The sequence below is a fragment of the Pseudopodoces humilis genome, chromosome 1 (assembly GCF_049639895.1).
Source record: "Pseudopodoces humilis isolate 2021_Gansu_Grassland_sample_001 chromosome 1, ASM4963989v1, whole genome shotgun sequence".
NCBI classification, from domain to species: Eukaryota; Metazoa; Chordata; class Aves; order Passeriformes; family Paridae; genus Pseudopodoces; species Pseudopodoces humilis.
In genome coordinates, this window is record NC_142200.1 from 146622504 (window position 1) to 146765779 (window position 143276).

A 143276-nucleotide genomic window follows, 5' to 3' on the forward strand; every position below is an offset into this window, starting at 1 on the left:
TACAAATTGCTCCTATTCCCTTTATAACAGATTATTGTCATTGGGCTCTAATGAGATTTCCCTAGTGCCCCTGTAACACTAAATATAACCTGTGATATTCCTCATGTGCAGCATCTCCTTGTGAAAGAAAAGCTGGATTTTCAATCCCTTAGAATAAGCAACTTCTACAGTTATGGCACACGTACTTCTCAGCTTGATTCTGTGCCCCCACAATCCTGGGAGCTGCACATCAGCTCAATATGCATTTGATTGCTCTTGCAATCCTCTTGATTACAAACAGGGGATTGCTATTGTGACAGGACTTCCCAAACGCTGAAGAACTGAATTCCAATTACTTCAGTGGCTACAGGAAGAAATAGGAAAAAAACAGATGGATAAATCCCTTTAAGAGGCTCCCAGTACAATCAACAACACCTCAACCATCCCTGCAAGAGCTTTGTCTAACAACTTCCTGCAGTGCCAAATCCATAAGAGCCTCTGGGAATATCCCTGAGCTGAACTATCCGAAACACTGGAAAGTTTTTCCTGGTCTTTTACCTATGTTTTTCCTGCTGCAGCTGAAGCCCATTACTCACCCTACTTGCAGAAGGTACAAGGACACATTGTGCCATTCCTCTTTGCAGCAGGCCTTGCACGTATTTGGCAATTTGTTTTGTCTCAGCTCAGTCCCCTCCTCAGGCCACACACTCCTCTCTCTCAGCTTTATCTCAACAGCAAGTGTCCTACACCTCCAGCCACTTTTTATGCACCTCTCTGGGCTTTTCCCAGCTAAGCCAAATGTTTCCTGAGGTGTGGAAAATGTCCTTGAGCCAAGACCATTGCCAAGAGAAATGGAGAGGTTGTCCCATGCCTTCTGCAATGTGCCCCTCAGAACAGGCATCCCAGGAGAGCTGCTGGATTTTTGCAGCACTGGGTTTCTGCTGTACTCCCAAGCATCACAGCCCTGCATCTTTTTCCCCATGGCAGAAGCCTGGGCAATTCCTCTTCGTCTTGCATCTGAGAAATTGATTTTAACTCCTCTGCCAGGGAGTGCAACATTTTAATTACTTCTGTGGATAAAGTCTGTAGTTTCCATTCTGATCTGGACTTAAGAGATAAGTAAAGCAAAGCCTATCAGAAATTCTGCAGAATCCTGAGCTGGAACCAGGACACCAGAATACCCCAACTAGTACCTCTGCCATATGTCCTTCATTCTTCTCATCCTTGCTTCAAGCTATCCTTGGTTTTTTAAAAAAATCTTCTTTCTCCCTCCATTTTTTTTTTAAATTCTTTCCTCATCTGGTATTAGGAGCATTTGCACCTGCAAGCATTTGAACAAATGTAGGTGAACAATTTAAGGGTCTGTGCACCGTCCCACAGCATGGATAGGCCACAAGAATAGAAAACAGATTGTTTGCATTCTGTATTGCTGATAATTTCCCAGCTGCCAGTACCTGTTTCTCAGTACAAATGAGTGGCAAAAATAAAGGACAAGATCAGTGGCCTTTGGGAGCAAGAGAGGCCTGGGTGCATAAAGGGCCAGGAAAGTCAAGACATAAAATGCAGTCTTCCTTCCAAGGGATCTAATCCCTATTTAAGGAGTACCATGACACCTACAAATAGATAAAAACTTGGGTCTGGCTATAAAAATATTTCTGTTTCATTTGTCTGAAATCCACTGAGAGGCACTGCTGATGCCAAGAACCCATAATACCCTGGCATCACAACCTGCAGGGCTGTCTGCTCTCACTTGTGAATACATTTATCACTGATAATGTGCCAAAATGTCCAAGAGCTGAATACTGGGGAGCACTGGGAAAGGGAGCAAGTTCTCATAGGCATGATTGGGTGCAGCAGGACCTTTTCTGCATCTATACTGGCAATGTGTCTCTCTCAGGTCCCTACAAAAGTGTTGGATCAGTTACTGGAATCTTACAGAATAGTTTTTATACTTCATATTTGTTATGACACATGGAATGTCCTATGCAGAAGGTGCACTATGACAGCTTGGCAAGAAATAGTTGGTATAGGCAGGTAAAGAGGCAAGACCAAGGTGGAAGCACATAAAAGCCAGAAATGGCTTGGATGAGCCCATCAGAAAGCTCTTTGGCACCCCAATGACCTGAAATCCATCTGGGAGGGATGAGTCCAGAGGAATGGATTCAGAGCTCAGAGCTGAGGAGTGGATGTCAGAGATGCTGGCACGGGAAGTCCAGGATTTCAGCAAGGAAATTTAGCCCCTGGGGTATGGGTAAGGAGCCGAGGGATGGAGTGAGGGTCATGCTGCACCACCAGAAATACAAGGAAGGGACAAAAGAATTTGCTTGCTTGGCTTTGGCAGGGTGAAGAGAGACAATCTTCCCATGTGAAAAAGCTGAAGGAGACAGAAAAGGGGAAATTGTTTCCCATGAGCTCAGTAAGGACCAAATTACATCAGGAAAGGCTGAGGTTACACAGGAGGAAAAAAGTTCTGCAGGTGAAACTCTTAATACTCTGGGAGACTGGAGCACTGCAGCAAGAGGTTGGATGAGCATTTACCAGGAATGCCATGGGTCAATTAACCACTGCCAAAAGCAGGAGGATGGATGGGATGGTGTGTGAGGATCTCTTCCAACTTTAGCTCCCTGCTTGTACACTGGCAGGATGTGGGATGAGCTTTGTCCAGGAGAGTTACACCAGCATTTCCCCACAAGACAGGCACTTTATGGTGTAAACACCAACTCTGCTCCCAATAAAGAAAAAAAGGAAATCTACCTTGTTATAGTGTCCAATTCATTACTCAATACAAAGCAACACAATAAAGTTGCACTTTCAATCCTAGTGCATCTGCCTTGCTCTATTTATACTGTGGTCTTGAGTGTTTATCATCTCCTGCTAATGGCAATAGAGGATTTGCCACAAAAACTTAATTATTTGCCTTCTCTGAGAGGGTATTTTTCCTGATTAAAGCCTTCCTGAGAGCAAGGCAGGAAGCACTCAGCTCCACCGGGCATTCTTATACCCTAACCACTGAAATCTGGGACAAAGGCCAATAATCTGGGACAAACTCTAAAAATACACCAAACACTCTAGGACATATTTTATTGGTACTTCCACACATGCCTTGAGTGTGTCAGGAGGCACAAGGCCACAGGTAACAGTGAAAATTAACCCTGCAGTGCAGTCCAGCTGGCTGCAGCAGGGATATGGATGATTTTCTTCAGCAAAGCCATTTCAAAGGGACATGGCACCTCTGTAAGAACTTTCCTGTTGTTTAAATCTTAATTGCAACCAGTTTAAAAACCTTGAGTTGAGCTTTTTAAATAAAATAGTGGAATTTGAAAGATGTTCTTCTGCCAACTAAACACCTGGGGAGAGAGGAAGGTGAGGGAGCAGGAGAGATGACAGGCTTTGGCTCTAGGCTGCTGTAGCCACCATATGTGCTTTAAAAGACCTGCATTGCATTTCCAGGTAAAACACCAACACCTGAACACAATGTGGGTAAATAATTCCTGTCCTCTTTTACAGGGGATGGTGACTCTGCAGGGTCAAGGGCTGTTGTATTCCCAGGCTCTTTTTCAGGTGTTGCAAAACCCCAGAGGTTCTGCTGGCAGCCACCCAAAGGCACGCAGCACTTCAGGCTGCCCTGACCTGACCCAGACACTCTCCAAGCTCAGAGCAGGTTTCACACCTTGCCCTTCCCCCTGACAGTGTCAGCAACGTGGGCTGTTGTGCACAGCAAGGTGGAACAACCAGAGCACATCAGCAGCTCCTGAGCCCCACGTCTGCAGTGTCACATCTTGGCTGGCCTCATGCCAACGATGGGGACATTTTCTTTAGCCCTTTTGCTTGTCACTCTCACTCAGAGGCTTTGTGGACAGCAAGAATGCAAGTAAAATGGGAGCTGCATTTATTTACGTTCAGCTTTTAATGGAAGGAGGACAGAATGCTTTATGGCCACAGAGTAAGAGATTAATAGACTGCCATTACTGGAGGCTGTCAGTCAATAGGGTTGTCACCAAGAAGTGATTCCAGTGTTACTACACCAATTTGGGAACACATTTTCCTGCCAGGCAACCAGCCAGTCTTAAACAGAGGAATTTTGCTGCCGTGGCACTTGGTAAACTGTTTGAATGGTCACGTACCATCAGCTGGTAGAAATACCTTCCACTGAATTTAACCTGCATTGACTTCAACTGGCTGCAACACATGCTCTTGGAAGTTAGAAATATTTACTTTTTTATGAGCTACACCTCATCAATGCTGTTACTTGTATTTTACAGGGAATCTGTGGAGAGCTGAAAAGCAGGAGACGTCTAAATTTAGGATTGTAGTTTGCTTATATATATATATATATATATATATGTATAAGTATATATCTCTCTAAACTGTGCTTTTCCTGACTTCTGGTCACTGTCTTTGGAGCAGGCATAGTTTTTGTACCTGAGGTTCAGAGAAGGCCCCCTGTGAGCTGAGAAAGCAGCACAGCCTGGTGTTCCAGAGGAATTAGAATGCTGGTTTCTCAACACTAAAAGGCACAGTACTGCTCGAGGGCATAAGACAAAGCTGGCAACCACAGGAGCCTTAAATACAGTGCATCTCAATGACAAAAATACCTGAAAGGAACCTCAAACATCAGACAGTCAGTCCTTCAGCACTGTGAGCTGGGTTAAAAAAGGATAGAAAAGGCAGTCCTTTACCAATTAAATTTATTTATTCTGTCATTGCAGAATTAGTCATGTGGTGTACATTATCCTCCTTGTCTGAGCACAGGAGTCTCCAACTTGAGTGTGGGTGTGCTTTGGTACCCAGCAAGCTGGCATGACTTGGGGGTATGGATTAGAGCCTGGATTCTCCTTTTTGGGGGCAGGTAACACGCCAATGGCACGGTTACTATCCAGCATCAACCGTCCTCTAGAGCCTTCATGCAATTAAGTTCCCCACCCAAAAAGCCAGACAAGTTTTCCTGGATTTAAAGAGGAATAATTATACAATGACTGCTGGTTACAGTGGTAAAAATAATGACCTATGCCTCAGAAGTCCTAACAAAATCCATGGATGTGTAAAATGACACTAAAGCTCCGACCTGAACAAAGCTTTGGCACGTGGTTCTCATGCCAGCTGACATGTGCCAGCGGCTGGTATTTACACTCTAATCAAAATGCAGCTGAAAACCAAGGGAAAAGTTCAAATTCTGGGGGACAGCAGAACTGCTGGATTGTGGGCATTTTAGTAACAAATCCCTTTGCTCTGTAAATTCCCTGCTAATTTGTCAACATCTGATGCCTTGCTCTTTAGTCTGGAGCTAAGAAAAGCTATCAAAAAATATAGTTTAGGGCCCATTCTGTCTGCTGTATCACTTGCTATTTTTGCCAGACACATTGAAGACAGACTGCAAAGGGCAAATTTGTCAACACGGGTGGGTTTTTTTAGTGTGAAGCCCAAGGGCTCATACAGACAGTAGCAAAGACTATCTGCATCCACGTCTGGAAGTTCAGGCTCTGATTTCAAGCTGCTTCAAATATAGAAATTCCAACAAAGTTAATTGTAGCTGCATTATGGAGAGGTGACAGCAGTGAGTCCTTAGAAAGCTGGGGAAGGTCTAAATCTGCCTCAGTCGTGCTCCCTTTGGAGTTAGGCAAATCCACTGGGAGCAGAGGTTATTACCCAGGCTAATTCTGGGTAAAAACCGCATCGGGAAATTCGGCCAGTGAGATTTGATTTTGTTGACCACACAGCATCAGCAATCCTTGAAAATAAGGACAAAACTCTTGAGCAAAACCACCTTTTGTCCACATGTTGAGAACTGTGCAACATCACCATGATGCATCAACTGGTCTGTGCTTTTAAAAGCTTCCTAATTCTGCTCACAGCTGAGAACTTGCCTTACCGTTATATTAAGAAACAGCTCCATAGTGTGGGTTGGTTATTACCAGGAAGCACTTAATTACAATAAAATGTGTAGTTAAAGTGACAATTTATTTACTCAAGGTTATGAATATAAATTGGTTTTTCTTACCCATGCATTTTGAAACAGGGAGGCAGAGGCTGGGATCCCAGGAGTTTCTTTAGGCTGGGTGATTTTCAGCAAGCAGCTTTAGGGACCAGTGTGGAAAGTGAAGCCTGTGAACCAGTTTGCTGCCTCCAGGCCACAGCACACAGCTCCCACCTGTTGCAAGTAATGTGAGTTTTGCTTAAGAAGTCTGGAAACAGGTCCCTTTAATTGCCCCAGAGCTCTGTAACCTGCAATGAACCAAAGCTGAGCTGAAAAATAAATCCCGTTAGTGAACACTCGAAGAGATAATGAAAATGTTGGGCTCTCTCCTCCCAGTATTTTCCATGTTTTATAACACCTCTGTCAGTATAAATTTCCATTCACTGAAGAAATTACACTTCACGAGAGCTACAATAGGATTTTAAGATAAATGACATGCGAGCACTGCAGTTTTGTGCAGGCTTAAGTGATCCAAGTATCTTAATCACGTGCGTGGTATCAAAATATATGAATTTGACTTGTTACAAGAGTCACACGAGAAAGATTGAGTGTCATATGAGGCTGCAGAGCACAAACCATCTTAGCTAAAATTTATTTTAGGACAGGAGAGTTTTTTAACTGTTAAGTATAATTATTTAAAAGCAGTCTGAGCTGTGCAGCTCTAATGATAGTGAAGACAGAAAACAGCTCTTGAAAGCGCTGCTGGGAAGGGCTCTTGTTGTGAGCACTGCCTGCTCTTAGCGCTCGCTCCCTTTATTCACCACTATTTCCGAAATTCTTGGAAGGCTGATGAAGTTTTTATGTGTCATCTTGCCAAAGCTGTAACATTATCTCCAGTGACAACACTCACTCCTGGGCTTTTGTGTTGCAAGTAGAGAAAACACTTTAACTTTTCGAGCTGGTAAACACCTCCCTGTGAAACAAGATGGGAGGAAATTTAATAAATGAAACTCCACGGAGCAGAAATCCCCCGGGGTGCAGCTCTCGGGGGTGGCTGGGTTTGCCCCGGTGCAGGAGCTGCGCCCGTCTCACCGGGTGGCTTTAGGACAACATCCCAAACGCCCTGCACTTGTTTCCTCAAAAGCGATGACAGCCGTGTGATAAACGTGCTCCCGAGTCCCTGCCCGCGATTCAGGTGCTGTGAAATGCAGCTTTTCATAGCGCTGCGATTAAAAATAGCCCTGGCCAGGGAGTGTTTGGAGCCCGGGCAGGGACGCAGCCCAAGCGATCCCGTGTTACTCACCCCGCCTGCTCCCCAGGGCTGATGTTTCCTTGGACCGAGCTAAATGTCTCGTTTTAGCTAATCATGGGGATGCTGGTACAGTGAAACACTAGGTCGTATTTTATCACCCCACACATTTCTCCATACTTCAGCCACGTGGTAGTTGTTTAACAACTTAATCCCCAGATGAAATAAGCAGGAATTTTTGTCTTATTTGCTTTCAAATGAAATAAGCAGCTTTATAGGAAATATTGACCCATTATTTGTCACTTCTCTTGAGGTTCCAGATGCATCTTGAGCTGCTGTAGCCCACAGCCAGGACATTTACTTCTCCTCTGACAACTGTTTTGCATTCCCTTTCACATATTGCCTGGCCTTCTCAGTGATTTTTTGCCACAAGCAAGTGACAAACATTTTGGTGGCAAACATTTTGGGGACAAAATCAGTCCTCACTGTGAGCAGATTAAGAAGCAACAAACCCAAACCCTACTTGTGTTTTCTTGAATAAACAGTGATCACCCCTGACCCATCCCTTTGACAGACACATCTTATTTTCTGTTCTGTGTGGCAGTATCCACCTTGCTTTTTGTGTGCCACAGAACTAGCTCACAACTACATCTTTGTGGGCTTGTTTTTCCACCCTTTTTGCTCTAAATGCAATTTTCTTGAGCCTTTTGCATAGCTTTTCTACATTGCCCTTCAGTGCATGTGTTAGCTGTAACTTTTCCCCTCCAAGAGTATCGTGTTTAAAGTCACAACCACTGTCTTCCTGCCAATGTATTCCTCTTAACTTACAGGAAACCTATGAATGAGGTATGATACCATGAATGATACTATTAATCACTTTATTGCAACTGCACCCTGGAATCCCATTCACTGTCGAGACTTTGTTACGCAAGTGCTGTATGTATATAAAAACAGTCTCCAGCTTCAAAGTGCTTACAAGCCTTTGTAAAAGCCTCCTGAAGTTTTCTGTGAACTTGTTACTGTAAGAAGAAGAAGAAGAAAAAAAATTACATAGTCTTCTTGGAACAAAATGCTTCTCAAACTTTTAGAAGAATGATTCATGTTTACTCTTATCTCCCTCCAGAGGAAAAAGAAAATGAGTTTAGGAATATTTTCAGCCTTAGTCCCCATCGGACGAATTTGAGGGAGCTGACCTGCGATTCACTGCTGTGCACAGCATCCATCCGTGCCACATTCCTTTCTCCAGTGACTCAGTGGACCTCACAGATCCACAGTCTTTGGAATGACCCAACTTCAGCATCTCCCCCTTTCTCTTCCACTAAGATTCCTTTGGTGCTCCCTTTAGCCATATTATTTAGTTAAAATAAATTGTGGAGAGTGCTCAATCCCTGTAATCCTGGCAATGGAGAAAACCTTATTAACCCTGAAATGCCCTAAAAATGGTTTCTGCTGATGTGTCCCTTCTGCTCTGGGGACCCTGGACAATGTCACTGAGCCATTGCTCCTGCTGGATCTTGGGGTCAAGGGGCTGGTGGGGTGCAGGGGCTCCAGGACATGAGCAGGGTTCACACATTCCCACTGCCTGGAAGAGGATTGTTTTTTCTACAAGGACATGGTTTATTCCTGGCCCTGCTGGGGGCTGTGCTGCCCTCTCCACTGGGAAGGCAAGGGGCCAGAGAATTCCTCCAAAACAATAAGATGGCTTTGCCCTGTTCTACCCCACCCTCCACCCCATCCATAGCCCTGCCCTCCACCACTCCCTGACCCCAATCCTCCCCGAGCCACCCCCTGCTCTTAAAACCTCCCTTGCCAGCCCCCTCTGCCATCCCCTGCCCGTTTGCCCTTCTCCAATTCCTGCTCCTAATGCCCCCAGTCATTCCCAGTCCCTAAACCTTCTGCCCTGCCACTCCCTGCCCCTAAACCTGCCACCTGCAGCCTCCTGCCCCTAGACCTCACCACAGTCCCCTGCCCCTATCCACACACACCCTCTGCCACCCCCTGGCCTGATCCACTTCCCTAACCCTAACCCCCTATGCCCTCCACCATTCCCTGTCCTATTTGCACTTCCCACAACCCCTGCCACTAAACCCCCTAAGCCATCCCTGCACCATAACCTGCCCCATTCACACACACACCTTCCACCATGCTCTTCCCCTAAACCTTCCTCTCTAGACACTGCCCCTAAAACTGCCTCCCTACCCCTAAACGCCCCTTCCTCTCCTCCGTGCCCCTAAATCTCCCCCCTTCTCCTAAACCTTCCCCCTGCAGCCCCTTGCCCAAAACCTGCTTCTATCTGCACTGCCAAGTTCTATCTCTAAAACTCCCCCTTCCCCTCAAGCTTCCCCCAACAGCACCCTGTCCCCAAACCTATCCACAAATATCCTCCACCTTGCCCTGTCCCTAAATCTTTTGCTCCCAAGCCCTCTGCCCCTAAATTCCTCCTGCCAGCCTGTTCCATTATCCCCTGCCCTATTTGCATTTCCCCCACCCTCTGCCCCATAGTCTCTTCCTGCCACCCCTATGCCCCTAAAACCTGCACCTATCCAAACACACAATCTCTGCCACCTTCTGGCCCTAAATCTCCACCTCCAGCCCCGGCCCCTAAAACTGCGGCCATGCACACATCCCCTCAGCCACCTTCCGCCCCTAAACCTCCACCTCCCCACAACCTTCCGTTCCTAAACCTGCCCCTATCCACAGACACCCTCCACACACTTTTCCCCTAAACCTCTCCTTCCAGCTCCTTCTCCTAAATCCTCTCCCAAACCTCCCCGCAGCAGTGCTACCCACCCACACACACCCACCCTTCTGCCCCTAAATCTGCCCCTTCCCACACACACCCCTCTGCCTCCTTATGCCCTTAAATTTGTACTCCTACCTTCTGCCCCTAAATCTCTCCTCCGCAGCCCCCTGGCCCTGAACCTGCCCATGTCCACACTCATCTCCTCTGCCCCCAAACCTCTCCTCCGCAGCCCCCTGAACCTGCCCATGTCCGCACACCCCTCCGCAGCCCCCTGCCCCTGAACCTGCCCATATCCGCACACCCCTCCGCAGCCCCCTGCCCATATCCGGACACCCCTCCGCAGCCCCCTGCCCATATCCGCACACCCCTCCGCAGCCCCCTGCCCATATCCGCACACCCCTCCGCAGCCCCCTGCCCCTCTCCGCCCGCCCGCCCCCGGGGCCTCCCCGCGGGGCGCGGCCGTGACGGGCAGCGCCGCTCCCCACTCAGCGCCCGCGGAGCCCCCGCGCCGCACCGCCCCCTCCAGCCCCTTTGTATCCAACATCCGGGTTTCCCCGCTGGCTCCGCGCTGGCTTCTCCCTTTTTTTTTTTAGAAGCCATTTTGGACGCGGTTCAGTTTTTTTTTTTTTTTTTTTTTTTTAAATTATTAAAAGAAAACCCCAAAACAACAACAACAACAACAACAAAACCCCAAGCCCCATCAAACCTCCCTTTCCCTTCCCCCTCCACGCTGTGTTTTATTTTATTCTCCCGCCTCCCCATCCCGCACATGGCACCTCCCGCCGCGCCCCCGCGCCCGCCCCCCCGCTCCGCCCCCCGGTGCCGCGGCCCCCCGCCGCCTCCTCCTCCTCCTCCCCTTCCCTCTCCTCCTCCTCCGGACCCCGCGGCCGCCCCGCGCCCCCTCCCCCGGCCCTTGCCCGCCCCTCCGCAGCCTCCCGGGATGCGGGGTCCGTAAAAACCGAGCGCGGCCCCGCTCCTGCCGCCGCCGCCCCGCTCGCTGCCGGCGCGGGGAGCGCGCGTGGGTTGCGCGGGGATGAGGAGGAGGAGGAGGAGGTGGAGGAGGGGGGGGAGGAGGAGGAGGAGGAGGAGGAAGGGGGGGATGCGCGTGTGTGGGCGGGGGACCGGGGGGAGCGCGCGCGGCTGCGCGGGCATTGCGCGGGAAGCGCGCGGGGGGGGGGCGGGGGCGTGTGCGTGTGTGCGCTTGCCCCTCGCTGCTGGGGGAGCCGGAGGGGCTGGGTTGGGAGGAGGAGGAGGGGGAAGGGGAAGAGGAGGAGGAGGAGGAGGAGGAGGAGGGGGAGTCGGTGTGTGGTGCACGCCGCGCTCCCAGCACAAAAGCCCAGGGAAAGAAACTCTTGGAAAGCTGGGAGCGAACGGTGCGGCCGGGCAGGAGCAGGTCGAACCGTCCGGGTCCGTTCGTCTCCACTGGATAAATTTTGCAACTGCGAAGGAATTAAATCCGATTTTCTTGCTGTTGTTGTTTTTTTTTTTTTTTTCTTTCTTTCTTTTTCCCACCCCCTACCCCCAGGATTTTTTTCTTCTTTTTTTCTTTTTGAGAGCGAGAGAGAAGGGAGAGCCGCGCTTCTCCCCCCCTCTTTTCACGCTCTCGATCTTTTTATTTTTATTTTTGTTTTCCTTGGGGTAGAGGTGCACACGAGGAAAAAAAAAAAAAAGTAAAGGACTATGTTTGCTTCGTGGCTGACTTTCGCCGTGCTCTGGGGAACTTTCTGTGCAGGTAAGAGCCTTTCGGCGTGTTTACCTCCCGCTCGGGCTCGGGTCGCGTCTCCAAATGCAGAATTGAATGGGCCGTGCGCTTATTTGCAGCCACCCTCCAGCACCCTCCGAAGCAGAGCACAGCACCCGAGCTGGGGAATCACCCCACCGTTGCATCGGCTTCATTGCCATTATTATTATTATTATTATTATTATTATTATTATTATTATTATTATATTTTTTCTTTTCACTCCCTCGCCCTCCCTCTCTGTTTTCTCCTTGCTCGCAGGACGAGCCTTCCCGTGTTGCTTTTTGTTCCCTCCAGGCAGCCTGTGGGAATTCATGGCAATGTAAACACGGCGCGATCTCGAGGAAACTTTGATAAAATGGGCATTTACTTCTGGGCGGGGGCGTGAGGGAGAAGCCGAGGAGGTTGCGGCGGGGGGACAAGTTGGGAGCGGCGGGAGCAGAGCTGGGGTCGCTCCGGAACGGAGAGGGGTCTCTCAGGTAGTGGCCATGTGAGCGCTCCGCTCCTGCCGGGCTGCGGTTGTGTAACTGGGGGGGGGATGTAGGGGACCCCCCCTCCGCCCCGAAGGGACCCCCCGGTTCCCCAGCAGCCCCCCGGGACCCCGCGGTCCCGTAGGGGTTAGCACGGAACGAGCCTATTGGGGCTGGCTGGCTCCGCGGGGAGCCGGGAGAAAGTTGGGAGAAAGGAGGTGTGTGCGGCGGGGGGTGCCTGGGGAGCATCCCTCCGGAGGAGGCTTCTGCGGCCGAGGAGGGTGTTTGTTTTGTATCTTCTTCATCCCGTTTATTTTGCGGACATGGGCTGGCCCCCAAACTTCATCTCCAACCTGCGAGGTGCGCGTCGTGCCGAAGGACGCGGGTGGAAGTTCGCTCAAAGCCCGGGCACAGCCAGGGGAGTTGGAGGGGGCACCCGGGCAGCGCTTGGGGAGGCGGGGAGGGGTCTCCATGGGGTGCCCCATCCCGCAGCCCTCGGGGGGGCGGGAGGGGTCAGACCCGCTCTGCTGCCCCCAGCAGTGAAAACGCGGGCACGCTGGAAATCCCCTCGCTCCCCACTTTCCCTCCTTGTTTTAATTATTGTTTACATTATTATCATTATTTTCCCTATTATTTTTTTTTTATTATCGCTGCATTTTCCTCAGAAGAAATCGGTGCTGCAGCAATTTTGCCTCCTCCCCCCCTCTCGCCTGGTCAGCACGACCCCCGCGGGGCTGAGCCCGCAGCCCCCCGCCCCTGCTCTGGGCAGTGACTTGTTAGGTTCCCTCAGCTCCCGGCCGGGGTCTGGGGGCCCTGGGAGGGCCGAGGGGAGCCTGTTCGTGCCCGGGGGTTCCCGGGGGCAGGCTGCGGGAGGCAGCGATGCTGCAGCCGTGCCCGCTCCGCGATGGACAGCCGGGGAGTTCCCGGCGGCTTTGCCATCACCCGGGGCACGGATGGGGGCCCGGGGGTTTCCCCGCGTGTGCGTGGCCGTGTCCCCCGGCCCGGGGAAGGCGCTGCCCGGCGGGGCCGAGGAGCGGAGCGGGGGGCGCGGAGCCGGCCCCGGGGCGCTCCTGCAGCCGGGCTTCCTTTGTTCCGAGTGCCCATTAAATATGCGCTGCCACCGCCTGCCTCTGCCATTACCGGCGGTGCCAGCGCTTCGTTATTTTTTAAGTCACACCGAAAGTGCGTGAGAGTGGCAATAAAAGGGAGCGGACAATAAAAAAAAATAAAAAAAATTTAAAAATTTTAAAAAATATTAATGTCTTAGTGAGCGAAGCCAGCTCGCGCTTTTTTATCTGATGGCTGGGACACTTGTACGCAGCTTTGTTTCCATGTGTTGGGAAGGGGGTTGTGCGGGTTTGTATTTACATAGCAGTGCTGAGGAGAGCAGGTATTTTGGAAGGAGCAGGCGGGGGGGGGGGGTGGAAGGGGGGTAGTGTGTGTGCCAGCAGCATTCCTGGTGCTCGGCGTTGCTATCATCACAACAGCTCTCCTGGCTGGAAAATTCTATTATGTGCATAAAGGAGATTTATGGTCAATGTATTTTCTTTCCATATATCTTGGAATCCTTTTATCTCGGGTGATTCAATAAAAGAGATGGCTTCCGGATTTTTTTGGTTTTGTTTTGGGTATGGCGTTGGGTTTTTGTTAGGTTTGGTTTTGGTATTTAACCTGATCCTATGGCTCTGTGCACAGAGTGACTGAAATCTAAGTTGGAGGAAAAAAAGCAATTGCTTTAAAAAAAAAAAAAAAAAAGCACCCTGAAATCTTCTTAAATGTATCATGTTATGAAAAAGATAATCTGACAGGGCATACCTGAATTTTTTCTCCCCTTCTGAAAATACAATAGAGAAACCCCAGAAAATGCATATAATTCTGTTTATTTGGAAAGGTCCTTTTGAATCACTAAATCAGTGCATTAGCCATTCTGTAAATCCCTCCCTCTCTTTTAAAGCCTTTCTGCCTTTCTTGTGATATTTATGAGTATTTATCAACGTGATCTTCATTGTCCAGTTTTCCCTAAAGCTGTTCAGTAAAAAAAAAAAAAAAAAGAAAAAAAGAGGAAAACAAGCTGAGATACCCAAAGTTGGAATGTGTTGCTGGGATTCAGAGCACTGGGCTTTGCTCAAAGTATGTCTTTTGTGTGTGTACATGTTAGGGCTCTGTGAAAGTGGTGGGCTTTTCGAAAATCGCTTGACCTCCATTGTTGATGCTTCTCATCTCTACCTTGGCTGGCTGTAACAAAGCAAGCACGGGCTGCTGTTCTTTAAAAAAAAAAAAAAATTAAAAAAAAAAATCTGTTATGCTTCATTTTTTGGAATACTGAGGATTCATTGAGGAAAACATTATGCTTATTTTTAGCCCTTTGTTTGCAAATTCTCTGCAGCCCAAATGTTCAGGAATCATGTTTTAATCTATGAGCTACAGAAAATACAGAAGGTGTAAACGGATTTTTGTTGCAGAATGCATTGTTAACATGTTTTCCAAGCCATTACATTACTTTTATTTCAGTACAAGTTTTAAGTAATGCCATGCAGCAATGAACTGTGCTGCAGAGGATATGGTCTCCTCTTTCACTGTCTTGTATTTATCCTCTTGTGCTTGAGAAAGGGAATAAAACTGGCTTCATTAGCTTGCTAATTAAACACAATGAAGTGCGTGGCCCAAGGTTAATGGCAATGGCCTTTAAAAACACAAAACTCTTGAACAGGTGTTTAGGATATATATATTTTTTAATCTGCTATCAAATCTGGATAATTATACCACTAAGATAACCACTGTCAGAGTTCTGTGGAGAAGAAAATGCTGTGTTCGAGATGCCCGTGATCAGTGTATTATTTTTAGTGGCATTATTTATAAACACCTCTCAGGTCCTGCACAACCTGTGGTTTAGCTCCCCCCTTCTCCTCCCCTCTCCATTTCGAGGCATCTCCTGCATCTTCTCTTTGGTTCCTGTGGACCAAGCAGCATTAAAAATCCCATATCCCTGGGCCAGAGTGAGGGTCTACCCTGGGCCTGGGGAGTTAGCTGAAGTATTTACACGCTGTAATTTCTGCCATTGCTGGTGCCTTTGAGCAGCCCGAGCAGGCTGTGAGGCTCCTTCTCGCTGGATGCGATGGGAAGAAGCAGCCAATTAAAGCGGAGGGCTCGCACGCCCCGCGTTCGAGCTGTCACCAGCCTCCTGTCCACTCTGCTCTCCATCAGCTAAAACACGCTTGTCAGGTTTTTTTGTGCTCCATGTGACGCAACAGTTGTGGACCTCCCCTGCTGACACTGAATAGATGGTAGGGAAGAAAGAAACAGGCCAGCCTCAGTGTTTTTTCCTTCCCCCCCCTCCTTTTTTTTTTTCTTTTCTGTTTTGTTGTTGTTTTTGTTCTCCTCTCTCCCTCCCACCATTTTCCTGCTTCCCCATGCACACAGTCCTTGCTTTGCAGATCAGCCTAGGAGGGTTCCCTGGCTTCCCCAGTTCTGGGCAGCAGGACCAGTGCACAGGTTGAGCTGGAAAAGGGCACCTTTTGAAATGCTGGTAATGGGATGATGGGACCAGCCCGGGAATCCTGCTGCTGTGCTTTTCATCGTGCCTGTCTGTGGGGTGGGTCCTCCTGCAGAAGTGCTGCAGGTGTAAAAGGAACCAAAGCATGCTTATCTTTATTTATCAAGGGTGAAGAAGGTGGGTGGCAGAGATTTTTTGAGGCTGGGCACCTGGCTGGGGTGTGTTTGTGTGCTCTGCCCAAAGGCAAAGTTGCCTGTTCCTAGAAAGCCATGACACCTTTAAAATAAAATAAATAGAAGTCAAGTTTACTCCATGTTTAGGGCCTTGTAGCAGAAGGTGTTTTGGCTGTCATGTTCCAGGACCTGCTTTTAGAAACATTTCTAAAATTTAGTGTTAAAAGTAGTTGACCTTGTGGTGCTGCACTAGAACACTCAGAATTAAACTGGATTTTAGGAGCAGGGGATCTTTCAAGCCCCATGAAATGTAGCACCTTTCTATCAAACACACTCAGGACAGTGGTCTGAAAGTTGCAAAAGCGACTTGTTAATCCCGTGCTTCTGCAAGACCCAGGCAAGGAAAGACCCTGATGGTGCCTGCCAGCCCTTGTCTGGAAATCTGTGTGTCCAGCCCTGTCAGCCGGCACTGGAGAGGTGTGGCTGTAATTTGGGAAAGGTACAGGTAGGGAAGACAATCTGCCGAAGGTTCAGCTGTGATCAGGACCCACGTGAAAGCCCTGATGGGGCACTGCCCCCAGGCAGCTGGAGAACTGCTTGTGCACTGAGCAAGCCTGGCGAAGGCAGCTTGGGAAGTCAGGCTTGGTCGGTGCCCTCTGCAGAGCTGGCATTCTCTTGCTGCTGGGCTGGAGGAGCCGTGTCACCAGGGCAGGGGCTGAAGTTCCCAGGTCCCCAGTGGGCAGTGGGGTGTGCGTGAGGCGCCGAGCCTTGGCAGTGCCCGGGCTCCAGTGCGCTCCCAGCAACAAAACCTTGTGGGAACTTGGGAAATGGGAACCGCGGAGTGCAATCTCTGCTTTAAAGAGGTGTTGTCTTTCTCTTTTATCCCTCCTTGGCCTTTGATTTTAAAACTAGCAGGGGAGTGTGATTTTCCTGCCTGGCCAATAGCACTGCCTGTATCTGAATTATTCAGTGTAGCACTTGGCATTCTGCACCCTGTTCCCACTTAAGCTCTTTTTCGCCTGTTCCTTCATGTGGAGATTTTCACATCAGTGAAATTGGATGTGTTTAAGAGAGGTGTTTGTGGCCAAAGTATTCACCAGTATAAACTCTTCTCTTCCCATCCCTTTCCCCTCCATTAACCATTCAGGATCAACTAATGTCTAATCTCTTCTCTTCATTATTACTTCATTCTGAAATAACTTTGTATCTCATTAGTCATTTGTTCCTTTAAGGCATATTATAAAAATATACATCACTTTCCCCTAGTTGTCTTTGTAAGGCTTCTTGGAGCCACTGAAGTCAGAGGGGCGAAGAAGTAAATTAAAGATGAAACACTCTGCCTGTGTTCTGCAGATCCAGCACATTTTATGCTTAGATTTGAATATAACTGTTGGTCTTTTTCACCAATTTAATATTCTTTTCTCTCTGTCATCTTCCTTTTTTACTACGGTACAGCTTCAATTCAAACTAAAAGTTAAGAGCAGCAATTGTCAGTGTACACAGTAAAATAATAATATGCTTCTCTCCAGCACACAAGTGCCTCTTATTTTGCCAGTATTTGAGTCTTTTACTCTGATTAGGTTATTGCATGTGGCATTGGTCCATCATGCTACTTAAGAAAAAAAATCTGTTGCTGGTGTCTAGGTGCCTCAGAAGAACACAGCTCCTCTTTTTGCAAAGTGCTGTTTGTGTAGAGAGAAGGTTCCTGCCCAAAAACCCTGACCAGAGGGGCCAAGAGGGAGGAAATTCTGTCTGCAAGTGCTCCCTGCTGCATCAGGAAGTGGCTCAGCCAAGGTCACACCAATATTTTGTACCTGTACTGGAAGAATAATCTGCATGAAGAAATGTTTCTGTATGGGGTAAAATCGGGCTTCAACCTGAATGTGCTCTGTCCACCTTATGTGATTTTTGAATTTCTTTTCTTCTGATGACTGTGTTGGAGATGGTTGGTGTATTTTTAGTCTTGGAAAGATCCTTTTCTCTTCAGCTGAGCTGCCTGCAAGCAGGGACCAGGTCATGCATACAGGTGTGCAGAAAGAAATGCACAGGAAGGAGCAGCTTGTGCCTGGCTGGAGGAAGATGTGAATGACCCATTTCTCATCAATAATTCCGCAATTTCCACCTTGGTGTGTCATTTCACCACAGATTCGGTTTCGGACTTTGGGGGAGCTCTGCTCAGAGGATTGCACAGGCCTGGCTGCAGAGCAAGAGGCAGCCTGGGCCTGGAGCACACTTTTTTTGCCTTCATGATGGGTTTGGGGTGTATTGAGGAGCTGAAATAAACCTTTGAAAATGTTTTATAGAAGTAAAACTTGTATCTCTGGATGTTTAATCTGGGAACATATCAAAAATTTACCAGTTATTCCCTGGTGGGAGTGACTTCTCTGAGGTCTTGGAAGTCAATGGCAGGGCAAGAGCAGGATGCCCCCCATCCTCTTGGGTCCATGGTTGGTGCTCTGACTGCTGCATTATCCTTTTTTTGTGCATCTGGAATTAAATTTGCTTGGAAAAATAGAATGTTCTGGTAATTTTATTAAACCAGAGGTATAATTTTGGTTTTTTTTTTCTCCTGTCTCAGTCTCATAGTAATGTATAGTGTACAAGTGCCTCCTCTTTAAATGCAGAGAATAAAGCACATGCATAAAAAGATGCAGTGCTTTACAATCTGAACTCCATTAATTTTCACTGAAGTGGATACTCATGCAAATTTAGATGTGGATTTTGAACTGGACTCTTTATGTCTAATAAGTACCTTTGTGTGACAAAGGGAGAAGAAAAAGGTGAGCAGAGGGGCGAGTTAATCCTCCTCCAGTAAAGCTGGAAATGGAATGTATTGCTGTCAGTTTTGTAGAGAAATAAACAAAACCTGTGGGAAATGAGTGTGTGTCTGGCACTTTCTGGACCAACCCCAAATCCCAGACCTGTGCTGAATGAGTCCCAAACCAAGGCAGCAAAGGCTGTCATTTTAAAAATTCCATAGTAGCTGGCATCATAGGGTCTTAGGTCCTGTGACTTCCTCTGCCTTTTCTTTTAAATTATTTATTTGTCTTATTTAAAGCTTTTTCCCATTATAGAACTTGTTTTCTTAATGGTAGCAGAACTTTAAATTTTCTGTGTGGTGCCAGTAGTGCTAATGTAATGCTTCTTCCTAATTTACTTCTCTGAGGTGTGAGATGATAAGCCTTTGAGTGGATGAGAGAGATAAAGTTAGCTCCATTTGTGCCTGATCTATCAAATGGTCAATCTAGGTCGCTAACTGTTCTTTTCTTCGACATTTAGCTATTTAAAAATGCCTTGTGTAATGGGTGCAACTTCTAAAATTTGGCTTTTAGGAATATTTTGCTTATACATAATTTACCTCTGCTGACTGCTTTGAATTTCTGGGGAGAGAGGAATGCAACCAGAGGTCTGAAGTGAAGAAACGTTTAATCAAAACTCATCTCCTTTTTGTGACTTTTAAAAAGTATTTCAGAAAATGAGAATATTGCAGGGTTTTCAAGCCTTTTTAATGCTGTTCTTATGTTTTGCAGTCTCTGGATGGCTGCTGAGGGCTGGTGGCTGTTGTTTCAGTTTGACTGAGCTGCCTGCAAACTCCCCCCTCCAGTTTCTCTGTTTGCTACTGATACTTCATTCTTCTGGGAAAAGAGGGCATTTGAGCTTTGCACAGTTGATGTCCAGGCCCTTCTGTGAGGCAGCAAGCTGAGCTTTACAATAGGAAAGTTGTGAGGAGGCTGTGGCACTGGTCTTGGAAGAGCGCTCAAATGCGAGAAGGCAAAGGGTTTTCTTCAGACCTGAGCACTGCTACATGGATTTGCAGGAGTCCCTGGACTCAACAGAGGGAAGCTGCAGTTGGCTTGGGATGCAGCTGCTCAGCAAAGTACAGATCTGTGGTTATCCTGGTGAGAGCCTTGTCCTCATTCTTGGGACAATCAAGCCATGGCAGTGTGACCTTCAGGCTCCCAGCTCTCTTCTTTCTCCAAGTCTTTGTGTTTTGGGGTTTCCTCCCCTCATTATGGCAACTGGAACAGTGGGATTTGTATGGCCACTTTAGTTCCTGAGGGTAATTAATGGGTTAAGAATGCTAATTCCCCCTGTATATTTGCAGGCTGAGAAATTCAGTTGTCCTTGGGTTTTTGTGGCGAGAGTATCCAGTTACAGCCCAGCGGCAGCTATTGGGCAGCTCTTGGGTGCACTAAAGTTTGAACTCATAATCCTTTGCTTTCACATGCACCCACAGATTATCTGGCACTTTTAGCTTTATAGGAAAGTTTCTGGTAAAGTTTCTTACACCTGGGGTAAGGCGTTTTCCCAAATATTGCAGTTGTGCTGGAAAACACTCACCTGGGTGGCTCCTAAAAAGTGAATTTTTGTGGTGGGCAAATGGCATCAGTGCTGACACACCTGGAACAGTTCCCTGCTATGAAATTCCTTTTTATGTAAGGAGCCTGGGATGCAGATAAAGCCTAGCACAACCTGAAGCAGGGTGGTGTTTTATGATGCTTGGTGCTGCCATACTGGGATGTTGGCTCTGGCTGCTGCCAGGTGTGGAATTGAGTGCCCAGGTCTGGTGAGAATTCTGGAGCTGTGGCATCACCATCTCTGCATGGAACCTCAGGTGGGGATGCTGTCATGGGGTGTGCCCTGCCATTGAGCTGTCACATCCATGCTCCTGGGCTTCCTTTGGAATATTTCAAAGACAAATAATTAAAAAAAAAAACAAAAACAAGCTCAAAACCCCAAACCAAAACACAAAACCCATTTTCCTTCCCCCAAGAAAGCAAACCTCAGAAAAAGCCAAAAAAGTCCCCCCAACACCCCAAACTCATGGAGATGAATCTTTTGATGTGATTGCTGTTGTTTACTGCCATAGGATCTTCCTCAGGCTCCTGGAGCATCTTTGTAAAATGAAATCATGAATCTGAGCCCTGTGGAAGGGCTCAGTAACAGCAAGAAATTCCTGTGTAGGTTTTAATCACCTTTTACAGTGTTTGCAACAACACAGTGGCTCTCCAGTCCCAATTTCCAGGCTCCTTTGGGTATGTGATAAAGACCAGCAATGCCTGATGGAGCCCTCTGATGAGCACACTTGCTTGTGAGCATTTCCTCTCGTGGGTACAGCTTGGTGGCACGAAGCTCATTCAGCCTGAATTTTGCTGGATGCAAAAAAGAAGGAAAGGAAAGGAAAAAAAAGCCCCACCCACTGAATGTGCTGTCCCCAGGGCTGGTCTCCTGATGCCCTGACTCTGCCTGTTCACATTGGCCAGAGATTGGCTGCATGTGTCCATTCCTGGAGGGTATTTTTACATTTATACTGTGCCTTAGATAACGATGGAAGTCTTTTATGGCTAATTTTTATTGCTGGAGAAAAGTTTCCTCTAGAATACACAGTTTCTGTTATCATCTAATGGGACAGAGTTCGTGTTGCTAAAAGCAAACATGAGAAACGTTTGGGTTTTTTTTTTTTTCCTTAATTGGTAATAGAATTTCCTCTCCCATGCAATCATGTAGGGATCGACTATTTATTATGTAGCAGCTGAAAGAAGCCCTCCAAGGTAACTGTGAGCCTCAGAGGTAAACGAGATGCAAGAATATCTGTCTGGGTAACTGTGTCTGTAGGCTCCTTCTCAATGAATCCCTGATGAAAGAAGAGACCCTGAGCAAGGGACGTGCCCTCCTCCTGCACCCCAGAGTCGCCCTGTTAATGTTCCCAACGCTTTTTGTACATGGAAATGATTTCAAACGAGCTAACATGCACATCTTTGAAGTGTGGTGCAACAGAATAAAGTTGGCTAAAAATAGGTCTGAATATGAAAGACAGGCAAAAATTGGGAGAGGGGGGAGCTGAGAGTAGTTTTTCAGGCATTGTTGATAGAATTTCAGGGTCCTGAGAAGGGAAGATGAATGTCTTTCTGTTATAGTAACAGCTGCTCTCTGTCCATAGGGATGCAGTGTTTGCCGATCCAACTCATAATAATTAAACAAAAGAGTTATTTCATAGCAGCCTTCGTGGAGGATTTATGTTGGAGTTTTATCTTTTTCAATTTATACTTTTCTTCGTCTGATTAAGAAAAATATGAAGTTAACCTTTCACCTGGACTGAGGCTCACCCCTCATCAGATCCTTTACAACTGAGGGGAAGCTGTCTAGTGACTGGGCCATTCAGAGCTATATTAACTAAACAAACTAACAAAAAAAGTCATTTAGCTTCTCTAATGCACTTGTTCTTTGTGATCTTTCCAGGGGTTTGGTGTCCTGAATGCGTGATTCAGGTGTTAGTAGCTCCCTGGTATGGCCATGCAGTGCAATACACAGATTTCTTCTTTCCTTTTATTTTTTTAGTGATTTATTTTTCAGTGAGAGCTAGGAGGTCTCTTGTCTCAGAGAAGAGACACAAAGAAGTCTCAGATGCAAAGTGTAGCAGCATTTTGGGAATGGATCTGGGTTTTGGGAATGGCTCCACTTTGTGGGACTTTATTCTGATGCAGAAATGATGCAAAACCCCTTGGTGTGTGTCAGTCTTGGGGGCAGAGAGGTCCAGAGCAAGGCAAAGTTTCCTTACTGGGTGCCTTCTCATGTACTCAGCCACAACTTTTAACACAATTTGGGGTTACAGCCTCCTCATTGCAGAACTCTCCCACCTTGTTCTGTCACCTCCCCCTGCTGCTGTGGAGAGTTTCCAGAAGATTCCACCTGCAAATGGCTGGTTTGTCACTTCTTTTCATCACAGTGACACAGCTTTTTTAAAAGACATGCTGAAACTGCCATTCCTTGAAGATCACAGGCTAGAATTTTTCCAGTGCTGATGCACCACAAGCAGCTACCTGATGTCCAGGGCTCCTATCACAGGATCGTTTCCCAGGTCTTAATGGAATCCATGCCTCTGTGCAGCTGTCTTTTGAACCCTGTCTGTTCATTTAATACCATTTACCCCTCTCCAAAGGAGAGTAGGCCCAGTTGGATGGTAAGGTTAAAACCTGAGCTGTACTATGTTTATATTAATAATTTCCACTGGTGAAATATGGATCTGAGACTTTGCTCATTCATTTAAACCTTGTAGTTAATAGGCAATAGTGGAAATGTACCATGTACATGATTATTGCAGTGACCTGATTTCACATGCACTTCTTACCTGACTTCTGATAAAAAAAGAAAAAAAAAGAATTATATATAAAATTGATTTTGGGAGCCCTGTGAAGGCGAAGGAAACCATTTATTTCAACCCCCAAATTCCTCTGAGCTGTAGAAACATTGTCAAAGTAATTGTAGCCTTTTCAAATCTTTTTCTGTGTAGATTTCTTTCTGTGTAGTCTTGCAAAAACTGTGCTCTGTTGATGGATGTCACCGTTTTTTTACTTGTGACAAATATCTCCCAAGGTATTGTTTGAGTGATGTAGAATTGGTTCATGTGTAAAATTCTAGCTTTTCATGAATACTTTATCATGTATATGTTCTTCTGTATTAAGGTGTTATACCTTTAGTGGTTTGCTGTGGGATATCATCTTAATCATTTTTGCTGTAATTTAATCATCTTAATTAAAACTGCATTGAATAATGGAAAGTAATTTGGGTCTGGAGAGCAGTGGGGTTTGTACATGGTTTGTTTTTTGGTTTTTTTTTAGTTTGTTTTTTTATTTTTTGGGGTTTTTTTTTGTCTTGTTAGATGATAGTAATGGTCTTGGCAAGGTTCTGCTAAAAATTAGCACAGTGTATAAAAACTCTTGTTGCCAAGTTAGTCCAGTATTTCTCCAGCTAATTGTGGCCTTGAAGGGTACAATATAAAAGGTCATCTTTGTTAGTGAACTGCAGGCTTCTCCTGTGAGACAGAAATCCATGTCCTTATCAAGGATGAAATCTTGGCTCCTTGGTTACACAATTGAGCTTTGCTATAATTTGGACATCATTAGGCTCTTTATTAAAGCAGAGGAACACTCTAATCAATCTTAGTTCTTTGCTTTCTTAAATGTACTTCTGTATCTGAATTTGTGTTATGGCTTCCCTTTCTTTTCCTACTCCGTGAACCCCATGAAGGAGAAGGGTCTGAAAAATGACGTGGGATGAAAAGTTGCTGGTTTCCTCTTTTGGGACGTTTCTTTCCCAGAAAGCTTCTGATTGTGATGAGGGTTATGAGAGCTGGGATGTTCAACCTCCTCATCTTGTGTTGAGAAGAAGGAGGAGACATTCTGGAAAGAGCAACCACTCAGTCTGGTTTGTGCTCTTAAACAATAAAAAAAAAAACAAACCATAAAACTCCACAGAACCAAAATTTATTAGTGGTTGGCATTACTTTTTATTTAAACCCAAACAAAAGGGGTTTAATTGTTTTTTTTTTTTTGTGGGAAAAAAGCCTTCTACCCAAGCCAGATTTCTGTTTCAGTGGCACATGGTCATGGGGCAGAATTGTGGGGGAAAGAGGTTTGTATTGTGCTTTTATCCCTTTTTTTATGTTCTGGGATTTGTTTTCATTGGGATGTTGGCACTCCCAGGAACATATTTTTGAGGCTCTGACTCGTGCATTGTAAAACATAGCCAACGCTTGCCATTTCTTTGTTCAACTGCTGTTTCTTTAACCAGCAGATATTTTTCTAGTTGGATAGCTAAATGAATCTTTCCCAGTTAGATCTGACTTTGCACAGCCATAAAAGTTAGACCTGTGCTTCAGCAGAGCTTCCTTCTCAAGATTTTGGAGAGTCTAGAATTTAGTGGCTTCCATCACCTCTGTTTGGATGGATGATGTGACAAACACTGCACAGTTCTGCAGTCAGTCCGTGTATGTGCTGTGGCTCTGCTCAGATAACTCATTGAGCCTTTAAAAACAAGTGAAAACTGGAAAAGAGACTGTGTTGTGCTTGCAGATGGAGAAAATCCAGGGACTTTGGTATCTAGCAACTTCTTTTCAGGAGTCCTGCTTTCCCCTGAATCTGCTTACAGAGGCTCCCAACTTCAAGCTGGTACCAGCACCAGCAGCTGCTTGCTGTGTGATGCATGCTGAGGTGCTGAGTGGCATCAGAAATGGGCTGTGCACCACCTCATTTACAACCCCCTGGCTGGTACTTCCCCAGGTCCTGCCTAATGGATACCTGTGCTCTTCAGGAGTTCTCCCCTGGACTCCCTCGTTCTTGCAAAAAATTTGCTCTTTGAGTAATTAGAACTGAATGTTTCTGCTCTGGAGGGGTAAGCTTCCTCGAGCTGCGAGTTTTTAATGAAAACTTTAGGTTATGAATGTGTCATCATCTCATTACTGTTCCTTACTGCATGGCATCCTGTTGGTCTAAGGTTGTTTAACTGTCTCCAGCCTAAACTGAGTGCTTCTTTCGGTATTTATAAACTCTGCAACTGTAAAACCAAGCCAAACCTCAAGTTTCAGCAATGGCAGAGGGGTTGAAGACAGGGAGTTGTCTCTAAGGAATACAGTCTATTATAGGTTGTGTATAAATCAACCTCTTGACTTGTGGGTGTTGGGAGGAAAATTTCCTTGGGGACTAGTAATCCAGAATCAGCCTCCTATAAATCTGCTTGGATCTTCTCCTGAAGCGTGTGGAGGTACTGGAGAGCTGATTATGGATGTAGACCATGGATCTGGGAGTGTGAAATACTGCTGCTCCTTCCCTTCCATCACCACGCTGGACAGACAGGTCTGAGGAGCAGATTGTTTTCAGTGTGGTAGAAGTGATGAGTTCATTGTTCTGTCCCCTCCCTCCCAGTAAAATCTGCAGACTTGGCTTTAGATATTGGGACTTGAAAGCAGACAGAAACAAATATAACAAGGTTGATTATGTTTTCTGGGGTTTCAGGTGCAAGAATGCATGTTAATCATGTTTTTGTGCTTTTCTGTATTTCTTTTCCCATTCCTTGAGGGCTGGAAAATATTTTTCTTTAAATGAAAAGCGATGTTTTACATATTCTAAATGATCTTGAGGTATGTAGCAGCAAAAATCCAGCTCCTCATGGGGTAGTGAGAAATCCTGGGAAGGAAGAACAGGGCAAGAACCGATGCCACCATATCTGTAGGAACAGGTTTGCTCTTGTCAGCTGGACAGAGGCAGTGTTTGTCTGTCATTGCTTTCTTCAAACATAGAGTGGTTCTGTTTTGTGGTGCCACCCAGTTGCCAGCAGCTTTCTTGGTGCTGCAGGATCAGGCACCACCTTTAAGGTGTTGGACTTGTCCCATCTCGTGTTGGTCACCTTCTTTTCTTACCCATGTCTGTCCTGGTTTGCTCAGTCCTCAGATCCAGTGTTTACAGGAGGTTTCTCCTAACGGGAAACATGGCAAGTGATACATGAGCTTGGTTTGTGAGTCTTTATTAACCTTTTTCTTTTATCAGTTCTTGTGCAACTTGCCTACTTCTCTCATTATTTGGGTTGTTTTGCTTTTTGTTTGTGTCCTCTCCACCTTTCTTTCTCTTTACAAGAAGTTGTCTGTTCCAGCTTCAGTAATTGTTTCCTCACTTACCAGAACAAAAGCAGCTGAGCCTGGTGGATTTTTTCTCTTGTGTGCGTGCAGGGATTTTGCCAGGGTATTTTTATGGACACTGCTGCTGAGCTCATCAGCAGTGCTGGGCAGGAAAGCCAGACTGTGGTACAGATTAGATGCTTTAGACATTTTTATCTCCAGTTTGCAGGGAAGGATGTCCTGAAGTCAATCTTCACGGTTCAGTAGAGGAGAGGAGTGATGGAGGCTGTGGGCAGGGATCCTCTTGCAGCATCTCCATCACAGAGAGATCATCCTGCAGTGGTGGTCCTGTCAATCCTTCAGTGTTTGCAATGAACTCTTCCCTTCCCCTGTTGCTCCTCACAGCTGGAGGAGCCTACCTAGAACTGGAGAAACCTGCCCCTGCTCTTTCCCCACTGAGGGAATCCTCTCCATTGTCCAGAGAAGCTGTGGCTGCCCAGTCCCTGGGAGTGTCTGAGGCCACGCTGGGCAGTGCTTGGAACAACCTGGGACAGTGGAAAGTGTCCCTGCCCATGGCAGGGGATTGCAATGTGGTGCCCTATAAGGTTCCTTTCAACCCAAACCATCTGGGGATCTTCTGGCTCGCTCATTAAGGTTCTGGTGACAATTAGTCTATTCTCCTTAAAACCATGTCCAATAAAAGCTTTTATTTATCTGTCTCCTAAGCAGATGTTTGTGGGTGGATGCTTGCAATACTTTTTGCTTATTTCTTTTCCCACTCCTTGTCTTCCAAGAGCCCTGGAGGGGAGCTGAATGAAACCCTCTGGCTGGAGCATCCCCTGTCCTGGGCTGATCTCCTCTTCCCAGCAGGACCACACTTGCCACATTTTTTTGCAGTGCCTGCTGTGATTAGATCCATTTTGGCTGCAATTTATAGACATTGCAGGGTCCTCTTGTGTGACACTCATCCCTCCCCCATCCCCTGGGTATCTGGGACACCGTTACCTGCTGCAGCTCTGTTGTTTGGTGGAGGATGAGCTGTCAGGAGTTAGATCCCAAGCAGGCAGCAGGTAGCTGGACTGAATTAAACTGGGAATGCCCTACTAACCCCCTTCTCCCTCCCCTCACATCTTTGGAAATGTCTTTTATCTGGACTGTAAATTAAATTACCATTGTTGATGTGGCTTCAAAGAAGCAGCAAGAATGAGTTGATGTGAGCTCCTGAGAGAGGTCTTCCACAAAAGTCTCCTCTTAGTAAAATGTTCTGGCATCTTTTTTCCTTTCTTTCCTAATTTTTTCAAAGTTAGAATGGAAATAATAATTCAGTGTTTTCAACTTTCATGATACATTTATAGAGAAATAAAAGTCCTATAAATGTCTGAAGTATTATCTCTTCTTGCAGGCTTCATTGTAAAAATATTTATTGAGGTTTCATGGGCTTAAAGTATTGTGGTCAGCACCATGAATGTAATGGTTTTGTTTAGGTGTTTTTTCTTCAATGGCACTTAAAAAAAAAGCCCCAAAACAAAGCAAGAAAACCCTCATAGCTTCTTTCACTGGCTTTCTGGTATTTATTTTCCACACATGAACCTGAACAGGAAAAGCAGCAGTTCCTTTCTCTTGTCAGAGCTGATCTAGCACCAGAAAATAAGTGTTTAAAATAATACTACGTTTTAGTGGCATACAATATTTGTTTAAAAAGATAAGGTATGAAAAGAATAGTTTTGTGAAGGATGTTTTTCTTTGCTTACTTGTTGGGGGATTTATTTTGCGGGGGAGGAAGTGTTGGTTTTTGTTTGTGTTTTTGTTTTGTTGGTTTTGTTTGGGTTATTAGTTTTGGAGCTTTAGAAGGTCCAGTTCCCAGGGAAGAGAAGGAAGGGGAACACGGAGCATTAACATGATTTAGAGAGGAAGGAGTGGAGTAACGGGAAGATTTGCAGGAAGAGAGACAAGGAGGCCTGTCAGTGCTTCCATTATTTTTTGTTTGTCCTCTTCTGCCTCCGGATCTTGATATCACGTGACTTAATGCTGATGGATGGAGCACTTAACGTTGAGGGATGGAACACTTCTCCAACAGGGAAAGGCTGAGAGAACTGGGATTGTTCAGCCTGGAAAAGAGAAGGCCTTGGTGTGACATTATTGGTACCTCAAGGGCCTGTAGGAGAGCTGGAGAGGGACTTTTGGGGAGGGCATGGAGGGATAGGACAAAGGGTAATGGCTTTAAACTGAAAGAGCGGGAATTTAGGTTAGATACCAGGAATAAAGTCTTTACTATGAGGGTGGTGAGGCCCTGGCACAGGTTTCCCAGAGAAGCTGTGGTTCTCTGTGGATTCCATCCCTGGAAGTGTTAAATCCAGGCTGGATGTGAATTAGAGCAACCTGGTTTAGTGGAAGGGATCCCTGCCCATGGCAGGGAGGCTGGAACTACATGATTTTTAAGGTTCTTTCCAACCCAAACTATTCTATGGTTCTATTATTTGATGGTGTCTGCATCTCCTACACATCTGTTATTCCTTCTGCTAAACCCTTCCTGTTGAAATGCTGGCTTTCACCCCTTGGGGCTGGACAAGGGACACTCGGGCACATGGGGATGCAGGAGGGTGGTGGCACACACTGGGGTGTGGACATGCCTGGGGGCTGGGGGTTATTGCAGGTTCCCAGGGATGTGGATTAGTGATTATAAATTAACAAGGAGGTGTTCTTGAGCATTCTCAGCACTGATGCCCCTTTGATTTTCTCCTGGAGATGCTGATGTTTCTTGTCAGATATGTAGCTGAGAACATACATGGGCAGTGAGGCATTTGTGGGTACCAGAGCAGACCTGGAAATCCCCAGTGCTCAGGAAACAGAGGGTGGAAAAGCAGCTTGAAAGTTATGTAAGTGTCTCAGGCTGATATCTTTTTATGAGATACAGCTACCTGGGTTGTTTGTTTTTATTTTTCTTACTATTTCCTTCTCTGTAAAGGCATGAGGCTCAACCCTTTTGTGAGCTGTGGTGGCATTTAGCCAGGCCTGGATGCTGAGGCTGACACAGAACAGATTTTGGTGCAAGAGATAGACTTTCTGGAAGTGACTGATGAACTAATTCCCCTCATTTGTCAGTAAAAGTACAAACTTTGGAAATCTGGCCCCTGCGTTGGCCAAGAAAAGACAAAACCCAGTTGTGGAGAGTTTCTGTAATAAGGATATTGCTCCAAAACCCAGCAATGGTTTCTTGTTTTTTGCCTCTCCAGAGCACATTGCAACTTCTCATCCTCAAGTGGTTGCAGTGGCTGACATAAATATTTTTTCAAGTAAAAAAAAATAATCTTTTCTGCAAAATGCAGAGGCCACTGTGTGTATGTGCAAACCTTCCATCTGCAAAGGGAATAACATAACCTGTGTCCTTCCAGACTTCACCTCAGCTGATCTGTACCACATGTCCTTCAAGGTAAGCGGCTCGCAGCCAGAGCAGGGGAAGAGAAATCCCATTTGAGGCTGACCTGATGCCATCTGACATTTCCCTTATTTGAAAAGAGGAGGTTTGAAATGGAAATGGCAGGGCTGGCTTGGAGTTGCTTTAGACCCTTACAACATATTAATCTTCAGGTTGAATTACAGCCATGTAAAATGTGAGTTTTTTCACTCTGTGGTGAAGACTTATTATTCTTCCACGGATCTCCTAAGTTTGTTTGGGTCCTTGACATGTTTGGCACATGACTTGGAGCATGTTGGGATGCTGATGTGTACTTAAACTTGTGCATCCATTCTGTCAAACAGAACCCTCCTTAATGATCCCTCTGCTTAGGTTTTATGGATGATGTGGTGCTTGTTCCCTTGTAAGTAACCAATAGATTCTTGCTCCCTTTTTAGCCCTCCATTGTGGGGGAGCTGCAAGTTTGCAGTGTGCTTCCAAGAGGAAGGACATACCAGTGCATCCTGCCTGTGCTCCAGCAGTCCCTTCCCTAGGAAGCATTCAGCCAGAGGTTACAGAAAATAAAGCACCTCTCCTTACTGCAATATATTTTTTTTTTCAATGGGGTCTAGTATTTTTAAGCCTGGCTAGGACTCTGCAACTGTTACTCTGCTTGGTTTTTGTGTAACAGCGTTGGCTTTGAGGCATCCTGATACTTTCTGTTGGCTTTGTGCCAGGGTGAGGGTTTTTGAGCCTGCCATCCAGCTTTCCATGACTGTACAGTTTGGAGCGTGCCATCAGCAGGCAGCAGATCCGAGCGGTCCTGCCTTGGCGTGGGAGCTGTTTGTGCCCTGCCCTTATTCCAGCTCCTGGTACTTGGACTGGCAGAACAGGTGCAGAGATGTTTGAGGCAATGAAATGCCTGCCATTGGGAGCAGAAGTTGCTGAAAGATCGTGTTTTTCTCAGTTTTCATTGGCACGTGTGGTGTCTTCAGGAGGAAAGGCAGCAACTTCTCAGTTCGTTGCATTTCCCAAAATCCAGCAGCTGCCTGGTGAGCTGGCTGCTCCTCTGTCCCATCTGTATCCTCCTTGGTGCAGCGGTGTGCGGGGCTGGGGTTGCATCTCTCATTGTGCTCTCTGCTGGGCATAGCCAAAGAGTGGGAAGAGCCAGAAGAAGGATCTGATGGTCCCTGTCTCATGAGGGAAGGGAGCTCTGCAGCCACAAGCGAGCCAGGAGCTCTGCTGTTACACTTTCTGCCCACACCCCCTTCTACAGTTGCATCTCATCCAACATTCCCGATTCTCCTTGTCCCAGCACTCATCTCCCTGACTCCCTGCTGGGTGCCCTTTAAACCACACTGTAATCCAGACATTGGCTCCGTGTGGTCTGTGGGCCACCAGCCAGGCTGTGGGATGGGAGCCGCTCTCCAGAGCACTGCTGTGGCCTCAGGGACATCCACACAGCCCCCCCAGGGGACATCAAGATGGGCCAAAGGTGTGTGGGGACGTGGGGAGCAGCAGGAAGGTGAAGGAGATCTGGGGATCCTCAGGGGAGACATCCCAGGGAAGGGAGGATTGCATGCATTGGGAGGGTGCACATGGTGGCTCTCCTGTACCCCTTGTTTCCAGGCACTAGCGTGTATTTGGGAGAGGCAGTCAGGATTTTCCTTCTAAGAAATGACTGCTTTGAGTAAAAATCCCTGTGTGGAAAAGCTGCTGCTGTCCTGGCAGAATCACGTTTGAGAGTGCCATCTAATGTGAAATCACAGCTGAATCAAGATTTGCATTTTTCTTTTTCTTTTTTTTTTTTTTTTCCTTAGGTTTTGTTTGCATTCCTAAAAATCATCCAGACATTTTCTTCTTTTTAAAAGCAGCAGTGCTCAAACCTCTCCAGCTGCCGTTATGAAATGAGGGAGTTATTCTAGCTAAATTGAGTAGATTGGACTGGAAACACTTCTGGAAATAGTGTGCAGGTTGTGGACCAGCTGTTAGCAAAACCATACAGGGTTTCATACACATAGTGGGTCCCAAAAAAAGAAACAGCATTTTGCCATGGTGATTCCTCCTCTCCCCCACCATTTATTCTGCTACAAGCACGATCCTGCACTTTTTAATTAAAATTTGAGCTGTGTCAGCACCAGGAGAGGGCTGTAAGTCTGCAGTATGAAAGGGCAGTGATTTCTTCGTGGTGGCTGGTTCCTGTGCCTCCCCATCAGGCAGTTGGTGACCTGACACAATGGCAAGTGTGAAGGGACATAGTGGAGAGAGCTACTTTTCCTCTGATAGCAGAGTTTTCCTTGTTTTTCCACCCCCCTGATGAGGTGGCTCTTCCTCTGCTGCACTCAACTGGTGGCCCAGCAGCAGAGGGAGTAGAGAAAAAGTTTGCAGTAATTGAGATAACTCAGCAGAACATCCAGTGGGGAGCAGGAGGGGTCCACTGGGGACAGGTACACCCATGCTGATCCTAATCCATCTTGGCACTTGTGAACGTCCCTGTTTCCCCTAGTGGTCTCTCCACATCTGCCTCAGTCTGATGCTTTCAGGCTCTTTTCTGCCTCCCCAAGAGTATACCTGAACCCTTTAATTGAGAGCAGTGGTTGTGCACTGAGGGCTCACCACCCTCCTTCCCTGCCCGAGCATCAGGCGTGGTGGGCTGGGTGGGGGCTGAGCACAGGACAGCTACAGAGGTTTCTGAGTTACTCTTCTCTTAGATGCCTTGTCAAAAATTCTCCCAGCAGCATCTCCCATCTTTCACTGGGAAGAATATCATCGTCAAGAAAAATGGAGAGAGCCAAATTCTTCTTTGTGAAGCATATGCCCTTTTTTACTCCTTAAATATTTCTCCTTCCCAGTTTGAGTCGCTTCTTAATCCATCAGGTTTTCAATCAGGCACACACAGATAGGAATTTTGTTCTTGTTTTCTTGCTGCACTTTCTTGTTTTCTGCTGTCAGGTGCCCACCCAGTTCAGCTGGAGGCAGCTGCTCTGCCCAGGAGCAGCAAAGTCCAGACACAGCCTTGCCACCATTGCTGGGGTGATCTACTGAATGAATCCAGCTTTAATGCTGTGCTTTCAGGGGTATTTAGCTATTTTGATAGGGCCACAAAGATGATTGAAGGGATGGAACACCTTCTCTCTGAGGGAATTCTGAGAGACTTAGGATTGTTCAGCCTGGAGAAGGCTCTGACATGACCTTCAGTATCCAAAGGTGGCCTGCAAGAAATCTGGAGAGGGTCTTTTTACATGTAGTGATAGGAGAAAGGGGAGATGGTTTCAAAATGAAAAACAGAATAGGTTTAGATTGGATATTGGGAATAAATTCTTCACTGTGTGGATGATGAGGCACAGGAACAAGTTGCCCAGAGTAGTTGGATGGGGATTTGGGCAGCCTGATCTAGTGGGTGTCCCTACCTATGGTGGGGGATTGGAAATAGATGATCTTTAAGGTCCCTTCCGACCCAAACCATTCTAGGATTTCTATGATATTTGAACATCAGGGGGACCTTTTCTGCAGACTCTTAAAGGAAAAATCTCCAAATGCTTTAGAGTGTTGTGTTCAATAGTCTGTAACTTCCTCCAACCAGTTGACCAAGAGGGTGACAGAACTGGGGAAGTGCTGATGGTTGCATCCCATCTGCTGCTGAGTTCTGAGCCCTTAGAACTTTGAAATATCTTTGCAGATTGAGAGGTTCCTGTCTGTACTGCATGACCATAGCATTTAAAAGCAAAAGAAGAGGTGGATGCTAGCCCCTCTGTCACTCCACAGAAAACCTTGGAAGTACTACAGCTCCTTGCAGTCTTGGCCAAGGACTTGCTTCCTTTTTGATGCACTTCAGCAAAAGTGGGCTACTGGGAGTGTTGGCAGCTCATTTCTTGTGGCAGAGTGGCAGCTGTGTGTTGCAGACCCCCACAGCTGGCTCTGCAGCATCAAGATAAGGTTCTGAACTGTTGCTTGTGGTCTAACAACATGTGGCTTTCAACAACAGCTTTAAACTTGGCCATGCTCTCATTTTGGGGAAGGCCAGGTGATAGGGAGCTGTGACAGCATCCGAGTAGGCGTGTTGTGCTGGGAAGGCAAGAAACTGCATCTTCCTTCCTGTGCTGTGAAGTTTGCTGGAGATAAGACACTCACAGCGTTCGTGGTGACGTGGTTAGGTGACCTCCCAGGACCTCACTTAACTGTGGGTGAGAACCCCCCTGCTTTGCCTCTCTGATGATTTCAGAAGGTTAGAGCTATCACACAATTGTTACCCTGTGGTAAAAATAAAATTTTGGGGTAATTTTACTCTTTAGCTGCTTTATCTTAGTTTGTTTTGCAGCTTGAATGAAAACACCCCGTTCCATTCTGCTGTACATGGGGTCAGAGACCCTGCATACCTTGTCTGGAACCCAAAGGCACTCAGCAAAGTCCCAGGAGAGCTTTATGTGGGTGTACTTGGGACTGTGGTATGCTGATACCCTGCTTCAATGTGCACTGTGGCTGGGGATTTTTGCTGGGGACTCCACGTGCTTTGGAAAGCACTGCTCTGCTCTAGGCAGGAAAACAAGGATCTGAGGGGGCTCAAATTGCTGTGATCGACCTCGGAAATCCTCTGCCTGACTGTGTTGAGTGAGAGCCTTGCTCTTGGCGTCGGTGGGGAGGGATTTCACCCTTTGGAAATGTTTCAGAAGCATGAAATGCTGTCCCTCCCAGCGCGCCGACCACGCTGGGATGAATTTTCCCCCTGCCCCCTCTCGCCAGGGTAACGTTTACACCTGCTAAAATTTTCCCTCACATTTTTCAAATCTGCATTATCAGCACAAATTGCTTTCTCTTCTCTCTCTCAGGTGTAAAAACCCATTTTGAGTGGCCGGTCTGCTTTCCAAGGAGTTATTTAAGCACAGTAGGTCATCAATGTATCGCACATATTACGGCCATGCCTTGGCATTTGTTTTGCGTTTGTAATCCAACACCCAGCTGCTTCGGCCTCAGACTCCAGGCAGCTATTTAGTGCTTCAGCTTGTGCTGAGGAATGCATTGTGGTGCTGTTTACTTCGTTACATGCAAGGCTCAGATGGAGTACAGTGAGTTTCATTTAAAAAAAAACCAACAAACCCAACACAACAACCAAAGCTGAAAACCAAGGGGAGAAAATAGACTTAATATAGATGCTAAGTCAGGCTAAAGGGACCCAACATAGAAAATCTGGGTTACATTCTGCAGTCATTGCAAGCATTCTTGCTGATGAAAGCAGAGATTACTTACAGTGCAATAGGGAACTGGACCAAAAAAAAAAAAAAAAAAAATCCATCTACTCCTCTGCTGCAGCTGTTCTGTTGCTTCTCCATCTCTGGCTGAGCAAAAAGCACTGGAAAACCCCACCCCAAGCAGCAAATGAGGCTTTCCTCTGGGAATATTCAGGTTTTGCTGGTCCTGATCTAGGTTAACATTTCAGTTGCAGACTTTGGATGGTTTCACCCAGCATTTCCACCTCCCCACACCCTCCATTTTCACTGAAGTGCTATGGGGTCAGTCACCCGGTTCCTTAATTTGTATCTAGTGAAAGTGTGTGAAGCCAAGGCCAGTTGAATTCATTACGTTTAGCTGGATAATTAGGATGCTGCTGGTTATGTAAGGGGTGGTAGTAAGCAAAGCTTTTGATCAGCTGATGAGGATTTTGCACGTATTCCTGCTGAGGCTCTCTAAGTCTCCCCGGGGGTGAGGAGCACTGGTGGCTCTTAAGAGGATCTGTGGTACGGAAACCTTGCTGCTCTGGGAGAAGATGGAGAGGGCAGAGCTCCTCCTGCTCTTCAGCAGGTGAAGACTGTCACAGTGGTGGCCTCTTGGTCACAGAGTAGCTTCTCATGGCAGAAGAATATGTTCTCTCTGAAATGGGCAGTGATTAATCGGGGGCTATTCCCGTCCCGTGCTGCAACAGCTGGTGTTAGAGGAGGGTCAGGGGATACAGAAAAATTCAGAAAGCTGAGCCTCTGTCCCTGATGTTGCTCTCCTGGGTGAATTTGGTGGAGTCCAGGTGGTTAGCTGGACTCCCAGTTTAGGCTGGGTGCAGCAGGGGTACATACTGGTGTTACAATATGAAAAAGGGATTTTCTGGGCTGGAAGGTCAGCAAGTATGTGTGTGAGCTCTTGGAAGAGCCACTGCACTGCACTGACAGCTCCAGATGCTCCAATTGACACAGCAGGATGCTCAGTCATAAAGCTTTGCTGGGCCAAAGAGGTAGCACATGGTCAGGTCTCTTCATGGTTTTACTGGAAGTGAGTGATAACCTTCTCCTCATGCTTTATAAAGCTTGGGTCCATTGAACTGAGATTTCTTTAAAAAATAATGATGGCCTGAAAAGAATGAAGGTGGTATTAGGATACAAATCTTATGACAGCTTGGCTGTATGAACAGTGCACAGTAGGTTGGTGTTTTTTTTAGATATTGGGGCTAGAGAACAGTAATTCTTGTTTTAGGCTTGGGTTGGTTTTGGGTTTTTTTGTTTGTTTTTTTTTTTCTCCTTGTTTGATTTACCCATTTATCACTGGGCTTTCTAAAGATGAGATCATCTCCATCTTAAACCATTCTGTGACTGCTTTTTATCTTCTCACTATTTTTGTGGTCAAGAAAGAAAAGTGACTTTCTGTGTGATGGTCCAAGGATACATCCAGGTAGGCCTGGAGTGCTGGATGGACACAGCTAGCCAACAGAGCAGGTTTAAAATGCATTGGGGTTTATATGAGCAAAATGTCCCTTGACATATGTAGCTGCCTCTGGCTTGGCATTTATTTTTTGGGTTCAGAGATCTGCTTTAAGGCTCAGATGTCACACTTTTTTGAGGGATGCCATTATATCCAGTAAGCAAACTATGCTGGGCTCTGGGAAGGATTTAATGAGTAAAGGTTGGATCAGTGACCTTTTCCACATGTATTGGTTTGGATGTGATCCTGCTGTAGAGCCTGGTGTCTGAATGCCCTGCATTTGTGCCTGGAGTCAGGGCTTTATCAGTTGAACTCAGCCTTGCTTATCAAATCTTGAGGCAGAAGTTCATTTTCACTTCTAAAAGGCAAAAATACTTTTTCTTTTTTCCCTTTTAATTTTTTCCTCTCCCCTACCTTTTTCCCCTCATCTCTTCTTTTTCCCCTTCCTCCCCGTTTTTTTTCTTCATAGGCATCATCCTTTAGAAACTATCTCTGCACTGTGTTCCCGTGTTGAAAAGAGAGAAAGAAAAGAAATCTAAGCCTATTTATAACAAGGCAAATAAGAAGAACCAGTATTTCATTGAGAAGGGACTAAGACATCCCTTAATTCCAATAAGCTCTTTGTCCTTTGCAGTAGCAGTAAAGAAGGATCTTCCTGCCTCAAAGCTGATGCTTCCAGAAGGGTTTCCTTCTGTCTTTAGATTTGGAGAGGTGTTGGATCCTGCAGACATCTTGAGCTGTGAAATTGTTATTATCCAGCTGTTTCTGTAGCGGAGGGCAGGTAGAAGTGGCTGTGTGGATTTCCTTTGCCTGTTTTCCCTGTGAGGGTATGTTCAGTGTCTTACACTCTGCAGTGGTTTTCATTAAGGTGGTTTCCAAGCAATAGCACTTCAGTGGTTTTGTTTTCTTTCTTTCTCTCCCTACTTTTCAGTCGGCACATCTCAGGTTTGAGAAGAGTTGAAGAAAGCTAGACACATTTTCTGTGTTTTCTCACCTAACCTGCCAATCTTTCCCTGCAACCTGAGACCAACTCCTACCTGTGCCCCATTTTTCCAGACTTCCAAACCTTTGCAGTACCAGGCTTAAAAAAAAAAAAAATCCCCTAGCTGATGCTTTCTTATATGTTATGGGATAGTCTAAAAATAGTGCTCTGCCCTTTTTAACAGAACCATGTATTATTAAAGAAGGAATGAATAGGCGATGGAACCAGAATAAAATCTCCCTTCTTCTCACTGAAGAGAAGCTTTAAAAACCTCTAAGTGAAAATAGTTGACCATTTTGGAAACTGGAGCTTCTCCTTGGGGACTGCAGTGTAAACTTTGAATTTCTGAGCTTGTGGCGAGGTGCTTGTTTACCTTTGCAAATTCAGTACCCAGGTGATGGGTGCATTTTTTGTGTTTTTTCTTTTTTTTTTCCCCCCCACCAAGAGGAGCAGCATCAAGGATGGAGCAGGAGCAACCCTCACTTGCCTGCCTCTATGCCCTTGTGTTTCTGCCAGGTGCTCGTAGGTGGTTTATATATAGTGATAACAGGGCCAACTGAATTTATCTTGGGATACAGAGGTATAAAACACTCCTAAATCAGGCTGGTGGCACCTGACACTGCACAGTCACTCACGGGGGTGCTGCTGTGTAAAACGACACCGCGCTGCTGCCGTGGCATCTTGGATTGGCTGCTGGCACAGATGGAAGTGAACAAGATGCCCTGTGCCTGTTCTTGTCTGAATGACCGGTTGGGACAAATTATTGCAGGGTGTTTCTAAGCAGCAGACTCTTCTCTTTGGCTCAGTTTTCTCTGTGTGGTGCTGGTTGAATAACAGTGTGTGTAATAAGCAATTAATGTCTATACATTTAATTTTAGAGGACACTGTAAATAACAGGTTTTACTTCCCTCCCTCCCCCAACTGTTGCATTGAATTTCATTCTCTTTAATTATACTAACAAATGTGGGGAAAATTATAAATATTTATAGTGGAATGAGTGGCTTTATTCCATGAGTGAGTGAATGTCCCAAGGTTGATTATAATCTTCCATTCAGTCACAAATCAAAAGTATCTATTATACAACTTCAAGAATGAAACCCCAAACCTCTGCCAAATGCAGAATGAAGCAACTTCAGATGTCGGGAATGTTGTTAATATGAACCATGGTGTGACTGGCCAATACATTTTGTTATCCTTCTTTCTGAGCAGCTAAAAAGTGAATTATATGGCTGTAGTTCTGGTGTGACAGTGCATTTTAGATGCTGCCAATAACTAATTTTTGAAAAACAAATGTCAGGCATTGTGCTTTGACATTGACTTTGATTCAGCGCGTCTCTTTTAATTTGTTAAAGGATATTTAGCCAGGCATATGAACTGATGGGAACACAAGTATTTTTCCCATGTCTTTTTGCATTCATTGTTGTAAAACCCCTTCTTTCAACATTGTGCTTATTTCCCAGGTTTCTCTCTGACAATCTGGGTTTTTATCTGCATCCTTTCCATGCACGCTGGTCACAGGAGAAGCCATTCTCCTGGCAGACCAGGGTGTTACTGGAAATGCTGTATATCCATTCATCTTGAAGAGTATTTATTAGCAGCATAAGCCTTTCGATGACCACAAAATTATTTTTTTTTTACTTAGTTTTTTTGCCTTTTTATCTCATTTGAGAAGTGCTGTGCCATTACAGAGATGGTCTTGCTGCAATAAGAATAGTTTCAAGTGGAACTGTGGAGGAGTGGACATTGATTGTGTGGTGGAAGATAAGAGCCAAAAGTTTGATATAGTTTAAGACTAGCTAGTTTGCATCAGCATGTTCCTGCTTTTGCTTTATGACTCTATGGCTGAGAAGAAAGGAAAAACATCTCAGCTTTCACTACTGAAGGTTTGATTGCCACATCAATGTTAGTGCTGTGGAGCAGCTCTTGGTGGATGAATTCCTCAGACTGTGTTCTACATCTCTGCTAAACTGCTGGGACAGCTTCTGTGGGCTCTGCTTGTCTATTTGCATTGAGCTGCCTGAGCTTTTTACAAATGAAGGAAAAAATTAAATATATATATATATATATATATATATGTGTGTGTGTGCATGTGTACGTCTATATATATACTTATATAAAAATATAAAAAAAGCATTGCAGCTATAACCACTGAGTAATGGCCTGTTTGATTAAAATATTCCATAAAAAGAAATATAGAGAAGACTTTCAAACCTTCTTTCAGATCTTTATTAGCTATACTTCTTTGTATCATCCAACTGCTGTAAGAGAGCCAGGTAGGTTTTTAATGGTGTGGATTGTATTTTATTAAACGCCCAGCATAATAGAGTCCTAACTGGAGCTTGTAATAGAGACAGTGATCATTATTGGCAATAAAAAGGGGCAAATTTGCTGGAGGTGTCTTGTGATTTTATAACTTCAGATGTCTATCTTAACACTGTGCTTAAATAAGGGGTCTCAAGTTAGGAATTTTAGGTTAGCCTAATATTCCCACAAGTATCATGATTTGTTTTGACTTTGAAGAGCTGAAATAAATTCACTTTGGTTTATCACTCTTCTCTTTTATTATTGAAGCAGACAGAAGTGACAGTATTTTCTAAGTGGTCAGATGAAATATTGGTTGTATAACTTTTTTAATAGGTGCCTTCAACTGCAAATAACAGGTTTGAGTTGAAGCTTTAGTAGAAGATGTCAGACATAAATTTCTACCCTTTGTGTTGGTTTTTCTTAATTTTTAGATTTTAAAGTAAGTTGTGGTGATGGACAAATGGTATATACTCTCTGTTGTCAAAGCTCCTAGTATTTGTTCCTTTGGCCTTTCTTCTCCACCCACCAACCCTTCAACCATCCCTCACTGCTTTAAACATCTCCCAGCCTTTTCTTTTCCCCTTCAACATATCCTCCATCCCCAGCATCACATAATATGTTTTTAAACTCCTTTTCATCATCTTTTAAGCTCCATCCCCGGTCCTTAGGTGAATGTGGTGGTTTGTCACATCACTTGGATGATTCTGGCTTTGATTATCCATTTATTTGGCCCTGCTGTGGGTGTCCAGCATGTGTTCCTTACATGGGTCCATGAGGATGCTTCCTTCTAACTGTTCCTTAGGACCCCAAGGATCCTACAAGAGGGTTGGTATTCGCACACATTAGGAAAAAGACCCTTTGGATTTACTCAGATAATTCAGAGAATCCTGGAGATAAAATTCCACAGGATGATAAGGAATCTTGCCAAACCCGATGAATTTTAGGTGGTGCCTGTGTAAAATCACATTATCTGTGTGTCTGGTGGATTCCTGTTCTTATCTCTATTGCTCTCTCTTTCCATTGTTTCTTCTCAAATGAAATTGCAGCTGACAAGGTGGCAGGGCAGAGAGGGGGGATAAGCAGGAACCCTTCATGGAATCATAGAACCATTAAGGCTGGAAAAATCCTTCAAGATCATGGACTACAACTATTAACCCTGTATTGTCAGGCCCATCCTGTCTCTAAGCACCCCATCAACACATTTTTTGATAGTTCCTACCACTTTGAGAGCTTTGTCCTGTTGCAGACCTTTGGATAGTACTTTAATTCCATAACTATCCCCTGGCACCTTCCTGGGGCTACACTGTGCTCCCTGCATGGGCAGGCAATTTCACATCTTTTGTAAGGACCACAATGACATTGTGATACTCAGCAAGGACTTCCCTCCTGAAGTTGGAGTAAGTTACTCATGGGGCATAAATTGCTGGTAAGGCCCCTGGTAGCCCAGCTCCATAAATCAAACAAAATATTGATTGTGAAGGGTTTCCCTCGTATTTTAACCTCACATTGTGTCACACTGGGTCTCAATGGCCACGCCATCGGGGAGAGGAGGTGTGCTCACCACAGCAGGAAGACCTGGAGTGTTCTTCTGCGGGCATTTGTCCTGTTTAATGAAGGTGATGTTTACTGATTATTAGCACACGCTGTCCCATTCCTCAGTAGAGCTGATTTGTACTTCCCAGTCCAGGAGGCACCCAAGTGTGTGCTGAGGGTGAGAGCTGTCGGAGCTAACCGGGAGCCAAGTGCAAGAAGGAGGGGGGAGCAAGCAAGGTCCTAATTTTTCTAAAGGAAAGCACGGCTGAACACCTGCTGTTCCCCAACAGAATAATATAAATTTGCATCAAAAAAGGGTCCCAATCAGTTGTGCTGGCTGCTTTTGAGGAGAGCAGTTGTGTCTGGAGGCATTCTGTTGGGGGAGATGTCTTCCAGTGAAAGCATTTTCCACACAAGGGCCATGGGGCCCACCCCGTGGCTGGCATTTACAGAGGGGTGGAAATGCTATTTAAATTTCAAATGGCCTCAAGTTTTCACAGTTGCCATGTCAATAGATCAAGTTCCTTGAAATACATTTTAAGCGGAGTTTACACAGAGCCGCGGGAGCCCGCATTGACTCCAAGGGCTGCCTTTATTGTGCCTCCAGCAGCGGTAAGTCAATATGGCACATTGAAAGCAGCCCTGCTCCGCTGCTGAGTGAAAGTTAGCAAATTCCCCCTGTCTCCTTCCAACTCTTTTTTTTGGGTAGCAGCATGTTTAACTAGCTGAAATGGTCTTTTTTTCCCCCCTTCTTTCTTCTTTCTGACTCGTTTCGGGAAGGCGGTAATTAGATCAGGCTACTGAACTCATCACATCTTCCAAACGCCCGTCCAGGCATGGCTGAAAAACTGGAGTGATACAAGGGAAGGGAACAGGAAAACAAGTGGCACTGGGACAGTGCTGATAAGGGCAGTCAGTTGCTTAGTCCAGAACAATAGAAAATTAAACTACTTTATAGTATTTTATAGGGCCAGAAGAGTGGTCATATTTCATTGTAGGAGGTGATGAAGGTTACAAGCTTACAGGGACAGCATCCTCTGGGACTGACCTGCTCTGACCCTCCCTCTAACTGTTATCCATGCCGAATTGTAGTCCTCATTTATCTTCCCTCCCTATCCAAAATAGATCCAAGCAGGTTTGGGGCTTACAGCAGAACCCAGTGGGTTCTGGTCAAAGACTGCTGGAGATGGGGTTGTCTCCAATGGTGGGATGGACATGGCTGCTCCTGGGAAAGGCTTGAGTTATTGTCATTAACTTCCCCAGCTGATCCATCAGGGTATGAGTGTACCTGACACAACTGCCATGGGTTAAAACCACTGGATTTTTTTCTGGAGGGATGGTGTGTGGAGCAATGCACTGTGCTTCTGCACTGCTGTTGTTTATATGGCTCATGCTGGAGTCCAGTTTTCTCACTGGTCTTCTGGCATGTGTCCGCATTTGGAGCATGCAGTGAGTCTGCAACACTGGAAACTGTCTTCTTTGATTTTTACAAGGCATGTTTGACACACTTCTGGAGATGCTATGTGTGCTTCCCTCTCCATCATCCACTCATGTGAAAAACTGACGTTTCTCCATGGTGTGCCCACCATACAGGCTGTCCCTTGTAAAATGCTCTGTAATTATCTCTCCCTGTGCCTTCCCAATGGATAGGTGGATCTGAACATCCCCATCTGTGGTGGGCAGATCTCAGCAGGTTCTGATTTTGAGTTTGGCCTGCTTTTATATTTTACTATCTGCAGTTTTCCCCCTTGTGCTGGAGTAGCCTGTGAGGAAGTTGCAGCAGTGTGAAAGCTGGAGCGTAGACTTTGAATTTAAAATGCTCTGGTGTGAGCTGTTTTGTTTCTGTTTGGATTGCACCTACCACTTCTATCCCCTAGTCCTCCCCTGCCAGGATAAATCACTCCTGAGGTGACCACGCATTTCCTGGGGAATGCCATTAACTTGAGCAAGCAAAGGGCTGGCCTGGCATGGTGCCTTGTGGTGTTGGGTGCTGATGATTGATCCTTTGATTCTGCAACCCAGGGAATGTTCCTCTCCCTTTACCAGGGCTCTGATAAAGCTCTGTGGTTGTGGTGTCCAAAAAAAGGATGGTTACATTTACAGTCTACCAGAAATAGAGGGTAGCATGGCAGAAACATATGTCTTGATTCCTAAATGGGGAAAAAGAAAATATTTGGGAAGGAAAAGCAGTTCTGTGACTAATTATTTTTAATTGTTGTCTTTTTTTTAAAAAAAAAAGATCAAGATTGTTAGAGTGCTTCTTTCCCTCCAGAACATCTACAAGTGATCAGGCTACCAAACAGACTAATTAGATGTCAAATAGACTTCAGTTCTTAAATTGGTTTAGTTACACAATGCAAAACATCACATTGGGAAGCAGATGGCATGTCATTTTTAATATGTCTTGTAACTTGCCTGAAACCACTTCAAAGTTTCCTTAAAGAAAATATTGTTACTACTGACCAAAAGAGATGCCACTGAGTAGCTCTCAGCATAACAACAAGATGTTGGGGCAGTGTCTTGCAAATATTATCAGTGCCTTCAGTGGCTTAAAAACAGAAGTATTGAATTAAAGGGGTTTATATTCAGTGCATAAAGAGCTGGTGCTGTCTTGGAAATTCAGGACCCTTTAATTTGGACCCAAGTGAGCACCATAAAAAATGAAGGCTATGATATAATTAGTTTTGAAAAATTCTTTCTTTGTGCCCAGACTATATAGCTCAGTTGGCAAGTCTGTAGGGCTGTGCCTTCCTTGGGAATGCCTGTGTTGCCCTGGAATCGAAATGACCCACTGAAAATAGGAATATGGGGAACAAGAAACCCTGCAGCAGTGGGGGGGACCCTTGTCCTCATTTGCAAAAATATGAAAATGGCTCGATATCGTGTAACTCGAGTCATTACAGCATTAATAAAAACAGCATTAAGTGCTGCCAGGCTGCTCCATTACAACCTTAATTACAGAAAGAGTAGGAAATGAGTGTTTGGGTGAAAAACAGCTTTAGGATGGTGGTGGAGATTAAGCATTACCAAATTGGAGGGAGAGCTGTGCTCGAGTGATCAAAGCTAGGAGATAACCTCGGCTGCATTTCAAATCCATCCCCAAAGCTATGCTTCAGTGGCTTTGGAAGGGGTTTTTGTCACATGGGTAGAAAGGTCCATGAGATAGTGACAATAGCGATGAAAACAAAGTCAGTAATATGTGAAGGGATGAGATTTTTTTTTTAATAGTCTCTAATATATATGAAAGGTCAATTTAAGTGTCCTCAGATGATTTAATGCTTGAAGAAACACTTCTTTCCATTATAGGTTTCACTAAATATTGTTAGAAGAGTATTGGTTTGGATTGGGGTGAAAAACAGGAAATAAATCAGTGTAGGCAAAACAAGGCGGAGTGTTTAATTTCTCTCTAATATTCTTCTTTCATACACAGCCATTAGTTTCTTCTTAGTTACTTAAAATTCCATTTTCTAAAGGAAAGTGATAAATGCAAAGAATTAGTTTGAAATTAGTATCTTGATGAGTTGTGCAAACTTTGGAAATATCTTCTTCTAGCACAAAATAATAAAAAACAAATAAAAAAATAGAGGAATTTCCTCCCTCCCTTCCATCCCAAGCTCTTAAATGGCATGAGGAGCAGGGTAAGCTTTGCCACGGGGCATCCTCATATCAAGGATGCTTAATTGCCTCCAAGTCTAGTAATCTAATACATGAACAAATACCAAATTCATTAATTGTGTTGATGTAAAACCCATTTCCCCTCTTTTCTTTCTGCTTCCTCCTCCCCAAATTTCTTTACCTATTCATCCCGTTGGTGACAGACCATTGCTTGTGAAATTGGGTGATGTACTGACATGTTTTGGAGTTGGGATGCTGTGGCTTGCAGGGTGAGGGCTGCCTTAGGAGGAGTTTGGATACCTTGGAGGTGGGGAATGCTTTTTGCTGGGATGAGGTGTGGGCTAAAACTGCTGTTGGAGGTGGGACCTTTGGTCATCCCCATGTGGAAAGAGGAAAACCAGGCTGGATAACACCTTCCCTGGGAAGAGAAGAGGGGAGATGGCCCTTTTGAGTTATTTTCACACCCTTTAGTCCCCCTGCTGGTAACACAAGTTTTAATTAACCTCATTAATAGGGGCCTCAATCAATCTCTGGGCGATGGTTCCGAGGATGTCTTGCTTAGGGACTCTCCAATAAGTGCGTTTGGCACCGGAACGTGCTGAAGATCTTTGTCTGTGATGTTAATTGCTTGTGTCATCCCTCTCCCTGCTGCCAGATACTCAAGCTTCTGGAGGTTTTCCTGAGCAGCAGAGAGTTTCTTTGGAAAGAAAACAACCTTGACTGTACTTCTGATTGTTTTATGTGGCAGAGTTTGGCTTTCAGTGCTGCTCGGGGGCGTTGGAGGGAGTGGCAGAAATTTTGAGAGAAGCCCATGTGGGCTTAGTGGGGAGCTGGGGAGTTTGGAAGGTACTCCTGTCTTTTGGGTTCCTTAGAAAAATCTGTTTCTAAAATAAACTAAAAAAGCAAACCCAAGATGTGAATCAAAAGAAGTAACGAGCAAGATTGCTTGCCCTTGGTTCTTTGTGGCTTCCCCAAAGTGGGGGAGTATGACAACATGGAGCTGCATGAAGGCCATGGAGTTTTGCAGGATAGCAACCAGGTGGAAGAGAAGGCAAAAGTGAAGCAAAAAGACTGGAATGAGTTCAGTTTTTGGTGGAAAATGGCCATCTGTGGTGTTTTTGTTGCACGCTGTTTTCTGTTGAGTGCAAATCATGTCATAACATTTTATTAATCTCTTGGAATTACTTTGGTTTTTAGCACCTGATTGGTTTAATCCAATGTGGCTTTGTGGGCCCATCCACATTTTTACTAAGGATTTACAGATCTTGGGGAGCATTTTTAATAATATTGGCAATAGATCAATAGATTTGCCCTAGACCCTTCATAGACAGTCTGTGCATCAATACCTTCAAAACTCTCATCCCTTGAATTATGGTTTTGAGAATTTGGATCCAATAGATTTTGGTCCATTCAATTCTCTTTTTTTAAGGGCAGAGCAAAACTGGGAATTTCATTTTTTTACAAAGGTGTTACGGAAATTTTCAGCACAATCATAGTTTTTTCACCTCGCAGTGGGAGTAAAAATGCCAGAGCATTTAAGATAAATCTGGGGGGCGTGGAGGGGGCAGGTGGGTTTTGGGGACCTTTGCTGATGGATGTGGGTGTTTTCTCACCTTCCAGGTGGCATTGGATTATTGGCTTTGTGTGACTCTGGAATAGGAAAAGGCGTTGGAGAGGAAGCAAGAGGCATCTCTAATGCCCATCTCAAATGTTGAACTGCTTGTTATTCTAATCACAGATGTTTTACCTTGCTGTTTGTTTTCATGGAGGTTCAACTCTCACAGTAGCCTCTTGACCATACATTCAAATGAACAATAATCACCCCAAAAATCTTTCATTCTCCAAGATATTTTCAATAACTAATTTTTGTTTATGATATATCCAAAAAATTCCGCCCTTTTAGCAGCCTCCCTTGGTGATCTGCAGAAGAATGGGAAGGTCCCCTAACCACTTCCCCCATTTTATTTTCCATAAAATGCAAGGATTTTGAACAGAAAACCTGACAAGTTGTTTCCTATCATGCATTGTAATTATCTATTATAATAGGGAATAAAGGATTAATTAGTTTTCAAGCTGCAGATATGATTTAATTAGTTTTCAAGCTGTATCTGAAACACCTGTCTTGGCAAAATCAAAGTGTTTTCATTTGGAGGGGGAGGAAAAAATGGAAGGGAAGGAGGGGGTCTCTGATGTTTGCTGACCTGCAGGGTTGTTCCCCCATTTTCCACCCTTATTGAGGTGTGATGTGTTTTTTAAATGCCCAATATATAATGTGTTTAATTGTTCTCATGTATACACACTTGCTCAGGACACATCACTGCCAGTTCCTGCCATTCTTCCCCAAAATCAAAGAAATTGTGAGTGCTCTCTATACAATGCATGTTCTGTCTCCAGGGATGTCACAACAGAAAGGACCAAAACCCCAGGAGAAGCTGCTCTGCCTGGCAGTGAAACTGCAGCCTCTCCACTGCCTTTCCCCTCCAAAACAATAATAATAGTTATACTAGTAATAGTAGCAATAATAATAGTAATAACAATAATAATAACAGCAATAACAACATCAACCACAATGATAACAATAATAAAGGATATATTGTAATATATGGTATTATTGCATCTATGTTACATATTTTATATAGTGTTTGTAATTATTATTTTTATTGATATTATAATCATCATTATTATCAAAATCCACAAGAAACCAAGCTGGTTCTTCCTCTCTCCCATCACAAAACCATATTTCAGAGTCACTCCTCTCACAAAACCACGTTTCAGAGTCACTCCCTCCTCCAAAGAGGTGTGCAAAGGAATGAGTTTTCCTTTTTGGAGGTGAGAAAAACAGACTATTTCTGGGGAAAAAAAAAAAAAAAAAAAAAGGTGGTTTGTTGTTTTATTTTATTTTTTTTTTTAATTCAGTATCTGTTTTTCTTGGCACATATATTTTTTTCCTCTCCATCTTCCTTTCTGCCTCCAGCCCGAATTTTCATTGGAACCCTTGCCTTCGGGAGCAGCTCTCCCTCGGCAGGCAGGAGCAGGGTGCAAGGGTGCATCGTGCTTCCCTCCTGTAGTAGTAGTAAAGGTCACACTTCCCTGCAGTGGCTTTTTTGGCCGGGTTATTTTTAACTCGGGTCAGCCCATCCGCGCTTCTCCCTCGCGCCGCTTCAAGGTCCGCGGGAGCACGACGGCGAGCCGGCTCCACTTGAGTTCCTTTCCTTCTCGCTGTTATTATATCTTTTTACAAATTTTGATTCTGGGTTCTTCTTTTTTTTTTCCCCCTCTAATTTTATTGTATTTTATTATTATTTTTATTTTTTTCTGGAACCGCTGGAGCCCTGCGGTTGGGTTGCGCCTGGGTGCTCGCCAGCAGCTATAAATAGCGTTGTGTACAAGCAAGAAGTGCCTGAATGAGGTTGAGCGGCAGGAAAGGAAAAGCCCCTTTTGGCTTCCAGCTGGCTGCCGGCCAAGCAGCGCATTGCTTCAGCAGATGAGTGTTTTAAGGTAGCGTGGGAAGGAGAGAGCAGTGAGTAAGATGGTCTTTCTCTGGTTAGAGGTGTGTGTGGATGTCTCCATGTGTGTGTCTTTTGTTGGGCTCTGATTTTATGAATGGCTGGGGTGGCTGGTGATGCTGAGGGCAGCTTTGGTCCCTCGGGAAGCACATGAGGATGCTCTGGAGGATCCCTGGTGAAGTGGTGCTGAGTTTGGGGTCAGGTAGGTTTTGGGTGTGATTTTACACCTGCTTCTGACATCACTCAAGTTTCTTCTGCCTTTTCTTTCTGGTCTGGAAACGCTGCATTTGAGGTAGGGTGTTGCACACGTGGATGGGTGTCCCAGCTCCAGGGCTTCTCAGTGCAGCTCAAGATCCTGGTGGGATGAGGAATTGGGGATGATCCCTCTGCAGCAGAAGGGATGGGACTGTCATTGCTCCCTTCTTCCCCATCATCTCTGGGGCTGAGCTGCTGCTTGGGGACCCCAAAGAGCACCCACAGCCCCAAACCTGCTCCTGAGGCTCTTCCTATCCCAGGGATGGTGATGATTTCTTGAATTACTGTAGCACACTGGTACAACTGAGGCTGTGCAAACAGACTAGAAGAAAACACTCAAAATCAGTGCTTCAGAAATACATTTTTACCCTCAGTGAATAGATAACTGCTTTTTAATCAAGGACTTTTTTTAAGAAGACTTTTATCTCTTTATATATATATATATTAAAAAAGCAAGTAAAAAGCGCTTTAAGTGCCATAGAGAAGCATGGATTAAATGGCAGTTCCTATTGAATCAAATGAGTTTTTATCAGAACACTTAGAGACGCTTTTTCAATAAAGACTGAATTGAAATGGGGGGAAAAAACACCTGAGTTCCCTCTGTCCAGTTCTTTCAGCTCCATTGAAAGGCTTTCTAGGGAGAACCAGCACTCAGAGCATGCCAGGTTTGTGGGAAGGAAAGAGGATGAGGAGAGTTTGGAGTCTTTGGCTTTCAGATTTAAAACCACTAAAACCACCACAAAATTTCCTTTTTTGAATTCACTAAATTTTATTCTGAAGCTTGAGTATTTCAGTGAGTTATGAAATACTAAAACCAGGTGAGAAAAGTAGAAATTTAGGGAATTTTTCACTTTTCCCTCTCCTTATGATTGTTTGTTTGCAAACTCAGTGAGAAACATTTATGCTAAAACAATACAATGTTTAAGAAGTGCAATTAATGATTTACTCAGCTGGGTAAGATTTCCTTAAAACTTTCAGCCTGATGAATTAGCACTACAAAAAAATGAGCAGGACATTGGGGATCAACTGATCTGCTGATGATGGCAGCAGTGGATTTTAATAGTGATGATAATGAGGCAATGATTGCTTGTGTAGCAGGACAATAGTATCAGATGTTTGTGGTCCCCTGTGCTGTGTCCTGTTACGATTTAGCAGTTATTGTCACCAGAATAAACTCATATCTTCCCCAATGTACCTCAGAAAAGCCATACACTATGGGGTTTGCTCTCTTAAATATTCTGGGGACTTACTTCCCTCCCCTGCTTTTTTGTTTGAAGCTTCCTGTTATTTGCAATGACCATCCTGCAATGCAGGTAATGCAGTATTAATTTAAAGAAAAATAAATCAATCTTCCTCTTTCTGGTTTCATAGCTGTTCAGCTGTATTGTATTGCTGGATCATTTTTTCTTTTCCTTCTGTAATTGAATAGTCTCAAAATGCAGGAATGGCACTCTATTTATTTGAACTGTTTAGAGGAAAATTAATAGGGCTATTTTTATGATTGGTCTTTTGTGTCATGGTCTTATTTTTCGCTATCTGATTTATGTGGCTAGAGTAAGAGGACAAAAAAAATCAGCCTCATTTGAATTGCTGATATTTCTTTTATAGATGTTTAGGTTGGGATTTTGTAATTTCTGCTTTTGGAGCAGGACATCAGAGCTCCAAGCAGGAGGATGTGAAACACAAGGTTTCTTTTGTGCTGTTGTGATGTCAGGGCTGCTTTGATCCCCCACGGCGAAATGTAAGATGCTGCAAAATGCAGGATGGCTCCAGAGACCCAGGGATGCTTTTCCCCCCCGCTTAAATTCTTCAGGTGTCTGGATCAGAGTAAGACCCTCGGGAGGGAATGGAATAGGGCAGGAGGTGCTGGCTGGAAATGCCATTAGGGGAATTTGAGCAGAGGTCACCAGAGCCCTTTCTTAAACTCAAGAGAAGGTTGTGACCCCCAAGTCCTGGTGGGGCAATGTCCTCTTTGAGGCTCCGGGACTGCTCCCGGATGGAACCCAGACGTGCAGGGCTGGCTTTCCACTTTGGAAAAGGGAACAATTTGTTCTGCACGGTGGTGTTTGCTCACCCCGGTCAGAGATCAAACGTCAGGCTTAGCTGGGAGTTTGCAAGGGACAGTCTGGAGAGTCTGTAAAGCAGTGGACATGGGGACACCGCCTTCCCGACCAGGTTTGATCCTTCTCCTGGGCTGTGTTTTCTCCCTGATGCTGGCTGTGGGAGTGGGGGAGGTATTTCAGAGGTGCTGCTGCATTTTCTTGTGCAAACACAGGGTTTGGGTGGGGGGAGTGCATTGGCAGCTGGAAATTAGTGACTGCCTGGCCAAATGTGACTATGTGGGGACTTGTAGCTCCAAGAGAACGGGGTGGCTTGGACCCCAGGAATGGGACAGGGGGCTGGATGTCCCTGGCAGTGCCAGGGGGTCGGTGATTCCTCAAACCCAGCCCTTACTCGGCTGCACCTGGCTTATCTTCTCACTCCCCTCTCTTAGCAGAGGAGTAAAGCATGAAGTCCCACTCTTTGTTTGCCCGTGGTGAGCAGCTCTGCTGTGGTATAATCCATTTAAAATGCTGAAAGTTCCTTTTTTCCAAGCCTTTGCCTTGATGATTTGAAGTAGATAGATATCATCAGCTTGTGGCTCTGTCTCTTTCCTCCCCTTTCCTGGTGGGAAGGTGTGTGAGGACATGAGGGGGTGCACAGGGACTGGCCGCTCCCCAGCATCGCTGTCATGCTGAGCCACAACCGGAGGTCACCGATGGCTCCTCGCCTCTTCTGGCAACAACAACTTACTATCCAGAGGGACACTGTTATCTCTGTGATAAAATGCTATTTATGTGGGGGGTTTTATTGTTGTTTTTTGTTTGTTTGTTGGTTTTTGGTTTGGTTTGGTTTTGTTTGGGTTTTTTTGACAAATAGCCTTATTACAGTCAGAGCTCTGGAAGAGTTAAATCATCCAGCTTTAAGGAGCCTGAGCCAAGTGAGGCTTTTTGCTGCCTGGTCCCTGGGAGCTCCCTCCACTCAGTGGCCTTGGCTTGTTTGTGGAGCCGTGGCTGATAGGGAAGTGTTGCCCTCTAATAAACGAGAGATAGCGACTAAGGAGATGTTAAGAGCAGAAGGTGACACATGAGAAACAAACACCCAAAGCACTTTGGGGGCTGTTGGCAATGATTGCCTTCCTGTGTGGACTTTGGTTCATTCCTGGCTTGCACGGTTCATGGACCACATCAGGGTGTTAGGAAGTTACTGTTGTTTCTAGGGCCAAAGCCTCCTTTTTGCTAATTATGGCACAATGCCACCGCATTTTATATTTTACATTGATTTTTTTTTAACAGTATTGAGGTATTTTAAGTTAAAACCTGGCATCATAAGAGTTTTCATTTTTTCTCTAAGCACCTAATGCTCCTAGGAGCTGAAAACCTTCTTATGGTGGGGCAGCACACCCAAGTTTCACCACTCCAGAAGGGATTCACATCTCGTGGTGCAGCTTGGAAGGTGCTGCATCAATGGTGAGAGACTGGAACCACATTGCTCCTTTGAATGTCAGGCAGAACAAGAATGAGACTTCATGTTTTAACTCCTCTGCTCAGCCAGAAAAAAAGAGGCATGAAAAGATAAACTTGTTCCTCTTAGAAGACCCTGTGCCCAAATTGGTTTTGTAGATGTCATAGCCATACTTGATGGCCACTTTTGCTTCATCCTATTGATGAGAGGAAGGATGAAGCAGTCATCAGACATTCTGGACATGCTGGACATGTAGAAATGCCTGGGTTGATCCCCTGCTCTCTTGCTCATTTCCCTTGGGTCTTCCATAAGTTACTTGGTCTTCCAATGCCCCAGCCTCATGCCTGTAAGCACAGAAAACACTTTCCATCTGCACTGGGAGGCTGGAAGTGATGTATCAGTGTTTTCAGGGTACTCAAATAATAGAAATAATAATTAAAAACTAATTCATTGTTAATGGTTTATTAATAATAAATAACAAACATGACTGAATAATTATAAGAAAAATAAACACAAAAATAAACTAAATAGCTTAAGCAGCAGTTATGTACTCACTCAGCATGTGCCTTATGAAGTTGTCTCCTGTTGATATGCAGGATAAATTGCCTCTGTGATAATCCTACATGGGTATAAGGTGTCTTAGGAGATGAGGTTGCATGAGTTTGGGTTGGATTGAAGGACTTCAAGTGAGCTCAGTATGCAAAGAACAAGATGCATCATCCCCAATGAAAAGATCTTTATTGCTACTGTTACGTATTTCTTATGTTTTCTTAAGAGTCTGTTCATGGAAATTATGGAGAGGGGTTTGTGGGGTTATTTCAGCAGCAAAAGCATCACTGGATACTTCCTCTGCTTGCACTTTGGAGTGTGAGATTGCATCTCAAAAACACAACTCTGTACAAAGGAGCATATTGGTGTGTACAGCGTAATTATAAGTGTAATCAGCCCTCTAATTAACAAAAGTCTTGATTTTGACATCCAAGGTAGTGTACTGGTGGTGAGAAAGAATACATGTTGCTGTGACAGGGCTGCACAGCGTCCCTGGTGACTCACTGGGAGCTGCTGGTCCTGGGAAGCTCTGGCAGAGCTGCCATAAGGATCCCAGTGAAATATGTAGGGAAGGGATATGTGCTATTAGGAGAATGATGTCGGCACAGTGCCACAGAGGTAGAGGTTAAATCATTGTGGCCTAATGCAGATTGGCACTAAACCTTGCCAAATTAAATGTTCAACCTTTTCTCTGTCAGAGGTTGCATTAACCACTGGTGTAATTAAGAAAAAACCAGTAATTTTACTCTGAGAGAGTTCCGAGAGGTCTTGTGCCTTGAGTTGCACGAGTGAATAGTACAAATGTCTGACAAATTCAAGTGTTCATACTAACAGGTTTTTACCAAAAATGAGCCAGCAGGGAGAATTAATTCTAATGCCAAGAAGAAGCTCCTGTTGCAAAATGCCATGGCCTAAAGAAATGGAGAAGAATGAGGCTTGAAAGGAAAGGTAAAAACACAATTTTGTTAGTGGGGTGTTAACATTAATGAGCTGCCTTTCTTTTGCCTGCCTCTTTCTAGCAGTTTGGAGCTCTGCTAGTTCTAAATTAGGTAGTCTTTAGGTTTGTTGCATGTTTTTCTGTTTTCTCCACTGAAGGAGGAGATGCCCTTCTCTAACTCTGCATTTAAAAGCAAGTGTCTCGTCTGAGCAGAGGTAGCAGTGAATCGGAGGAGATGAAAAGTCAAACAGGTGCTTACTCTTTCCTATTTCTCTTCTGCTTTAACATGGAAGCAACTGGAAGGCTTGATTGCTCATGGTAAAAATGATTTTAAGCAGTACAGCCATGTAAACCAGATTTAAATTTTGGCATCATTGTTCATTTGTACCAATGAAGTTTACTGATGACCAGTGTAGCCTCCTGGTTTGGAGAGAAACGAGCTCTGCAGGGCAGTCATGCTGATATGGTGGCCCAGACCTTCATCAGTCTTTATGTTCCTTGTGATGGTGCAATTTTTTTATTTTCTGTAAGCTCCTTTCTGCTGTATCTATTTGGTGTCATCTCAGCAAACTGCAAAACTGATCACCTTGACTGCGATGACTGCAACGCTGGAAAGAAATGGTTTGGTTTTTGCGTTGGGACGAGGTGTTGAGTTCCTGATCCTTTCTGTGCCTGCTGAGAAAACAGAGTTGTTCCACTGCCACTTTCCATGGTGGAAACGACACAAATGTGTGTGTGAGGATGTGGAGAAGAACATCCACTTTCTTGGGATAGAGGGCCTGCTTTGGTGGGAGAAAACCCATTTCCCTGGCTTGGAGGGTTGGTGCAGACTCATCAGAGGTGACAATCTTCTAGTGAGGTGACAATCAGCCAACCTGCAAGGAACCTTCAAGTGGAGTGAGACTCCCAGGAGCCACCTAGTCACTGGTAATCAAGCCCAGGCCCAGCAGCCTTGCTGCTCCTTTAATCTTTCCTGTACGATCCGAGTGCTGTCACAGCCATGGAGGTATCATGAAAAATTCCCGATTTAATGACACGGCCCTGACGGCTGCAGCATCAACCCGAGCTCTGCCAGGAACAGCCCCTGTGGGTGTTGTTTGACTTGACAGATTGAAGGTGCTCGTTCAATTAATGCTGCATCATGGTTCTCTTTCAATAACGCAGGAGGTGTCAGCAGTTTTGTTTACAAGCCTCCGTGCTCCCTGCTTTAAGTCCTTCCTGACAAAAGGAAGTTTAAATGCTTGCATTGATTCCTGGCTCCGCAGTGCAAAATATCCACATGTGGCAAAGACGTGGAGATTTTTCAAAGCAGCCTAAAGGATTTAAAGTGCTTTTAACAGCTCCCAGGCCTTGGACCACTGCTTTTAAGCATCTGTGAGTCACAAATAGATTTAGAAGATAAAATGCTGGATTCTACTATTTCTTTCAGCACATCCTTTGCTCACTTATTTTTTTTAAGAAATAATGCCGGATAAATTTACCCTTTGGAATGTTCAGAGATTCAGATTCACAGATTTGGTCTTTCTGAAAAACATGTTGGGTTTCGTAAAACTTAGAAGTAAGATTTCTGGAGACTTTGTCATAAATCTCTTCCCTGTCACTGAATAAACTACCCAAAAATATAGTCCTTAACAATTTCATATGTGGCACATGTAAGAAACTAAGATGCTTTCTAGTTTTCAAGTAAATGCTTGAAAATAGCTAGGTGGGTTGTGGTTTTGATTTGTGGGTTGGGTTGGGGTTTTTTTTTGTAGAAACCCAAGTTTTTAAGAAAAGTGGTTAACTCTTTCCACTTTTCTGTGGACTTAAGTGTTCCACCCTTGAATGCTTCCTTTGAAGATTTTTTTGAAAAGGCTAATTTTGTGTTTCATTCAGACTGCTGTATATTAAGAATGCCCACTATTGGAGGGAAAATGCGGAAGGAGAAAACAAACAAACAAAAAACACACAGAATTTTGGTGTGAGACCATTTCACATGTCAGATATATTGGAGTTAATTGGCTTTTGTATCATGTTCATCTGCAGTGGATCTACCAAAATAGCCTAGATGACTGCTCTGCTCCATCTGGTTCTTATCTTGCTTGCTGTAATATCCCTGTGCCATGCTGTTGTGGCCAGCCACGGCTGGGAAAAAGCTGGCTGGAGATTCCTGAAGATCCTCTCTGTGACACATTACCTACTTGTCAGGGGCTCACTTGACAAATTGAAAATTAGCCAAATGCTTTTTCCTAGCCAAAAGTAGCCTGAGATGATGTCTATGCATCATACCAAAGAGCTCTTTCGAGTTCCTTGAGGTGCCTGACTCCAAATACTCCTCAGATTATTAATAGTGCCCTAATAAACCTGGAGAGCGATCCTATAAATTTCAACATGTTCGGAGGTCAAGCAGTGAAGTCAATATTAATTAATAGTCAAAAGCAGTGTTTTATTTCATGTAATCAGCCTCCTGACAGTCTGAGCAGTCTTGGAGGTTAGTTACGCTCAAAGAGTGGGAGCGATGCCAGGGCGTCCCATGCTCTGTCGCTATAAAATACCAAATAATCTGGAGCTTGCATGTAATAGCTGAAGATTTAATGAATCTCTTGAAATGCTCTGTGCTCCTTCATGAGGGGTGGCAGGAGTGATGTGCTGCTGGACCTCGAGGTGGTTTCTCTTTGCCCTCTCCACCAAACACCAACACAAGAAGTTGGCTTTATTATGAGGGCAGGAGAGGGGAGCAAAAACTCAGGGCCTGGGGTGACCTCAGGTGGTTGGAAGCTTCAGCAGCTTCGTGGTGGCAGCTCCAAAGCAGAAATTTGCAGGGGGAAAGGAAGGACACGTGAAGGAGCTGTGCCCTTGTAGCACAGATGGGAAAGGAGAGAGGCTCCATGGGGAGGGAAGGTGTAGATGTGGCGCTTGGGGATGCAGTTCATGGATGGACCTGGCAGTGCTGGGTTCATGGTTGGACTGATCTTAGAGGCCCTTCCCAGTCTTAATAATTCTATGATTCCAAGTGGATGTCCCTGATGCCAGCTCTAGTATAAATTAAATTACTTCAAATTTGTTTAACATGCACTACTGGGAATATTTGAAGGTGTAAAATTCTGTTTTGAGGGAACTGTCAGATTACTGCGCTCAAAAGCCATTCCATTAATTTGTGGGAGAAACTTATAGATTATTCTGCCTTTCAATAGCTGACCTGATGCTCCTGGAAATTCCTCATAAACTTTTCTCCTTTGCCTGGCTGGTAGCTGACATCTCACCAGATTCTGGCTGTGGTGTAGAGTCACTCTTGGTGGACAAGAGTGTGTGATAGCAACAACTCATTGCAGGATGTTTGATAACACAAAGCCCATCTTGCCCTGAAGTTCTGCCTTCATTCGTTTTGACACTACCTCAAAACTACAACGTGCTGCAAACACCACCCTCCATCCCTAAAAGACTGAGGGGGTAAGAAAGAAAAGCAAAACAATATTTGCCAGGCAGGTGCACAGATTCCCCTTAGCCGAGGATATTTGACACTGCAAGGATGGATGCTTCACCCAGGTGTTTGTATTTTCTCCCCAATCCGTATTTGGAGTGAATTAAGGTACCTTTTGGCTACCATCTCTCCTCCAAGTGACAGGCTTCTCATAAGTTATTTATGTGGGATATGTCACCTGATTAATTATATTCTCATATACCCTGTCGAGGCTGATTCAAAGCATTCCCTGGCATCAGGGGGGTTCATGTGTGATGGATCCCTGCTGGATTCATGGTGCTCATCTCCAAACCTGCACCATGCTTCATTCTTGGGGGAGAAAAATATAAAAAATTTGCAGAGATTTGTGGCCAGCTAACCCAGGCAATGCTTCATTTTTGTGGAAGGAAAAAAAAAGATTTGTGGCCAGTGAAAGGTTTACTACTGAATTTTTTAAATATCACGTATACACACGCTCACACATAAATAGAATACATGAATATAAAATAAACATATATTCACTGCCAGTGCTAGTTATGGTACATTGGTGTTTTAATTCAATTTAAATACATTTTGCCTGCCATCCCTTCCAGCTGGAGTTGCAGTCTCCAGGTTGGAGTGTCTGCAGTGGAGTTCCTCACCATGAGGCAGCTGGGTGCAGGGTAGAGTTGAGCATGTTGATTTTTCTAAAGCAAAGCTTCCCTCTCTTTTCTTTTATTCTACTGTTGAAGCTGCTCAATTCACTCCAGGAACATGAAATTTTGACTGAAGCCATCCTATGTCCCAGCCTTGGTCCCTGTTCAATGGAACACATCTTGTTTTTCTTGTTTAGACCCAGCATGTAATAATTTTAATATAAGGCTTTTACTGAAAGAGGTGGACTAAGGAGTGTGGTCTGAATGCTCTGAATTGGTTGTTTTTAATAACATTAACCAGATGTGAGGCAGCCTTTGGGGGGGATGTGTGTAAATGTAATGTAGCAGTGACATTTTTCATCATCCACATTTTTATATCCTGATGAAAAGAAATGTTCCAGGTTTTAGCTATTTTTCAAAATAATTGTCTAAGTCCTTTGCCGTATCTTGAGCTTTCCTTCCATGAGCTCTCCTTATCCCAAGTGTTTCATAAAGGAGATCTTTGGTGTTGGCACTGCATCTCTGCCCCCTCTGTTTTCCTGCTCAGCCTTTTGACATTGGTGCCACCTCAATAGATGGAGTTTTTGAAGGTTATGTGTTCCTGCTGCTGGCTTGTGAGACCTTTGCTCTGCCATCACCTTGGCCAGATGTTTTCTCCCATCTGGGCTGTCTGGAGTTTTGGGGTGCAAAACCCAGCTGCCACAAGGAGCTGCAGGAGGCATTATCCCATGGGTCAGCCCTCCAGCAGCTTGTTCAGCAAACCTCTGGCTGACAGGATATGCCAGAGCTGGTGAAATCCTGCAGACTTCTACAGCTGCTGCCTTTTCCCACCTTTTTTTTTTTTTTTATTATTGATAGTGTTTTACTTCATGTCTGGTTGTAATGGATTTTGTGCAGTTGAGAAGCTCCACTTGAAGATGCTTCATTGCCACTTCTCCTCTGCCACAGGAGTGCTTTCTCATTCTGGCCACATGTGGTTTTTAGCCTAAAACATGTGAGTTTTGAGTGTGTACTGTCAAGCACATCTCAAGGCTTTTTGGTCAGCAAAGCACACGTGCACTGAGCACTGAATGGCCCAGCATCACAGTGGGTTTTCTTTTAATGCCAAGTAATCAAAATGATTTTGCTTGCTCTCTTCGTTCTACACCTGTATAAAAGCAGGAGCAATAACCAGAGATCAAGTAATTTGCTGGGTGATGGGCTTTTGGGGTGTGTTTTTTTCCTTTTAATCCAAGGGGTTAAAGGTTAGTCTTGGCTTCAGTGGGGATGAAGTTGTGTTCCTGTGGTGTGGGTTTAGATTTAGCTGCAATCTGATATATTTTCTTACAAGAAAACTGCGTGTCTCCTCTCCCCTGTAGCATTTCTTGCTCTGTTTTTGCTGTTGTTTGTTTGGTTTTTTTAAGTGTGTGCCTTCACAGAATCATAGAATGGTTTGGATTTGAAGGGATCTAAAAGATCATCCACTTTCAACACCCCTGCCATTGACAGAGGCCACAAGACCAGGTTGCTTCCACAAAGCCTAGAAGCCTGAACATTTTGTGTTTCAGTTTAACCATGTGCTTATGTGCTGCCTTGGCTAGGGGAGGTTAAGTCCTAAGCTGCCACTTTCCCTGAGAATTTGCCTAAAAAATCGCCACAAGCCTCCAGCTTTTTTCAGCTACACTTGTGACATGAGTAAATAAACAGGTCAGTGCTTTTGTAAAGGACCAAATTCTTCCCAAAACTATATGCAATAACCCTTGTTGATCAGACAGGGGTATTTTGGGTGAGACCATCCACTCATCTGGTATTTTTTTCAGTGATATCACTGTGCCTGTACTTGAGCTTTTATTGCTGTGGCTACATCAGCCGGGGATGGTTCAGCCACAATGCTAGGGGTGATTAAATACCTGCTTTTCAAGCAAATTCCTCTCTTGTGGGATAGCTTTGAATGGATGGAGCCTGATTAATGCCCACAACTGAGTTTGGGCATTCATGCCTGAACTCCAAGTGTCAATTCCATGATAGGGAGAGGCAAAAAAGCAATGTCAGGAGCTGGCTTGACTGGTGAAGTGTTGGTGTTGAGTGAGAGGAAGGGCGTGGTGGGTGGGAATCTGGGGTGCCTACCTTGGCTGTGCTTTGTTCTCCAGCTTGGCAAAGATGTTGTATGTCTCAGCCATAAAAACATAATACTTAAGTACCTCAATATCTGGTCAGGTCTGAACCTTAGAGCTGTTTTTTAAAGGATGTTGCAGGCCTTGTGTGATGGTTGGGTTTAGGCGATACATCCAGGCACATCCAAGTTTGCCAGCAGGTGCTGGAGTTTGGTCTTCCATCTTCATCCTTGTTTTTTTACTGAGTCCTGAGTGGCTTTGGGTGGGATGCTGAGATACCCTTTCTCCAAATGGGCTCCTCCTGTGTTTCTAGGGGAGGCTGAGTGCATGTGGAGAGAGAGGATTTAATGCCAATGCATCCTCTATCAATATTTGTATTGAATGGACACAGGGCTCACTGAAGTCCCCTAATCTCTGGTTTGTGTGGCTGAATGTGGAGACAGTCTTGATCTGCTTTGGGGAGAGGAAAGGAATGTGTAAAGGGAAGCAGGAGCCGGAGTTGCCAGGGAAACACGAGCAGGGATGCTTGCATGGCTCTCACCTGATCCCTGCCACAGCAGCTCTGTGGCGCAGGTTCCCTTTCATACAAGTGTCATGTGGCCTCCTGGATGAATTCATGGTCACAAAAAGCTCCTGGAATTGTCCTAAGGCTTGAGGGTCAGCAGTGGTGCCCAGCAGGAGACCCCCAAAGAGCTGGGGACATGCAGTCAGCCCCATGAGTGCTCTGGGGATGTGCTCCCCATCAGCATCACAGCTGGACACTGACTGGTCTGGGGAATGAGGCAAACGGGGATTTGCTCCTTTGGGATCACTCTTGGGGAATTGCCAATTCTCCCTCACTGAGAAGGAATGCAGCAGGTTCAGTGATTTCTCCACTTATGCCCATGTTGTGGGAGGTGGGGATGATGCTGGACCCATATGGGGTGTCCCTGTTTTCATCATTTTTACCATTCTTCCTACTTGTCCCTCTGGATTTTGAATCCCAGAGTACTTTGGTATTTGAGTAATTAGTGCCAGGCCATGTACCCTGTGCTTAGCACACCCCGTACCAGGAAAGATGACTTCCATCGAATTCATGATTATGCAGGTATTTTATTCCTTGCAAATGTTTTATTTATTGCAATGGTTATTGATAGCTGCACTTACCAATTCTGTTAAGGTAAAACAACCTTTTGTAAGCAGTAAAAAAACCTGCTTTTTTTATTTGTGCGTGTGGAATAAAAATCAATCCTGGCAAAAATTTGAATATCTGGATTCCTCTTGGCTTCCCCACCTGGTAAAATTTAATAATAGCTTGTAAATGTTTTCATCAGCTGCTCTTCTGTTCTTTAATTGAGCGCAGATGAATTTGAATGAGTAGTTTTTGTATGACTGGGTGGTTTTTTTCATGTTTAAGCAGCAATCCATTCCATTTAAGCAGTGAGTGCTTTTGGGAGTCGGATGTGGGATTTCCTAAAGTTTGGAATGGAACAGTTGAGGAGGAAAGCAAATGAAACTTTTCCCGTGCTGGCGGGTTCCTTGGGAAGCAGCTGGTACCATGCAGGAATTAGAAGCAGCTGGCTTTGCTTTATGACAAATCAAGGGAGTGATTATCTTGTGATAATCTTGCCCCCTTCATCTCTTATTGCATGAGTAAACACAACTTCAGCTTGCAAACTTGGAGTTTGGCCTTCCACCTTTGCTACCAGAGATGAAAATTAGGCATGCTGGGATGTGCTGCCCCTCCATCAACTCTGGCTGGCATCATCCCTGTCGCCCTGGGATGGTGCAAGAAGGGGATGAGCTGGGCTGGCTGTGCCAAGAGCAGTGATGGAGCCCAGTGCCAGCTCATGGTTGAGCTGTTCCTGACTCACATGAGCAGGGGCTGCATTTCACAGCCAAAAAGCCACGTGGGGAGAAGGTGGGTGCTGCAGGGCTCCAGCTGTGCTCCATGAACTGTTCTTTCTGTGACATCTGGACAGAGACTGCTGCTTTGAGCTTTAAAGAGAAGAAGGGGATCAAATAAGAGATGGAAAGGCCCCTGCTAAGAGGTGAGGGTGGGTCTGGCACTGTGGTGCCAAGGAGTCAATGTCTGGAGTTCAGCAGGGTGGCACTGTGTGAGATGAGCTCAGATTAGCAGAACTCCTGTCTTTAAGAGCCTTGGCTACATCTGAACTTGTGATGGGCTTGAGAGGCAGCTGGCACGCACAGGATGGGCTCCAGGGCCAAGCCTCAAATCCCTCCTGGCCAGCTCACCTGAGTGCTGCCGGCAGGTTGGCATTGCCCCTTCTATGTATCCCAGTGCCTCAGGCTGGGCTTTGCCTTTCCAGGCTGCTCTTAGGCCCCGTTTAAAAGGAAGGAGAAGGCATGTCCAAACAGAAGACTCCTCATTCATCTCTATTTTATTCCTCACCCTTCCCATGCAGTATTTTCCTGCTGGGAGGGTGAAACCATGAGCTGGAAGGATCTGGCTCCCTGCTTGTCAGCGGCGCCGGCGTGGCCGGTTTGCTCGCCTGGAGGGGGAGAACGCTCGGTGTCAGCTCCTGTTCAAAATACATTTGGTTTCTAAATTGAGACAGGGATTCTGCACAAACACTTGGCATAGGTGAGCTGGAAAAAGGTTTTAAGGGTAAGCAGGTTATTTATACTCTGTCTTGCGTGTCCAGCCTGTGTTTGTGCTGCTAAGTCGTTTATGTTTATTTTATGGAGAAAGACCTGTGCCGTAAATACTGCTCTAACCAGCAGCCAGCAGCAAGAGCAGAGTGCCACAGGATGCAGTGGCCAGCTTGGATGGAGGAATATGGTTGGGAAGGGGGGTTTAAACAGGATTTAGTCCCTTCCCAAGGAATGTGTCTAGGGCATGGTATCCAGTTTGGACAGAGGAGTGTGGCTGGGGAGGAGGGCTTAAAGGGGGTTTAGTCCCTTCCCAAGGACCACATCCTGCACCTTGCAGCAGCTGAGAGATAACAGTGGGCTGAGTGGTGCAGAGCCTTTGTTATCCATCTTAATTTTCAACACTGGAAATATTTTCGGGTGTCTTGGGCTGGGAGCAATCACAGGTACATGCATATGATGATTTTTTAGCAGGTATTGGCCCTGCTTATATGGCAGTGATCCCACTTGTGAAATCCCTGGAAAGTATTATGTAGTATACCTTTTCCTCCTTGGGCACTCAGATGAGTAAAAGAGGTTTGGAGATTCCTCTTGATTTGGGGTGGAAAGAAGGGTTTTGAAACTTGTGGGGTATTAAAGAAAATCCCTGTTGTCCCATGGTAGTAGTGCACTTATCCTCACATTTGCCTCACAGGGTCTTTAGCAGGAAAGAGTTAAATGTCTTGTCACCTGTGTTCATTGCAACAGCCTTGAGGAGATTTCTTGTCTTCAAGAAATAAACGTAGCACGTGTTCAGCTAAAAATATTGCAGGAGGAATCCTCCCTTGGCCACAGCCCCAATATGGGAGAGCAGCTGTGAGTCGCGGGGATTTTGTTTGTTTTTAAACTTCATCTGTCTTCAAAGTGATGCTGTCCTGGGGTGTCAGAAGAGCCAAAGTCCCTGTTGACCTTTGTTTGCATCCACTGCTGGCCATGGAGAAGGACTGCTTGGCAGCTATTTGCAACATGAGTTGGAGGAGGCTGTTGGCTTTGTTTGCAGTTACCTGCAAAAGCAGAAAAGCTGGAGGTTACTGAGATGAGTAGAACTTCGGTAGCTGCAGCATGGAGCACCTTTGATGTTGCTCCTCAGTGTGACAATCTGCTGCTGCACAGAGGTGGAGGGTGAGGAGAAGGGTCTCAGCCTAGTTTTTTACAGGAATCAGTCTGTGACACCAAAACTTCCTCTTCGAGCAAGGTTCCCGGTTTGCTGTGTTAATGGGCAAAATTAATATTGACCCTGAGAACTGACTGTCTTCCTCTGGCTGTGTGTGCCTTTGATCAGTCCACTGCTCTTGAAAAGCACGCTCCTGTGCGTGTCTCAACGGGGTGGGATTTCTTACATTTGGCTTAACCTTCTGCTTTAGGGCCTTTTACCCACTCAGGTAATTTCAGTTTGGTGTTTCTGTTGTTAAACTCGTAGCGTGGGGTCATTGCTTCCTGGATAAATGAGTGGTGTGGGATAGGGCTTCCTGGTCAGCTGGGATGGCTCTGCAGGTGGATGCTGCTGCTCATTAACACAAAAGTGCTGGGAAGCTATCCTCCAGCACTGGCATGCCCTGTGATAGCTGTTCCCACTCCCAGACAGATAATTTTTAATGATGCTTCACTTTGCATTGTAAAAGCAACCCTCCCTCTTTTTTTCTTGTTTTCTTTATCTCTTTTTTTTTCCTTTTTTTTTTTTTTTTTTTTTTTGCATTGCTGTCCAGTCATTTGCCCACCACCCCAAATCCCAATTGAGACCTGATGCTGAGGGCCAGATGAAGCAGTGAATGTATTCAGCCCGATGATTTCCACATGAGCAGGGCTCTGTGCCGGTGAAAGAAGTGAACTCATTGCAGAAACCTCCCAAGAACAAAGCTTTGGAGAAAGGATCAACCTTATTAGCACATTTAAGGAGAAAGGGGGTTTGTCACTGTATCAGTTTATGCTTCAGCACATTAGCGTTGTAAATCTCTTTGTGGAAAGATTGATTAAAAAACTGTATTTTCTTTCCCCTTTAAAAACCCAGAAAGAAAAAAAAAATAAAAATCAAATATCCAGCATACTAGTTTGCTTTAAATATTTTAACACAAGTTTATGGGGTTTCATGGTTTGGAACCTCCTGCAATTAAAATGATTTTTTTTTTCCCCCAGGCAATCTTTTGGTTTCCCAAGTATTCTTCTGGCCTTTTCACTTGAAAAGGAAAGGCAAACTTTCATGAATTGAGCAGGGGCACTCTTTGAATGAAGTGAGGGTCAGTGCTTCTCCAGGCTTTTCTTCCCATTGTTTGAAAAATACACTGAGGATAGTGGGAGCAGATGTGCTGCTTCTATTTGGGCTTATTTTGGTGCTAGTATGGATATATAAGAGCTGCCATTGCATGAATTCCTCCCATGGTAGCTGTGACTTAGTCTGTGTTCCTTTGTAAATGCAGAACGAGCGTCTTCTCATAAAGAGTTGGTGCTTTTCATTGACACCATCCTGTTAAAAAAAAAAAAAAAACAATAAAAAAGGTGAAAAATATCAGTGGAAGGAAAAAATCAGTGAAGAATCTCTTTGTTCTGTGATTTATGTTGTGGGATAGACACCCTGCACTTGTGACCCCTGGCAGAGGTGTGCCTGCCACAGCTGGGATGGGAAAAATTGGCCAGCTGTGTTGGTGACTGAGGGTGAGCATGCATCATCCAGCCATTGATTGCTGAATGTGACATGTGGTTTCTAATAGTACCTGCCACAGGGATTTAATTCCATGGGGGGGGGAAAAAAAGTGGAAGTTGAAGGAGATTGCATTTAAAAAACCTGCATGTGATCTGTCTGTATTTCACACTATACAAGAAGATTAGCCATGCTTTGAGCACTAGACTGCTAATTTTGTTTGGCCAGTGCCTCTCAATTTAACTATGCCATAAATGAAATGGAGAATGGACACTTACGGGCATGAATGTTTTAATGCTAACAAAAGAAAAAGCTCTGTATGTTTGTTAGGGTAAAAGGGTGAACATTCTGGCTTTGGAACAGAGGTGCTGCAGTAATTAAAGGCATTCAGAAACGTGGCAGATCTTTTGGTTTTGGGTAAAAATCCTTCAAACAGAGGCTTGATTCTGCCTACATAAACTGATTTGAAAATCTCTGTCTTTAGTTACAGAGGTTTCACCCTCAGCTGGGCTCTGACCCTATAATGGAAGTACTCTTAAATCACTGTATATTATAGATGGAATCCTGCTTTTAAGGGAGGTGTTTTCTGGTGGGCACACATCATTGCAATCCCTGCTTCAAGGACAGTATCTCTTTCATGAGGACCATATCTCTTTCACCTTCTGAATCTCTCATCCTCTTGAAACAGAGCAATTGTTCAATGGGAAATGTAAAGTACGCACTCATCCTGCCAGCGACAAAGGAGGTGGTTTGTTTTGGTTGAGGAAAAATACCTATAATACATAAAATACATATAATTGCTCACCTATTCATCTCCATTTCTGTCCCATTATCTTACCTTGTTCACACAGGAGTGTGGGGTGTGGTTTACCCAGGGGAGAGGGCAGAGGTGGGCTCAGGTCTGTGCCACACGAGGCAGCCGTGAGAAATCCCCCTTGCACGAGCAGTGGCTCCAAAGAGGCAGATCATGGTCTGCTTGTCCCTGTGTAACAGGCAAGGAATGATCTTTACCCCATGAAATGCCCATGTGGGAAATCAGTGACACGTGTCCCTCTTCCCCAGAGGGGGATAAACTGGAAAGAAATCCTGGTCTGCTCTGCTGGAGCTGCCTTTGCTGCAGCCCCTCCGAGCTCAGCCTTGTCACGAGGAAATTACTGCTTTGCACCTGATGCATTATCAAAAAATATCCACTTGCAATGAGGCTGGATTAACCATGACATTTTACAAGGCCAGCTGGGAGGAATGCTTTGTGATTAAGGGAAGCTCATTTCTAATGAGCCCTGAGCTTTACTTTCCAAAATATCTCAGTTTTGGAGGGCGGGATATGTATTTCTCTCTTTCTTTCCAACAAGCACATTTAAAAAACAGAACTGAACTGCAACCAGTCAAACCTACTCCATTGCCCTGGTCAAATAGGGCTGGAGAGATGCTATCTTCAGCAGGATTTATGATGTATCTGTGGGCTTGGAACTTGCTGTGGGATACTCAGCCATGGGCTGACCATTCAGGGAAGAGTTGGGATGACAAGAGGAATTATCTAGCAGAAGTTTAGTGTGATGGGCTTGAGATTTTGTAGGTGTTAAGGTTGTTGAAGAGGACTGTGATGCACTAATTTAACCTTCTATACAGCAGGGACAGAGGAGCTTGATCTTCTGATACCCACAACCTGTCCTTTTTGTGCTGGATGCTTAAAATCCATTACAAGACAAGAGGCTACTTAAGCCTTTAAGGTTGCTTAGCAGTCAGCAGAGCTGGAAACAGCAGGAAGGATGAGGAGCAAAATGATACTGGGTAAATAATTCCAAATCCTGAAGGGATGCCCATGATATGGCAGAAAGCTCTGCTGAAGGAATGGGACCAAAGACCTAATGCATCATGGAGTTTGAGTTGAAAACCATCTGCCTGAGCTCTCCTGCTAGTCCAGCGTGAGAAGATAGTACAGGGAGAAGTTGTGTCCTTCCTCTCCGATTTTTTACAAATTTTTCAATAAAATCCTTATTGATAAAATTTGGCTGATTTTATTTATAACACTCTCTAAGTGGAAGATGGAAATATGAATCAGGAGATAGAAATCTTTCATCCTGTGATAATGAAGAAATCTTCCATCTTAGGATAGTGAGGATAGTGAGATGAGGCAATACAGCATTGAAGAAAATACCGGGAATGCACATTTGGCTGATGGAGATGATTCCTCAAAGGGAAAAAAAAAGAAAAAGTCATGCTTTAATCTCTTACTGAGGATGCCCCGAGTTTGGGATTCCTGTTGTGCCCCAGAAAATATCTTGCAGATTCATTGGACTCCCTAAAAAGCATGGGAAAGGTTTGCTGGCTTTCTAACACTGCTGCAATGAGCTCTGCTCTTGCCACCCCTTTGGCAGATGGTTTGCAAGGAGGGATTTCCCAAAAGCACATGATATTGACTCAGCCCTGCTTCCAGAATCCAAGGGAAATATCTGCTGAGGCACTTGGAAACCCCTCCTGGAGTTGCTCAGGTCAGTGGGGACTTCCACATGTGCTTTGATCTTTCTGTAGGCAGCTTTTTGCAACAAAGATTTTGTGGAGAGCAGATAATCAGCATTCCTGAAGACTTTTAATTTCTGTTCTGCAGCAGCTCTCAGCATGTTTTGCCCTCATGATGATCATTGTTAGAAGACCCAGATCCAGTGAAGCTTCAGCACAGGGAGACACAGAGGGCATCCCTGGAGCTGCAGAGACATTTCCAGTGCAGATAAAATCAGGGCAGTGGCTTTCTGCCTTGCAAACTCCCCTCGATGTTGAGCAAGACCATGCCCTGCAGAAGGGGACGGGGCAGGAATATGGGAATTTGGATGCAACCAGCAAATCTTGGTGCTAAAACAAAAAATGCAGTGGAGAAGGTGTTCCTATCCTGAGCACTGTGCTCTTAGAGTTCTTGAGTGACTTTGAGTCTTTAGGAAGGTGTGCTGCCAGTGAAATAACCAGTGAAATCCCATCCACGTGAGGCTTTCCTCCAGTGACACAAACCTGCCTCGTGCTGGATGCTGCATTGGGCAGAGCTCTTTGGACTGCTGTTGTAATGCTCTGGCTCAGCACAGCCCGTGTTTGCCTACCTGGTTTAAAGTGTTACCAGCTCCTGAATGGAGAAACTATCTGCAGGAACTCAATAGCTTCCCTGCTTTTCAGCACTGCAGCTTTTAGGAAGTGGCTGCTGTAGATGTGGTCAGATGAGCTGTTGAAATTAAAACACGATATGGATTTAATATGAAATAGCTGCTCCCAAATGGCTGCATCCATCTAGATATTCCTAATCTGGAGTGGAGATTAATTTTTAATGTGTTTTATTTCACTGCAATACATCCATGAGGCTAATTTGAAACAAAGCAGTATTATTCCAGGATAAACACACTTGCCTGTGGGTATTGAGGAGGAAGAGGAGCCCGAGCAGCTCTGCTGGAACAGCTCCATGTGTGCACAAGCCACAAACCCATTGCAGGCAGCACTCGCCTGCTGCAGTTGTAAGAGGGAGCCCATGATGTGGAAAATCCCTCGCAGATGATATGTCAGTCATACCTGAGGATCAGCCAGGAGGGAGGGATAACAAACAGCACTTTTGCTTCCCAGTTGAAGATGTGCAGCTTGTAAAAGACTTGAGTAAATCTGTAAATAAGATGCTGGGACTTACTGGGGAATTGCAGTGAAGGGAACAAGTGGTTTTAATATTGGAGAATAAGAAGTAAAAACAGGTGAAAAAATAGAAAAGGGAGCTGGTGCTCCTGATCTTGATCAGTGTTTTAAAAGCAGAAAGATTAATCAAAATTCCTTGCAAAGCAGCATTTTCTGGGGTGCTGGCACGAGGCCTGCTCTGAGTTAGCCAGCTCTGCAGGACTCGTTTGCGCTGAGGGTCATGTGAGGAATTTTTCAGAGTGGTTCTGGGAACTCCTTAGGCTAAAAAACCCATGTAAATCTATGGTGGGTGAAAGTTATCACTGTACTTTCCCCTTCCCATGTGCCTAAGCCCTTCCCAGGCTGCCTCACCCCTCCATCATCCCCTCCTCTCTTGGTGCTTGTCTGCTTGTGTGGATATGGCAGACCAGAAACGCTCCTCCCCGACCCCTTTGGACAGATTCTGGGGTAGGGAGAGGAGCTCCCAGGTGTTGAGGTGCATTCAGGGTGCCTTCACAGCAGCAGAAGCTTCCACACCAGGCTGTCTCCTCATCCTCTCCCTGCCTTTGCAGCTGGCATTGTGCCCGTGATCCTGGGCAGGTTGGTCCTCCCCAGTGTCGTCACACAGAACTGTTGTTGCTGGGCAGAATGGAAGGATTTTAGGCTCCTGGGTCCTCCTTTATCTCCTTTACAGAGTTAAATAATGGTGTGTTTTTCTTCCTTTTTTAAATTTTTTTTTTCTTCTCATGGGGGCTTGTGATGCTTTTTTTGCTTTGGGTATTTATACATCCAGACAACCCTGCCTGCTAATGCTGGTCCCTATCTCAGCACAGAGCAGCTCCTTCCTTTGAGGCTGCCTTCACCTTTATTCTGTGATAAAATGAGCTCAACTTCACCCTGGTCTTACCTTTAGGGCTGTGAGTTAACTGAGATAAGAGCTCTGGTATTTTTCTCTTGGTCATTTAGAGGTGCTCAAAGCCCTGGTGCCAAACAGATGATCCAAATTCCATCCACCCAGTGAGAAGGACACGTGGAAATTGGGTGAAATATCCCTTTGCTTTTTGAGTTTTTGTATAAATTGGGTTTTGCAAAATGGAAGAAGCTGTCAAAACTGATTTCCGTGTTTTGTTGCTTGGGAAATCAAAAATCCACTGTTTCAAAAGAGTGAAGAGAAGAGGTACAGGGCTGCAGCTGAAAGTGCAAAGCAGTAAAATGCTGTGGGATCCTGGACTGTTGAAACTCATCACACCCCTGTGGCATCTTCTTGCCATAGGGGAACGCTCAATTTCATCTCAGTTAAACCCAGTGAGTGGTTTGAGTTGACAGCAGTGACACTCCAGGCAGATTCCTTGTATTTGATAATGTGCTGTTTCACCTCTGGTAGAAATGGGATGCTTTTCATCCAGCCCCAACATCACCTGTGCTAAAGTGGTTGATGATTGATGTGATTTTTTTTCCCCGTAAATTCAGGGAAATCTCAGCAGAAGGGTGGAGCAGAGCAGGAAGCAGCAGCAAACACCATCTGTACCTCATGGGGAAAGATCTTTCTCCTTCCCTATTAGAAGATGAACAATAATGAAATAATTCTTTTATATTCACAGCTGGTCAGAATACCCTTGCCTGTCTCAGGACTTTCCTCATGTGTTTGCTGGAAGTTTTTACAGGATGAGAGGGCTCACTTTCTTCTAGTTCACACCCCTGGAAGTATTCAATGCCAGGCTCTGAGCAAACTTGTCTAGTGAAAGATGTCTCTGCCCATGGCAGGGGATTGGAATGAGAACATTTTTAAGGTCCCTTCCAGCCCAAACCATTCCATGATTCAAAAAAATTGCAGCCTTGCTGGGAGCAATGCTGTAATAATGTGTTGATGTGGAAGTGATCCAGGCACTTTGGTTTTCTCTCAATTAAGCCTTACAGCAGGTTTACATGCTGGAATCAGGAAGATTTAAAATGAAAATGGAGACATTCAAATGAAGATAGCACACAGAGTCTGATGGTGATGGAAAATGGCTGTGAAACATTAGGAATGGCAGACTGAAATCTCAGACAGTCAGGCAAATGAAGAGTAAAGATAAAAAGTTCCTTAGAGATGTTTGCTTCAAAAAGAAAAAAATTAAAAATATTGTGGAAGCAGACTGGTACTGATGCACACCTAAAAGATTTGGCAATTCAAAGAAAGAAAATGCTAAAAAAAGAAATTAAAATTCTGTGTATTGTTGGAAAGGCAAGAGACTGCTGCCTTAGAAGTGCCATTGGCATGTGTGGCATGTTCTGAAATTGCTTGGGAGAGTATATTGGATTGGGGTGGGGAAGGGAGGGAGAGACTAATTATATATAATCTTAAAATGAATTAGGTGATATAAATGTAATGAAAGCAAATCCTGTTCCTGGAGAGACTTTTCAGTTTGCATTTTGATATCCTAGGGCAATGGCATGTTGCTCTCTGACAGACAACCATTTGATTTGGAAATATGTGAATAATTGAGAAGTGAAACCTCTTTGAATTTGTTCCTTCCCCCTCTAGCGTTTGAAGGACTAATTATAGGAAGAGATGCAGAATGCCCTGTGCAGGCATGGATGCAGCCAAGTTTCTACTTTGCTGGTTGCATGAGTCACTGTGCTGCATCCTGTGCTCCCTGGTATGTGTCCTTGCTTCAAAAATTATATATTTATTTTACAGATGGAGAGGTAAGTGTGTTATGCTCCACATCAGGGAGCCCTTGCTGGAGACACCTGTGCCAAAGGGATGCTCAGCAGTCGGTGGTGGAGGCAGGGGACGGGCTGGGACGTGCGGGTGGTTGGGTAGGAGTAAACACCAATGTGAAGAGTGAGCGCCTGAAAGCTTCAGCATCTTGGCAAGGCTTGTGCTGCTGGCTCGACTGAGAGGCAGCGCCCTATTTTAAGATGATTTTAAAATGGGTCTGAGGATCCTCCTGTCTGCAGTTCTCTACTTACCAGCAGCCAGATGCTGACCCTGATCCGGGCAGGAGGGACCAGCTCCCCACTGCCAGTTCCCTGGATGGCACAAGGAAAATTGATGTGTCCAACCCAAGCTCTCTGAGGAGAGGACAGGGTTAATCAGCCTCAGGGCTGGTCTGAGGCATTTGGTCTCATTTATCATCTCTGCCTGTGCTCAGCCCCAGGATGGTGGGTGTGCCAGGGGAATTAGGGCCAGCGTTGGGGTGGGAGACACCGAAAGCATGAATAAAAATACTTCTGAGTCTGGAAAAGAAGCAGGATTTCGCTCACTGGAAGAGCTCACAGGTCCTAAATAATAATACTGTACAAAAGTATGAATGTCTTAAAAATATATGAAGTCCTCTCCCACTGAAGGTGACATACGTGATGGGAGCAAAACTGCTGCTGGTTTGGGCTGTGTGGAGGAAGAGAGGGAAGCACTTACAGCAAGGTGATGGATTAAAAGCTCCCAGCCTGTGTGTGAGATCTGTAGTTCCCAAGCTGTGCTCAGCAGACCTGTTATAGTGTCTTCCCTTAGGCTTTTGTTGTTTAGGTAACATGGAAAGTTTGGGATCTTCTGACATGGATGAGTCAAATATTCCTGGTGGCTCATTCCTGACATGACGTGTAACCTTGAGCTTGGATCTGTGCCTCCTCCTCCAGCTCTCCCCACCTGAGATAACTGGGATGGTGACATTTGCTGCTGTTTGTAAAGCAGTGCTGGCATGGAGACCTGCAAAGTGAAACGGGGTAGGATGCAGGATGCTCCACTCACTGTTCTGGCTGAGAGCCGATGCCTGAGGTTGCTCAAAATGCAGCACATCCTTTGTCTCACCATCTTTAGGCAATATGGTGTTTGGGAAGAATCTTAACACAGTGAGGACCAGATGTATGTAAAGCCCTTGGGGCCATATTGAAATACAAATGGAAATTAAATAGTGCATTACTTCCAAGAGTGGTCTAAAGATGAAAATGCTGTGTTGGGAGACTGTGCATCAAAAGCGGATAGCTGGGTGTGAGCCCTGACAATGCTTTATCCTGTTGGGAAACCTGCATGCAATGCAGTGTTGTATTTGGGGTTTTGAGGTCATTGTTACACAGATTATTTAAGCCTGGATGCATTTTTAGCTGGACTTTGTCTAAAGAATAAACATAGCCAGGGCTGTTTTCCAGTCATCAGCTGAACGGCCAGATCAAGGGCTTGAGTCAGCGAATCTTGCAAAACATTTCTGACTGTCTTCAAAAATATTTCCTAACACTTCTTGCTTTTGAAAATGTAATCATGCATAAAGTGATGTACGTTAGTTTTGCTTTGCAAATGATTCTGGTGCCTGGATTCTGTGTGTGTGTTGGCTCTGCTTCTCACTTGCTTGTACAGTGTTCTGCTTCCTACATTCATCCATGTATGCCTGAAACACAACCCCAAGATGGGACTTGTCCTCTTCCAGGAATAAAATAGCTACATTACCTCCTTCTGCAAAACCAGGATTTGTATTTTTGCTGCATTAGGGATGTGTGGCTTATATGAGCAAAATTAACCTGCATATCCCACTAAAACAGCTGCTGCAAACAAAGGGCTCCAGCTCTTGCTGCAAGGCTTGTAGGTGTGCCTTGGATTTTGACTCAATCTGTAGAACTGCTTTTCAGTAGAAACACCAATATTCTTCATATTTCATAGTGGGCCAGCTAGTCCCCATTACTTGTCCCATCTAGAAATTGTACTTTGTATATCAAGAGAAACAAAATGTTAATTTCTCACTATGCTGAGATGAAAGGGGGTTGTGAGACATCAACTTGGACCAAGCACTATGGTGACTTCTCCTTTCCACTTAGATTTTTCAAACCTGTATATTGACTTGTAGATACTTAATCTGAGGTGTTTTAAACAGTTTTTGTTCTCTCAAGAATGAGGCACCTTTTCAAGATAGCTTGGGCTGGTTATCCTGCATGAAAATATTTACTCCCTTTAAAACTCTTGGCCCTTCCAGAATACAGCCAGGCAGGCACGTGGCTTCCTCTGCTTCAGTGTAAAGGTCACTTATGATGTGTTGTTAATGAATAATTACTACTGCATGCTTCCCTCTTCAAATTGCAGAGGCATCCTTGCTACATAAAACATTAAAAACTTGCTAAGATGGAAAATACCAGCAAAGAGATAAAAAAGCCTGTGCAAAATCTCTGTCCATGGGGAAATGGTTGCAAGGGCATCAGGGAAGGACTCTGGCAGGAAGAGGGCTTAGTGTTCTTCCCTCAACAGCTGTCAGCTCCAAATGGCACTTCTGGGCTCAGGGCAGTTGTTCAGGGGATTGGGTTCCTCAAATCCCAACGTGAATAGAAATGCAGGCTGTGGGGATGGGTGGGGATGGAAACCAAGAACAAAGCTGGAGTCAGTGACATACTGCATTTTGTTGGTCAGTACCTGCTTAGGTGCTGCAATATTTGCATTTATTTTTAAATGATGTTTTTAGGTTGACAACAGTTAGTATGGGAACTGGACAATGGCCAGACTTGGCCAGAACAAAAGCCCACCCAGCCTGGTGGTCTGACCCCACCTTTTGCTGAAAGATGAGAGGGGTGGAACAGCAGAACAAGCAAGTGCACATGGTTCTTCTTGAAACATTATGAGGAATCTTCTGAGAAGGGGTTCCCCACATCACCTGTCCTTTGGGTGAGGAACTGCCTTTTCCAGGTGTGCCTTGAGACTGATCCCACCAGCTGTGATTGGTTCTCCCTTCATCACTTGTTGTTTACCACTTGTTTCATCCTTCATCACTTGATTCATTCTTCAGCAGTTCCTCATTTTTGCAAAGTGGGGGCCATTGCAGAGATCGAGGAGGTTGCTCAGCAGTTTTGTCCTGCAGTTTTCATTCAGAATGAGGAAGACTGCATCTCTGAGTGCTCACCAGAGCCCCCAGGATATAACTAGAACAGAAGGTTATGTTTTTCTGGGCTTATTGTATTAAAGAAAGTGAATCCTCTGCTAAAGTATTATATTGGAAAGCTTGAACTGTGACATGATGCCCACAGAAACTACGTACATGCAGCTTGGGCTGACACTTTCCTTGTGGTCTTTTCTTTGCTGCTGAAGAAAGAGATAAAGGTGGATGGATTCCCCTCTGTGCTGCTGCCTTGTGTGGGGCAGGTGTGTTCACCTGCTTGTTAGTGTGGAAGCAGATGGTCCTGTGCCCTCCAAAAAGTTATCAAAAGCTTTGTTTGCTCTTCTCAGATGGCTGCAACACCTTACCAAAGTTCAGGGAAATTGGCTGGAGAGCACTGGGATCCATGTGTTTCAACCTAGTGGGGAGATTAGTGGTTTAATTACTCAACTGGCTGCTGTCACAATGTGAAGCTTTTCATGTTGCCTTGGAACTTTTTATTTTCTTTAGTGAAAAATGGAATTTTCTGGTGGCATGTCTTCCATTTCTGTTCCTGCTGATTAGCAGGAGTGTACAGTAATATCACATAAAGTACATTTTATTAGAGAGGTGGGACTAGTTTGCATGCCTGTGTCCCCAGGTAAATCTGAGCAAGGGCAGGCGGTGAAAAGACGTGTTCAGGGTTGTAGTTTGCTCATCTCTCTATAGCTGCCAGTCCTCTGTGTCTGTGTTCCTGCAGGTACCTCTCCCATCTTCTAACTCAAGCACATGGACCAAAACAAGTGATTATTGCATCTTGCTGATGAAGCTCTTGAGGCAGAAAGATTTCACTGCAGCCTAAACTGATCATGTTACAGGTTATGAAGGAGTATTTGAAATGTTTGGGTTGGAAGGGACCTTTAAAAATCCTTTCTTTCCAACTCCCCTGTCATGAGTAGCGACACTTTCCACTGACCAAGTTATTCCACACCCTGTTCCAAATGGTCTTGAATACCTTCAGGGATGGGACAGCCACATTTTCTCTGGGCAACCTGTTGCAGTGCCTCACCACCCACACAGGAAAGAATTTCTTCCTAATTTATACTTAATATCTTTCATTTTAAAACCATTTCTCCTTGTCCTATCACTACAGGCCTCGGTAAGAAGCCTTTCACCTTTCTTGTAAACCTCCTTTGTACATTGAAAGGCTGCAATAAGATCTCCCTGGAGTCTTTTCTTTTCTTGAATTCTTATTGTATTTCCAGTGATAAATGCCTCTAAAGACTTGTGGTATCTCTAAAAGTGCACAGACAAGGGCACCCCCATCTCCTTATCCACATACATCAGTATCTAAATATGTGGGAGCAGCATCAGAGATGGGGCTAGTGGAGATCCCCACCTATCCCAAGGTCAGGAAATTGGGAGTACTGTGCTGAATCTTAGAATATTATTTTGTGCTCTTTTACATAATATTGGAGCCTGGTCACCATGGGAACTAAATGGTATCCAAATAGAAAGTTGAACTGGAAGGGAATGTACCCAGTTTCTGGGCTGGAGCTGTTGAGCTCAGGTCATCCAGAAAGCTTGGATGTGGATGGAGGGTAAGTTCTTTCACTCCACGTGCACACCGTGTTCCAAAGTGTTTTAGTCTTCCTATGGTGTGAGAAAACCAGGAAGGAAAAGACCTGTCCCAGAGCATGCAGTTATTTTATTGTTTCCCACCTGTGAAACAGGCAGGATTTCAACTTCCTGGGAAAATCTGCTCAAAACCATTTTTATTTCAAAGTGGGATCTGGATGCTGGTTAGTGCTTATAATCAAAATGAAAGCTAATAGGTGACTTTTATTTCCCCCCGTGCCCCTTTACATAAAATCTCTTCAGCATCTCTTTTATAACTTGTCTTTAGAGAATCCCCGCAGTTATCCAGACGTTTCTTCCGTGCCTTTCATTATTGTAACAGAAACAATCACTGGAAATTGCATGATGGTATTTGGGTTGTGCTACATTCCTTCCTCAGGTCGTTTGACAGCAGCTTTTTTCAGCAGACCCAAAGGAGAAAGGTACATTTCTGTAAACACAGGACAAGTCCTAAATGTGCTGCAGCCACCTGGGAGAAGATTCCATTGTAAAAGAGGCTCTTAAAATCGCTCATGTGGGATTTGCCATTAAGAGCGTAAAGACTGGAGAAATGGACTTCTGATTTGGCTGGCAACTTGCTTCTCATCCTCAAAGAATTTTAGGAATGCCTTTACTTCCTTTTGGAGGGCTTAAGGCTAGTTTGTGATTGCAAGGGCCAGAGACTTGCTTTTTTCCTGCCTCCCTTCTCTTTAAGGCTAGATTCTGCTGGCTTGTTAACTCTTGAAATGCCAGTGTACACTGGAGAAAGAGCTTTTAAAAAAATCATTGTTTTCTTCTGCAAACCTTGAAGGTCTAGAGTGTAATGCAAAAGATGTCCCTTTCACCAAGGAGTTATCAAGCATTTTCATGTGTACTGCTGTGGGCTGGATGGAAGAATCCCTATTTTTGGATGTGGTAATGAATGCTTGTCCATCAGTGTAAGACTGGCTATAAATTGTGCTTGTGGATTTTTGTGCACTGCACTTCCATCATGTTCTTCCCCTTTGAGCAGAAATGCACCAGGGTGTCAGACCATTGGTGATTGCTCATGTGCTGGGGAGATTGCAGGTCAGACTGGAAGCTAAAATGTGCATGTTTTATTCTCTAGAACATGAAGAAATATGGGGATTTTGTCATTGTGGATTTTGTATAGTGTATAAATGGCCTTTGCCCAAAAGGGCTTGGTTCCCCATCAACACAGTGAACCCTCGAGCTTTGCTGCAGCTCAGGGCTCTTTGCAAGGAGCTGGGCAAGCATTCCCTGCATGGTTCTGCACCATTTCTTGGTTCCTCTGAAGGAGAAGTTTGGTTTTCTCAGGTCTATAAAGAAGAGACCCCAGTTGGGACCTTCCAAGAGCCCTCCATCACAATGATGGACATCATAGATTTTCTCTCTGTCACTGCTGCCTCTTCAACTGGCTGGCAAGGAAAAGCTGTGGTGTAGCAGAAACATAATCTTAGAAACCTGATTTCTAGGTAGAGATAATCTTCTCCTGAGAGCATTTTTAAATTAATTCTTCCTTGAGTTTCCCACTTGCTCATGTAATCTGCTGATTAAGTGACTCATCTCTATGGTGTATTTGAATTCTGGTCAGTGATGGAGTTTAAAACAGCGATTTTTGAACTGGTTCCATGGTTTAGAGTGGTTGTGATTTTTATTGCCTTTCTTCCTCCATCCTGCTGAGAAAACTGCTCAACTCCAAGCTTTGATTATTCAAGTAGAAGAGGGTGACAGGAACACAAACAAGCATCATTTAGTTCTTGGGGACACGTTTTCCTGATGCTTGACCTTTTGGACTTCCCACATCTTCTTGTCCATTTACATGCATTACAGTTTTTCCAATTACCAGTGAATTAAATTTGGAATTGTGGTATTTGGAAATGTCAAGCAGAATCAATAGAAAAGCACTTGGGGCCCAATCTTAGTAGACTCAGCACATTTTAAAGCATATTTGAAATGTCCCTGCTGATAAATCTCAGAGGACCCTGTGTAGATTATGAATTGGGGTGCTGCTGTTCTGGTACCGAAGCTCTCTCTGGCTTGCCAGGTGTGCTGTGCTGTGTTGGACACACATCACTCTCTCACTGGAGAAGACCTTAAAAATCAGAAGCTCTGAAAATCATTTTTGCTGGTGGCAGTGTCACAGGATGATGAGGACAGTGGGATGGAGCAGATGCACGTGAAAAAGCTGGGAAAGGCATCGCCACATGATTATTGCTGTTCCTTAAACCTCTGCACTCCACAAGGAGATGCTCCCATACCCTTGTTCCTCTGCCTGGAAAGAAATTCATTTTCCAGGCCTGCTTTGAAAGCTTTTCAAAATTTCACTGTGTGTGGGGAAAATATTTATGAATGTACGTGATTTCACTTCCTCCTCCCATGCTCTTTGGAGACCCCATGCTGGCTCCCGAGGAGAATGGGGGAGAACAAATGATTGTGTTCTAAATGTCATTTCAGAACTTGCTGCATATTTTACTTAGTGATTTGTGGAATCTGGTCAAGACTTGCCCTCTATTTGATTTTCAGGAGTGCAGTTGGAAATACCTTAATCTTGCAATTAAGCTCTAATATTTTCCGTTACAGAGGCTGCAAAGTTTGGCTGCTGAGACACCTCCTTGGTAGCTTGTGTGCAGAGTGCTCAACCCACAAGGGGCCATTTTTCATGCCCAAGAGTAGTCACTGCTGTTACAAGCCAAATAAATGGCCTGCTTAATGCTCTTATAAATGCACACCTCAAATTCAAGGAAAAAAAAAATAAAAAAATCTTAATAACTATATGCCTGTTTGGAAACACGTGGTCTGGGGGAGAAAACACAACCTCTCCTTTATGGAATTCCTCTGTGGAGCGCAGAATTTTCTTGGTGTGGCAGTGCAAAGGAAGCCTGGAGGTGTCTTTAGAGGACTGGGGGGGATGGAAGAGCATCATTTCAGAGCTGCTGCCCGAGGTGACATCCTCGGGGCTGGTCACACCCGGACAGGCAGCAGCTCAGCAGCTCTGGGAGTCTGGATGTGCAGCTCTGGTGCTCTCCTCCACCCCAAACCAGGCACAGGCAGGCAGGAGGCAGCAGTGCCCTTTTTGGATCTGTGACTTCGTGCTTGTCAGGGCTGGCTTTGATTTTGATTTCATTCTCTTGGGTGTAGCTGAGGAGGAGTATGTATCTGTGCAAAAAAAAAAAAAAAGAAAAAGAAATTAGGAATTAGGCCTTTTTTGTGTGTTATTACTAATCTGGTTTGAGCTCTGCTGTCCAAATTGCCTCGTTTGTGACCCAAAGTGCATTTAAACATGAACTGCAGAAGCACCACGGCATTAAATGCTTTTGATTGATCTCCCTGATGGTTTTATTAAAGAACTAAAACCTTTTTGGGGGAGACAGATACAGTTAGTGATCTGAAGGGAGAAATGTAATTACGTTTTTGGCTTTGTCCTTAACTGAAATGATACAAAATAGGATTTTTCTAATGGATAACTAAAATGATCTCTTCTTTAAATAAAATATAGAAGTGACCCTCTGAGTTCAAGTCAAAAATGCTCTGCTTCCAAAAATTGATTAACTGCTGGCAATGTTTCTGTCCTGCTGCACACCAGGCCAGCTAGCAACCTGGCCAAACCTCCTTGGATGACTCTGCCTGGCCAGAGGAATGATTTACTAAACCTTTTCCTGAGAGATCCTCCCCTTTGTGCAAGAGATTAATCTCATCATCCCTGTGTGCATGTATGTGTACGTGGACACTCAGTATTTCACTCATCTGAGTATCGCTGTCATCTCACTCTGCTCCGTCTTCCCTCTGCAGGATCTGCCTGGTTTTGTGGCTTCGTGAGGAGCTGGGATGCTCCATGTCCTTCTCCAGGTCCTTCTCCTACCCACCCTGTTTGAGACTTAAAATACCAGGGAAATTATTCAGAAGAATTAAATCATTATCGCGTCCTTTCCGTGTGCTGGTAGTAATAACTCCTAAAACACACCCCTTACATTTTACAAAACAGGTTTTGCCGTCTGTTTGGGGGAAGATTCCAATAAAGATCTAATTCTTTGGAATAATTTTCTTGTTATCATTTACTGACTTAAACACAAGTTAAAAAAGAGATATTGGGGGGGGGGGTTGCTACACAGATGTCCGTGGAAGCTGTGAAGTGTGAGTCATGGTGTGAATATAGAAGCCCTGAGTTGTCATCCCTGGTGAGCAGGGAGGATGTATTTCTTAATATTAAAGTTCCTTTTTTAATTTTAAAAGAAAATGACTTAAAGCCTCCTGTCCTTTTGAGAGTGGTTGTCAATGGCATCATTGCAGGTTACCATGGCAATATATGCTGAGATAATAGATTAACAGCCATTGATTGACTCGAAAACTTGGAGCTCTTTTACTGTGGGATAAGCCAAATCTATTGACAGAAAACAAAACTCCAAGTAATATCTTCCCTTGGCGTTACACCTTTGATTTCTCAGTGCTGCCTGAGCCCAGATTCACCTGATCTGGCTTAAGAACCAAGACATTTTGCAGTAATAGACGCTTCTAATTAGCCATCTCTGCATCCAGCTGGTTGGATGGGGCATCTCTGCCTGGACAAACCCTGGCCATTGAGGTCCCCAGAAGTGGGGTGAAGTTTTGGCTTGAGAAAGAGGCTCTGCAGAGTCACAGGGGCTTGTTTCTGCTCTGTTGTTTAAAGCCTTTTGTGAAAGAACAGGGGATAAAAGCAACAAGTCTCCAAATCCTTGTGTGCAGTTACGTGCTTAACCGCAGATGTCATCATGAGTTTGATGCTTTGCCTAAAAATGTATTTAGCCCCTATTATTTAAGTACATCAGGAATGATATCACCCCGCTTGGGGAATGAGTGCTGGAGCAATGCTTAGAAATCTCACATTTGTTTTGTAGATATGCAATTGGGTGGTCTCTCCAGAGCAACATTTTCCAAAGATTCCCAGTTGCAAGCCTTCATCTGGCTTGATTTTGAATTTCTAGCAGCAACTATTTGAAATAGCTTAATTTGCAGTCCTGCACATGACTCCTAGGCAGGTGTCTGGGAGAGGGAGAGCTGGGAGGCAGCAGCTCTCTTTCCCTGCCTTTCCCTCCCCACCAGTGCCTCCGAGAGCGCTCCACAAACGCTCAGATTGTGGTCCCCCACCGAAGGGTGTGCCAAAATGCAGCTGTGCGTTTGGAGGCAGCTGGTTTAGCATCCCTGGGAAGGGGGTGAAGTGGCTCATCCCAACAGATGCTGCACGGCAAGGTGAGCACCCAGCAGCTCCTGATTTCCCAGCTCTGCTCACCCCTGCCACAGTTTGAGGGAGAGCTCTTGAAAGCAAACCCAAACCTCAAACAAAGGGCCCGACTTCCATAATCACACGTGCAAGAATTGCATCCGCAGTTGCTTAATTGCTACATGCAATTACCCTCCAAATTAGAGGGCAATTACCCCAATTCAGTGTACAATCTCTGTCGTTTTATATTATAAAATTACATGTACAAATCGCTATATAGGGACATAACGAAGTGTTTGCAAATAACTTCAGTTGCATACACTGTTTCATATATAAAGCCTGGTGGTTTTGACAGTCAGGCAAACAGACTGTCTGGTAAATCACTCAGTGTTTATGCAGACTATTTTGACACATCCCATCTTTTCGTATATTCTTTCATTTTAGGTTTTCAAAAGGGGACAGGCAGAGATAAAGAGCTGAGATTTATAGCAGCCTTCATCCTTGGGGAAGATATTCCCTATGTATCTAATTATGAGTTAGGAGCCAGGCAACTGCTAACACCTAGACCTGGAGTTGCTACACTGGATCTTGGCTGTAATTTAGAAGCTGTTGGATAATGATACAGCCTCAGTGATCTGTCAGCGACTCCAGATTAGGAGAGCAGGGTTTAGTCTCAGATCAGCAGCAAGGTCCCATGTCTCAGCAGGCTCAAGTCCTTCAGTTCACGAGGATCTTTTTTTAATGAGCTCCCTCTGTGCCTTGCAACTCCCAAGTAGAGGCGAGAGGTCTTCCCATGTCACATGGTGCTTCGACTGCTCTTCCCATCATTATGTGCCTCAGATGGGTGCTGGGGGTCTTGCTTGCCAAAAACCTAGTGATACTTCAGTCATTTGGAGCAGAAAATTGACCCAGGGGAATCAACATAATGACAGTTCCTCAGGACTGAGGTCAAAAACTTGATTTCCACCCCAAAAATGGGTGATGATGGTTAGCCTCCCTCTGCCTGTGTGATGTATGGGAGTTATTTGGGCTTGGTATTTTGTGTAAAGGTATTTCTGTGCAGCTTTTGTTCGAGGACAAGCCACACTGCATCATCCCCGAAGCACTGGGTGGATGCAGTGGGATGCCAGAAACCCATCTGCTCCTGCTAAGCCTGGTTCTTCCTTGGGCTTTGATTTCAAACAGGACTTCAGGCTTTATTGCTTAAATGACTATTTGTGGATTGTGGTATTAAAAAGTTGATTGTTTTTGCCTGGCTGCTGACACGAGGCTCTTTTCTGTGTAGAGAGCTGTGGCTGAGTGTGGGATGCAGTGCTGGGGATGCTGTGCTCCCTCCCCATGTCCATGCTCCTACTCCACATCCATGCCTCTGCTTTGCAACTTTTTTCCCCAAATTTTGCATTATGGCTGGTGTAATAGGCTTAGGCAGGAGAGGAATGGGGGCCCAATGAATGAGACCAGCAATCTTCAAACACTTATTTAGCAAAGCTTTTATATCTCGTTGCACCCAAATCCCATTGATTTTCTGCCAAAAGCTGAGCAGTTATTTTCCATCCCACATGAGCAGGATGTTACCAGCCAGTGCCACCAAATGCAAGAGCTCAGGAGCTTTCCTATGTACCAAGGCTGCTGCGAGGGAGATGACAAAGAGTGAGGAGGGGGAGAGCCGGACTGCGGGGACACAACCTCTGTCATCTGTCTCAAGCTGTGGTTTGTGGCTGCACTGAAAGACATTTGTTTCAGGAAAGGCCCTTTTGGGCAAAATTAATGATGTCACTCCTGTCAGATGCTCAGGTTTGGTAGAACACTTCTCTTGAGCCAGGTTGTACTACTGGGGGCACAGGGGAGCCCAGTCAAATCCTTGTGCTGATGCATCAGCTGTGCTTCTGCACATATCTTGGAGCAACACCCTCTGATTCTTCCTGCAAGTTGAAATGAGAAGCAGGACATGGTTACCCATGCCTTTATCACTTGGCTGAATCACAGAATAGTTTGGGCTAGCAGGGACCTTTAAAGGGCATCTAGTCCAACTCCCCTGCGGTGAGCAGAGAGCTTCAACTACATCAAGCTACAGCTTCTACTGCATCAGACCTCTGCCCAATCTGACCATGAATGTTTCCAGAGATGAGGCATCTACCACCTCCCTGGATGACCTGTTCCAATGTATTATCACCCTCACTGAGGAAAATACTTCCTTAAATTTTTTTTTTTTTTGTTTAAACCATTACCCGAGGTCCAGCTCAGTGTTTCTTACAGACCTATAGTGGCCTTTTTGGGGGTATCCATTGCCCAAGGGGGGAAGAGGAGGCAGGATAAGCTACACAGCTCCCTGGGGATGGATGAGCAAAGCTCAGACTTCCTTGTCTTAGTCACCACCTTTCTCCATTAAAGAGATAAGCCCATGTTTTGACTCCCCCTCTCTCTGTTCAGTGAGGGTTTTACCGCAGCAAGTGCAGAACAGGCAGTTAGCTGCAAACTTTGGTCTCTGCATGATCCATTACAGAGCAAGGTGTGAGTGTTTCTTGATGAGCTAAAGCAGCAGGTAAATTAATACCCAGACCTGGAGCCATGCCCCTTCCTGCTGAGACCATCTTGGGTACAAACAGAAGGGTTTCTTGCAGTCGTGAGCACCCAGCAGGGCGAGGATCCTACCAAATGGCTTTTAAAGAGATCTGAAAGCAGGTAACAAACATGCAGGTTTTTAAAGTGTCTTCTTAATGCAAGCATCCTTAGGAGCTGTTATAAAGAAAGCATACATCTATTTAGTCATCTAAAACTTTATGCATGCTTTTATTCAAATCATCTAAACTTTGACAGCAGGGGGGAAAACTGGAAAAGGCCTTTTTCCTGGCGTGGTTGCTGTTTGCAGAGTTGGGTTTGCGTGTTTGCAAGCAGCTCTTAGTCTTCAGATGAAACTTGTTCCAGAAAAGACAACTGTCTTGGGGGAAGGGAGCCTGGGCTCAACACAGGATTTAGCAGCCTTGGTTTGCTGGTCCCAGAGCTGATACAGCTCCTGCTTCACATCTTTTCAACATTCCCTTTCCAAAGCGCAGTGGAAATATCAAATCTCACCGCAGCTCTGTGCATTGCATTGGCTGTCGTTTCTGGTGGAGAAAACAGAGGCTACACAATATTGCTTGAGGTTGCAGGTGGTGGTGGCTGAGCTAGGATTAGATTTTGGGGCTACTTTCCAGTGAAACTGTTCATTAAACCTTCCAGCTTTCTGGGAGACGGAGCTGGGGAGGGAGAGGAAATTTCTGTTTCCATCAAAAGCGATATTCATTTTGGGATGATAAAAATGATATTACAAGGTGTATTTCCAGGAGTGGAGCAGAAGATAAGTGAGGATTGGGTGTCAGGTACCAGTTAGAAGCCATGTGACTTATTACAATGAGGGTGGTGAAAATCTAGCCCAGGTTGTCCACTGAGGTGGAGGCTCTAGAAGTATTCAAGGTCAGGTTGGATGGGGTTTTGAGCAACCTGGTCTAGCTGAAGATGTCCTTGCTCATTGCAGGGATATTGGACTAGATTACCTTTAAAAATCTTTTCCAACCCAAACCATTCTATGATTCTATGCACTTAAGATATTTATTCTTTCCTTTATAAGTAAAAAGATATCGCCCTCCACCCCCACGCACAAGAGAAAGCTCTTATGCTTTCCTTCTGATTTAACCAGTATTTAGCAAAAATACTTAATCTGTCCTAAAAAAGCACAGTGTAAGTATCAAGAGAACAAATATCAAGGCTTTAACAAGGAGTGTCAATATTGACATTGTTCTGTGTTAAGGGATATTGGTAGGTTGTTTTCATTATTGTAAGCAACTTGTCAGAGGAAAACTCTGATGGAGCTTTGCAAGCGCTGATAAAACCTGCAGGTGCTATTGAAATTGAGCTCTTGTTCATGTGTACTTTGAATATAATTTCCAGTTTCAGAAGTCAGCTTAATGACATTCTCATACCCCTACTCTCTTGCAGTCTCTCCCACGATGCAGATCAAGCAGTCTTCCTAAAAAGTGTTATTGAAGCATTGAGCACCTCAGCAGTGTAATAGATGGGTAATATGATGATTGGCTCTTGCAATATAGGGATTAATATTATGTGTATATTAAGAGAAGGTGTGTTGAGGTATGGCTATGTTGTAGTTGGTTGTTTGGGTACCCTCTGCTCTATCCACAGTCCCATTTCCCATCTCTGCATTGCTGTCAGCCAGGGGTTGTCAGGGTGTCAGGGACAGGTGGAGGGAGGGTGTGCACATGTACCCCTTGCATGGGCAGCTGGAAAAGGGGAAAGCTTGTTGCTGGAGAGGCTTGGCATGACAACGCTTCACCTCTGATCAAGTTGTAAGAAAGTCTCCAGCAATGGATGGCAAAGAAGACTCAACTGGCAGACTTTGGGAGGGCCAGGGTTGGCTGATGAAACCCCAGGGGTATAAGAGGCGGAGCAGCCACTTTGTGGATGAGCCTCTGGCAGTCAGCCACGCTCCCAGCCCTGCCCTTCTTCCTTATTCAGTCCTTTCTCGTGTTTGTTGAGGTTGAATAAACCTTTGAAATTTTAAAGTGAGAGGTCTTTTCTCACATCACCTTGCAAAGATATCTTCCTAGTGCGATGAGTTTGGTCCATGCCATGAAAATTACCCATTGGTGAGTCCAGGTGTTGGGACTGGGAGCAGGTTGGACCCATCACCCCTAGCTTATTCAGAACTGTGATTTTCTAGTTAGAAACTTAGTTCTGGGCTTCACAGAGGTCTGGCTATTCTGGGAGCACAGCACTTTTGTTTCATCGTCCTGTGGGACCTATTTGTGCTTTCTACCCAGTTGTCAACACATTTTATTGCGATACCTACATTTTCCATGATTGCAATCCATCAAAATAATGGCCAGGCCTGACCTTACCTTAGGCTGGGTAATCCCAAGGAGAAGATGGCTGCAGGGCATTTCAGAATTTACAGAATCATCATGGTACAGGGCTCATGGTACCTTTTGTGTTTGTCTGCTTACAAGACGTGCGTTTGTTTCATCCTTCGTTTTGTTTTAAACTAATCCTCAAAATGCCACAAAGCAGAGTATTTCCAGATGAAGAGAGGATTTCTAAGGTTTAGGGCAGAACAGGTCACCTGCAAATATCAGTGATCCCTTATTTGACTCTGGTTTTAATGGATGTGTCTGCAATTTTATTTCAGTTCTGCCACATGGTGGCTATGGGGGATTTGTTTCCCTGGGGGAGGTAGGAGCTACACATTCCTTTGGTACGAGGCTCTAAAGGAGGGCAGACCCACAGGCTATGGAGACTCCCTTGTTTGTGGTGGCCAATCATCCATTTGGGGTGGCCAGCATTGTTTGGGGAACAGAATTTTTTGTTGCTTGGGTGGAGGGGCACCATGAACTACGTCAGACGTGGCTAAAAACATGGCATTTATCATATGGGGTCTCACCCAAATCAGCCTGGACCAGGATCTAAGTGAGGAATGGCCACTGGTCTGGCCCTCCTCTGCAGGATGAATATTACTTGTTCTCAGTTACATCCATGGAAGAAACTGTGTATTTTTATGTGGTGTTTCCCAAAGCAGTGGTGGAGAGGGAGTAACTCTGTTGCATGACATTCCAGCAAGCATCAAGTAGCACCCTGTGAGGCTGTCTTTGCTAAACAGGGTTTCTGTGGTTAGACATTTCTGGGTATGCATTGCATTGTGCATCCCTTTTTTAGAGTCCTAAGGTTGAAGCATTGTCCAGAGGAGATCTAGGAAGGTCTCAGCAGGGCTCTTGACTTCACCATGAACTCCTGTGTGAGCTTAGGCAAACCTGACCTCTCCATCCCCCACCTCACCCCAGCGGAGAAGAATAATCTCCACACCGTGCTGAAGCTCACAGTGCTGAGCTGCTCATCTCCCAGGGAATTAAATGCATGCATCACCTAAAACAGAGCCATGTGATTTCCAGCATCTATTTCTGATTTTACCTGAATGTTCATGGGGCTTAATTTTTGTTTTCAGGACCAGGCCATGGGGAGGCTGAGACAAGGGAGTGCATCTACTACAATGCCAACTGGGAGCTGGAGAAGACCAACCAGAGTGGCGTGGAGCGCTGCGAGGGGGAGAAGGACAAGCGGCTCCACTGCTACGCCTCCTGGAGAAACAACTCGGGCTCCATTGAGCTGGTGAAGAAAGGCTGCTGGTTAGATGACTTCAACTGCTATGACAGGTAATAGGTCAACTGGTTTTATCTAAACACAGGTTTAATCGATCCTCTGTGTGTAAAAGCTTGTGATTTTTTGCACAGAGGAAAAGAAGGCGAGTCCAAGTTAACTGGTAAAAGCATCCCCTGCAATTACTTCTGTTGCTAATGCAGCTCTCAGAATTGTCACTTACCTACTTTGACTTTCTAAGCAGAAGTTGCAAAAAGTCACTTTTAGGTGTTGTGGGGCTTATTGTTTATTTTTTCCCTAGCAAAGCTTTGATGATTCTGGCATTCATTGAAAAACCTTTCCTGTACCATCAAATGAAGACCAATATGTTCTTCCAGGAGCATTTGGTAATAGAAAATAGAAAAATAGTGAAAACTTGGTATAATTTCTAGAAAAACACAGATATCTGGGGGTGGCTAGGGGTTGAGATATTCTGGCATTTGTGATGTTGGAAAAAGTTCTACTGTTCTTTGGCTGAGTGAAGAGAAGGGCAGGGAAAAAGAGTAGGGCAGCAAAAGCAATGTGAATTTTTGTGTCACTGCCTGTAGCAAGCTGAAAAGGAGTGAGGTTTTGTAGTGTGAAGGCTCCAGCCTCATTAAATAGCTGGGAAAATTAACTAGTCTTTTCTCACTTCCCTTGATGCAATTCTACAAAGGGGGAAAGAATTACAGCTAAAGAAAACAGCCCTATGAAGTTCCGCAGTTGAAAAGGACAATGTTTGGTAGCTCTAAGCTCAGGGTTTTTGTTCAAAAAAACCCAAACCAATGACCAACCAACCAGGCCAAGCCCAGCCCTTTCAATAAGGATTAGCAACATAAAATTCAAGGATTTCCCTTGATATAACACTGATGTAGGTCGATCTCACCTTTGTGCAATTCTCAGTTGTGCATCTTTGTAGCTTCTTTCTGAAAGTTTTAGGAATATCAGGTGCTAAGCTGTAGTGTTAAGCTGGAACTAGATTTGTCCCATGGCTGCAGTATTTTCTCCCTTTGGTGCTGTATGCCTCCCCTGCTTTTGTGCCTGTTGTCTTGGCTTATCTCCACTGTAAGTTGTTCCTCATCTTTGTTCTATTATTAGCTCCAGAGTTACTTTCCTACCACACCTATTCCCTTGCCAATTGAGTAGCCAGCCTCTATATATAGTTAAATTTTTATTCTTTCCCAATAAATCAATCCTCCTTGACCCATTAGTCATCTTAATGCCGATTCTTCTGAGAACAAAAGGTCACTGTAGTTTCCTACTTCCAAGCAGAAGTGTTTACTGTAAACAGATTTCTTCTTTCAGTGCCGGCTCTCATATCCAGTGACACTTGTATTGTCACTGAGTGTCTCTGCAGGGATGTAGTGGTTCTTAAACTTTGTCATAATGTGTTGCTCTGTTACAATGGTAAAAAGTTTCCAGGGCTCCTCGCCAGCCTTTTGCAGCCCTAGAATTGAGCATCCAGTATCCCATTGCCTGACTTTTCAAAGCCACAAGTTCCAGGGCAAAGCTAAAAGACCTTTTGATAATTAAAAAAACAGTACAAGTATCAAAAGCAACATTTAAAATAAAGGTTAGCTTTAATTATATAAAGGAATAAAGCCTCTTTAAATGCAGTCCTTTTCATTCTTTCTCTTCCCTTGAGTGCCCTTGGCAGACTTCCATGCAGGCAGTGTTGCATCCCAAGGTGGCAAAAATGGCTAAGAAGATGATTTTTTGATCAGCAGCCCTGTGCTGACGCTCTTTGTGTCCCTGGCACCTTTGGATGCCGAGTTTCTGGGAGCAGCCTTGGCAGATGCAGCTGTATTCTGTCTCCCTGGATGCAGGGCATGGTCCTGTTCTGCTGGCTGCTGCTCTCGGAGCACAGGCAGCGCGTGCTGGGATGTGCCGAGCGCTGCCACCTTTGTCCCTAGAATGTGGAAAAATTTTGGAGTGCAAGGGTTGGGACGTTGAGGGTGACGTCTCCTTACTCTGTTCTTTATCTTGAGGAAACAAGAACGTGGCACATGTACATTTAAGGTTATAGGAAAAAGGTAGTGTTTAAAACTCGACTTGTGTGCTTTCGTTTATTTACACAGCCCTGCCGGAGAGGTCATGTTCACATTCTCCTGCAGAGCACGTGAACTGCTCCAAAGTGTGCCCTCACTGCCACAGAAAAATGTGTCATTCTCTCCCACTGTCTCACTTGTAGTATTTGCTGAGTGTAACATGTCATGCATACCTGGATGGCTTCACTCAGAGACAGAGATAATGAATTGCAGATGTGGAGCTGGCTGTTTTCACTCATTAGCTTGATTTTTTAACCAACAGATTTTGCAAAGGATGTGTTTTCGATTGAAGGCTCCAACACTGATGCTGTTAAATCCAAAGGACTTGTTATCTGATTTCACGAGAAAGCATCTGGAAACGTTGTTTAACTTGTTGAAACATCTTTGTTCATTTGAATAAGTCAAATGGCTCATTTTTAGCTTTGAAGTTGAAAAAAATGAGAGCCTGAAAAACAAACCAAGTGCTTCCCAGCTGAGACCTTGGAGGAGACACTTTGGCTATAACCAGTTTTTTTCCCCCAAAGGGAATAAAGCACTGAAAACTACCCAGTGCTAGGATTGAAGAGAGACCTTTCCATTCTTCTTGTGGCAGTATGTCAGTGATAACACAGAAAGGGAAGCTTGGCATGGATTCAGAAATGAGTAATAATGTCAAACGCATATGATTGTTTTGCTACTTCCTCCAAGTGGTCGAGGGAAGGAAGTTATGCATATAATTTAGCTGGGCTTCAGGAAATAGTTTGATAGAGTTCTCTGTGGAGAGCAGCTCTGCAAGCCTAATAACTAAAAGCAGAGCATAGCACAGCAAAAGGTGGCAGGGAAGGGAAGCAGCATTTAAGAAACAGAAAGAAGTGACAGCTAGAGTACTGCAAAAATCACTGCACATCTCTTTTTGGCATTGATCTGTGGGGAGAGGGAGGATGTGTGGAAGTGGAGTTGGTTTGATCCATGGAAGTCCCCTAAGGCCTTGCACAATGTGGAAGGAAATCTCAGTGCTGGGAAGTCTGTAGCACTACCAGGATAAGAGGCAAAGGCAGAAAATGAGAGCTGCAACCTGATTTTCTTAAAGGTTTTTGTGCAGAAATAAGCTTTTTATGGAGGAGATGGCACTTGAAAATTCAACTTAAAAGCCCCAGAAACAGAATTAGAATCACAGGGCCCTTGAATGGTAAGGGTTGGAAGGGACTTTTAAAGATCATCTAGTTCCAACCCCCTGCCATGGGAAGGGATACATTCCACAGGACCAAGGATGATCCAAGTGCCATCCAACATATCCCTGTAACACTTCCAGGGATGAGACATCCACAGCTTCTCTGGACAGCCTGTTCCAGTGCCTCACCACCCTCACAGTAAAGAATTTGTACCTAATATCCAGCCTAAACCTGCCCTTTTTCAGCCTAAAGCCATTACCTGGAACTGTCACTGCATGCCCTCAGACCTGCAGCTGCCTCCTGCTGTTGCTGCTGCTCTCTGGTGCCCTTCAAGTGTGCAGAGCTGGTGATGTTTAAGGCTGTGGGAGCAGCTTTAGCTCAGCCCTCGTCATGTGTGCTTTATGGCACAATCTTTAGTTGCATGATCAAATACTTCTCTGCCCTGGCAGCGTTCATATGGGCTGTGGGAAAGTCACTGCTCAGGGACTGAGGCGTCTCTCTGTCATTTTTCTCCTTCTCATTCTGTTAGCAGCGGCTGTTATTTATTACTCACCATCTAATGCCTGCAGTACATATGGAAACATTTGTTTCCTTTGCAGTCTTTTCAAGGGTCTTTGCTATCCACTGGGGTATTTGAGTGCCAGCTTGTCTTCCGTAGGTGGTGACTGCTGCTCTGTGCAGCGCAGCTCTAGGGAAAGGTGTGTGGAGAAGACAATTTGGGGCAGGTTGGCTCCCAAAGACAGGCAGGAGTTGGCTGACAATGTTTTTCTCTCCCCTTCATTTGGTGTCTGTCCCTCCCTGGCACAGGCAGGAGTGTGTAGCCACAGAAGAAAACCCTCAGGTGTTTTTCTGCTGCTGCGAGGGCAACTATTGCAATGAGAAATTCACCCATTTGCCTGAAGTCACCGGCCCAGAAGGTGAGTGACTGGGAGGACAGGGAGTTGGGGTCTCTCCCTCGAGACCCAGTTTCCAAGGACTTCAGTAGGAACATAGAATGTCCTGAGCTGGGGGGGACTCACAAGGATCATCAAGTCCAACTCCTGGCTCTGCATAGAAAACACTCAAGATTCAGACCATGAGCCTGGGAGTGCTGTCCAAATGTTCCTTGAGCTTGGTGCTGTCACCACTTCAGTGGGAAGCCTGCTCCTTCCAGTCCCCAACACCCTCTGGGTGAAGAACCTTTTCCTAATATTTGTCCTAAACCTCCTCTGATCCAGCTCATGTCAACACTGAGTTGTTGGATGTTTTGGTTATGAAGTCAGAAATAATTTTGCTACAGTTCTTAACCAATAGTGTTTTAAGGCTGTTTTACTCTATGGCCAACGCTGTACCAACACTTTGGATACCATCAGTAAGGTTTAGGTTTCCTTTATGGTGGACAGTTCAGTGCGGGACATTACTAAACAAAATCCCACACAAGGGGAAGAAGACAGAGTGATTTATATAGCACAGATTGAGCCTCAAACTCTTAAAAGGTGTTTGATGCCCTCCTCATTAAATTCATAAGTCATGAGTCTCCAGATACCTTCAGCATCTGGGATTTTTGCATTGGATTCTGTTTTGTTGGTCTGGGGATTGAAAGGGAAAGGGTGTGTGTCAGCTTTCAGAATCTGGATATGCATCAAGGAAGAAAAGTAATAGCAGGGCCTTCTTCAGAGGTTAATAGAAAAACAATGATTCTTTTAGGTGCATACTTTTTAAAGTATTATTCAATAAAATCTATTAAAACAGGTGAATCTTTTCCTTAGGTTGGTTTGAAGTACCTGCATTTACTGAGATGTTCCAACAGACCTTTATCAGATTTTCCTGGGCTGTCCTTATAGGTTTATAATTGTTTACATGGGTTATATTATCTCCTGTTATTAATGTACCCGTAGCAACCTAGTAGCAAATATTCTTTCTCTCACAGTTTTTTGTTTAATTTGGCAAGTCTTGCTATTTTTTCCTTCCCTGTCTCCAACATAGCAACATGGCTCCATTTAGTATTCCCATTGTTTGTGTCTCAACTGCACTGATGTAATTTGGAACAAGCACTACTGTGGGAATAGTGCATTTGATTGTGGCTCTGGCAGCATTTTACTAAAAACTGACAACTTGTCAATCACTGTGAAAGGTAAAGCAACGCTGCAAGGGATTTTGTGCTCTTTTAATACATTTGGAAGGGTTAAGAAGAGGAAATGTTCTGCTTTTATGTATCCCAACAAGAAATACCTATCTTAAATAAAGGTCAGATGGAGGCTCAGCTTGCAAAGTGTGGTTTGGACCATTGTAACTCCATCACTAGCATTACTTCTACAGAGTGGAGAAAAACATGGAGCCTTATTAATGCTGTTGGGTGTGATGGGACATGCCAGCCAGCATTGCCAGCTTTGGAGTGGAGGGACAGATGAGGTTTGGTTGCCTCTGGATGTGCAGCTGACAGTGCTGCTGCATTCCTGCAGGTCCTTTTCCCTCACTTACCCTGCTCTTTTCTCACAGTCATATACGAGCCGCCGCCGCCAACGCCCTCCCTGCTCAACATCCTGGTGTACTCCCTGCTGCCCATCGCCGTGCTGTCCATGGCCATCCTGCTGGCCTTCTGGATGTACCGGCACCGCAAGCCTCCCTACGGCCACGTGGACATCATTGAGGTGAGGGGGTCACTCCCCCTTGTTTGGGCCTTGCAGGAGGCACGGGGGCTGCTCGGTGTATGTTCACAGACACTTTTGATTCTCTTTTCAGGTAGCCTAACTCTTCTTCTCTGCTTTTTGAAGCTGGTGGCACAGTTGGCCTCCATGGAAGTGTCAGACCGATGGGTTTAGGTGGGGTTACCACCATGTCTGAGATACTTGAGGGGAGGAATTAGACAGCCCTGATTGGTGGCTGCCTTTCCTCCCAAACTCTGACCCATTGCCTGATTTCAGCCAACTCTGTAGAGCATCAGAGATCTGAGAGATGATAAAGTTCCTGCCAGCTTCATGAGAGGAGGGAAGATGCTTTCCCTGATGAAGCTCAGGTTTTATGAGCCCTCAGAGAATGGATGCAGGAGGCTTTGGGGTGACCTAATTGTAGCCTTCCAGTACCTGAAGGGAGCCCACAAGAAGGACAGAGAGGGACTTTTTACAAGAGCATGTGGTGACAGGACAAGTGGGAATGGGTTAAAAGTGAAAGAGAACAGGTTTACATTAGATAGTACGAAAAAATTCTTCCCTGTCAGGATGGTGAGGCCCTGGCACAGGTTGCCCAGGGAAGTTGTGACTGCTCCATCCCTGGAAGTGTTCAAGTCCAGGCTGGATGAGGCTCTGAACAACCTGGTCCCAGTGGAAGGTGTCCCTGCTTATGGTAGGGGGGTTGGGACTGAATGGTCTTTAAGGTTTCCTTCCAACCCAAACCATTCTATGATACTGTGAACCTTTCCCATCTGAAAGCAGGTAGAACAGAGCTCCAACCCCATGCTCTACAGGGTTTAATTTTTTCTGCTGGACAAATGCAGGGCTGAAACAGATGTGATCTGTATGATGCTGACAGAGCTGTTCACTGCCCATGACTGGGGTGACATGGAACATGCTAATGTAGTGAAGAGCAGTGGGAGGTTTTGGATTGGCTGTCTGGTCACAGAGATCAAAAGGTTCCCACTTTTGGCAGGAGGTAGCCTTGAGGACATCAGTGCTTTACAGCCCAAAATAACTTCTGCTTTGAAAACACAGGAGAATTCAGGATTTTCCCAGAGCATGGCAGGCAGTAGTGTCACGGAGAAGGTGTAGATTTTTATATGTGTTCTAGACCAATACCTTACAGAGCAAGCAAGACAGGGAATTTCAGGCTGTTCTTGCTGCAAACAGTACACCTGAATAATTAGTATTAAATAAACATCACTTCTCCATGCTTCTTTTCCCATGTGCAGTCTCTCAATTCCTCCCCTCCCTTTATTTTATGGTCCAGCTTCAGCTGGTGGCAGTGTTTTTTTCTCTTGTGCAGGATCCTGGCCCACCACCCCCTTCTCCCCTTGTTGGTCTAAAGCCCCTGCAGCTCCTGGAGATCAAGGCGAGGGGACGCTTTGGCTGCGTGTGGAAGGCTCAGCTGATGAACGACTACGTAGCAGTGAAAATCTTCCCTATTCAGGTGAGAGTGGCACTGCATTGGTTCTTACTTGCCAGAGGCTTTCTCACCAGTGCTGAGATGCTTTAAGTGCCTATGGAGATTATGGTTTTTGAGACCATAACAAAGATGCATTTGGGCTCTTTTGCTGGGGGAAAAAGTTCAAGGACCCTTTCTTCCTACACTTCTTCCTGCGTTATCTCATTACCAAATGCTTCCTGTAGTAGTACTTGTTGCAAGAAGGGCAAAAATAAGGACATTCTGAAATCTACAGGGTATGGTAACTTCCCTGGAAATGTCTGTGTTGTTAAAATCCAGCAAGGCAGGGTGCAGCTGTGGTGCCCAGAGCGCACACAAAGAGCCAGAGCCTTGGCTTTGTGTGTCCTGCCTGGCTGGGTTGTAAATCTGGATCCAAACTTGGTGAGCAGTTTACAGCCTCCAAAGGCACAGCCCTGGTGCTGTGAAAGCAAATTGCACTGCAGCCTTTCTGTCAGCTCCTGTCTTCTGCTCTAGGAAACCTTTGAACACTCCTGACTTGATTCTCTAGGAACTGCAGATGAAAAGAGTACAGCAATCAAAAGTCAAGTGAAAGAAAAATTACTAAAACATCTTTGTGCTCCTCCACTGTCTCCTTTAGCTTTTCACCTCGTATTTGTTGTCATAGTGTTGCTAAAGGAGATCTGCACGTCTTCTGCCCAAGCCAGCTGTGACCTACCAGTAAATATTCAACAGAGCCCAGATTAGATTTTGCAATTGCAACAATTACAGTACAAGGTTGATCCTGGGTGCTGTATGCACAGGCTTTCTTCTTGCAAGTATCCTTAGGAAATCTTGAAAAATCTTATTTCTCAGTAAGGTTGAGTTTGGCTTCCTCTCCGCTCCCCACACATGTCCTTTAGGAACAGCTGAGGATAATTTTGGAGAGGGGAGACTGAGGACAGCAAGTTGTCTTTCTTCTTTAGGGAAAACAACCTCATTTTGAAGGGATACATCACATCCTAACACTGGAGCATGATTTTTAGAGTAGTGTGAGCAGCTCTGACTGAACTGAAGGAGCTGTTTGCTTTAAAGGGAAGCATGATCTCTGATGGTGCGTTTCTCCCTGCTTCAGGATAAGCAATCTTGGCAGAGTGAGAGGGAGATTTTCAACACTCCTGGCATGAAGCATGAAAACCTTTTGCAATTTATCGCAGCAGAGAAAAGGGGGACAAACCTGGAGACAGAGCTCTGGCTGATCACAGCTTTCCATGACAAGGTAATGTATCATTATATTGCACATATATATCAATGAATGTACATTTTGGGAAGGCAGAGAGGGAGCTGTGGTACAGCAGGATTATAATCTGTGTAATCTATCCAGTCTGTTCCTGATGGGCCATGACTCTGTGGCAGCAAAGTGCTCCTGCTCCCATGCTTCAAAGAGCCTTCCTTTAGTTTTCAAGGTTTTCCTACACAAATAAAGGATTAATAAAAGTGGGATTTAGGAAGAGAGAGAGGCACAAAAGGCCACAGCTCACATCTGTTGTGGTCACCATCCCTTGATGTGCATAGATAAGCATCGTGTGAGACAGATTTCGCAGACCCACCTTGCCCCTTGCAGATGGGCTCCATGTTTGCTTTTGAGGCTTGGGGCACATCTCCCACTTCATGGATTGCTTTAGTTATAAAACATGACTAACACTTAAAACAAACGTGCAAATCTGGGGTTGAGCCAGCAGTGTTATCCCCCTGTTAAATCCAAGGTCTACTTGAGTCAATCATTGCCACAGCCAGCTGATACAATGCTTCATCTTGCATGGAAGGCTTTCCCCTTGCTGAGGTTAGATGAATTGCTCTGGTTAAAGATGATTTTTTCCTTTCCTTACATCCCTCCCCTCCCCTGGCAGATAAGTAGACATCAGGAGGTCTGTGCTGTCAAGGGCTGAAAACTCATGGACGCTTCTGATTTTTATTTCTTCTTTTTACTTTCACTAGTGATTTTTCTCTCCCCCCGCCCCGTTAAATCAAGGCTCAGATTTTTCAAGCATTCTCTAAACCATTCTCTAGCCTGATGAGTTGGCACATCTGTCACACAGAGGGGTCTATGGTTAAGAACTGACAGTGTCCTGTTCTGCAGGGTTCTCTGACAGATTACCTGAAGGGCAACATTATCAGCTGGAATGAGCTCTGCCATGTTGCAGAAACAATGGCCCGTGGCTTGTCCTACCTTCATGAAGATGTCCCCTGGTGCAAAGGTGAAGGACACAAACCTGCCATAGCACACAGGTAAAGCCTCTTTCGTAGACACTGTCTTTGAAATGATGCTGTTGAATGGAGGAGGAAGTTGTGCTTTTAGGGAGTAAGGCTTTTTAACCCAGAAAATCCTGTGCTAAGACAATAATTCTTTTTTCAACCACATATAAAATAGTGAGGGCCAAGTAAGTGTCTTGCCTGTGGAACAGCATAGTTGGTAGTGGCTGATGGCAAATGTCCGAAGAGTAGGGGCTTCTCTCTTCCATCAGCTCTTCCCTTGTGGTGGGAAAGGAATTCTGGTCACTGCAGAACCACCCTGAAAGGACTTGGCTTGATAATATTATCATATTATGATCCTGTAGTGTATTTCTGTGGCTGTACCAGGAGTTGGACCCTATTTTTCCCTGATTTAGACTGATAACTTCACTGTGTGTCTTCCCACGGAGCCTTTGATCATTAGGTGAAAAATGGACAAACTGTGGAAAGGCAGAAAATGGCTGCTGGTTACTTTTCCCTGTAGTTTTATAAGGCCCAAGCTGTGCCAGGGTGCTTATGAGAGACACCACAGCAGATGCCACCCTGCCCCTGAGACCTCCTGGCACACGCTTCAACCCACCTTGGTGGCAGGGTGGAGGGGACAGCAAGAAAGCAGTTGGGTTAAACCATCCTCACGCTTTAGCCCTTCTCCAGAGCCCCACACTGCTTGCCCTAGACTAAAGCATCTCTTCTGAGTGGTTTGCTCATGGCAGGGTAGGATGGGGGAGATTTCCAGAAGGGATTTACAGGCTGTAATCCGTGGCCATACTCCCCCGCCGCCTACCGCATTTCATTTAGGAGGGACTTAAACCCCACCTCCAGCTGCAGCAATTTGTACCCGATCTAGCAGGCCTGGCTTCATCTATGGCACAATAATCCCTGTATTTGCCTGGGTATCCCTGCCCTCAAAACACCCCAAGTCCCCAAACCTGAAAGTTCAGAAGAGCTGGGGGCTTTTGAAAGAACCTGCAGCTGCCTTTGTGCTGCTCCTGGAGCTGACCCCTGTGTCCCTGACATTTGTCCCTGTAGAATAAAGGCAGTGGTTTATAGATGAAAATTCCTGAGGGTGGGGAATGGAGGAAGGCTATAGAAAGGCTTTAAAGCAACAGACCATGCTCATTAGTGTCCCTGTCCATTTAGCGAGTGATAAAAGCTGGAGAATGCAGCATTTGTGTGAATTTAGCACATACCTAGTGGAGGAGGGATTTCAGGACACAAGGGATTTCCCTGGGATTACCCCACTCCTTTTAATTTTATTTTTGAAAGAAAACACTAAATGCATTTTAAATCTGGGGAGGGGGGCGTGGGGGGTTTTTTTTAATGGCTTCCCACAGTGCACACGGATGGAGATGCTGGGGTTGCCAGGTGGAACTCCCCAGTCACTGCTGGGCAGGGGTTCAGCCAACTCCTCTTTGGCCCCCGGCACTACAGGGAGGATTAAGGTTATGGAATCACTTGTTGGTGCAAAAGTGCCCCCACGTGGAAGCTGCAAATAAAATCTCCAATGTCTCAATTGAATTAACTCACCCATTACTCATAGTCTGCTTGTTCTGTATTCCCTAGTTTGAAGTGCTATATGAAAAAAAATATTTTCTTCTTTTCATGCCACTTTTCTTTGTCAGTGACTGTTTTAGAACATGTCTAGAAGATGTTTATGATGATGATCTTCATGTTTAGAAGATGTCTAATGCATCTGATATTGTGGGAATTCTACTTTGCACAGCTTGGATTAAATCCTTCTCCCTGACCTGGATACATTTGCATTGCAGCTCAGATTTGCCAGTTCAAGGTGGTTTGTGAAAAGAAGGAAGGAAAGCATGGAAAAATGGGGAAATGTACAGAAATGGGGGGAAAAAGTAGAATTGCAAAGGGAAATCCCTGCATCATATATCACGATGTAGGAGTTAACAGTTGCATGCCCAAAGGGCACTGCAGATCAACAGCAACACTTGTCCGTACAGTAATGCTGGTTTGCATCTTGTTTCACCTTGGAACCACATCATTCAGGCAGATTGCCTGATAATTTCTGTGTGGTCCTCATCGAGCCACTGCTCTGCAAAAATCTCGTGCACAATCTGTACCATCCTGAGGGCATAATCCCCTAAAGCTGAACGAGCAAAGGCGTTTATCCACGGCATTAAATGATGGCTGTTTCCTAAGCCTGTGGGGAAGCTGCTATAGCATGGAAGCAGTCTCTAGGACAACAGATAGTGGGAAATGCAGTTTTTCTGTGTAATGGAGGGGTACCAATGTTTGGGAGGCTCTGCAAAGCTGTACTGAGTCCCTAGAGGTGATGGAGGCTGGTTTCTGCTGGGGTTCATTGGCTGCACAGTGCTCTCCAACTTCACATCCACTTCCCCCATCTTAATCCTCAAGCCAGAAATGCCCATCATGCTGTGTTTAGCTTAGAAAGGTTAAATCCTCTCCTCTGATATTTTAAGCTCAGAGTCAGGGGCTGGGTGGCACAGGATGAATTTTGCTTTCAGTGCTTTGAGCTGATGCTCTGGCATCTGAGACTGCAGGGAGCAGCCCCTTCTCTATGGTCCAGCAGTTTCTCTCTTCACAAAGAATTTTGACAGGTCTCTCTAGTGCAGAACAATCGTATCTGCCCTCATTAATTATTTTGTGCAGGCCCGCAGTGTCCTGCAATCAGCAGGGTCACCGAGTGAATTGATGATAGGGAAGTTATAATGCTGAGCATACAGGACAATTGCCATCTGCTGTCTAAGGTCGGTAATTTAATTAGATTGCCAAACATTCCTTTTCAGATGAAAATGCAGGAAGCCCAGGGAGCACAGCTCGACTGGTTAGGCATCTCAGTGTGATCTTCCTCCAACCCCCACCCTTCCCAGCCCCTGCAGATTTACCTGAGCTGCCCTGAAATGATGCCACTGCAGCACAGGACTGACACAAATGTCCCCTTCAAGCACAGACCCACCACCTCTACTGTAAATTCTTACACTTGCCTGTCAGCTGCCTGCTCCAGCCCTGACAGCGTGTCTGAGTGTGGCCTCACTCCCTTCCCTGCTTGCTTTCCAACCCTCTGATTTCTCCAGGGAAGATCAATCCAGCAATTACAACAGAAGGCCAATAGATGACTACGGCAAAAGCCTGTTGAAGCATGTAGTCAGGGTGGAGACAGTCTCACCAGCATCTCCAGCATCTGCTGATTTCCAGAAAGATCTAATTTTGTAGATAGGAGTAAACATCCTTACTAGGATAAAGATTAGTTGATTTTGTTCTTGGGAGTAAGAAGGGCCCAGAAGATGGGGGTCCAGAGATGGCATTTGGAGCATGAAATGGTGCCTCATATACAGCTTGCTCCAATTAAAAGAGCCCCTTCAGATCAGATTTTATTTTGAGATTGATTCACTGTAGAGTTTGGCTGACTCTGTGCTGGTCAGCTCAGGATTCCTTGGTCATGTTTTAGGGACAAGGGCAGTGAGGAGCAGCCAGGCTTACAGCACAGGCCATGCTGAGAATGCGGGGAAGAAAGGAACTGATTTACTGGGAGCTGCTAAGCCTATAGACAATGTGTGTGCTGCAGGGTGATTTAGATACATGCCATGATAAACCCTTCCCTTACTTCTTGGCTTGTCCATAGGGACTTCAAGAGTAAAAATGTCTTGCTCAAGAACGACTTGACAGCTGTACTAGCTGATTTTGGACTGGCCGTACGGTTTGAACCTGGAAAACCTCCAGGGGACACTCATGGACAGGTAATCATTACCTTTAACTTTTTAAAAAGTTGGCCTTGCCAAAGCTTCTCTAGAGTGGGGGCTAGTTTGTGTAGATGCATTTAATTTTCTTTGAGATATGTATTTTTTGTATAAAAACTTGTGCTCAGAAATAAATTCTAGGAGCTTTTTTTATATGGGGGAGTTTGGAGTCTGCTGCACATTCCACTTCTCTAGGCTGTAACACAAATATTAAAGCTCCTAAATATTAATACTGATACCACAATACAAATATTAATAAACCTAAAATTATTAATTTAATTTTAAGTATTCATCCAGGCTAGCTGCTTGGGTGACCTTTGGCACATCTGGCTGTGCACTGTGTATGTAAACAATATACTACAATTTTATGGCTTCTTAATTTTTTGCCTTTGTGTTGCAGCAAGAAGCCTCTCATTCTGCTGTCATGCCTGGACAGCAAGTCCATCATCCCCTCCTTGTTCCTCCAGCACTTTCTGAATTCTCATCTCCAATTTAATCTCCATTTTTTACCTTTATCTCAGAAGGAACAGACACTCTTCTGGGTTAGCCTTACTTAGCTTTCCTCATCTTTGTCACCTTTTTTGACTTTTCCAGTATTTTGCACATCTTTCTGTATCATGGCTTCACTCTGTCCCTAATGCCTCAGCTAACAGCAAGAAGAGATGAGAATTTCCCTAAAGGAAACTATTGAAAGTGTTTCAATTCCAAAAAAAAGTGCCTTTTCCCTTTCTGTCCTGTCTAATCTCCTATGTTATGAGCTATTCTAAACATAACAATGGAGGCACGATAATGAGGACTGAACTCCCTCAAAACAAGCAGAGGTCTTTTCCAAACCATGGCAAGCTGGGATTCATGCTTTGCTGCTTCTGTGGAAGCAGGAGACTTGTTTAATCTGGGGCTGTCAAACCAACACCTTTTCCTACCACTTCAAGATATATAATTTTTTCTCTTCTCTGTTTTTTTTTTTTTTGTTTTTTTTTTTTTATTGGGGGAAGTTGTTGTTTGGGTTTGTAATTTTTTGTTGGGTTATTTGGGTTTTTTTTTGAGTGAAAGAGGATTAAACTTTCAACAATTAGGATAACCAAGTCAGACTTGACCTCAGGGTGTTCTGCATGTCTCCAAAGACAGCATTTTCTCATGCAGGGCGTGCTGCTGGAGCAGCATGCAGCGGGATGCAGACCTGCAGCGTGCACTGAATGAGCATCACACATGTAGCCTTGCACTTTGGCTTCCTCCTTCATGTAGCTTATCTGGACTCGAGTGATCTTAATGAGAATCGGTGTCAGAAGAAACAGCTCCCCTTTGCTTGTTTTTCGAGCGAGGTGCACCTTTAGCAGCAGTGGCCTCCAGGCTAATGAAACCAGCTGTCACTCACCTCCAAGCAGCAGAGGCTGAGGGGCCCAAATGCAATGTAACTTGAGCTGTGTTTTTTCCCTGTAGGTGGGAACAAGGAGGTACATGGCTCCCGAAGTGTTGGAGGGAGCCATCAACTTCCAACGAGACGCCTTCCTGAGGATAGACATGTATGCAATGGGACTGGTGTTGTGGGAGCTAGTCTCCAGATGTAGAGCAGTTGATGGTAAGAATACACATCCTCTCTTCCCTGGGAAGGGTTCTGTTTCAGTGTGGTTTAGTGGTCCAGAGAATGGATCTGCCTCTGTTTAAAAAAAAAAAAAATGATCAATGGCATATTTTTATTAAAAGTAGCTAGCCTGGTTTTTATTTGTTTTTTAATATAAGGTGTTATATATAAGGTGTCTCTGTGTATAATAACCTTTGTAAGTGCTCAAGTCTCAAAGTTCTTTTTACCATGTTGGTTATCTTGCAAATTGCTGGGAATTCAGAGGGAGAAGGTGATGCCTACAGGATGGGTGTCCTTTACTCCTGAGCCTGCTCTGTGCTGCTCTCTGCATTCCTGCCTGTGGCCAGGGCATGCCTTGGGCTCCTGAGAAGAGCCACACAGCCAGCTTGGCTGTCACCTCACTGCTGCAGGGCACTGGGGTAGCCTGAATGGAAAGCACCTTAGTGAAACAGCAGGATCACAGGGCTGGAAGGATCCTGGGTCAGCAAGCCCATTTCCCTGATATTGTAAGTCATTAGTTATTGATCTTTGACTTTTGCTGATCAAGCCCTCTCTCAGCCCTAGGGTTAGGGCTAGGTTTGTTGTTTCATTTACAGCTTTGGAGGATCTCAATTTCTCCTGAAGGATCTAAACGTATGAACTTCACGGTGTCTCTATTCTCCGTTTTTTTTATCCTAAAACAGTGCTGCAAAGTGAGGCACCTTTTTTGTCCAGTCAGCACATCTGTTCTTTAGTGACCCTTGCCATGTGCAGGCCAGGGAAGAAGTCACATCATTGTCATAGTTCCAAGGCTGTTTCCTCAAACTTTTTTCTTCTTGTATAGATATGGGTGTTCTGAACCGAATATCAAGTTCATAAAACAACAGCACCTCACTTAGACTTGAAATGTTTTTGTTAGCATTACAGTAGGACTGAGGAGCATGGTTATAATTAAAATGCCTCCCATAAGTGTGTGGTAACAGAAGGTCTCATCTTCAGAAATACAGAAATGTACAGTCTAACGAGGTAAAATGCTGGAGGAGCGGGGAGCTGGGAGCACAGTAGGGTTAATCAGCGGTACACAGATCACTCATGAAGGAATTGCCCTTCTCTGTTGAGGTACCCCAAATGTTCACTTTCATTTTTCCTGTCATGTTTGTGATCCCCTGCCAGTTCAAGCAGCTGAGATACCCCAGGTGCCACACACAGCACCTTTGAGTCAGAGGGAAGGCTTCCTTTGAGATGGCGGGGAGTTACACTGAGCCTCATTTGCACTTCCAGCTCAGAAGTGATGTTGTGTAAACAGCACATGTAGCTTGCAGATCACCAGTGCAGCTCTTCACAGCCTGGGTTCCTCTTGGAGGAAAAGGAAAGTTGTAAGTGACCCCGTGCTATACACTAGAGCAAGTGTTACAGCTTGGTTTAGTGACTGCCACTGAGTAAACAAGAATAACAATAAGCCGTTTTAGTGGTTTCATTATTTAGAGTACCTTAACATTGTGTTGTTGGTGCCACAATTCATGATCAGATGAAGTGGTCAGCTCTTTTATTTTAGTCTGGAAAGACCCTCTTAAAGTATCTCTGCTCTGGAAAGAGGTCATTTGTTGCTACTGAGAAACCGTAAGTGATGGCGTGGAGCACCGTGAGAAGCCCATCAGTTAAGCTGGGCTGCTCTTTCTGAGAGAGCATCTAAGCGTTGCCAAAAGCCAAATGATGTTTCAATAAGCAGAAGTTATTGTTATCATCCAGCGTCTGCACTGATACCCATAACAGTTGTCTCATTCCCATGGCCCTGGGCAGTTCACAGCCATAACTGGTATAACTAAAGCGTTCAGAAATCATTTTACACTTAGGAGCTGGTACTTGGGACAAGTGCTTCCTGCTCCAGTGTGTCAGGGCTGACTCAAACCTATGAACAAACCAGATCACAAAGCAAGAAATTATAAGTGTTTTATATGCTTGACCTTGCTAGTCAGTGCTAAAATGAAATTATGCTCATGTTGAAATCTTTCTCTAGGTTATTGTGAGTTGAATTGTTGTGTTAAAATGTGGGGAGGACAGGTTTATTTGGTCTGTATATTAAAATAAATCATGGTTTACCTGGCAAACTTCCTCAAGGAAATGATGGGATCTGGAGGCCTGGCTGAGGGTTCGGATTTGTAACTCAACGAGGTGGAAAATACACGGCCAGACAAGCAGCAGGGACAGCAAAGACCATTGTGTAGGAGGAATGTAAATCACATTGTCTGCAGTGACGTGAACGTCAGGCTTTGTTGCAGTGGGCTGAGGTTGCTCTGGAGCTGCAGCTCACTCATGCATGGGGATGCCGTGGCTCTGCAAAGGCCATTTCTCCCCTAACCTGATTCTCTGCGTGCACCATAGGTCCGGTGGATGAATACATGCTGCCTTTTGAAGAAGAAATAGGTCAGCACCCATCCCTTGAGGACCTGCAAGAAGTGGTGGTTCACAAGAAGATGCGCCCCGTGTTCAAGGATCACTGGCTAAAACATCCCGTACGTCCCTCCTGCTTAACGGTGGAAAATATTTTCCTGTGTGATGGGAATGAGGGATGTGGTTATGCATTCCCAGAGTTAGAAAGAGTCAGCTCTGGGGAATGAGAGGTTGCTCAACAGCTTTGTGCTCTATTTTCCTTTTATCTCTTGTTTTTTGAGGCTAAACAAGCTGAATAATCAGCTAGTGCTGAATGTGGAGTGTTTGGTGCTTTAGCAGGGCTCCTTTAGTATGGTGAAAGAAAAAAAAGAAAGAAAATAGAGTCCTTTCATTGAAAAAAGAAAACAATCCATACCATTGGAGACACACTCCTCACTAGCCAGATACCACACAAGACTTGGAGCAGTTTGTGGAGGAAAAATTAATTAGATGTGAAAGCAAGCAGACAATGAAGCAAAATGCAGTGTGGGTTTCCCAGAGGTAGTGCATTTCAGGCTCACATTTTTAATAAAAGAGCTGATTTTTCTTAGATTGGGAAGATGAGAGATGATGGCATCTCACTGGGCTTCAATAAGAAGTCAAATGCCTCCATTTTGCCCAAACTGCTACAGATTTGGCTAGACTCAGGTGTACTAACTCATTTCCCAGAAGTTAGGGAGTGCTGTGGATTGCAAAAAAAGATGAGTGTTCCACTTCAAATGAGGGTTCAAATAAGAGCTGTGCTCTTCAAGCACAGTTGAATTCAGCTTTTTTGGGGATGGAAGAGAAGTGATTGCAAACAAAGCAAACGGTTTCATAGTAACTGATACAGTGCTGCCAGCTCTCACAGTTTCATCATGGGAATCTTAATATTTGTTGTCTTGTAAAGCTTCAGCTGCTGAATCTTGGGATTTATTTTGATATTAAAAAAAGCGCTTTTGCGGCTGAATGTGACCAAACCTTAGAAAGCAGATGCTTAAAAAAAAAAAACCCATGAAAACACATATTTAAAGTAATTTTTGAAGCTTATCTCATGGTAATTGGCATACTGTGGAAAAATACTTGTAAGGTTTTTTAGAGCATTGGCTCTATTGAATGGACCTCTCCACCCTCTGACAAGCTGGTGCCCATGATGCCTTAAAGATATAGAAATAAAGCAGTATACTTTCAAGACAATATTACTATAGGAGGTAATATGAAAACTGGTCTTTAATTGGAGGCCTCTAGGGGCAGATATGGAAAAATGCCCACCACACATGTGGAAAACACAGTTTTATAAGTTTAGCAGATTAACATAATTGAGAAGAACCCCCAGTTAGAAACACAGGTGTTGAGGTAATTCCCCCTCTTGGTCCAACCTTTTCTGGAGCCCCCCATTGGTACTAACTGTACTTTGTTTATGAGAAAGTGTCTTAGGAGGGTAGCTCGTCCTTGGTTTCCAGGAAAACTCAAGTTAGGATAGAAGCCTTTGGAATGTGCTTTGTCTTTCTGCCTATCAGGGCAGGAAAAATACTGGAGCTAGCTAGGATCTATGTAACTACACAACAATAGTCTACAGAGCTATCGATGTACATGCAGGAAATACAAAAGCACACATGGTGTTGGTGTCCCCCAGAGCAGGTGACGTTGCTGAAGGTGTTTTCTCCCCGTTGCTGTCCGCAGGGCCTGGCGCAGCTCTGCGTGACCATCGAAGAGTGCTGGGACCACGACGCGGAGGCGCGGCTCTCGGCGGGCTGCGTCGAGGAGCGCATCGCGCAGATCCGCAAATCCGTCAACGGCACTACCTCGGACTGCCTCGTCTCCATCGTGACGTCCGTCACCAACGTGGACTTGCCACCCAAAGAGTCTAGTATCTGAGTCCTGGGTCCTGGTTCACTTTTGTCTTTCCAGACTCAGCGGATTTAAAACAAAAAAACAACAAGGAAAAGAGTAAAAAAAAAAAAAAAAAAAAAGTACAAAAAAAACAAAATCACAAAAATTCAACAAACCCATGAATGCAGCTGCTATTTTATCTTGACTTTTTATTATTATTGTTATTATTATTATTATTATTTTTTTGGATTGGATCAATTTTACCAGCACATTGCTCTACTGTATTAAAAAAAATGGACATTTCAGCAAGCATTCAGGTGCCGACTAATGAATGCAGAAAAGGTGCAGGTACCTCAGAACCTCAACAAACTCACTTCAGTTGTTTTTATTTTATTCAGTTTTCTGGGTTTTTCTTTATCAGTCTGTCTTCTGAGCGGAGCATCTGTGACATAAAGCTTACATGACATAAAGGAAAACCACCTACCACCTTCGAAAACGCAATGCTGCAAACTGTGGAGGAAACTTAAGACTGTTATGTAAAGAATACACCTCAAAAGCATTTTTTCCCCATTTTGGTTTTGGGTTCAGTTTCTTTTTTATTTTTTTAAATTTTTTTTTTGGAAGTGAGCTTCAGAAAAAAACAGCAGATGTGTCTTTTACGGATCTAACGGGTGTCATTGTAACATGGGAAAAAAAAAAGTAACTGGGCAGAGAATGTTAATCCTTGATGGTATAATTGAAGGGGGGAGCGTAGAATAGGGGTGGGGAGAGTGACGTTGGACTTGGCAGCATTTGGGGAAACATCATTTGCTATGGAGCTACTTCTCAGGTAACCTTTAGAGGAGGGGAAGGACATTTCTGGGCAGAGTATTTATGGCTGCAGCGTATGGAGAAAGCGGAGTTAAAGAGGCAGTGGTTGGAAGACAGGCACTTGTTTGTTCCTCCAGAGTCTGGGTTTGGGTAGTAAAAGAACAAAGCAGGACTATAACTTTTATTTTTCTATTCCAGGTAGTAGTAGGAAGGATGCTTTTAAGCAATGTCATCGGGACAGTCGGGGAAGTGTGATTTCAGAAGCACTTTGGTAAAATACTGGAAGATGAGAAAATTTTTGCATCTCGTTTTAAGTGTGAGTCAGTTGAGAAAAATTGGCCTTAGGTTGATTATCTCTCAGCCCAAGCTAATGGTGCAGATGGTGGATAGAGGAAAAGGGTGAAAACTGGTTATATCAATTTTTTTTTTCTTTATTAATTTGGGATTGGGGGAGTGAATGGTGGCAGCTGGCTCCTGTGGCATCTGAGGAGCCTGGGAGCTGCCTGGCTGCAGGGAGCTGAGGCAGCTCAGCAGCATCAGTGATTCCCACAGCAGCTCTCCCAGTGGTTTCTTTGACGCTGCTTTCTCCTTACTCTGTGATGAAACTCTTTTGTCTTAAAGTGGTGCATATTCAAAAATACCGTTACTCTTATTATGCCATAAACTCGCTCTAGTCAGTGAATGTTCCTAATGCTGCTGATTCAACATTGAAATATTTTTTTAATTTGCAAAACATGCAATGTTTAAAAAAATAAAAAACTTAAAAAAAAAAAAAACAACAACCAAACACAAAACATACACACACACGTTACGTGGCTTCCGAGGTTTAAACTGAAAAAAAAATTAAAAACTTCATGACCACAGACCACCTCAAACCAGAAATACCTCAGAATTTTCTACTTGTATGAGTTTTATTATATATTTTGTTAGTTGTGTTGTCTTGTAGTAAGTATATTTTAATGTAAGTTGGCTTTTATGACAAGGGAGTTTTAAAAAAAGAAAAAAAAGAAAAAAAGTTCCAAAATCTTTTAGGAAGTGCTACCATTTTTTTGTTGTTTTGTTTAATAAAGCACCATTGTAAATAACTGTATACAGTTGTAGAATAACTGCCTATATAAGGTACCTGGGCATTATTCACTCTTATTTGTGAAGGCTGTTTCCATTCTGTGTTTTTTGTTGGTTCTTTTTTTTTTTCTTTTTTGGGTCTGTTTTAGTGAAAGGACAGTACATCTTTTTTTTCTTCTTATTTTCTTTTAATTTTTTTATTTTATTTTTATTTTTTACTTTGAATATAACATTAATTCTGTGTCTTGCTAGACTGACAAAGTTATGTCCATTGGATGGCCAGATCTTCTAAGTTTTTCTTTGTGTTAAGCCAAAATGCAGTCCTAAACTAATCACCCTGTAATGGAAATGTAGAAAGTCTATATTATATATAAATTAATTGGACTTCTCTCCACTGCCAAATTTTCAGTGTGCACCCTTGCACAGACACAATTTATTAAGCAAATGAAACTGCTAATTGGAGAAAATATTAAAAAAAAAATTGAAATATATTTCTTGAAAAGTATAGCTTTAAAACCTAGAGGTCACAAAAGAGGACATGGTCCTTTATCTTGAAGAGACATTAAGAGAATTGCCTTAATTTGTCTATCTGAATAAAGTCTTAACCTATTCTTTCAAGTTACTGAATGTATATTGCATATTAGTGTGTACACACATGTAACTGTGTTTCCGTGTGTAGGTTTGAAAGTTTCTGTTTCTTGATGTGCTTCTGTTGAGAAAACCTTGACAAAACCAGACAGAACGATACCATTTTGACCCAGCCGGTGTCCCCAGTGGCTGTTGGCACCTTTGGGCCTGATGCTGCAACATACCTATGCTTAGCATTGAGGGTGTAGGTAGCTCTTCTGGTGTCATGACATTAGGCACTCACTTAATGTTAAGTGTGGTTGTAAATGTTTGCAGGATCAGTATTTTTCATGTTTAATACATTTCTGCACTGAGATTTATATGAAAATGTGACTATGTTTTAGAAGTGAAGTGATGTAAGGGTTGGGGTGGAGCGTAGAGCAGTTAAGACTGAGTGAATACTTGTTTCGAGGTGGGCTTGCTCCCTTTTCCCTGGGAATGGGAGCCAGTTCCTATTGCTGCAGAAAGAAAAAAAGCTGTACTGTCTTTTAACTGTTAATATCTGTTTGCTCTTCTGGATTTTTTCCTTCAGCATTACGTATTATAGCTAAAACAGGCTCATTACAGCAGTTGCTTTTTTATCCTGATTTCTTTAAGAAGCTTTAAAGTATTTATTGAAAGTGCCATATTATTTTAATAGCCTATTAAACAGTGTCTGAAATCTTCTCTTTTGAGAAAGCATAAACACAAATTCTCACATGTAGCTTATCTTACTGCGGGGAACTGCATGACCATACAAACCTTGACCGAACGTTGATTGTAAAGTGCTACATCTTCCTGGTGTAATGGTTCCTTATAGATCATCTTGTCAGTAGGATTCAGAAACTGATTTGAAAAAGAATTTCCAAATTGGGTGTGTGCTGGGTAACAAGTTTTATATGTATGTAGGTACGTGTGTCTTGCTATTGCAGCATAGAAAGAAATCCTGAACTTTTAATTTGTACCAATTTGGATAAAGCTGTTTTTTAAACTTGTATTTATTTATTTTATTAACAAAGACAAGCTCTGATTAATTTGTCGGTCTTTCAACAGCTGAGCTGTCAAGCAAGTAGTTTTCTCACCTCTAATCCATTTGAACTCTCATTGAGAACATGATTTTGGTTCTGTTTGGTACTGCAGAGGCTTTTTCCAAGTCAGGAATTGGGCACATCCATAGGTGTAGCTGTCATATGCAACTGCAGATCTTTTCCTCCTAACACTCCCTTGAATATGACAGTGACAACACCTCATGTTACTTCCCAAGTGCTAAATTTCACTTCCCATTCAGACTTAGAGGAAGCAGTTCTTCAAAATTTGGCTGCAGAATTTTATTGGTCACCTCCCTTTCTCATATGGAAGTTCTCAGGTGAATATTAACACTGAATATCCTGAGTGAAAGTTCTCCTTGATTTTAGGAGCCAGGATTCCCCATCTTTCTGGTCAAACTCCCTTTTGTGGATTCATTGCACTGGCTGGGCTGGTGTCCTAAGTGCAGAAAATTTGAGTTCACATTTTTAAACTGGAAGAACCACAGGAACTAAAACTGGGGTGTTTTTTTGAGATGGAAGAGCTGATGAAATTGAAACAGTACAGCAAGGCTGGAAATTGTATATGGGTTATATTGAAATATTCATGCAGCCTAACCATCAGTTAAGTAGTACCAAGACTATCCTTTGTGGTTAAGGATTTCAGCTGGTCCCGGTCATTAAGAAATCTCTGTTTAAGACAAAAAAAAAAAAACAAAACACTTTTTATTCTGCCTTGTTCTTTAGCAGAAATTCTCTTGCAGAATATCTTTATGTGCTAGACAGTTACACCCATGAAAGTGCCCAGGTCTTTGTTTTGAAGAGAAGCTCTGTGAGTGCCCCCCAGTAACTCCCCTGCGTTTTCCTTGGGTCTCCTGACTCCCTGCTGCTCCCACTTGAAGTCAGTGGTTTCAGTGAAAGCAGATATTTGCAGGTTGGGTCAGGCCTGGCGTTAGGAATCCTGATCCCCTGTAACATCGCAGCACTAAAACCGGGGAACACGAGTTTTGTTCCTCTTGTACCACTTTCTAGGCAGACTGTCAGAGCTTGCCCTGTTTTGTAGGGAAAAGGTCTGGTTTCACTTAGCAAGGAAGGAACTGGTACTGCAGAGGAAGGTGCTGGGTGATAAGGTGTGACAGTGCTGTTGCTGCAGTCCTCTTCAAGCCACACTCCGCTTGGGAAGTTGTTAAGCAGGAAGTGTCCCGCAAACTTCTGTCACTTTTACATACAGGATATTGTTTGGTAACATTGTAAATAAAATAGACTATATAATAGAGGAAAATAAGGACATTTTGACTTTTTTACTTTTGGAAAAATATATATATATTTTAGTTACATATACAAACAAAAATTCTACATTGTGTGAGAATTCTTTTATACCACAAATTATTTTTGTAATGTCTAATATGTTTCTGCAGGGAAAAGGGAGAAAGGTCTGTATATGCACAGCAAATAAATAAATAAATATATATATAATGTTTAAATTAAGTGTGCACTACATCAGAGTCTAGAGGATAGAACAAGTGTAGCCTGAAAACTGTTTGAGGAGCAAGTTTGGATGTACTTGGACATGCTTTGAGGACGGCACTGAGTGTATGGTTAGGTTATCTTGCATGTCACGTCCCTTCTGCTAAAGATGCTTATTGCTTTTCTGTGGCCATCTTCAGTTAACCCGGGAGGAGTTTTTTCACGTGTTCATGCAAGTTTCCATGTGTGGGCAGTGTGACTTTCGGCATATGCTGTGGTGCTGCAGTGAGTTGTGAAGTCAGGGTGGTAAGAGTTTACCAAGGCCAAATAGCCGGGCTGGTGTCGCTCGCTGCCGTATCCGTTCATAGCAGCTGTGTCTGCTGCACTGACAATATGATCTGTAAGGAGCTGCTGCCAGTGGAATCCTGATAAAACAAATTCCTAGAAATTCCTTCTCTCTGAAGTGACACAACTAATCAGGCTTCAACCAGAACCACACAGATATGTGCTCTGTGTTCCCAAAATCAGATTTAATAGTCTGTGTCAGAGGCACTAAAGAAAAGGAGCACTGTCATGTCCAAAGTCCTGCTAAGAGAAAGAGCCTTCCAAACCTGTGTAACAATGCAAGGTATTCTAAAAGTACTAAAGAAAAAAAAATGGGGGCAGGGGGAAGGTTAACTTAATTTTTTATTTGACTTAAAATTCACTCCAGTCTTTTTAGTCCTCTCAGCTGCGATAGCACAGTGTCAGTGGGTGAGAGGTCCAGAAGAAAGCTTTACACCAAACAACTCAGGGCACTGCCTTGGAGCTGGCTTGACAGTGTGCCTTTTGCAATTAGTGCTCACTAATTCAAGCAGGCTCCTTCAATTACCGAGTTCCTCAGCCATGTTCTGGTGAAGTCCTGGCTTTGTGGAAACCAGGAAGAGAGTTTCCATTCAATCCTGTGTGACCATGAGAGTGTGTGTGTGTTCCTGGAACACTTTCTAAGCACTCCTGGTCCCTTCTTTACATGGGACTTTCTTTTTCATGACTCGCTTTAGGGTGACGCTCAGTTCCCTGACTGAAGTAGTAGCCTATGGAATAAGCAGCAATGCCTTTTGTCAGGACACTTCCACAGAGAGAGATCATACTTGTGTTATGTCCATCTAGCTGTTCTGAAATGTAATGCTGTTCTGTTGTGCCTTTATTTTTCCATGTAAAAGCAACTGCTGTAAGCTTTCTTTCTCTTTTACTATTTTTTTAAAAATTTCTGTCAGAAAAAAACACTTTTCATTGCCCAGCTGTCATTTCTGGATGCAGTCTGTGATCCAGGTATTTCAAGAACCAATTACCTCAAACCTCATGTTAAACAGTATTGCTATCTGGATTCTCCTTGATACTACAATATTGTAACATACACAAACAGGAACCTTGCTCTATATGGGTGTTTATATATATGTATCATATACATACATACATGTATATATATGATATATATATGTAAATGGAAAGTGATCCCCAAGGACTGAAGGAAAAAAGCAAAACTTATTTTGTATTCCAACATTGAAACCAAAAGGGCTTTTCTGAAGCTCTATAATGGCATTGTGCTGGATATCTAGAAAGAAGAAGTGTTTTCTGCAAAGTGCTTCCTTGATTAGCCTTTTATTTCAGTATTTTAATGGGGCAGATTATGTGAATAAAACACCTCTTCTGCATTTTTTGGTCCATTTTGAAGCAGAAGCCTCTTAATCTTTCTAGTTGTTAAAAAAACCCTGAAAACTCAGTTTATAACATTCGAATAAGGTTGGTATTGCAAAACTCAAACATGTTCTAGGAAAATTTCATAGCTTGTGTTTTTGTGACAATGAAGGCCATACTTCATTCATTTTTCCAGTGTTTTGAGGAACTGAAATTTAACCAGTAACCATCCTAGTCAATTAAAATCCTAATTCAGTAGTCACTGGCATCTCTGCATTGCCACCTCTGTTAAAACACCAAAATAAACTCCAAAAACAATTGAAACCAAAAATCCAAGCATGACAGAGGAGGAGGAGATTGGAGCATCTCACAGCTTTGGAAAGTGGACTTAGCAACTTTCTGGATAACAAAAAAATATGTTGGCAAGAGCTAGAACCTGTCTGCCCCTTTCATTTTCCAAATACCTACTCCCAAGAACCTGCACATAAAATCAGACCTTCAACTACAGCAACTTCTTAAAGAGAATTATGTTCAGGCTATGTTTTGGGGAGAAAAATAAAAGTTAGACAGTTTTTTAAATTTTAATTACATACATAAGACATAAAAAATGTCTTTTTTTTAAAAAAAATGTATCCATGCAGTTGATACAATATTAGTCTGTATTTTACTTGGACAACATAGTAGCTTTCTTGTCTAAATACTAATGAATTTGCTATTACTAGTAATCCATTTAATTACTGGTAATGAATGGATAGTAATTAAGTTACTACTATTAAAGGAAGAGAAAAAGATATTTCCCTTCCCCCATTTTTTTCTTGACTGCCTAATGTTTCTATGGCTATTGATGGTTGATGATTATTATCTTTGGTAAATCAAAGTACTAAAATCTCCCAGAAGGAGGTATTTTGCAATACTGCTGGCCTTCCAATGGAACAACTATGATGCAAACATCAATCTCGTAGAGGATGAGGATTGAAGGAAGTGGTTACTGCAAACTAAGTAACATTTTTGGCCTCAATTCTATGCCATAAGCCCGCACAATGCCATTGTCAATCTGTTCTATCTGCTTATGAATCTGCATGATCCTCATGATAGAGTTGAAAGCCTGATCTTTCACCTGTTAATATTTTCACATTTGTCCTTAAGTTTGACAAATTTTGTACTGTAAAGTTGACTTAAGTACAGTTTGATGTCAATTCTTGTGGAAAGAGCTTTCTGCATGTAACATTAGATGCATACAGTTAAACAACACAGCATAGTACAAAAACTCACAAGAAAATGTTTTGGCACCAGCAGGAAGAAATCTCACCCTAACCATTTGTCATTTTAAAACCATCCTATTGTAAGTTTTACCAGCTACTTCTAAATTTGTGCTTTATTTAAAGAAATAAAATAAAAATCCTAAGACTTGTCTAGCGTAGTGAAATATGTGTATATCAGTTTTAGGATAAATAGCTAAGTCTTATTACGCTGTGTTACTTAACTTGTATATATAGAGTATACATAAGAGTTTGCAGTAACCTGTTTCTCCAGGATTTCCAGTTGGAATGGATTTAAACTCGAACTATGAGATTAAATGATTTAGAAGATTGCAGAATAAACTGAGTGTAAATTACAGGAAGCTCTATCAGATGGTGAAATAATTTTTAAAGAGTCTTTTGGTCCTTGGCTCAAATTCACTAAGTACTGTTTGTATACCAAGATATGTGAAATGTAAATGTTGTAGGTTATATTTCACTCTTGTAGCTATAAAAATGTAGAACAGAGATAGCTTGTACTACTGAGTTAACAAAAGTTATACTAAAGTATCCTGTTAAAGAAAAAAGTATAGAGAGTTAAGCTCGTTGCTGTAACCCCTTTTGGATTGAAGTGTGCTGATTTTTTATATATGTACATTTTATATATATATATTCTGCAGAAATATACATATATAAAATGTATGTATAAAATGGCCTAATGCAGACATCCATTGTATTGCAGTTATGAAATGAAGACATTTTGGAAAGAACATTGTATCATAGTTCATGAATTTGCAGTGGATCTTTGTTCCTTTTTACTGTGGTATTTTAGAAATGAGTCTCAAGTTTGAAATTAGATCTGCCAAGTTGGAGTTTTGCTGCTTCAGCTTTGCACTGGGTGTCTGAATAAACCAGTATGAATGTAGTATTTGCCCTGTGTGAAGCAGCTACACCCCAACAGATAGGAGGAAAAAAACCTAGAAAGAACTATTTCAAGTTTATCTTTTTGTATATGAAAATAAACAGTAAATTACAAATAACTGTTTCCCTTGGTGTGACATTAAAACTCATTGCTATTTTATTGTCTTTGGCATCTAGCTGGAGGACTTCCTTCTTTGTAGATGAATGTTTTTGGTGTTTCAATGGCATTTCTGCCATCCAAAATCCCTAAAAAGTCCCCACAGAGGCATAGCTGAGGCCTGCCTCTACTACCTATCACTTGCAAACAGTTCCAGAGAGAAGTGGGAGCTGTCTCAAATTCACAGAATTGTAGAATGGCTAGGGTTGGAAGAGACTTTAAAGATCATCCAGTTCCAACTCTCCTGCTAAGAGACACCTTCCACTAAACCAGGTTGCTCCAAGCCCTGTTCTGCCTGGCATTGAACACCTCCAGAGAGGGGACAGCCACAACATGTCTGGGCAACCTTTGTCCTACTATTATTACTATTATTATTATTAAACTGCTTAATATTAAATTGCCCTTTTGAGTGTGTTGCCCCTTGTACCACAGTGGTAATGCCGCTTATCACTTCTAGCAAAGAGCTGTTCACACAGGGCAGTATCTGCATGTGAGGCTGTATCAAGACAGTCCAGCCACGTAGCTGCAACTGCCAGAAGCCAAAGGCAGGGGAACTTGACCAGGAAAATGAAAAAAAAAACCAATAAAAAACCAAAAGTCTGAGTTCCCCGTACTCATAGCACCACTCCAAGGTCTGTAATCCTCACATGAGGTGTGAAGATGCCCTCAGCCACACGCTGAAGCATGGCCAGACCTCTCCGGGAGATCTACCTGCAGTAAAGTGATGGTGGGGCCACGAAATCCTTATATTCTGGTGTTTGCCTATGCTGAACTGATCCTTTCTTTCAGAAAATTGCCTCTGGCCTCGTACTGGGTTGAAAATGTTTAGTATGGATGGATATGAAGCAAATATGGACATAAGCAGGCACTTGAGAGGGAAAAATAGTAATAATCGGGCTGGTGGTTTTCCTGAAAAGAAGCCCATGTAACATCTCCCTACCGGGACTAAAGCCAACCCCACACCACAACGTTTGTGTTTGCCTGAAGAAGATACGGTTCTGGTGAGACCTTCTGATGACCTTCCAGTCCCTAAAGGGGTACTTGTAAGAAAGACGAGGACAAACATTTTAACAGGGCCATCAGCCAAATACATATTCGTGAGTAATCATACATATTCAAACTTTTTCTTAAATATCCCTGGCCCCGCCCAAAGTCTGCCAGGTGACGACTCTTCGCCGTCCGCCGGTGGGGACAGTTTTGGCACTTGGTTGAAGCTGAGGTGTTACCATGCCAAGGCCCCGGCGAGGCTCCCGCCATGCCCGGCCGCCCCACGCGAGGGGCGCCCTCCCTCCCCACGGCGAGCAGGGTGGCAACGATACAGCCAGGAGGAGAGAGGATTAAAGGGAGAACAAGAAGGGATCAAAAACCAACCTACAACAACGTCAAAAAGAACTTTAAACCTTAATAAAACTTCTTTTAACACACATTACATCCATTCCTCTTCTGCGAGAGCCAATCACCACACCACCCATCCCACCGCATAACAGGGGCAGTTTAGCCACTACAGCCCCTGTAGTCCCCTTGAGGGAACTCACTTTATTTTTCCACTCTTTATTTTGCTCACTTTATTTTTCCACATTTACTTTTAGCTATCGGTAAAACCCCGCCGGGCTCATCCCCTCACGCGGTGCGCCCGCACTGAGGCAATGCTGCCACGGCTCCCTCAGGGCTGTGCCGAGCGGGGGCGCTGCGGGACCGGGAGCGCGCCCTCCCCTCCCCTCCCCTCCCCTCCCCCTCCCCTCCCCTCCCCTCCCCTCCCCTCCCCTTCCCTCCCCTCCCCTCCCCTTCCCTTCCCTCCCCTCCACTTCCCTTCCCTCCCCTCCCCGCCGCCATGGCGGCCTTGCCTCGCCACCGCCGCTTTCTCGGCGGCTTCATCTGCGGGGCCGCGGCCGGGGCCGCTGCATCCTGCTGGGCTACGTGGCGGCTCCTCCGCAGCCAGAGCCAGCCGGAGCCGAGCCCCGGGGGGGCCCGGGCAGAGGGTAAGAGCCGCGGGTAGTGGGGACGTTGCGAGCGGCGGCCCGGCGGTGCGAGAGCGGCCGGCTCAGCGCGGCCCCGTGTTCCGCAACCCCGCTCTCCACAGCCGCTTCTGTCCCTAAACTCTCTCCTCCCCCTCAGAAAAGCCTTTTCCCTCCTTCTCCCATTCCCGGAATGCCCAAATACTGCCGGGAGGTCGTGGGGGTCCCCTAGTACCTGGGCCGAGCTGAGTGGGGGAGGAGGTTATTTGGGGATGCTGGGCTGTAGCTTGTAATTAAAAGCGCTTCCCTTTGCACCTGCTCACGGCAGAGTGTTGGTGGCAGGAGAAGAATGTGTATTTAGTTTTAAACACACATTTCGAGTCAGACCATAACTAAATTTCAGCTGTTGCTGCCCTGGACGAGCCGAGTCTCGTTTATCAAGTCTGGGGTCTGGTGGGATTCAGGTGTGGGGAGAGAAGTTTGGGGCACTTGAGAGAGTGAATGGTTTTCTCCGCAGCCTCAAGGCTTTAAAAGTACCGGATTGTTGGAAAGCAGAGGAAGAATGGCTCTAAAAACACGAGTTGCTGGTGGACAGATGGCTGGAGAATGAACAAGACAGTAAGATGGGAGTAAATATTCCTCAATGAGAAGAAGTTATTTCGTGGGAAAAAAATGAAAATTCAGTTCAGCTTTCATTCATTCATTCAGCAGAGTATAAGTGTTCCCAGTGAGGGCAGGACTTGCTTGTGCCCAGCTTGTAAATCTCAGTTTGTGAGGAATTTGATTTCCAGCTCCAAAGGGTGGAATGTGTGTGTTGATCTCCTGTGTCTGTAACTCCTTGTTGCCTGATTTGTCCCTAAAGGTCTGAGAGCTTTTCTTTGGTAGAAAGAAAATACCTGATAGCTTTTCTTCTGCTTTCTGTAGGCATTGGAGTAGATAGATGAGTTAGTCCTAGAGCTGAGATCCTCATGTTAAAACATGATGAGAACCTCAGCCATTTTGGCAGATGAGAGTTTCACTGGATAACCATCTTAATATTTTTTAGGTCTTAATTGTGGCTGTAACCTTAAGTAATTCCGTATACAGTAGATTTACACTCCCTGAGTTTTATTTGTTTTTTTTTTTTTTACTCTTCAGTTTATGATCACATTTCATCTTTGGGTGGTTTTCTGTTTATTTTTTCCTTAGAACCGATAGAAGAGGCTCTGCTGGAAAGATATGGATTTCCTGAGGCTGGAACAGAGACCAGATGTTACACAAATCATGCACTGTCTTATGACCAGGCAAAACGGGTGCCTAGATGGGTGATTGAACACATTTCAAAACAAAAGATGCTGGGTAGGTAGGTGTTTATTTCCTTACATTTGTGATGCTCTGAATGGGCTTTGCTGCTTACACAAGGTGGACCCTGGAGCAGTCAGGGAGAAAAGTCCTATAGTGATCTCTTGGAGGGAAGCTCAACTTACCTTTTCATAACATGAATGGAAAGAAGATGAAACAATGAAAATTATCTTTTCCTTACTTGATTTGGATATGCAGAGTTGTTTGAGTGCATTAAAATGGCTCATGCTTCCTTAGTGGAGTTAGTTCTGAGGTCTAGTTTATGGCAGTGGAGTTAATGCCAGTGGTACCAGAGCTTTTAATACACAGATCTTGGAGATTTGCTAAAAATGGTAGGAAAATATCCGTTTCTGAGGTAAAAACTGAGCAGAGGGTATCAACAATTATTCAGAGCTAGATATTACATTACCTCCTCACTGCAGCCATTATTTACTCTGATACAGTTCTCATACTCTCTGTGCTGTTCTTTATGCAAGACAGAGGCACAGTGATTTTTTGCTGTCAGTGGTGAATGAAATATGAGTGGTATACAGTCATTGTAAATTAAGTTTATAGCATTAGTTCAGTTTTTATAAGGCAGATTATTAGTAATGGAGGTAACCATGTAATTGTAAAATGTTTTATGGAAGCAATAGCCCTCCAAATATATCTTAATCGCTGTCTTCAAATTACCATTCAAAATTAAAAGCAAGATCCTGAAAACATTATGACCAACCTGTAAGTAGCATCATTGATCCCACTTCTTTCTGAGAAGAAAACAGTAATTTCAGTGTTACTTTCAAGTGGGCCATAACAGCTGAATTGTTCAAATGTTTTCCAAATAATCAGTTATAACTAACCTGCAAGCTGAAATTAAGCATCTTGAGGCATTCAGTTCTGATTTATGTCTGTAACTACTGAAACTGAGATTTGAGGCAGACATGTCTTGTTTGGGGAAGACTCAAAAGTCATGATGCAAAACCCATATATTTTGTTGGTAAATAAGAACTTAAATGTTTAAAACACATGTCAGAAAGAAATAAGCATTACCTGTAAACGAGATACACAGAATTCAGATTAATGTACTGAATCCTTAAGCATGGGTCATCTGGCAAGATATGACAGAATTAGATCTTTTTGTCTTGCGATTATGATGGTTTCATGATAATCTGACCATTTAGTGTGCTGTTCTTCAGGTGATGCAGATCGAAGGCATTGTAAATTCAGACCAGACCCTAACATCCCTCTGATGTTCAGTGCTGTCAATGAAGACTACCTTGGCAGTGGATGGTCACGAGGACACATGGCACCAGCAGGAGATAACAAATTTTCAACAGTAGGACTTCTTTCTCCCATGTTTTTAATTTGTGTTTCTCAGTTGGAAAGAGTCAAAAGAGCCTTAGAAGTAATGTGCAAAAACTCCTTTTGCAGTTTGTTTTGAGGTGGAACATGATGTCATTATTGATGCACAGAGCTGGATTTGGAGTTACAAGGTCTATTCCTGACTGAGCAGTGTAGGATGCTCTCACAGTCTGCTGCAGGCATCTAAATCAGGTGCATGCTCTGATGACATACCTCTCTTCATTAAATCACACCTACATCAGCTTGTTTGGCAGAGATGATGTCTTGAGCAGTGTGGTGTTAAGCAAGTGTTCTCAGCCTCTTGCATGTCACATTGTCTACCTGTAAAATGAAGATGATAACCTTCACCAAGAAACCCCAGAAAGTCTTCAAAGCTCAGTTAAAGGGAGACAGGGACAATGATGTCATCGTGACCAACAGCTGCTGAGATATTTAAGGCTAGATTGGGCTAAGCAAAGATGCTGTTAAGTACTGTTCTGTATTGGCAAGGGGATTGCCTGGATGATTTAAAAGGCTTTTTCTTTTCTTGTAGTGTGTATGAGGTAAATTAGACCCTTTTGCCATAGTTCTTTCAGTCTATAAAATGTCTTCACCTGCCATTTATTCAAGCTGTAAGAGAAGCATGCCTTAATGCCTTGGCTGACTTACAAAGCAGCCTTGAATTTATTGGATCCTCTTGTGAAATGTGCCTAATGCAGCAATTTGTTAATTAAGAAGCAGTTTGAATTTGTATTTCTCTGGGCAGATAGTATTCAGTGGGGTGGAGGGACAGCACAGTGGCATGCGGTAAATGAAAGAATCAGTTTTATTTCTATTGGAAGTGCCTTTGTTATTATTTATTTGTGACATCTGGGGAATTTTTGCTGGTGAGCTCCCTGTGCACAGAAATCCTGGGACCTGGCTTGAAATGCAGTGAGGTGATACAGTCTTTCAAATATAGGATTATAAGAATTGAATTCACAGTCTAATTAGTGGAGGTAGTGTTTGCTCATTATCCTAAGGAGTTCTGTCAGTCCCATCACTTTGCAATAGTAGTATGTAAAAAATACTGACAGCTGCAGGATCTGTGAAAATTCTGGATTAAGGTCTTGGAGTTTTTTCTCTCTGTATTTCCCTTGCATATTGTTTCAGCACCAACCAGGTCCTTCACCTCTGGAGGTATGGGAGCTTCTGTTCTGAGATGTTTATGGCACTTCTACAAGATGAAATTAAGCAGATATATGGATGTTTGACCATTATGGTCTCATAAATCATTTCATTGCCTGTACGTTATGTATGTGTAAAATATTGATGGGTATATCTAATAAAACTTTTTCTTGTAAAGGAAAGAAAAAGTTAGCCATTAAGCAGTCAAATAAATGAAAAGCATGCTTGAAAGTGCCCTTCCTACTCAAAATGAAAAATGACTAGTTCCTTTCAAAGACATTACCAAACTGACGCTGGGTGATAGCAATTTCTGTGCCTCTAGAATTGGACATTCTTGTGCTGTTTATGACGGGAAAAAAACAGTAGATAACTTTGCATGGTTTTACCTCAACTGTGCACCTTTTAATCCAAAATAATTTTGTAGGTGTTCTGATTTAGGTTTTATTTGATTTTCTGTGTTAACAGATGTATAAACTAAACTAGAAATGGGATTCTGATCCACAAACTGCTAAAATGTGTCTTCAGCTCATGAATGTTTCAGTGAAATGTCATTATTTTCTTTCTCTATGCAGAGAGCTATGGCTGAAACGTTTTATCTGTCTAACATTGTGCCTCAGAATTACGAAAATAATGCTGGATTTTGGAACAGGTGAGAAATTACTTGTGAGGAAACTAAGTGGAAAATAGCAGGCGGCAGCATAAATCAAAAATGCTTTACTTTCAATGGTTCTTCACATCCAGGTGTTTAAGAGCAGTTTATCTGTAGAGGTCATAGGAGCTTTCTCTGAAATAGAGGGCAGCTCAAGTCATCTCAGTAAAGGAGCAGTATAACAACTACTTTAGTTCTTTATTCAGTCAAACCATTGAAGACTTCTATATAAAACAGACAAAATTATGTCTTCTGTCTGATGTGGGGTAAAAGTACCAGGCTTAACTGTCCTTAAGGAAGTTCTGGCAGAAGCGAGGAGAGGGTTTAGGTCTTCCTCAAAGAAGCACTTGCAGTGTGAGAGTATTCCCAGATCTGTGTGTGGATGTTGGTTCCCTTTGAATCGGAGAACTGAGCGCTCCCCACTGAGCTGTCACTACTTCAGGTCTGAGGTGTTCCTTCAGGTCCTGGCTCCCAAAGAGCAGTCAGGCAGGATCTCTGTCACTTGCAAGTGCTGACTGGATCGACTTTGAGGTGGAGTGGTTGTTAAATTTAAACTTGCTTCATGTAAGATTTTTATTCTTCCCTTCCTTTGAGCAGAGAATATAGTAAAAGTGGCATTCATCCGGTGCTTCTTGCATAGGACTTACAGAATGTGAAGGCTCAGAAACAGGAGGGGAAAACGATAGATTTCTCAAGGTTCACTCAAGGGAAGGTCAGCAAAATTATATACAGTGTTGTAATAAATGTCCATCAAAACTGCATCATCACTCATTTGCCACTGCTTTTCTGTTTTACAGGAATGTGTGTAAAATCAGATGAGCCATTCAGTAAGGTTTTATAGACAAATAAAGTGCCATAACATTTTAAGAGGGTTTTTTTCTTATTTTAATAACTCAAGTGTTTGAGCATAAATTTTCCTTATACCAAAACCAGGCATTTGTACCAATTGAAGGTAGGGAAACCGTCTATGTTTCCCTTAAGCAGGATCTCTGCCTTATCAGGAAATCATAGGGAGTGTTTGAAAATTTCCTCTGGCACTATCAGCCCTGAAGTTTAAGCAATTATTACCACTTTTTCCCAACCCCAGCACCCTGTTCCCAGATTTTAAAGGCATTAAAAAGGCAGCAATGCCACTTTTTTTTAGGGATACTGTATTTCTCTTGTGTTATATCCCTTCCTAGATTCAATATTCTCTTCCTTTCTCTTGCTTTAATTCCTTGCTTCTTGACTTGTCATCTGAAGTGCAGGTAGACAATGCAGTTTAGTCAGTATAAGTGTGTTGTTTTCTAAAGTGGTGTTTGCCCTCCTGCTTTGTGTTTTTGCTGGTTTCCCAGTTCCAGCTCTGCTAGTAGCCTGACTTTGGTGAGTCAGTTTCATTTGCTAGCCAGATTAGAAAATTGGATCAACTCAGGAGATGAGTTCTAGAACCAGCATGGAAGGTGGATTAGGAGTGGTCAGCTGTGACAGACAAGGGGAGCTGTAGGAAAAGAGAGGGCAGGATATAATCATCCAGCAAGCTGTTAATAGCAAACTGCTGGACTGGCTCCATGGTGTGCTCTAACTCCACCATACTATTCTTCATTCTCTTCCAACTGCTATTTAACTCTTTTCTGTCTTGTTTTGAGTGTGATTTCATGGTCACTGCAGTCTCTGCCCCTCCTGCCACCAAAAGCAGTTTGCTCCCTAGCTGCATTTATTCCCCATTCCTTCCAGGTGGTGTTTGTATTGCCCTGCCATGAGACAGCCTGAGGAGCTGGGCTGCTTGGAAGCAAAGCTGGTGGCAGTAGGAAAAGAATTCACTTGTAGTCAATGCTTTGGCGTATCTTCATGAAGAAAGGGCTCATTCTTGCTCATTCTCATTTGTGTGGCTCCTTCTCTTAATACACCTCAGTACCCAACAAAAAATTTTGGTGCTCAGTACCCAGCACCAAGAAAAATACTGGTTTTGTTTAGGGATGTTGACAAATAAAGAATGCTCAAGTGGCCCAAGGGGGAGCTGTGACAAGAAAGAGAGAAGGTGATGAAACCTCCCCTTTTCAGAGGCAGCCAGATTAGCTGGGATAATGTGTCTGACACTACTCTATCCATTTGTGTGAAGTGCAACTCTTACCTTTGTAGAGGACCAATGCTTACTCACTGTATGTGATTTATGTAACAGTTGGAGTGTTAAATCAAAGATGTGCTGTAATCATAGAATTACTTGGATTGGAAGGAACCTTAAATATCACCTAGTTCCAACTCCCCTGCCATGGGCAGGGACACCTTCCCCTAGATCACATTGCTCAAAGCCCCATCCAACCTGGCCTTGTTAATCTTTTCTGTAAAATAGGTGTGATCCAGAAACCTTCTTATTTGAGAAATATTATATGCTGTAAACTGAATCAGTTTAAACAGCAAAAATATGGTAGCATTTCTGGAGTTACTATATTTTTGAACAGTTTTATATCTATATATAAAAAAAAAAAGCAGAGATAGTGGAAATGGCACACAGAAACTTTCCTCAGTACTTTGAACTACAGGAAGAACTGTGTTTCAGGACTTTGATTCCTTGGGGAGAAACACACAAATCCAATAATATGATAAAACTTTTCAAAGTAAAAATGCTTCAAATTGCTGTTTAGAACAATTCTATTTTTCTAATCCCAAGTGACCACCAACAGTATATTTCTAGTGTCAAGTGTGGGAGTAAGTAGAGAACTCAGCTATTCAGACGTGCTAAGGCTGCAGAAATCATTTTCAGATGTGTGCAGTAACACATGTCTGTCTGTAAATAAATGAACCTTATTTACAGGGGACAAATGGGAAGCAGGACTTGGGCCTACATTTTACTTTCTTTGACTTGTGAATCACTCAGATGAATCTGGAAAAATGCTCCCTGTCAGTAGTTCACCCTTCCCTTCGCAGTGTGTCTCAAAGATTAAATCTTTCCAGCTGACTTTTCTCTATCTGACAAATATGTTGCAGAATGGAAATGTACTGTCGGGAATTGACTGAGAGATTTGAAGATGTTTGGGTTGTTTCTGGACCTCTTACCTTGCCTCAAACAAATGGTGATGGAAAGAAGAGTGTTACTTATCAGGTATGTATATATGTTGCTGGGATAATAGTGCAGTAGTAATTATGTATGTAAAGTTGATACCATAATTTGATAAAACAAAAGTTGGGCATCTTAGTACAGGCAAAATGTATAAAATACTTGTTGGGACAAGATTAGCAGAAATGTTACATCTTGCCTATACATGAAGCAGCATAATTTTAGAATAATTTGTTTATTTATAGAGATCTACTTCATATCCACAGTCAGCAGTAGAACTGTTCATCCAGTCAGAGTCAGTGGGATTTGTTAATGCACAGACATCTATTCAATTAATTTCTTCATGTGCTTTAGAAACAGTGGAATGCAGAGGTAGTATAGGTCTCTCCAAACTCTTTAGTTTATTGGAGTGCCAGTGCTCTGTAAGTTTCACAAGCAGTTGTTTGCTGCTACACCACAGGCATCACTTGGATGAGGCCTTGCAGCTGAGATTCTGAGCATGCCAGAGTCACTTGCAAGACTTCACCCTAGTGCAGCGTAATCACTGGTCAATGGTACTGATACTCCCCTTCATTTAGCCCCCTGTTTTTATTACCTGCTTAAAATACTCTGAAGATTTATCATGCACAGTCTGTAGAAACCATCACTGACAGACAGATGGGACAGGCTATGAAGCTGAGGTGAATTTATTGTTGCTCTCCCAGAGTTATTCGTAGTAGGCTTGTGTGTAGACATCTGTAAGGTTTGAGAATAGTAAGTTACTCAAGAGAGTTGCCTTCTGCCCTCACTGCAATGAGATTTATTTCTATTTGCAGTTGCAGATGAAAGCTGGCATGATGCAAATAATAAATGCTGCATTTTGCACCTCTTGAAAAACACTTTTCCTTGAAAATAAGTAGTTGAATCAACTGCAGCTTCAGCTTATGAGCAATTCATCTTCCAACTAGTTCTCGGAGGAGCAATGAATGAACTTGCCAAAACAACCTCCTATTTCAGAGGGATGTGAGAGACCCAAAAGGGAGAGATGTTCATCTTTCAACACTGGCTTGTTTTGCAGTGAGTGTTAGGCATTATTTCTCCTTTGTAAATACAAAGGTGATTTCCATTTGATTGTACTTGCAGCTCAGTCATGATAGAACATGATTTTTCCCATTTGCTTTTACCATTTTACTTCTTGAGAATATGTCCCTTATGTCCCCAGCCACACACATCAAACCTTGACTGTCACAAAATCTCAGCTTTGGATTTGGGTTTCTTATTTTTGGGGGGAGTTATGCATATGAAAGTGCAGTAGTAATAAGTTACCTTCTTCATGTTGAGTAGCAGTTCCAAACTTCAGCTCTCACCACATCTTTGTGAGGGAGGTGCAGACTGTGCTCATTTTTCAAGTGGATGAATAAGCCATGCTTTAGGGATATGACCAATGCCAGATGATAAATTAGTGGCAAAGCCAACTTTAGGTCGGCTGTCATCCTGTGCCACCCACAGGTGCTCGCTTCACCATTGCTCCTTCCACATTCCAGAGTTTCTTTTGTCTGCCAGTGCTGATGACTGCCAGATCCTTCCACAAAATGCTTGATTACCCAGTGCAGTAGAAAACAAGCCATACTGGGTTTACTGGGTGTGTTTTGTACTGCTGTAGAAAGATTGAGGCAGCACACAGAGTAGTCCAGTGCTTCTCAGTGACAGCATGAGATCTGTCCAAAAGCACATAGCTGGGAGCAGGAGGGAGATGTTCCCTCTCAACAATCTTCAACTGAGCATTTGGCTTCCTGTCACTCAGAATGGTAGAGAGTTCTCCAGGCTTGCACACGGCTTGCTGGGATTTGCTTCCTTGTAGCTGTCAAGCTACTGCATTTATTTTTCATCCTTAAAAAATCTATTCATCTTGCATAGCAAAGAATTAAAAATCCTGAGCTGCCTTGAACATTTTATAAGTGGAAATCATTTCCAGGAAGAAGTTAAATCATCTATCAACTGCATCTATCAATGGATTCACTTTAATCTTGCTCATCTTTTTCTCGTTCTTCTCTAGAGAAAGTGTTTACTTAGAAGAGGAAGATTGCATTTTCTGAGAAATGACTGTCATTCTCAGTCTTGGTTTTGAAATGTAAATTTTAGTATTCCACAGGTAAAAATCAGAGCAGATACTGCATCTTACTGGCTTTATTCAAAATAACTTGATACCTGGATAGAGTGCTGAAATAATACTGGCACAAAATACCCATGCTGTTGTGATTCTCATCTCATTCAATTCTTGTCTTTTGTCTTCATCATCTTTGGGTTTGATGACAACACAGGTCTTTTGGGAATGTTTTGCCAGTTTTGGTCTTACTATGAACTGAAGTTCAGTGTAGGATTGAAAATGATGAAGTGATGGTGTTCCTGTTCGTGTGTCACCACTTGTTCACATTCATAAATCCTTTTACTGAGCTTCCTACAATGAGATTCATTATGTAAATTGATTTTTATTTGAGTACAGATAATACTCTCTCCAGGTGGGAAAAGTAAAATAGTGCATTTTGGGTTTATTTGTTTAAAATATTAAATTGTTAATTGGAGTCCTCTAAATAAATACAGGCAGAGAACGATGGGGTTCTTATATTTTGAAATTTCTTCATGCCTTAAGTTTTTGTGCTTTGCATTGCAGTTGTGCTTTGAGGAGGGAGACTTCAGAGTAGAGGGGAGTGTTTGGTTTGTTTGTCTTTCTTTTATCAACACATACACTTAGAGGATGAAACACAGCGTGTCAAACCCTGGAGAGAAGTTCAGACAAACACCTTGGATATAATTGCAGTCATTGCCATTGATTTTGGTAGTGTGGGATTCTGCCCCTGAAGGAAGAACACTAAGGGTTGTGAAGGGAAGGTATCTCTTAGCTGTCTTGCAGAGTGAAGTCTGCTCAGTTCACACAAATGACCAGACTGAAAGGGTTTTAGTCCTCATTGTTTGGGCATGAGAAGCTGATGTGAGAAGATGTCCTTTCCTTCCTCTGTGCTGTTCAAGGAGAAGTGCTGCAGTACACATGAGAGTGCTGAAACTCTCAACCTGTAATCTGCCCATGCCACTCTTAAGGCTCAGCTGCTCTCTAATGTTTTTGTTCTCTCAGACTAGAGCTGTGAAAGGGAAAAAAAGAAAACACAGAAGTGCTACAGTGAATTTGTCTGGATTGATTTGTTTCAGATCCTCTCTTCAATCTTAGTTTCCTTGTTTTTGGCTAAAGGAGTGGTGAAATACGTATCCATGGTTTTACTCATGGTGTTTTTCTCATCAGACATCCAGAAAGGTTATTTTTAGATCACGATAGAGGAGAAACAGAGTAATGGCTTTGTTCCCAGTTCCTGCTTGGACTCTGGTACCATTTGGTCTTTAATTCCAGAAAGGGAATTAACCTTGAGCTCCTTAGATGCCAGCATTGTTCTGTCTATTGGCTGAACTTGTGGTATCCTCAGATATGTTCTGTCATTTCATCTGTCTCCAGCAGAGATTTTTATTGCAAGGAGTAGATTGATGACCATGCTTGGTATCTGAAAAATGTGTTTTGAGAATATATGTAGAATAGAATGCCAACAGGAAAAATCTGTTCTATGTCATTGCAGAGGCAGATGCAGGTTTTTCATCTTTGTCCAGATCAAATCAAAATGACATTGTCTTGTTTCATACATTACTGCTCTTCAGTGACTGTCACTTTAGTGATTTTCCTCTGTCAGCAGATTTGGAGTTTGAAATAAAAATTTTGCAATAATTAACTACATCATGCTCAGTGCTCCACCCTCCCCGTTCCCATGGCCATCCTAGTGAATGCTATTTCAAGAATTGGCTGTGGCTGGCAAATGAAAATACAGTTTAGATAACATTTTGTTTGTTGTTTGAAAAAGACATTCTAATGTACTTTTTACTGATAACATGAGGTTCATACTGGAGTCGTGTGTGCTATTTAATTTTCTAAATTGAATCACCAGGCTGGGCCAGAGAGGCACAATAACCGTTCCAGAAGGCACAGGTGTCATCTCTGTCTGTGGCAAATAACTGGGAAACAAATTGCACCTCTCAAATATAAGATGGTACTTTATGGTTTTACCCAGTTAACTTTCAGAACTAGTAGAGGTTGTCTCTTACTGTAGGAGAAGGAATGCTTGTTAAAGGAGGAAATAAACCTGGGAAGTTTTCCTTATTTGTTGGCAGCTCCAAGTGTTTCCAAGGCTACAGAGATAACTACTGGATGTAGGTCCTTACAGATGCTCATAAACTTTATGCAAAGGGTTCAATCTTAGATCAGCTGGTGGAAACCTTCAGAGCTTTGTCAGCCCTGAATTTAGATGTGAGGTACAAATGAATGAAATAGACACTGGGTTAAGTTGAGAGGAGAAGAAACATCGAAGGTGCAGGAGAGATTAATCGGATCTTTTATTTAGCACTGTACCCATTCTGAAGGTTATGCTTCATATGAGCATATAACTTCATATGAGTTATAGGAAATGGGGTGTTAAGAACTGTGGTGGATTCATTTATAAGTTAATCTAAGTGGATTCTGTGCAAGCAGTAGTCTGTCATCATGTAAATACAATTTATTACAGATGTGATATATATACATTCCCTCTTTATTAAAGAAAAAAAAAGGGGTTAGGGCATCTGTCTTTTAATGTCATAACTCTGTATTCAAAAGAGTAGCTGTTTTTTCTACCGTCTCTATTTTTTTTTTTTCCTTCCCTTTTTAGGATTGCCAAATGATTTGGCAATAGCAATCAGACCAACCATAACAAATTAAATTTTCCTGAAGTACATGCATTTGCATTTTGGAGTGATTGGCTGTGCAGATTGTTACTATGATTTTTATCTGTAGTGTTTTGTGGTTTGTGTGTTGCTAGGTCTGCCTTCACGCCCCTCAGTTCTTCTCAGTGCCATCTGATAGAGCTCTCTCAAATATTGGGGGAAAACACTCTGGGCAGAATCAGTGCTGCCTAACAAACCCAGAAGGAACTTGAGCGAAGGCAGTTAATGCTGTCACAATGATCGAGTAAATAAAGTGACACTGATAGTAAATGGAATGTTTTGTACTGCCAGAAAGTCTGTTTCTGTGCAGAATTCAGTATCAAATGATAATAAAGCTCTGGGTTGCCAAACATGGCATCACATCAGCAGGAATGATGTTATATCTACAGTGGAAGATCTGATGGACATGGTCAGTATCATGCTTGGGGAACAGGAATGATTCCTTGAATTCTGTCCTCCAAGAAATGTGATGGAAGTGTTAATTTTGCTGCTGCCAGGTGGAGGGGGAAGGACTCTGTCACAGGGAGCTGGGTGTGCTTCTTTTCAGATAGTTCTGTTTGCGTTTCTGGCTCAGTTCTAAACTCAGGTTAGAAACTCATAGAGTGAAGAAACAGCTACTGGAGTGTCAAGGGAATTGCTGGACCTGACATTTTAAAGTATTTGATGGTGGTACCGTCTGATGAAAGGACTCTTCAGTGTGTGCTGATGGTTAAGGCATGATTGAGTGTGATTTCTGTTTGCCAGGTTCTGAGAGAATCACAGATAATTGACAGTCCAGAGTTGCCTCTCACTGATGAAGGGCTTGTTAGTTCCTTCTGCTGATTCTGTGCATGGTGGATTTTCAGTTTCTAGTCACTAGGTGGCAAAATACCACTTTTGGATTCACAAGCCCTTTCTTTGAAAAATGAGCTGTACCCTTGCAGAGGAAGATAATTTTTTTACAATCTGGGAAGCTGTAACAAGCCCAGTGTAAAATGAAAATTTGATAACATTGGTTTGTGTTTAAAATTTCCAGTAATAATAACACTCTGTTTTCTTCTCATATAATCTCATCTGTTCTGCCATTATATTTCTTCTATGACTTTTCACTTGTTCATGGAGTTTTCTATCTCATAAACTCCAAACTGACATTTTTAGGGACTGCCTTGCATTTATCTGATTACCACCATGAAGGTGGCATTAGTTCATGCCAGATGCTTAAACTTACTCTAGATACCATTAGCAAATGTCTTCATTATTTATTTTGATATTTAAGGACTCCACAGGTGTTATCAAATTTGCTTCATCTGTTTTTAAAACCTGCAGTCAAGAACAGGATTTGGCCAAAATTAGGAAGAGAGCCAAGCTTAAGGCAAGTCCTCATCCATTGACTTGGCTGTGAGACTGAATTTATCAAAGCTCTCTGAATTCTCTCTGGTTTAAGAAATGTTCTGCCCTTATCTCTCCCTGTGAGCTTTTTAGGTTTTTTACAACTGCTTACCAACACGTTTGTTGTTTTAGTGATAGGTAAACATCTCTGAATGTCAGCAATTGCACACATTTTAATGGTCTGCCCTCATGACAGCTGTCCATGTTTTAATTGGGCTTTGAGAAGAGTAGCAAATTCACACACACTTGTAGAATGTCAGCAATGATGGAAAAATAAAAACACTGCTCTGAAAATTACATTATGATAATGGTACATTATTAGGTGATATTAGTTCAGTCAAAGAAACAAAAATGAAAGGAGTAAGTAGCTGCAAAAATTTAGGGCAATGCACATTCTTACATTGAATTAACATAGACAGCAAAGCATCTGAAATTTCACATTGGTTTCCCAAATGATGATGGGAAAGAAATATATTTAATGCTATAAAAAGAAGGCTTTTAGCTTGAGTGCCTTTTTTTTCACGTTATGAGCCTGTTGAAAATTCGGAAGATTAAGCAAAATTTTGTAGCAATTACAAAATGGGAATTTTCAAAAGATTGCACAAAAATTTGCCTTGTGGGCTGTTACCAACATGGTGTGAAAGCATGTGGGGCAGCAGTGATTTCAAAAGGCCATTGCTATGTTTTCTTGCTTGTATTGGAGCACAAAATTCCTCATAGAATCACAGATACTCTTAAAAAACTGCTGCTCTTCTCCAGCTGGGACAGAGCCTGTTTCAGGCCTTGATTTCTGAAAGATCGTCTGCTGCCTATGGATAGACCGGCACAAATCAAAGTCAACATCTGTGTGTGGATAATCTTGAGTCATTTTCCATCCTGTTACAATAGGAGCATATGCTCTCTGCCAGGCAAAGCAGTGAGATAAATGGGATGGTGCAGATCTGGATAGTGATTGAGGCTGTTGAAGTTTGGGAGGAAAATCCTCTAGGTGGCAATAGGAAATGGAATTGTGGAGTTTGTTTTTCCTGCCTCTTTCTTCTATTCCAAACTTCACTTTTGCACTTCTTTCTCTGGCAGTTGAGCTGGTGGGGGGCAGCTCTATGGAAACATTTCTCTGCAGCTTCTCTGTTTACTCCCATAAAACAGCAAAGTGTGGAATATTACTGGGAGCAATGGTGGAAATACTTGGCTGTGCTCCAGAACTGCATTTCCTTTTTTAACAGAAATCATTGGGTCACACTGCAGAAATTACTGGTGATGCATTCTGTGCATGGTGCACATAAAGTGTTAAACTGCAGAAAAAGACATTTATTCTTAGTTATGCATATTTACTCTTGTCAGAGAAATCAGGCACTGACCTTTGATGGTGTTCTTCTCCAACAGAATTAGCTGGGCATAGGATTTTTGTGCCCTGTTTTGAGTAAGGAAGGGACACCTGTGGACTCTGGCAGTTTGGCAGGCTGAAGAGGGTTTTATCTGCTTTAACAGTATTAGCACTCAGTGAAGTCATTGCAGTAGTAGTTTGCTGCAGTTCAGAGAAATTGGTGTGAAGCCTATGCACTGCTTAAACTTTACAGAAATTCTCAAAAGAGAGTTTACATGGAACTGCAATGGTGCATAAATTACATATGACCATTACATACATGGAGTTGAATATAGATCTACATTTCTCAAAAGGCCAGCCCTTCCTTAATTTTGAACTAATCCTCTCTGTTTCATCTCTTTTCCTAGGTGCCCATACTATGCATGAAAATGCATTATTTTGCATAGAATATATATATTTGCATAATATTACATAAGCACCAGGTCTGTTTTCCCTTAACACCCACTTGAGGCATTCAACATTTCCATCTCATACCTAAGTGTTCTGTGTGCAGCTCTATTCATTCCCCAGCCTCTCTATCCACCCACTCAGCCCTCAGCCTCAATCCCCAGTTCCCTCAGCTCGCTCCACACGCGTTCACCTGTTTGTTTTACATATTCCATGTACCTCCCTAATTGGAGATCCTTGTGCAGCTCCATCTGTGTGCTCGCCCTTCCTCTGGTCTTTTATGCACCAGAGTGAGGATGCCGGGATGTGGATGTGTGTGGGAGGTGTGGAGAAGGAGGGAACTGAGCCTGGTACAGATCCATGGATTTGTAGTGGGAAAAGTGTGCAAAGAGGCCTGGAAAAGGCCATACTGCATGGGAATGCTGCAGGTCAGGAGGTTGCTGGCCCAGGAGGATGCTGAGGACTGGGGTTTAGCCTCACTACTGCCTTCTCTCAGGAGGCTACAGCCTCTTCCTCCTCTTCCTCACCTTCCTCCCTGCTGTAGGAATGAGCAGGAGGTGGGATTGCAGTGCAGGCTCTGCAAGCTCACTGCTCCTGGGGAGAAGGGGAGCCTCAGCCTCCTGCCTTTGGCAGTGTTATCACTGGGTGCCCTTGGGTGAACATGGAAATATGAACTCCTTACTTTCCCCTTCAGGGATTTTCTTGGCTCTCTCCATCTCACCCCCAGTATTTTGCAGGTACTCCCCAGCTCAAGTGCTACTGATCTCAACTAGGTTAAAACTCCCAGCACTATTCATTTTGTAATTCAGTGTTAACTCACCAGATACAACAGTGTGCTGCTGCATTGGTTTTAGTACATTTTAGCATTACCTGTGCATCAGTCAGTTTTGATTATTTATGGTGTTGGTCCTGGCGAGCTGTAGCTCTGGTTTCACATACACAGAATGCTAAATGCAAAGTGCTTTGACACTCAGGAGCTCTCATTTCCCTATCAGCTCATCTGTCATCATTGAAAGGGAAAGGTGATTTGGCATAAGGCATTTATTCCTTAAGCAGTTTCAGTGGCTGGTTGATGTCTAGGCAGAGTATTACTTGGGAGAAGGTTGGTGGCATAACTGTGACAATTTTTATAAGAAAACAACAACCAAATAATCCAACCCACCCTCAAAAAACCAAAACCCAACCCAACCAACCAAAAAAACCCAGAACAAGAACAAACCTACCCAAAAAACACACAAAACCCCACCTTCCAAAAAACCCCAAGCAATGAAAAAAGTTTAAACTACAGCAAAACTATTCAATAGCCTAGCTTAGGGCAAGGGATGGAACACAGTAGATAAATCTAAGAGCATGTGTTTTCCAGAAACAGGAGTAATGTTACTACTACTACTACTACTACGTTATTGCACAAAAAATGGAAAGAAATTATCAGTTTTCCCTTTCTCCTGAAGGTCCTTTCTCTGGTTTTGGTCTAACCAGTAAGACTTTAGGACCAGTCATTTAAAAAAACTGGCAACAGAGGTAGAGGACACAAATCACAGAAAGAATTTGTAACTGAAATTTAATTAACTATTGGAATAGACCAGCATGAACCTTGGTTCGGTAGCCACAGGCAAAATTTAATTTTAAAAATGTATTTTCATTTGCAAGAGGGCTGAATACTCAGAGAAAAGTGTACATAGGAAGTGTTTATTATGTGATTGAGTTATACTCAATATATGAGTGGACAAGGTATGTTTTTGTCAGTGTTGGCACTGGATTAGTTTGTAAAATACTTACAGTTAATGTGATAAATACCTGCTTTCCCTGAAATGGTATTTTAAGTCTATCTAACAAAAGCTGTCAAAAAAATGAAAACAATCAGTCTTTGCTTTTGCAGGTATTGCAAATCCTGGAAACAGCACCAAATTACTGGATTTTACATACAGAATAAAATGCCTTTGTAGTTTTTGTAAGGGATCTGCATCTTTTTCTTCTGTTGCAATTAGAATAAAAGCATGGATTTGAGAAGGGTACTTACAGAAGTGTTACGCAAAACTCAGATTTTCCATGTGTGAGCCTGTTACAGTCTCTTAAGATGACAGATTCAGTTCAGCAATAGGAAAGAAACAGAAAAGCCTAATTTAATGCATGCATGAGCATAATTTTTTAAGTCCTGGAGAGATTACATTTGCCAGCAATAGGTGTATTCCCCTGGAGTTATCCCTGGCACAGGATGGGGTGTCTGCTGTGTGCATGTGAGTGTGAGACTTCAACAATCCTGGTCCTCCACTCTTGGGGCTCCCCTTAAGTCCCTGGATCCTGGTCTGTGGGACACAGGAGGAAACTCAACATGTATGAGCATTGAAGTTGGATTGTAGGGAATTTATGGAAGAACTAGGTGCATTTTCTTTGGATAGGCTTCTCTTCCAAGAAGATACTGAGTTACTGAATGTACTGTATATCCAGATTCCCTCAAAAAATGCTTACTTAGGTAAAGTAGCTTTCAAGTGCTACCTGGGTGTGGGTAATAGAGAAAAAAATAAGTGACAGACAGTAACTTAGAGTTGATTTGAAATGTATATTAAAACCTCCATGATTTGGAATTGTCATGTCAGAACTTTTATTGTATGTTACAATATTAAGTTACTGTATTTACAAAAAGGAGAGGGGCTCCAGAGAGAGGGAACATGAAGATGTGTTGCTTAGGGATGTGGTTTAGTGGTGGACTTGGCAGTGCTGGATTAATGATTGCACTTGATAATTTTAAAGGTCTTTTCCAACCAAAACAATTCCATGATTTTGTATCTGTAACAGTCTTTTCCTTTTGGCAGGTAATTGGAAAGGATGATGTGGCTGTACCATCCCACCTGTACAAGGTGATCCTCGCCAGGCGGAGCAGAATGTCCTCAGAGCCCCTGGTCCTGGGAGCTTTCGTGGTGCCAAACGATCCCATAGGCTTCAGCCACCAGCTCACTGACTTCCAAGTCAGTGTTGAAGACCTGGAAAGAATGTCAGGTTTAGTTTTCTTCCCCCAGGTGGACAAGACCAAAGATGTTAAAAATATCTGTGAGGTGGATACCTGCAAACTGATGGGCTTCAAGGAATTCACGCTGTACATCACTGCCCGCAAAGTGCAGAGCGCCCGGACGCTGCGCCGGCTGGAGAAAGCCATGGCAGAGTTACAGGAGGCAGGAATTGAGCCTGATGAGTATCTCCTAAAGCTTTACAAGAAGAAGGAGGAAGAACTGCTGCAGGAAAAGCCAGTAGCAGCTAGAGAGGGGAGAGCTGGCTGAGTATTGAGGAAGTTGTTTGGGTTTTTGGAAAGGGGAACTGAAGGCAAACACGAAGACAAGGGCACATTGACTCATCCTTTTTTGAGTTGTGAAAACAATAAAGAAATATTTGGAAGCTAATTGGTTTGGAATAATGCTCATTCTTGTGTAACATGATGCAAACATGTGGTTGGTTGCACTGCTTAGACATGGGAAGTGTAAGTGATCCATTTCTGGCCTGGGTAGATCACTGGGTCTCCAGGAAAGGCTTTGTGCTGTTTTCCACCTGGGATGTCAGACTTGGGGTTTATGTGGAATCACTTCTAGGAATATCACAAAGATAGACAGTAGACACCTTGGGAATACAAGTGGAACATGTTTACATGGAATTCCACCCCCAAATGTCTCTCACTGCAGTGCTGTAGAAGCAATTGTACTTTCTGTAATATTTTGAAAATTAAATTGATTAAGAATTATTTCATTTAACACTCTTTTATTAGAGACGTGTAAGACATAATATGGTCTTCCCTTAGTTGTATTAACCAAAACCTCACAAACCTTGTGTGATTTGGATACTTCAGCATGTCAGGAGCTCACAATTGTTATCATTTGCGACAAACTTATTCCACCATGTATAATTCTGCAATTTTTTTGTAAGAAAACCCCAGTAGAACTATAGATTAATCAAGTGCCTACCTGTAGTTTGGGTTTTCACAAATTAAGGTAAGATTAATATTTAGTTTTCACCACTAAGTTCAGATAAACATGTTTTCTTGCATATTGTTTGATTTCAGAGGTGAACACTATCTTTTTGGTTGTTGTAGTCACTCACTGGCTTTTTTCTGCCTTTGGACTATAAACTCTGCAACAAAACTTGTTTATTAACTGAAAATGCATTTCCAGTTCTTTTTAGTGGCAGCTGATGTTTATCAGATTTACATCTACTTGGAAGATTAAATGAAATTTTTTTCATTAGTTTCGTACTTTTATTTGTGCAACTTACTGTGATTTGTATCCTCTGACATCTTCCATCTGGAAAGAAAGAGTAAAATCTGGAAATATTTAGCATTTTTTTGATGGTGAGACTTGATAGACATTTAGAGTTTGTGCTATAAAAACACCTTTGTTAGTTTTCACATGAAAGAAGGGTCATGTAGTGCCTGACTGAATGGGGATGTTTTCATAAAGGATGAATCAGGAGCATTATTTGGATGCTGTGAATCATCAGCTGGGGCTTCTAAGAGCTCTGTAGTTTCCTTCTCTGCTCAGTTGCAGTACCCCAAAGCAGATCACTTCATAAAGCAAGCCATGGTTCCCATGACACTTCTGTGTTTGCCAAGAACATGTACTCAAAATCCAGACATTTAAATCCAGAGAAATGTCACTAGCTAAGGACATCATAAAAACCTATTGCTCACATGAATCAGAGACAAATTGGGTGAGATCCTGACAAAATGTTTGCTCATTTTGATTTTAGCCCAGAATTGTGGTTGAAAATCCTATCAGATGTAACAAAAGCAATAAATTGCAAATCAAGAAGCCAGATTTCCTTTTGCAGAATATGGAAGGTGTCAGGGGAGTGGAGCGGGGTTGTCTGGAGTAATAAAATGCCAAATTCTTCATGTGGTCCAGTGAGTATTTCACTGGAGTCTAAGCAGCCTTTGGGCACTGCCATGGTCTCACCCTTTGAAACCTGCTCAATTGCCCTTTGCATTCTCTTTTTCCCCATTCTTTGAATTATTTATGGTTTTTAATTCAGCCTTCCACCTTCCTCTTCATCCTTTCAGCTGGGAGGTTGCAGATCTCCCCTGCGGTGCTGACACCCCCAGGGATGGCTGAAGCAGATCTCAGTGCTACACATTGGTGTCCATCCATAGCAAAAACCTGCCTTGGGACAGTGCCAGGGGTGTGTGAGCAGCTCCAGGAGTGTGGGAGGAGTTCCCGGTGTGCATGAGGAGCTCCAAGGGTATGTGAGGAGCTCCAGGGGTTGTGAGGAACGCCAGGTGTGTGTGAGGAGCTCTAGGTTTATGTGGAAGAGCTCCAGGTGTGCGTGAGGAGCTCCAGGTGTGTGTGAGGAGCTCCAGGTGTGCGTGAGGAGCTCCAGGTGTGCGTGAGGAGCTCCAGGTGCCATCCCTTGCTGCTGACAGCTCACCACTGTAACAGCAGCAGGAGCACCGAGCACATTCCTGTGGAGTCCTGCTGTGGAGACAGCTGCTCCCTCAGAGGACCTCTTCAGGCCTTACATGCCCCTTTGGATTCCTGTGAGCCCCAATTACCATAATTTCCATGCTTTGTGGCTTACAGCATGGCCTGAGCTCCCTGGATCATTTTCAGCCCTGTTTGAGCATGGTTGGTGTTCCTCAGCTCCCCTCGGAGGGCGGCAGCAGGTGGTGAACCGTGAAACCACTTCCAGAGCTGCTCTGTGCCAAAGAGAACATTCACCTGCTCCCCTCCTGCTGGTTTCCTGATCTCAATTAACTATGGAGTCTGGCATGGAGAAAAAAAATGTGCTTTCTTTATAGTAGGAAATAAAAGATGAGTAATAGCAAAGGGGTGAGGCTTTACACACTTGTTTGAGCCACCTCTGTGAGTAATTGATTCAACATCCATGAGAGCTGTGCTGGTGTCCGTGTCCATCTGTCATTCCTGTGGCACAATTAATCATGTGCATCTGTGGTGACAGTGGGAACCTCTGTGCTGCAGCTAAGCAGCAGGAGTCCTGGAAATGCAGAAATTTGTTCTTTGTTCTTCTGCTGCTCTTCTGTGTTTGTTTTAGAAGATAAATGACCAAATCACAGGGAAAAGTTGACAGCTAGGCTGTCCACAGACTGATACAATGTTTTCTGATGTTCTCCTGCTCTTGACTGTTTCTGCTGGGCTGGAATCAGGGTGGAAGTGGTGGGAGACAAGAGGCAGATGGGAAGGGAATGCCAGGAGGAGCTGTTGCTGTGCTCATGGACTTTTGTCCGCACTCGGTGCACTTTAGTGTTTGGCCTTTTGAGGGCAGACTCCTTCCACAGTGTCAGCCCCGGCAGCCAAAAATGATGGGAGACATGGCTCGAGTGTCTCTGGCCCATAATAACTGTATTTCTCTTTGTGATACTGAAATACCCGTTTAAAATGAGATGTTTCAACCATTATATTGAAGCATTATATCAAGAGCAGTATGAAGCTAATGATTTTTCCTATATAAGGGTTTTGACAGTAATGTTTGGAAGTGCATTCACATTGACCACCCAAGTTGTGTATCTGCTACAAAGATAATTTTGTCTCCATCTTCCTAAAGCATTTCATTCTAGGTGAAGATTTAACTGAGGATTTAACCCTGCAGTGATGTCTTGCAGTGCTATTGATTTACATCTATAAACACAATTGGGTGGGGAGAGGGGGGTAGCACTAAAACGTCTCCTTTTAATTTTTGTGTGGTTGGTTTATTTCAGAGCAATTTTCACTTTGTCCCATAGTTTTAAAGATGGATCTTTGCTAGTTGTGTTGAGTGGTGCACTAAAATATCAGTTTTGCACCTGAGAAAGTGATGTATATTGGATACACCAGGATACACCAAGATAACCAGATATTTGAGGATTTCTTTCCTCAACAATTCTATGATTCTGTGCTTCTCCAGTACACCACCCGGTTATTGAGGTGTCCAAGCAGATGAGCTTTTACAGCCTTGTTTGATTTGGTTCATGGTCTTGAAGCCCCTGACCTTTCTGATGGAAACTCCCAGTTTGTACAATTCCTGCCAAACTGGGCAGCCAGAGCCGTGCTGTCCCTGGGGCTGCTCGCTGGAGACACAGCCTTGTGAGCCCCAGAGAATCTCAAAGTCTCCTGCCTGCCAGGTGCCTTTGTCATCTGTGCAGGGGGTGGAATGGGCTTGTCGAAGTACAGCAGCCTCGCTGTGGCTGGTTTTGGTGGGATGTCTCCACAGTGAAGCCATCCAAAGATGCTTCCCCAGGCACGGCCAGCCAGGCAGGTAAAGGAGAGCTGGGACAGCAGAGAAAAGAGAGAGGGGCTTTTTTGGAGGCAATTTGCAGAGCAGTGGCACCTCTGGTACTGTAGCACCTGCTCTCTTTATATGTTTAACCTTTGCCAGCGTGGTGAAGGAAAGCCCAAAGCCTCCTGTCTGTGCCCATCCTGGTGCCCATGTGTTTGTTTCCCAGCAGTGACGCTGTGGAGGAATTGCACACAAACCCCAGCGTACTGTTGCTGATAACCCAGCTCAGTGGGCTTGTGAGGAGCAATTTTGCTGTTGTTTTTGAATTGTCTTCTGCAGTCACATGGGAAAAGCTTTTCTCACCATGCAGCAAAGGAAATGTAGGAAATGTTTCAATGTTTCCTTTTTTTAGAATTTTTTGATACAGGTCCATCTAATCAGCTCCACACAGTGGTGGTGTAGCCAGATCTCACAGGCTTCCTAAAAACCATCTGCTCGTGCAATTAATGGCTTTTCTGCTTTTGCCATAGCGTGGAGGAAAAGAACCAGAGCTCTGAGTATTTGCTTAAAATATCTGAAGTGTGTGTGTGTGTGGATGCTCTGGGATGGAACTTGGTACTGAACACCCCCCACTTTCCCATGCTGTAAATTACTGCGGAGCAACTGGCCTTTCCCATCGTGCCATTCAAACAGGGCAGGTTCCCCACCTGCTGTGTGAAAAATGAACAGCTGTGGCAACGTGGTACTCCCAAAATACTCACTCCCAAGGGCTGAACACAAGGCTGATAATGTCAGTTTGAGAAGTACGATGGCTGCCATCCCAGAGGCTCCATTAATAGTGGGAGGGGAGAGAGGCATGAAATAGGTCTGAAAGGAAATGCTTCCAACTCTGCTTAGGAAACAGCAGAGATATTTAGCAGATCACAGAAGTAAATTTGGGTTGTGTCAAGAATAAGTATTCCCCAAGACAACAAATAAAAACCCATGGAAGTTTTCCCCATAAGCTCTCAGCAGTTGATAGGGCAGGGCTGGAGCCAGGGAGGGAATGGGAGCACACGCTGAGCTGCTGGTGTTTACAGCCCTAAGTTCTGTCCCATCTTCCCTTGGATGCATCCACATGGAGAAAGACCATTCTGTCTCCTTGCCAGCCTCCTTTTACTTCCCTACATTAAGAAAAATGCTATTCCTGTCCACATGGCTGTTTTGTGGCTCTTTGTTGCTGCAGTGCCTCCAAAAGTGAGGTGGCCATGCCCACCCCCTGGGGAGCCACAGTGGGACACAAAAGATTAGGCAGCCTGGCTGTAAAACTGGGCTTAAGTTTGGATTTGGTTACAGAGTGTTGTAAGGTGCAAGGTAAACTAAAACTGGAAGATCTGAATATATGTAAGAGAGCTGACCTGACCACTGGCATTGCTAGAGGGGAGGATGCCAAACTGTGCCCTTGGACTGAACCTGAGCTGCTTCAGTGGGAACTCAAGGACTACAGAGCATCACCCTGACATCAGGCATCATCAGCTCACCTCAAGCTCTGCTGTGCTGGAGCTCCAGATAAAGGCTTAGCTGCATCTTGAAGACATCTGTATTGCTACTCCTACTGCTACCCTATTGCTAACTGTATTTTTGTATTATTAATACATCAGACTGACTTTCCAGCCAAGGGAAATCTAATCAGAGAATCCACTAGTAATCACTGAGAGTTCACCTCACTGGTGAGTGGTGTGCTGGGGACAGGGCTGCCTTTCCCCCCCTGCCCCTCACTGCCTGTGGCGGTCTTTGGAGCCCTCCCTGCAAATACTGCCAGGGTTAAAGAGCAAATGCAGAGATTGTTTGGTGTGTGTTAGCCCAGGAGACAGCACCTTACTCCTTTCCTTGTCCTGTGTCACAGGCATCCCGGAATGTCAAGCAAGTTTAAAAGGAAAAAAGCTGCACAGGGAGAAGCTGTGCAGGAGCAGCAAAAATCTGCATGGAAATTTCCCCATCCTCTCTTGTCTCTGCTCCAGTCTTCAGGTGTTTTAAAGTGTGGGGAGATTCCCGTGGGCAGGAATGTAAAATGTGTGTTGGTGTGGAGTTGGGATCGGTGTGTGGCTGTGTGGGAGAGTTTTGGCTCCAGGGCTGTGTTTTCGTTATGTGAGATCTGTGCTGTGGCGCGTGGGAGATTTCAGGAAAGAAGTTTCAGTTGCTGCCATCGGGGTAAGTCCCACTGGGAGCAGAGCAGCACTGTCACCTCTTCTGGGCTTGCCTGTCCTGAGCCCTTGCCAGGTGCTCAGTGTCCAGGACAGGCCATGTTCTTCTCCAAAGTCATGTGAAAAGCAGACACACCCACTGCAAACGCTGGAGGCCAATATTCAACCACTCCTGTGCCTGATTTGCACCGGGGATTTGAGCTCCACATCCCCAGTTTTGGGGGGCACATGTCCATGTCCTTAGTGGGGATGTAGGAAAAAGTGTGATGGGAACTCTCCTGCTAAAGTGCATCTACTGTCCCTAAACTGCTCAGAATGTTTGGCTGCCACTGGGCCAGCAAGGGAGGATGCAGTATTCCCTGCAGAGCTTGTGGGTGCTGCAAGGTGTGAGCCTGTGCCCCACGGAGGCTGTCAGTGCTGGGAAGAGGTGGGTGAGGCTGTGCAGGAGCATGCTTGGGGTCTCCCTCACAGCAGCACCCCGGTGCTGCACACATGAACAGGACAGCCCTGGGAGATCTGGGATTTCCCATGGCTTCAGGAGTCCTGAGTTAGAGACACTCCTGCTACGTGTGCAGAGATTTCAGGGACTTGAAGATAAAGCCAGGTGATATTTTTTTAATGCAACACGTGACAAGCACAGAAGATGTGAAGTCCAGACATTTGCACACTCTTTTTCATGCTGAACTCTCCCTGAAGCATGACCTTCCTCACCCCTCATCCCCCTCATCCCCAGGTACTCTTTCAAAGCACAATTTCACTTGCTCTTTCCCCTTTGCCCTCCTCCTCTTTCGGAAGCTGCCATCACCAAAGCCAGCGTGTTGCTCTTACTAATGGCAAGGTAATCAATTTGAGTCACTGTATACATTAGTAATGGCCATGTAATTCTAGTGCAAATTAGGTTTGGGCAGGCTGTGAAGCCCGAGATGTCTCGTCTTCCTGAGCAGAGCTTGGATTTACTGTCCTCTGGGGAAGGCCACAGTGAAACACCCCTCTCCCCCCCTCACAAATCCTCCCTTGATTGGATACAGTATGGTTGTCTGATTAAAATTGTGCAGTGGTTCAGAAAATGATTTTCAGCCAGTGCTTCACAGTAAATTACTTTTTTTTTTATCTTTTTGCCAAGACAACAAATTTTTACCTCAAGTACAGCTGTACTGTAACATTGAAATGAGAAGCTCAAAGAAAGGAAGATGCCAGCGAGGCAAAGATGAAGGGGGGCTG

At 44.0% G+C, this 143276-nt stretch overlaps 2 protein-coding genes across 2 annotated transcripts; both read left to right on the forward strand.

Annotated features, from left to right (window-relative positions):
• Positions 1–11302: 11302 nt before the first annotated feature.
• On the forward strand, positions 11303–107003 carry ACVR2B (activin A receptor type 2B). The gene is made up of 11 exons (XM_005527760.3): positions 11303–11617; positions 87102–87309; positions 91278–91387; positions 92949–93100; positions 94428–94571; positions 95659–95802; positions 96664–96812; positions 100420–100534; positions 101975–102113; positions 104478–104608; positions 106188–107003. Exons 1-11 carry the CDS (start codon positions 11566–11568, stop codon positions 106380–106382), a joined length of 1539 nt encoding a protein of 512 aa, XP_005527817.1. The 5' UTR covers positions 11303–11565; the 3' UTR covers positions 106383–107003.
• A 10105-nt stretch (positions 107004–117108) lies between these two features.
• On the forward strand, positions 117109–136076 carry EXOG (exo/endonuclease G). The gene is made up of 6 exons (XM_005527761.3): positions 117109–117282; positions 118447–118596; positions 119775–119914; positions 121659–121735; positions 124700–124814; positions 135495–136076. The coding sequence occupies exons 1-6, from the start codon at positions 117135–117137 to the stop codon at positions 135954–135956; spliced, it is 1092 nt and encodes a 363-aa protein (XP_005527818.1). The 5' UTR covers positions 117109–117134; the 3' UTR covers positions 135957–136076.
• The last annotated feature ends 7200 nt before the right edge of the window (positions 136077–143276 follow it).

Bases quoted from the DNA above. Each gene is read 5' to 3' on its own strand.
- ACVR2B (XM_005527760.3), top strand. From the start codon at position 11,566: ATGTTTGCTTCGTGGCTGACTTTCGCCGTGCTCTGGGGAACTTTCTGT. The intron at 91,388-92,948 runs GTGAGTGACTGG...CTTTTCTCACAG, and splicing joins TGAAGTCACCGGCCCAGAAG to TCATATACGAGCCGCCGCCG. The intron at 93,101-94,427 runs GTGAGGGGGTCA...TCTCTTGTGCAG, and splicing joins GCCACGTGGACATCATTGAG to GATCCTGGCCCACCACCCCC.
- EXOG (XM_005527761.3), top strand. From the start codon at position 117,135: ATGGCGGCCTTGCCTCGCCACCGCCGCTTTCTCGGCGGCTTCATCTGC. The intron at 117,283-118,446 runs GTAAGAGCCGCG...TTTTTTCCTTAG, and splicing joins CGGGGGGGCCCGGGCAGAGG to AACCGATAGAAGAGGCTCTG. The intron at 121,736-124,699 runs GTGAGAAATTAC...AATATGTTGCAG, and splicing joins AATGCTGGATTTTGGAACAG to AATGGAAATGTACTGTCGGG.